The sequence below is a fragment of the Talpa europaea genome, assembly GCF_964194135.1.
Source record: "Talpa europaea genome assembly, chromosome: 15".
Taxonomy (NCBI): domain Eukaryota; kingdom Metazoa; phylum Chordata; class Mammalia; order Eulipotyphla; family Talpidae; genus Talpa; species Talpa europaea.
The window spans coordinates 59550106-59694284 of NC_140083.1; the positions used below are offsets into that span (position 1 = coordinate 59550106).

Sequence of the window (144179 nt, forward strand, 5' to 3'; positions counted from 1 at the left end):
AAGGAAACCTGTACCCCTATGTTTACTGTAGCACTATTTACAACAGATAAGACATGGAAACAACCTAAATGCCCCAAAACAGATGAATAGATCAAGAAGATCTGGCATAGATACATAATGGAATATTACTCAGCAATCAAAAAGATGAACTCATGCCATTTGCAGCAACATGGATGGAACTGGAAGGGATTATGCTAAATAAAGTCAGACAGTAAAAGAAAAATATCAGATGGTTTTACTTACATGTGGAATATAGGGAAAACAAAAAAGTATCAGAAAAAAGGAACAGCAAGACAAAATTTACAGGCAGATGATAGATTTGAGGCATGCAGCAGGGAAAGTCGAGTGAGAAGGGTCAAAACAGGAGAGGGACTATGGTGATGGCTCATAGGTACTGTGGTGGTGGGAAAGTTAGGGGGACTACACCTGAGGGTAGAAATCAAATACTGTCAAAACAGGAGAGGGACTATGGTGATGGCTCATAGGTACTGTGGTGGTGGGAAAGTTAGGGGGACTACACCTGAGGGTAGAAATCAAATACTGTACAAAAATGAATGATACAAGAAAATTAAGAATAAATAATAAATAAATTTTTGTAAACAAGCAAACAAAATATCTCAAATAAGACAGTAATATAATTGTACTCCTATACCAGTCCAGAAATAGGAGTCAGGGAAACTACATTCCCTAGTAGGGATCATCAGGCATTGTCTACAAAGGGCCAGGGAATAAGTATTTCAGGTTTTAGAAGTGACATACAATATTTTAAGGATACTTAAAGAAGGCATATCTTCTTTTTTAAAAATACTCTTCATGTTTGTAAAAAAAATTCTTAGCTCAAAGAGCATATAAAACTAGGTAACTGGAAAAAATTAAAAATACAACTATTGTATAACCCAGAAATACTACCTCTGGGTATTGATCAGAAAAAAAAAAACAAAAATATTAAACTCAAAAAGTTATATGCAGTAGTATCCACAATAGCCAAGACCTTGAAATAACCTAAGAAACAAAACAAAAAAAGGAAAGAGAAGTACAAAGGAAAAAGACCGAAGAAAGACTTCGGGAACTATCTGACTCCATGAGGAAAGGAAATATAAGAGTTATAGGAATCCCAGAAGGAGAGGAGAGAGATGTAGGAACAGAGAAAATATTCAAGGAAATAATTGAAGAGAACTTCCCAAACGTGAAGAAGGAGCTGAAAATTGATATACAAGAAGCAAGAAGAACACCAAACTTCCATGACGAAAGGAAAAACACAGCAAGACACATAATAGTAAAGCTCCCAAGAATCCAAGACAAGGAAAAAATAATGAAGCTGACAAGAGGGAAGAAACAGGTAACATTCAAAGGAAAACCAATCAGAATGACATCTCCAAAGAAACACTATGGGCAAGGAGAGAGTGGAGGGACATAGTCAACAGACTCCATGAAAACAGATGCCAACCAAGAATACTCTACCCCACAAAGCTCTCCTTCCTCTATGAAGAAAGAATAAGGACCCTCCCAGACAAACAGAAACTCTGGAATTTCATTACAACTAAACCCCCACTCCAAAAAATACTACAAGGAGTCCTAAAGCCAGAACCTCAGAGGGATGAATAACAATAAAAGAAGCCCAAAAAAAAAGTTATTAAAAGAATAAATAAATAAAATCAAAGGGAAGACAAACACAATGGCAAATACAGATGCTAACATATCAATATTAACTCTAAATGTAAATGGACTAAACTCTTCAATAAAAAGACACAGAGTCGCAGGCTGGATTAAGAAACAAAACCCAACCTTTTGCTGTCTCCAGGAAACACATTTAGCTACAAAAGATAAAAATAGACTCAAAGTTAAAGGATGGAAAACAATCCTACAAGCAAATGGACCAAAAAAGAAAGCAGGAACAGCGATACTTATATCAGATAAAACAGATTTCAAACTCAAAAAGGTAAAAAAGAGACCCCAACAGTCACTACATTATGATCAAGGGGACAATACTTCAAGAAGAAATAACACTCATTAACATATATTCACCAAAAGAAGGAGCACCAAAATTTATCAGACAATTATAATCATCTTTGAAAACAGACATCAGAGAAAACACATACGTAGTGGGAGACTTCAACACACCACTATCAAAAATGGATAGATCAATGAGACAAAAAATAAGTAAAGACACTAAAGCTCTAAATAAGGATCTAAAGCGCTTGGGCTTACAGACATCTATAGAGCACTAAACCCCAAAAAATCTGAGTACACATTTTTCTCAAGCACACACAGATCATTCTCCAGGATTGATCACATACTGGGACCCAAGACAAACATCAACAAATACACCAAGACTGAAATCATACCAACCATCTTTTCTGACCATGAAGGCATCAAACCAGAAATAAACCATAAAAAGAGGCAAGGAAATCTCCTACCTCATGGAGATTGAAAACCACACTACTGGAGGACCACTGCACTAATGAGGAGATCAAAGAAGAAATTAAAAAATTATTTGAATTGAATGACAAGGAGGATACCAATTTCCTAAATATGTGGGATGCAGCAAAAGCAGTAATAAGAGGAAAATATATAGCAATAGAGGCTCACATCAAGAAACAAGAAAGAACTCAAAGAAACAACCTAATCTCGAAGCTGAAAGATCTAGAAAAAGAACAACAAAAATCTCCAAAACCAGTAGAAGAAAAGAAATAATAAAAACCAAAGCAGAAATAAATGAAATTGAAACTAAAAAAACAATCCAAAAGATCAATGAAACCAAGAGCTGGTTCTTTGAAAAAAATCAATAAAATAGACAAACCCCTAGCCAGGCTCACAAAGGAAAAAAGGGAGAAAGCACAAATAAACAGGATCATCAATGAAAGAGGAGAAATCACAACGGACACAGCAGAAATCAAAAGAATAATCGGTAACTAATATGAACAGTTATATGGAAATAAGTTCAACAATCTAGAGGAGATAGACAAATTCCTACAACTCTACAATCACCCAAAGCTAGATAAAAAAGAAATGGAACACCTAAACAGACCAATTACAAGCAGTGAAATTGAAATGGTAATCAGAAACCTCCCCAAAAACAAAAGCCCAGGACCTGATGGATTTACAAATGAATTCTACCAAATGTTCAGAAACGAATTAGTGCCTATCCTTCACAAACGCTTCCAAAAAATTGAGAAGGAAGGGATAATACCAAACATGTTCTATGAAGCCAACATTATACTAATACCAAAACCGAACAAGGACAACACAGAAAAAGAAAACTACAGGCCAATCTCCCTAATGAACACTGATGCAAAAATCCTCAATAAAATTTTAGCTATGAGAATCGAACAATGTATCCATAAAATAATTCACCACGACCAAGTAGGATCCATTCCAGTAACACAAGGATGGTTCAACATCCGAAAATCAATCAATGTTATCCAACACATCAACAAAAAGAAATATAAAAACCATATGATAATATCAATAGATGCCGAGAAAGCTTTCACCGAAGTGCAACACCCATTCATGATAAAAGCCCTTGAAATTCTTGGGATACAAGGAACATACCTCAACATCATAAAGGCCATCTATGAGAAGCCAACAGCCAGTATCATTCTCAATGGTGAAAAGCTGAAAGCATTCCCATTAAGATCTGGAACAAGACAAGGATGTCCACTCTCACCACTGCTTTTCAATATAATACTGGAAGTCCTAGCCAGAGCAATAAGACAAGAGAAAGACATCCAAGGAATCCAAATAGGAAAAGAAGTCAAACTATCGCTATTTGCAGATGATATGATAATATACATAGAGAACCCCAAAAACTCCACAGTAAAACTAATTCAACTAATCAATCAGTTTAGTAAAGTGGCAGGATACAAAATCAACATGCAAAAATCAGTAGCCTTCCTATACACAACAGTAAATCTGAAGAAGAAATAAAAAAAAATCCCTTTTATTATCGAAACAAAAGAAATCAAATTCTTGGGGAAAAAATCTAACAAAAGAGGTAAAGGACCTATATAAAGAAAACTATAAAACACTGTTAAAAGAAACAGAAGAAGACACAAAGAAATGGAAAGACATCCCCTGCTCATGGATTGGAAGAATAAACATTATTAAAATGGCCATCCTACCTAGAGCAATATACAGATTCAATGCTATTCCAATCAAAATTTCAATGTCATTCTTCAAAGAAATAGAACAATTATTGATGAAATTCATATGGAATCACCAAAAACCCTGAATAGCCAAAGCTCTCCTGAAAAAAAAAGAAGTGAATGGAGGCATCACACTCCCAGACTTCAAACTATACTACAAAGACATAATCAAAATCATAATCACAAAAACTGCATGGTATTGGAACAAGAACAGACCTACAGACCAATGGAATCAAATAGAAAATCCAGAAATAAACCCACAGATTTATAGTCAACTAATCTTTGACAAAGAAACAAAGAATATGCATTGGAGCAAAGAAAGTTTATTCAATAAATGGTGCTGGGAAAACTGGGTCGCTACATGCAAAGGAATGAAGCCTGACTACTACCTAACACCATGCACAAAAACCAACTCAAAATGGATTAAAGAACTAGACATAAGACCTGGAACCCTAAAATACATAGAAGGAAATATAGGCGAAACACTACATGATATGCACATTAAACACATCTTACAGACACATCACCCAAAGCAGTGATAGTGAAGATAAACAGCTAGGACTACATCAAATTAAAGAGCTTCTGCACAACAAAAGAGACAATAACAAAAACAAAGAGAAACCCCACCAACTGGGAGAACATTTTTGCACACAACACTAATGATAAAGGACTGATCACAAAAATCTACAAAGAGCTGATGAGTCTCAACAAAAACAAAGAAAATAATCCAATCAAAAAAAGGGCAGAAGAGCTAAAAAGAAACGTCTCTGAAGAGGAAATGCAAATGGCCAACAGGCATATGAAAAAATGTTCAACATCACTTGTAATCAGGGAAATGCAAATCAAAACTACCATGAGATACCATCTTACACCAGTGAGAATGGCACATACTAAAAAATCTAGCAACAACAAATGTTGGCGAGGTTGGGGAGAAAAAGGAACTCTCCTGCACTGCTGGTGGGAGTGCAAACTGGTCCAACCACTATGGAGAGCTGTGTGGAGATTTCTGGACCTACTAAACATAGAGCTTACATATGATCCAGCAATTCCACTCCTAGGTATTTACCCAAAGGACACAGAAACATCAATTCCAAAGAGCACCTGCACCCCTATATTTATAGCAGCACTATTTACAATAGCTCAGCTTTGGAAACAACCCAAATGCCCAAAAATAGATGACTGGATCAAGAAGATGTGGTACATATACACCATGGAGTATTACTCAGCATTCAAAAAAGATAAACACATGCAATTTGCAGCAACATGGATGGAGCTGGAAGGGATCATGCTCAGCGAAATAAGCCAGAAAGAAAAAGAAAAATACCGGATGGTCTCACTCATAGCAGGAATCTAGAAAACTTAAATAAGGGACCAGGAAAAAGAATAACTATAAGAAAGAAAATATCAAAATCAACAAATAACTATGAACGAGAGACACTCTGTGGGGGTTTAGGGGAGGGAAAAGAGGGATTGGGGTCAAAATAAGGGGGTTGTAATTGTAAGGGGAATATAAAAATAAAATTTAAATAATAATAAAAAAATAACCAAATTAATACTGCCCTGGCACGTTTTTAATGGGACCAGTGCCTAATTTCAGAGAGGAACAAGTTACAGGAAACATCTACCTTCAGGAACTATTTTTTTTTGAAACAGGGTTGATGTTGATCTGTCTTAGAAAGTATTTTTATTTAAATTAGAAAACTTCCTCAAATATATACAACCTATATATATAAGCTATAAAAATCTTTAATTTGCTTCGAAAAACAAATGAGAACAAAGTTTGGATTCTTTTCACTGAATCTTAACTTAGCTTGAAACACAATCTAGAAATCCCTATCAACACCAGCAATTTTTTTTTTTTTTTTTACAGCTAAGCTACTGAAGGCTATATTCTCTGCAGCAGGTCATTTTTTCCTAGGTTTCTACAGGACCTTGATCAAACTGACTTCCTGTGAGCTTGGCTAGGACTAGCAAGAAATCCACCCAGTAGCGTGAGTCTGGGAACCTCCAGCTCGACCCTCATATCACATGCATATTCTCAACCCAAAGATTCTACAGTCGTATTACCTGCGCAGTAAGATAAAACAAATAATCAATCTTTGGGAACCTCAAAAATCAGCCTAGAGGATGACAGAAACATGGGAGATCGGATGCTGTCAAATGGCATAATGCTTCTTACATTTTTTAATATTCCTAAACACATACTCACACACACACACTTCGCTTGTTCTGATAATTTAGTATTATTGAACAATGATTTGTGAATAAGAGGGTGAAAAAGCCTTCCAGAATATCTGAAGTAACCTTTTAGTACCATCCATTTACCCGTTATCGACACAAATAAGCAAGATTGAGATGTTCAGAATAGGCCTCTCAAGATGTTCTACTTCGGTATGTGCATTATTTTGAACCAAAGGCAACTGAGACCCTGCAGGTTCAAGATAAACTTTTGCCCCTCCCTTGATGACCTAGAAGAATTTAGTTGGGTGTTGGGGGGGATGTTCAAAAGGAGAGTGATTACCTGAAATAACTTTTTATGACCTACCTGCATTGGCAGGGCAAACATCTAATTAGCAAACATTTGCTCTTTTTATCTGCTTATAAATTTCCCTCCTCCCCTTTGCAACCCCAGGTCCCTATTCTATAGCGCAAGGCCACATTTTACTTTTCTGTTATTGAACCTCTCGTGTATGTGGGCTACCCACGTAAAAATTATTTTTTCTACCATAATCTGTCTTGTGTCAATATAGACCAGAAATTAGACCAGCTAAAACAACCTTGAAAGGTAGAGGAAAGTTTTCCTCCCCTAACGCCCCAAATAATATTCCAGGGTATAAAAGATATACATTGGGAAAAAAGATAGTTGAAACAGTTTTATAGTTCCAGAGGGAGTTATTGTGGGGATGTGACTGATCAATATGTGGATAATAATATAAGCAATAACCATATCATCTTAACTTGTGTGGAATTTTCTATTTAGTGTGATTTGTGATAATTTATTAATAATTAAATATAAAGAGTACCTTGATTCCTAGCTTCATAAAATTCTTGTTAAATTCAACCCAATGTTCATCTACATTTTCCAACATATCTTCATTGATTTATATAGTAGAAGAGTTTTACTAGCAAAAGGGAAAGGGAGAAACACATCAAAATTTTATGAAGTGTCTACCATGTCCCAAGACCTAGTGCATATATTATATCATTTAATCCCCACAACAATCCTATGAGTATTATATCACTATTCCCAATTCACAAATGAGAAATTAGAGGTTTATAAAAGCAAACAGCTTTTATAATGTATCAAACCTAGTAGGTAGACGGATCAGTATTTGGAATGGAAGTCCATTTGACTTCAAATCCCAGCGAGTTCTCTTTTCCCTCTGTTAAAATCCTTATTCATGAATGAAGTATTCAACTATGAAGAGGTAGAATGGGACAATTTCCCCCAATGCCCATAATCAAATTTTGAGCATTATTTTAATGGAAAAAACTGATACCAAGCCTCATAGCAAAGCCTGCTAGTAATGGATGTCACTTGGGAAACTTTTTGGAATACCAGTCCCTGCAGGGACTTAGGCAAAATGACTCTGACTCCTGCTACTAAATCATTCACAGCCTAAGCCTTCACTAAAATGCTGCTGATTGCAAGTGACTTCCGAAGCCAAACAAGCATTTTAGGTCTATTTAATAGATCAATACAGTAATTCGCTCCTGGGCCCGTGAAATCATTTGTTTGGACCTGATGTCTATGTAGTCAGATTGAGGTGTATACATTAGCATGTGCAGGGGAATTACACAAATAACTTGCATTGAAAGATGTTAAACCAATTTAGATTGTGTGAAGGAGGTAGTAGTATTTAACTCATTTCCAAGTGACTGGGATTAAATGGGTCATTATAGAGACCATGCCTTCAACAAGCATCACAAAAGAAAATAAACCTTTTGGCCAAAGCATACACTCCATCAAGTATAGATGCTGCTGAATTCAACTGAGCAGAGGCTAGAAAAGAAAACAGTTAAGAAACCCTAACAAACGCAAAAGGGTTTTTTTTCTTCTTTATCTTTTTTTTTTAATATAAAATCACTACTATTTGACAGTGAAAGAATCTCCCCAGGGAAATAGTGCAGGACCTGTTGCTCGACTCACTTAAACTCAGTGGACAAAACACCAGAGGGTAACAATTTTGCCTTAACTCCCCAGAGGAACAGAGTCTATATGGAACTAATAATAATTTTCCATCTCTAATTTTGATGACACGAAAACCAGAGTTATGTGCTTATTTGATCCAGTGTTGGATTGGATTCTAGCAGCAACATTTCATACCAACTGAAGTCTGTTAATTATGTGTGCTGGGACACCAGCCAAAAAACCATTACAATAGTCTGAAGGGAATAAAATAAAAAGTTTTAACATGGACCCTTCCATCAGGAACAGAGAATTGGCAGTAGAAGGAAGATTTCATTACAGCTGAGGTGTGACTCATTTGTCAGGTGTCAAGGTAAAAGAGAATTCTCCATAAGAGAAACAAAAAGAGGCCTTTGAAAAGAGAGTAAAAGGAAGTCCTTTACTGATAGATGGCTGTCATTGATGTAATGCTGATACCAGTGAAGTCAGCTAACCATTCATTCATTCATTTATTCAATCATTCAACCAAAAGTTGTTTGATCACCAAGTACTTTGCCAGAAACTGTCAGTATGAAGAGTGGTAAGACTCATCCAAGACTGTAAAGCAGCAGGACAAAGTAGGGAAGAGGGATTGAAACAGGAAATTATACCATTGTGAAGCCCAGGGTTACGGATATACCAAGGGGGGACATCTCAACTGCCCCAGGGGGACATCATTCTAGAGAACAGGACACCTGAAATAAATCTTGAAACAGGAATAAAACCGAGCCAGCTGGAGAGGACTATATTCATGGAATAGGAGAGAACACAGGCCAGGAGAAGCGCTCTAAGGCCAGAGATGTGTTGGGAACTATATGTAGTTCAATGTTGATGAATGCCCGGTGAAGCATGGGCACACAGAGGATTAAGGCAGCTGAATAGAGAAGAAACTGTAGGATTTCAAAAGTAGCAACACGGAGTCAGTAAGAAGTCTCTTACAGTAATTATGGCAAACGGTAATGAGGGCCTGAGTAAGGAGCACTAGGATAGAAAAGAGGACATTATCTGAAAAACATGCGAAGGTAAAATGGGCATGGTCCGATGATAATTGGACATGAAGGATAGTGAAGGAGAAGAAATATCCAACACCTCAGAAGTTTAATGAGACAAAGGAGGGAGATAACATAAGGTAGGAACACTTGACCACAGGACCCGGATACAAGAAGTTAAAAGAAGCCTTGACAAAGACAGACAGAAAGTCTACCTGAGTTGTACTGGTAAATCAATTGTGCTATTTCCCTGGGCTAATGTCTTCATTTTTACCTGGCAAACTTGGTTTGTTGCCGTCTAATCTATCCAGTTCTATTATATTTGTTTTCTGACTTTTCCTTTTTTTATTAGATAACATACATCTACCTGGATGCTACATATAAAAATGCTTAAATGCATTTTGGTTGATTGAATTTGATCTAAATCTGCTAATGCTTACTGTGCCATGCCTTCCTGAAAGTCAGATGCCAAGTCAGTTCCATAACGCTCTTCTAGGCCCAGCATTTCTTTCTCGCTTTTTTATTTTTCTATCAGTATCTCCAACAGACTGAGTCATAACTGAAACTTTCCATCCAATCTGATTATTCTGCAGCACAATTCTGATAGGAATCAGCATTTTCATTATATAAATCTCAATTTTCAGCTCAAACTACCAGTATGTAAGGCATTACACTCCCTGTCACTGGGAATCTCTGCCTCATTCACAGTTGACCTGCAAGTATGAATTAGGAAAATGATAAAAATCAAACATAATTTTGGTAGTTGTTTGCACATATGCAACAATGTAAACATGACCATTGTATTCTAATTTCTGCTTATCTGGCTTGACATATATAGATTTGTTCATTCATTTAGCAAGTATTCACAGAGCATTATTTTGAGGTCCTTGGATGTTTCTGGGATGGGGGACAGGAAAAATTCCTGCTGTTATGGAACTTAATGCTAGTATAGGGAAATAATTAAATGTGTGTGTTGTGTCAATAAAGTATCTGAAAACAGATATGTGTGTGTGTGTGTGTGTGTGTGTGTGTGTGTGAGAGAGAGAGAGAGAGAGAAAGAGAGAGAGAGAAACTCATGCAGAGTGAGGGATATCAGAATGAGGGGGTTCCTGTATTTGAGACTTCCAATGCTAAATCCAGGAAAATCCCAGGCAAACCAGAACAAACTGGTCACCCTAGAATGTGGGGCAGTGAAACAGTAAACAATTTTAGAGAGGAAACACATTGTAGGCTTCACTAAGAAGAGGGTACCTGAGCAAAATCTTGATGGAGGTGAGGAAGTTGGACATGAGGCTATCAGAGGTAAAGCATTCTAGACATAAGGAAGAGGTAAGAAAAAGACCCTATGCAGGGACTTGTTTTGTGTGTATGGACTTTGTGAAATTATGTGTTAACAGACTATGCCTCAAAGGCAGCAAAATGGTTTCGAATTAGAGGAGCAGTATTCAAAACCAGAATCTTCTACTTAATACTTTAATGTTGGACCTCTCCAAATTCTTTAGGGGAATAATTATATACTATTGGAAATAAAAAAAAAAAACTGCAGATTTAAGTAGTTAGTAAGTGGAGAGGGATTAAATAAAATTATATTTTCATTAAATCAACAAACCAGAAGAATGTGGATCCAAGATTCCCTGTAGCTGTTCTTTAATATCTTTTGAGTCATTCAGACTTTGTCAATATAAATAAACCCAACCTGACACCAATCAATATAATTTTTCCCTGCACATTTCTGGTGGTTTTGTCTATGACTTAATAATATAATGTGGGTATGGGGGATACTCAACATTCAATAAATATTTGGTATGACTAGAATAATCCTACCCTTAATCTGTACCAAAACTAAATTAGCATTTCACAAGAATAACAGAAACTTACATCTTCTCATTATTTTAACTCTTGTTGACAGCTTATCTGGATAATTCACACTAAAGAAAATCTTCAGCTGCAGAGGATTTTATATGAATTAGTTAAAGCTATTATTTCAGTAAACCGTGTAATTGTAGTAAATTTCATGTTCATTTTGCATATTGTAGACAGCATTTACCTGTTCAGCTAGTGTGAACACTTCAAATAAAACCAGACTGACAAAACCCAAACCTTTCCTCCCTGATTATTTTCTACTCAAGGATACATTCTGGCCTAACATGTACCAAATCACAACAGAAGTTCCTTTGCTTTCATTTTTTACCACATCCTAAGCAATTCCTCCAAGGACTTCCTAGGAGTTATCTGCAGATGGGAAAGGCAATTCACAATGCAATAAAATTTATAGCTCATAAAATTATGAATAAGCCAAACGTTAAAAAAGAAAAGTTAAACTAGGTTTAAAATGATTTTTATAATATCAGCCACATGAATTGACACAGAAAATGAATTGCAAATGTAGGGAATGCAACAACTAAATGCTCTGTGCTCTCTAGGTGTTAAATGGAGACTGTCAGCACAGCACAAAGAGATTCAGGAAATCATCATTGATTTCTTTCAATAGAGGTGGCCAAACTAAGGCCCAAAGTAGATTTTTTTTTAAGGCACATTAACTGGGTATGAAAATGAGTACACAAGCCAAAAAAAAGGAGATACCTGGAAATTAGATGATGAAGTGAGTCAACCCAAATCATCAGTGTTGGGGGTGGGGGTTTGGTTAAAAAGAATAAAAACAGGGCCTCCCCGGTGGCGCAGCGGTTGAGCGCTGGGTTGTGAAGCTGCCCGCGGCCTCTGCAGCGCCGGTTCGATCCCCGGCTGCTCCCCGGCCACTAGAGGAGGGTCCCACATGGCGCGCAGACCTCTCCTGCCACCCGCTGCTCCCCTCAGCAGTGTACTTCGGTTCTTCTGCCTGCTCTGCTCCCCGCTCTGGCTCTGGTGAATTCTCTCACCCTCCCGTGCTTCTGACTGTACCCAGTGCTTGTATAAATAAATAAAAATAAATCTTTAAAAAAAAAAAAAAGAATAAAAACACAAGCAAATAAAAATTAAAAAATATAGATATTTTCTCTTGGTAGGAAAAGCTCTTTTTAAAAAGAAATATTGAATGTATAACAATATTTCCACTTCACTTATGTATTCACTATGGATGTACTTGCCTACAACGACATCAGAGATTAAAAGCATGAATGATGAAAACAGATATTAGAAATACATAATCCAGAATTGTTGGGTCATCCATAGGTGTGTATTTGGTGGTCTTATTTTCTCATTCTACATGCCTTTCCTGGATGGTGTTATTTATTCCACTGATTCTGATGATTATCTAGAAACTGATGATTTTCAATCAACATCATTATCACTCATATTCTCGTGCTCCTGGCCCAAATTTCTATCATTATCTATATGTTCCCCAGTAACTGAAACCATGTGCTTAAATTCAAGCTAAACATCCAACCTCAGATTGCCTTTCCTTTGGCATTCTTCATCCTAGTTAAACATCATTCACCTAAATGTGTGCAGGGATCCCAGAAGAGGAGGGTAGATGGGAAGGGATAAGGACATCTTTTATACATCGCTCTGGGACAAATATTCCTGGCCCATTCCAGCCAATCAGTGCATTTATGCATCTATGACATTTCTATTGAGTTTCTCGCTTTCTAACCTTTTACAGTGTTGCTTTCTGGCAGGCCCATTCCTGGCCTTTTGCCTATGTTGCTCTATATCACTAGTGACTAACCTCTGCATATTCTCTTTCCAAAGTTCTCTTACCAATCAGTTAATACTTCCATTAGATCAACATGGGTGTGTAAGGAAAACTGGAGGCCTACAGAAGTGGTGGGAGAACCAGACTGATCCCAAATACTCCATGTTTATCAGGCCTCCAGGGCTTTGCTCATATTATTTCTCTAAGTAGAAGTCATTTTTTCACTTTCACACATAAAAAATTCCTTTCTTTAGGTCCAGCTCAAATATCCTCTGTCTTCTCACCTTAGGGGAATGAAGTCCTCCCTCTTCCTAAGCACTGTGAAGATATCTTAACTGCTTCCTGACATTCTATTCATATTGCTTGATATGCTTTGAGACTACACTTAGGTATATGTGTGAATATAAGTATCATATCTTCTTGTCTTATTGTTCTAATTACCAGGCAACCCCCATTGTTCTTTTTGATATTTTTAATTTATGTTCTCTATTGTCAGATATTAAGACTTATCTTACTTCATATTTACCTTTTTCAACTTTTCCATCACTTTCGGCTTCTTTTTTATTTGACGCATTCTTTTGTACACAAGATACTGCAAGCTTTTGTTTCTGTTAAATCTGACTGAAAACATCTATGCTTTAATATGTGAATTTAGCTCATTTATATTTATTACTATAATATTAGGAATTGTTTTCTGCCACACTATTTCTTGTACCCCATTTTAGTTTTCTCCATTTTGTTTTTTGTTTTCTTGTTTCCTATTTTCCTTTAGATTTTTTTTTTCCTAAAAGCTAGACATGATGTTTTTATCTTTATGTGCTCTTACTCTAAAAACATTTCCTTATTTACCACTCTTGATTTTTAACACACTGATATTTTTATTTTTTCACTAATGAACATGTGCACATATGTTCAAAAAATCTTCATTGTAGCACTTCACATACCAGTGAAATTGGTTTTAAAACATAAATATCAATATCTTGCTTGTTATTAAGTCAAAAAGGTACATTTTATTTCTTTTTTTTAATTTTTTTTACAGATTTATTTATGTATTTATACAAGCACTGGGTACAGTCAGAAGCACGGGAAGGTGAGAGAATTCACCAGAGCCAGAGCGGGGAACAGAACAGGCAGATTGACAAAATACGCTGCTGAGGGGAGCAGCAGATGTGGCAGGAGAGGTCTGCACGCCATGTGGGACCCTCGCTGGTGGCCGGGGATTGAACCAGCGCTGCAGAGGCTGCGAGCAGCTTCGCAGCCCAGCGCTCAACCATTGCGCCACCAGGGGAGGCCCTATATTTTATTTCTTATCTAATTTGACATTTGACTATTCAGTTCTTCACCAGAGACAGAGTGGGGAGTAGAACAGGCAGATGGATGGAAAGCACTGCTGAAGGGAGCAGCAGGCGAGACAGGAGAGGTCTGCCACACCATGTGGGTTTCTCCCTGGACGGCCAGGAATCGAACCTGCGCTGCAGAGGCTGCAGACAGCTTCACAGCATGGTGCTCAACCTGCTGTGCCACTGGGGAGGAAGTAGGCCCCTGTGTTTTTCTCTTGATCTTTCCTAATTATTACAGTTTTCTAGCACACAAAAGGTATTTAATCTTGAATGAATGAAATAATCTTCCTATAATTACATTTGTAATTATATGGCATATCTATGTCATATAATATATTTTGAATCCCTAACTGTAATAAAAGACTGGCATAAAACAGGTGCTAATAATTTTGAATCTGATTGGTCTTAAGTGGTCTAGATTTAGTTGATTTGGTGCCTGAATTCATTGCCAGCCCTCTGCTCTTTTGTCCTTTATCAAATTAATGAGTAAGTCAGTTTTTCAGTCTGTCATTTGAGGACCTATGTTGGGCTTTAGCATCATGAAAAGCTTAAAGGACTTGATCTTTGCTTTCTTGGAATTCTGCAATCCAAATACATGCATAGATGCATATATAAGTTAGTATCAGAGCCCATCAGATGACAGGACAGACAGGATCTTACTAGTCCTATACAACAGCCTCCTAAGCCCCCACTTTGCCATTAATTCAGGCATAAGATTGTTTCCATTTGTATAAGCTGTTTTACAATATGAAAAGTTTTCTAAAATCCATGTCAAGTGTTCGGAAATGAGTCAGAAAAAGACATCTCCCTCTATGAGATAACTTGCTCTAATTTCCTCATTAGTGAAAACGACATCATCATAAAGAATATCTGCCAACAATCTGATATAAAAATGTACATGCATCATGAAAAATAATTGCTGTTCAATTACTACTGAATTATAAAGCCGTCGTACAGGTGCAATAATGCAAGAGGCTTGGAAGTATGAAAAACTGCTTAGCTTAGGTAATTACATGTGTTTGAATAAAGTCCCCAGAATAAAATTTGCAGAGTTTGAAGAAACAATGAAATCAGAAGCAAAGTGCTATTTATAACTATATTTTTTTAAATTTTCTGTTTTTTTGCCTGCTGTATAAATTTTGAAAGGCCAGAGATAATTTCTTAACTCTGTGGTCCAGGGAGGGAGAAAGATACAGTAGCTCTTTCTTTGCTATCCACCTTCCCCACCTCTCAAATTGGACCCACAGGGACAGGACTACAAAGACAGAAATCTAGCCATAACCATGGTAATTGCCTCTTTAAAAACAGCTAAATCTTACTTATGTATCGTGCAGAGTATATATATGAAACATTAAATTTATAGGAAGACAATTCTATTACATACTGTGAAAAGGATATATTTCCAGGGTTGTTAGCAAGGCAAATTAGAATCAGAAAATCAGAAAGGGCCTTAAATATCATTTAATTCAAAGTCCTTAGTCACTGTGTAAGAAAACTGAGGTTTGAAGCAGTTAAGTTTATTAAACAAATTTGTGTACATCAAGACATTTCTACAATATTATGGACTTGAATAAACATAGTTCTGTTGGTCCAGGTTAATTTCTAATTTTCAAGACACTTTAAACTTCAAAGCCCTGTTACAGATTTTTTTACCTAAATATAGTGTTAGAAAAATGAAATTGGCAGTAAAGGGTTCAGAGTTTTATGGCAGGACAAGCTATTAATTGGTTAAGTTAGCTCAGATCAGTCACTTCACCTCTCAGACATTCAGTTGTAAAATAGTGTAGAACAAAGAAGTTGACCAACACGGCTTCTTTCAGATATAAATGTGTGTTTTGAAATTAAGGGATAGTGGATCTGAACCTGCGATCAACTTTTAAAATCAAATGTCACCAGTCTTACTACTAGTCCTCCCTCCAACTATGGTAAAATGTCTTCCTCAAGGGAGTCACCATTCCTTCAAAACAGGTCTGTTAATTTATGACCACGGTGATACTCTAAGAAAATGACTGGTTAAAAGTGGGGGCTTTACCATTCATCAACATCCTAAGTTTTAATGCAAATACTATAGAGGTTAATTATTTCTACTTAACATATATTTCCTATAATTGCTGTAAGAAAAACCTTCTTCCAAAATGAATGACAAGGAAGCAGTTTTACTTTTACATTGATTAACAAAGTGATCCAATTGCTATAGTTTCCTTTTAATGAAAATAGAATTCATTGTTAAAATAAAAAATTGTTTAGTTCACACAAAGACAAGAAATAAAAAAGAAAGTGACTCAAAGAAAGTAAAATTAAAGTTGAATTAGATTGACATTTTGTAATTAATTTCAAACACCTAAGGCATATCCATTTTTTTACCTTAATAACAACTTTCACTTTTTCTCAAAATGTTTCTTCTTGTTCCACAGTTCATGTTTAGCATTGGTGATCATCTTCTATTGCCTTCTTTAGGGGATTTGCATAGGAATGGCATAGTGACCCCATAAATTCTCATGAAATATGAATGGCATTCAACATAGGTGATTAATTAGTAAAGTTCTAAGCTGTTCTTGCCTTGGGAATGTCTAACACTGTTACTAAACTGTCATTAGAGGCTATTTCATCTCCACTCAAAGCAAGAGGTAACTCTTACACACACACACACAAACACACACACGGAAATTTGATTCCCCTTCTTCACCACCTATTGGATATGCACTAGATATCTTCCTAAACTCCAGATCTTTCCTTTGTACTGAACAGCATCACTATTCACCAAGATGTCTATGCCAGGTACTTGCAAGAGCATCCTTGATGCCACATCAGCAATCAGTTTAAAAGATTCTGGTCTTGCTAACTGCAAAAGAATGAAGCTTGACTACTACCTAACACCATGCACAAAAACCAACTCAAAATGGATTAAAGAACTAGACATAAGACCTGGAACCCTAAAATACATAGAAGGAAATACAGGCGAAACACTACATGATATGCACATTAAAGACATCTTACAGACACATCACCCAAAGCAGTGATAGTGAAGGCTAAGATAAACAGCTGGGACTACATCAAATTAAAGAGCTTCTGCACAGCAAAAGAGACAATAACAAAAACAAAGAGAAACCCCACCGACTGGGAGAACATTTTTGCACACAACACTAATGATAAAGGACTGATCACAAAAATCTACAAAAAGCTGATGAGTCTCAACAAAAACAAAGAAAATAATCCAGTCAAAAAAAGGGCAGAAGAGCTAAAAAGAAACTTCTCTGAAGAGGAAATGCAAATGGCCAACAGGCATATGAAAAAATGTTCAACATCACTTGTAATCAGGGAAATGCAAATCAAAATTACCATGAGATACCATCTTACACCAGTGAGAATGGCACATATTAAAAAAACTAGCAACAACAAATGTTGGTGAGGTTGTGGAGAAAAAGGAACTCTCCTGCACTGCTGGTGGGAGTGCAAACTGGTCTAACCACTATGGAGAGCTGTGTGGAGATTTCTGGACCTACTAAACATAGAGCTTCCATAGGATCCAGCAATTCCACTCCTAGGTATTTACCCAAAGGACACAGAAACATCAATTCCAAAGAGCACCTGCACCCCTATGTTTATACCAGCACTATTTACAAAGCTCAGCTTTGGAAACAGCCCAAATGCCCAAAAATAGATGACTGGATCAAGAAGATGTGGTACATATACACCATGGAGTATTACTCAGCATTCAAAAAAGATAAACACATGCAATTTGCAGCAACATGGATGGAGCTGGAAGGGATCATGCTCAGCGAAATAAGCCAGAAAGAAAAAGAAAAATACCAGATGGTCTCACTCATAGCAGGAATCTAGAAAACTTAAATAAGGGACCAGGAAAAAGAATAACTATAAGAAAGAAAATATCCAAATCAACAAACAGCTATGAACCAGAGGTACTCTATAGGGTATGGGGATGCGGGGAAAGGAGGGACTGGGGTCAAAATAAGGGAGTTGTAATTGTATAGGGAATATAAAAATAAAATTTAAATTAAAAAATAAAATTAGAAAAACAAAATTACTCAATTTTTCCTAAATAAATAAATAAATAAAAATAAATGGTCCATTTTCACTAATGTTCTATGGTCTAGGGAAAAGTGTATACTACGGATTTTATGATTATTTATTATGCCATTCAAATTTTCTGTAACCTTTCAGATTTTTTGTCTGCTTGACCTGCTACCTCAGAGAGATGTGTTAAATTGTCTTGTTATGATTGTGGCTCTGTCTATGTTTTGTTGTAGTTTCATAAATGTTTGTTTTCTATATAATGATTAAATGCATTTTACAAATTTAGAATTGTTACATTTTCCTGGTGAACTCAGTGCTTTTTGCATTAAAGTGTGTTTTCTCTCTGCTAAAAAAAAAAAAAAAAAAAAAGATTCTGGTCTCAATTTGCTTCCAAATCTAGATATATTTTTCCATTCATGTTTGCTTCGATGTTTAGACTAGTACTGTCATTGGTCATGGTAGTAAAATCATTAGCTAAAAATGATCGAGTCTTGTTAATACTGCTTAACTGAAACCCATACTCAGACCTTGAAAGATTTATCCCTTTATACCTTGATTTATTGTGGAATTCACCATCTGGACAAGTGCAGCATATAAACAAGAAATGACTTTAAGAGAGTCAAAATTCTCTCATAAAGTCTTTTATGATCTGTATTTTTCTTCTTTTCAGCTTCACCACTCATTTCTCCCTAACATCCCGTGGCTTCCTGATCAAGACTATCTAAATTTGCATCTGCCTTGAACCATTAACAACAACCTCTTTGGTTCTTTAAGAGTAACATGCTCTGCATTAGAGAGTATGCTTTCGTTGGAACCCTTAACTTGTACCTTTTTCTCAAGCCAAATTCTATCCCTGTAAAGGACTCAAACATAGAGATTGCTTCCATGGAAATCTTTCTCTGGTCTTCTGGGGCTGAGGTACAAGTATTGACGAAGGGCACTTTATTTTTCCTCCATCACAACAAACAGCTCACTAGACTGTAGTTCTGCTAAATGGTTGATACTTCTCATTGTACTGAAACCTCATTAAGTGAGGCTGATATTTTGTCAGCATGGGGTCCCCTGGGTCAGACTTCTAATAGGTGCTTAGTAAGTATTTGTTAGTAGTCAGACAGGGTCCACCTAATACATACTAATGCTTCTTGAGTTTTTATTTATTCATCTAAGAACTCAATTAGACATTCATTCACTCATTCAAAATGTTTTAATATATAGGCATCAAAGAGGTTTATCTCAGTGATCAGAGTCAAGATCCTGGTAGCAGATTAGAAAGATTAATAAGCAACACTTCTTACAGAACTATGTCTGAATGAAAGTTAGTTGTTTCTGGGGTGTATCTGTTCTCAAAGAATTCAAGGTCAGTGAGGAAAATAGGCATGACAGCTAATTTAGAACACATCAATATAATATGTATCCAAAGAAAGAGATGTCCACAGTGTTTCAATAATACAAAGAAGACATCTCTGAGAATCTGTAGAACTTTTCCTGAGGATGTGGTACTTATGAAATTTAGGGTACAAGAATGAAAAGAGGTCCCTATGTGAATGGAAAAGTAACCCAGGCAGAAGAAAAAGCATGTGAAAAAGCACAAAGAGCTGGAAGTTCTTGGCACAGTCGTGGAACTGTGGGCATGCCACCCAACCCTGGCACAGGGAGATTTTCAGCACAGGGCAAGAACTTGATCCTGAAGGATCTTATGTGCCAACAGAAAATTGTGAAATTGATTGAATAGTTTAAAGGGTAGTTCACAGACTTTAAGCAAGTGAGCAAATAGATCAAATTCAGATTATTAAAAAATCTCTGAAAGTTTTAGGGTAAATGAAATAGAAGAAATTGGAAATGATTTTAGGTAATGCATAGTTTAGGAATTAATTCACATAGTTTGGGAATTAACTCATCTGGAATCCTGTGGGAAAGTAGTTGAACGTGGTCTGTGATTTTTTTTCATCATATGAAGGAAAACACATTTGTTCTGCATAGACGCTAGAGTAAGAGCACCTAGTCAGATTTAAGTCCCTACACTAATACTTATTAATGGCCTTGAAAAGTTGTTACATCCTGTGCCTCAGTTTTCATACCGTAAGATGGGGTTCATAAAAATACCATCTACTTTTTTTTTTATTTTTTTAAAGAAAGATTTATTTATTTATACAAGATCTGGGGTAAAGGCCAGATTCGCAGGAGAGTGAGAGGATTCACCAGAGACAGAGTGGGGAACAGAACAGTCAGACTGATGAATACACTGCTGAGGGGAGCAGCAGGCGAGACAGGAGAGGTCTGCCTCGCCATGTGGGACCCTCGCCGGCCGGCCGGGATTGAACTGGCACTGCAGAGGCTTCGGACAGCTTCACAGAGTTGCACTCAACTGCCTGCGCCACCAGGGGAGGCCCAAAATACCACCTACTTTAAATGCTGGTGACAAAGGTAAATATTTGGAACAAAGTCTAACCAAGAAAAGTGTTAACTGCCAACTCCTGTTTCATTCAAGTTTTATTGATTTGTTACTAACTTACATAAATATACAATTTGGGGGTACAGCTTCACACGTCCATATGTTTACATGCTTCATTCACCTTCCACCAGCTCAAAATTTTTAATTAGTATTATTATATTTATTTTTACCTTCTTTTGTAGCAAGTTATTTCATGTTTGGTAATAATTTAAAATTTCCCCATTAAAATATAAAACATTTTAAATAGGACTATTAAGTAAATAATATAAATGAGGCAAAAATCAGGACAATCCGAGGACAAGATCAATGAATGTACAAAGGAGGTTTGAGATGGAATGAAGCAACACTGGTAGCAGTAATACAGAAGAGAAACGTTAAGCTCACACTAAGATCAGCATAGATAAAGTGAAGTAATGGGCCTCCCCGGTGGCGCAGTGGTTGAGCACTGGTTGCGAAGCTGCCCGCCGCAGCCTCTGCAGCGCCAGTTCGATCCCCGGCCACCGGGCGAGGGTCCCACATGGCGTGCAGACCTCTCCTGCCGCCCGCTGCTCCTCTCAGTAGTGCATTTTGTCACTCTGCCTGCTCTGCTCTCCCCTCTGGCTCTGGTGAATTCTCTCACCCTCCCGTGCTTCTGACTGTACCCAGTGCTTTTATAAATAAATAAATAAATCTTAAAAATAAATAGTGAAGTAAAAAGAAAGATTGGTGAGATACTTAGAATCTTGAGTTCACAATACTCCCTAGCTTCAAAAATTCAGGTTAATGCCTGGCACAGGTAGAGACTCAATATAAACATTTTCTAGAAAAAGGTAAATGCAATCAATAAGGAAGAAATGAAAAAAGAGTTTATTTTGAATAGTTGAGTCAATGATAATGTCATTAACTATAGAGAAAGTAGAGAAGAAACTGGAAAAGAGGTAATAAGCTAAGGGATGTGATAAGCTTCAATATTTAGTAGCAATCTAGATGGATGTGTCTATCAACTTACCAGGAACTCAGGACAAATGTCTCAGTTAACTCTTAACGTGTTTCCTTCATGATTAAAATAGAAAGAAAAAGAGGGATGATATGAGTGGTGTCTGCATTAGTATCTGTATAGTCAGGGTTAGTTCAAGAGGAAAAGCAAACTGCTGGAAAGCCAGCAAGAATCCATGTTGGAGGTGAAACCCAAAGGCAGTCTGCTGGAGAATTCTCTCCTGTTCAGGGAAGCCAGCCTTTTGTTCTATTCAAATTTCAATTGATTGGATAAAGCAAGCTGTTTTACTGAAGCTTACTAATTTCAATGTAAATCTCATCTAAACACACCGTCACAGAAACATCCAGAACAATATTTCACCAAATATCTGGGAACTGTGGTCCAGCCAAGTGCCATAGGTTGATAACTCACTGTACCTTCTACAAATATACCTTCTATGTGGAGCTCAATGCAATAGTAAATTTCATAACTGTCATTGTATGGTATGGAGGAAAAACCCTTAGGGTTACAATGGCCTTCATTCTCAGTGAGCTTCAGCGAAAGGAAGAAAGGAACATTTTCTATCTCTTGGGATCGTGTGAGCTATCGTCTGCTAGGAGCTGAAGAATTCTCTTTCACACTGGATAGAACGATTGGGGTATAGGAAGCATACTATTGCCAGAGCCTGTTTATGATGCAGGAGATGTCCTTTTCCCAAAACAAAAAAATGTCACCCACTATGTTCCTTTCTTTTCCACTTTACAGTTTTAATGAGGAAGCAAAAATTTCATCCAAGACTTTGACGCATAATTTTTAATAATGAAATTATAGTAAGACCAACCCCACCCCTGTTCCTGGCAATGCTTTTAAACCAGTCACCACACCTCATAGTCAATGGAATTAAATGGAATCGATAGACCTAAAAGAATAAAGACTTTCAATTGACATTTGTACATAGCATTTATAGAGAAGTATTGAGTTAGAAAAGCTCTTTCTTTAAAATGCTTATTAAGTGTTTAGAGAACCTATGAAAAGTTTTTCTGCAAATACATATAAAATTTGAAAGCATTAGAGCAACATATTATAATATCATTTTAAAAGATACCAGAGTTTTTTTCAAAATTCACAGACAACTTGGAGATATCTTATAGAGGTGGTTTTTCATTTTTTTCATTTCTATATTTTTAGAAATGCTTTTTAATCCTGTATAGTTAAAAATAGTTCCCTTAAAAACAAGACTTGCATTTCTGGTGTGTTTCTAATGCAACCCTTACAGCACTTGATGTCTGCCTGTTCTAGCGATTCAGTTAAAAAAAAAAAAAAAAAACAGGAGGAAAGGTCACCAGTTCATCAAATGGGCCTCTAATTTTCTCTATTAAAGAAGATACATTTTCCAGTTCCTATATGTATGATCAACATTATGTCCTCACATGTTGGCTTATAACTTTTATCTTCCTAACACAAATCTGAGTCATAAATGAAAGCCTTTGCACCCCTTGAACTATACAGTCTTTTCAATTAAAAAAGAAATTCCTGGAGTTTGCATTGCAGTTTAATGTTATATATGAAGACACCTAATAACTTTCCCCCATTTTAGCCCAGTAATATTATTTCTGAAAAACTTGCCTAAGAATATTATCTGGGAATAGGGAAATTTTGCATAAAAAGTCATTCCAGCATTTTTATAAGTGCTATTTATTCTTTCAGATGTGAGTTTATGGTCAACAGTTAAAGAAAAACTGACTTTTAAATGATAGGAGACAAAAGTAACTAACCAAAAATGGAGGAATAGTTAAGTGAACAATAGATCATAATGCAACTATTAAAATGCATGCTAACAGAGAGTTCATAATGGCATGTTAAAGCGCTTATCCCATTACCTACCAAAGAGATAGAAAATGTACTATACAGTAATTGTATACAACCACACAATTTAAATATTTAAGACCTATTAATAAAATAATAGCCATATGGGAGGGGAGCCATGGAATGCAATGCTCTAAAAACAATTACTGTTTTGGTTTTTCTTCTATTTTAAAATATTTTCTAAATTGTATCCAATCTAAATATGCTGTTTCTATACTGGAGGGAAAATATTACTTTATCAGGAGAAGCAGAAGGATAGGGGGCAGGGAAGAGAACAAGCTTGTGTTTGAGGTGAGTTATATGAAAGTGAAGTAGGCACAAGTCCCCACTCAAGGGCTCAGTTTGTTGATAAGGAGGATGACGTTCAATATTCCTGACAAGTGTTATTCTCAAGTGGAGTTGGTACTTGTCCTTAAGCTCACTCTGAGCTTGGTATTGAGACCTACCAATCAGAAAGAGGTGTTTCCCTATTGCTTCAACTCCACGCAGCAAATGCCAAGTTTCCCCCACCTGTGACCTGTTCTTGGGCAAGGATACACAGAGAAGCCAAAGAATTCAAACACAATCACCACCAGTCCTGGGAAGGGGCAGCCCTCTCCAGCGTGCACAATACCACTACAGAGTTCTTGGTCAGGCATTGGCTAAATACAGGAGCCAATGACAGGGCTAGACTTCCTGTTACATGAGAGACATACAAAATATTGTTTGGGCCCTTTGCAAGCCACAGAAACCATCAAGATGAATTGGACATTGTGTTCTTTACAGAAGAAAAAACTAATCATACCTCCTCAAGGGGAGACACCGAGTTCTCCACCAGAACCTCAAGGGCAGCTCCTTCTTGGGAACTGTCATCTGATTCCATCGTCTTGAGTTATTTCACATCTGTCCTTGAGTTATTTCACTTAGATCAAAATCTCTGGGGTAAAGAGTAAAAGCAATTTTGACTACAAGCAGATCACCTGCACCATAACAATCCCACCCCTCACCCTAGGATCTCCTACAACAATTGGAAGTCATTTCAGGAAGGCAGGATGACCACGAGGGAGGGGGAGGTTGGATAGTTTGCCCCAGACAATCCCAGCTTATATCCGCCTTTTCAGGAATAACTGTTATATAGCCTCGTGCTCACTCACAAAAGTGTCCAAGTTTGGATAACAAATTGCATGATCACTCTACACAAAGGAAAAATAGGGCATTGTTACTAAAGAAGTGGGACAGGGGAGGGGGGCAGGGTGTGACGCTGCATAGATGGAAATAGATGCCATTACAATGAGGCTATCAGAAAGGGTCAAAGCAAAGTGCTTTGCTCCCAATTTCTCAGGTCAAAAGATAAGAATCAGAGTCAAAAACCCTTATCATTCTATTGCTTTTGACTCCAATGTGAAAATAACATATTCACCCCCTATATGTTGAATTATTATGACTTTGACCCAATAGTTTCCTTCCCTTGTCTTCCTATGTCCTTGCAGCTAAACCCCTAAATGTTAAAGTGTTCTCTTTGCTGCTTTTTTAGCTTAATTGGTGCCCTCCTGCTTTCCAAAATAGAATGCTAGCATCCACTCACCCAGCTGGAGGGTCAGGGTGATACCAGATCCAATATTCCCCAAAGCATGTGTAGGACGGTTGCTGTACCCCTGCTGCTGACTAATAATAAGGAGTCAAATAGCACCTTTTGATTCTGATTTCCTCTGAGAGCCTGTTCTACAAGCATGGGGTCAACTTAAAGGAAGAAGGTTTTGTTTAATATTTTCTCCTTTCATTAGTGCACTTAAATTACTTTCTTGCAAACTCTGCTTGTTACCTAAATGTACTAGCACTTTTGTTACCTAATTAGCTTTCTTATCAGAATTCCAACCAAAAATAACAAGAAATGTAATAATGATAAGGTATTCTGCCCCCTCAAAACAGATTTCCTTTCACGCTTTATCTCTTGGTACTGTTCTGGCTTGTTTAATTAAAGTATCAGAAATTATTAGACTCAAATTATTTCTTGATCTAGTGCTCAAATTCTCCTGAAAAACTGCTTCTTCTGCCTCAGTATTTAAACCTTTATCAGTGTGAGGCAGATGAGTTTCCGCACATATGCAACTGGATTCACATAATTCGATAAAATTTTGGATGAAGAGCCTAATTTAGTCCCTAAGTAATTAGACAAACAAATCAGATTTGCCTACACTGGGCTACCATGAACATTTAAATCCTTAAGCCTCTTCTCCTGGGCTCCTGGACCATGAAAATGAACAACATTTATGTGCAAAAAACCTTACGAAACTTTAGCATGTAGTTGTGAAATTCAAAGCAAAGATCTTATTTTTTTCCTTCATTAGAGCGATGGGGATAAAAGAACCAAGTTCAAACCACTAACATAAGTTGTATTCAAGTAGGGTAGTCATGCCTGTTACAGACTTTGAAATAACTAATGAGGAAGAACCCTTATATCACAGCATTGAAAAAAAGAAAACTAAAAGACATAGGGGTTACTTCTCTTCATCATACTCTGTGAAAAAAATTTGGATTGAAACCTGTCTGCTTCTAGTGGATCTGTGTGAGAGGTTCACCTTCTCAGAAGTCGTCTGCAATATGATCCCCTTCTGCACGATCAAGCTTGGTTATGGTGGTTACCAGGCAGCCATCTTGAATTTGTGTTTTATTGGAACTTCAATTCTTACCCCTGTGTTTGCTGGATGGTTTGCTGAAGTCTGTCTGGGGAGAAACAAACTGGTGTATATTTGCTTATTTCTACATTTTCTAGGTGAGTGGCTTCTTCTGACTGGATTATTCTGAAATTTAATTGAATCGTGTTAGGATTTTTAGTTTGTATTATTCCTACATGATTCTTAGGCATAAAATGTGATAAATGAAGAATGCTGTTTCAATTTATTTCATTATCTGTATTATTTGAGGGATGCTGGTAAGTGTGTGTGTGTGTGTGTGTGTGTGTGTGTTTTGCAGGATGCTTTGATATCTGTTTGTTGCCCTGGTTATATTTTATAATAATTACCTCTTTCTATGTCTTCTCTACTTAGAACACTCTCTCCTTCCTACATCAAACCCAAATTTGTGACCAATTCTATGTGAAACAGAATTCATTTGCTTTACAACTAAGATGAAATGTGCTAGAGAGATTTTTCAGATCCATGTAGGATAATGGAGGAATGTTTCCACCAAAGGTGGCCTTTTGATTAGTCATAAGGTAATTAAGATTGGATGTAGAGACTATTCATTTTTAGCTATATGCTAAAAATTTTAGCTATATGCTAAAAATGAATGCATTCAAGCACTATTGTACTTCTTTACATAAAAAGAAATAAATATGCCCACGGAAGTTTGGAAGTGACATGATTTTGAGAAGTGCTGGGGGAGTATCAAGACTGTTTGGTGTGGTATACTGAGGAGGCAGACAAATAGCTTAGAAGTTTAGGTTGAAAATTCCAAAGTGTTGTTCCAGACAATGAAGGGTCACTAAAGATACGATGGATACATTAAGAAAACTCTTTTCTTCAGTAAACAGTATGGACATCCACAGTCAGAAGTTAAATTGAGGGCCTCCCTGGTTGCGCAGATGGTTGAGCACCGCACTGTAAAGCTGTCCGCAGCCTCTGCAGCACGGGTTCGATCCCGGCCGGCCGGCGAGAATCCCACATGCCGAAGCAGACCTCTCCTGTCTCGCCCACTGCACCCCTCAGCAGGGGATTTTGTCAGCCTGCCTGTTCTGTTCCCTGCTCTGCCTCCGGTGAATCCTCTCACCCTCCCATGCCTGTACCCCGTTCTTGTATAAAAATAAATAAATCTTTAAAAAAAAATTGAGAGATACCAGAAAAGCTCAAGGAGATGGCCTAGGCAATGGACAAGTATCAACCCAAGAGAGAATGTATTAAAAAATCATTAAAAATTGGCAACTAAATAAGGGCAAAAATATAATGAGGGAGCAAAAATTAACTCAGAGGTTCTGAGCCAAGGAATCTGGGAGAGCAGTGTGCTATTCACCAATACTGAACTGTGCAGCAGAAATGTGGGTTTGGGGGACAGGGGAGCAGATGCATGAGGAAAGGATACTAGGTATTCAATATATTACACAGGCTCAGGTAGGTGATATTAGCACTCACTGAAACAACAAGAGTGTTCTTCAAGCTTGTAAACTTCCTCCCTGCTTCACTTCTGCAAAATAATAATGAAGTCACTGTCACGCAAATATTCACTTAACATTTAACAAAGATTTCTCACTGACTACTCAGTGCCAGTTATTGTTCCAAGATCTGGGACTGCAACATAGAAGAAAGCAGTCTTTTCTCTACACAGAGAAAGAGAGAAAATGAAAAAGTAAAAGATATGTCATGTAGGAATGAGAGTGATGATGAGAAACAGAGTTGTGTAAAGGCTTGAGTGATTTAGGCTTTTTAACTTGGCACCAGGCTTATCAGTAGCATTGGGTAATATCTTGTTTAGCATGGTATCCCCTGTCAGTCTAAATTCCCTTCTAAGGCATCAGACTAAGACTTAAATCCCAACTTTAGAATTTGGTAAGCACAAGACCTAAGTCAATCCCATTTATTTTCTTGCTGAGAGTTATTTCCTTGTGTCCCCCACTCACAGGTGCCATCAAATTGCAACCAGTCACCACAAATGAGATGTGTCTTTTGTTAGAATTACTACAACCTTAGCTCAAAAATAAGGCTTTCTTTATCTTGACCATCACAACAGTCTTCTTACTAAACTGCTAGTGAGTCCATTCTACACATCTTTCTACTGACAACAATGAATCTCTGAAGACTTAATCTATAGATTGACTCTCTTATCTAAAAAATAAAGTCCAAATCATAATTTATAAACTTTACCATCTATCCCAAATTTCTCTCTCCAGACTGTCTCAATGGTACCCCAAGGGTTGTGAGCCTCTCCTTGCTGTTTCCCTTCAGTTCTAATCTTACACATGCTTTTTTCTCTGCCTGAGATGGTCACTTTACTTTATCTTTATATCCCAAATCCAAGATTTGAAAGCTTGTGTTACTCTTTTAAGACCCACATAGTGTTTGTTGCCTGCTTCTCTGTGCTTGACCACACTCTGATCAGACATGTAGATTTGCATTTACCACATTATATACTTGCCTGTCTGCCTTCTCTAACAGTTCCACTGGTTCCTGAAGAGAAAGGATAGTGGACCCCCCAGAAAAATAGCAAGGGACATGACATACGCTGTTGCTTATGTGTCAAGCACAGGTGTGCAGCTCATGCAGTGCACAACAGCACATGTCACAGAGGAGACACATCAGAGAGTTGTGTATTTTGTTACATAATTTTTACAGCATATAGCAACAAAGTTTTGACCTAATGAAATAAATAGATTACAACATTTTTTCAAAAGATGGAAGTAAAGCCCCTTCCTAATTTACACAAAGTTACCACTGAAAGTACCTTGTCATTAAATAATGACTACTGCAAATAATAATTCCTCTACTCATCCTCTTTGGATAACCCTTAACCTAGTCAGGTCTCACATTACACTTCTAGAGATAAAGACTAATTTGGGGGTAGGGAGGAGAAAGAGATCAGTTATTTCCACATCTTGTTAACCTTACAGGAAACACTTCAAACCCAATAGTTTAAAGGGTCTAGTTACCAAATAGCTATCATGCACATATATTCTTTATGTTGCAAAAGTCACTGTAAATGATATGCAAACACAATTCTTGGCTTTGAGAATCTTATAGTCTCATTGAGAAAAATAACCTCATAAAGCAACTATATAGAAAATTTAAACAAACAAAGTGAATGCCAAATGAAAAAACTGACATGGAAAAGCCATTTTTCACTAATCAAACTGGAAAAAGAGAACTGATGATTTAACTACGTGACCAAAGGAATTCTAAGAAGGGGGAGATTACATCTGGATTACTCTGTAATATTAGGCAAGTCACCTAACCTCACTGAACCTGTTTCTTTAAAAAAGAAAAAAATGGTAATGAGAAAATCTAGCCTCTGATGTCACTACCTTTTTCCAAGATGAGACAATAAGCAAAAATAGTTTGCAAAATGTTAGGAGCTTACAAAAATATGGATTTGAATTGTAATTTCTACTGGACAAAGAAAATACAGTATACTCTCTATGGAAGTGAGAAGTGACAACCCTTCTTCCTCACTTTCTGCCCTCTCCTTCCATCTTTTACTCACAAGCCTCTCACCAGCCTCCGCCCCCCCCCAAGTGAGAAATGAGAGTATAGGGTCAAATAGGAAATTTCTCTTATGCCTCGGGGTTCTTCTAGGGTTGACTGGTCAAGCAATCAAGTTAACATAAGACAAATTAGTTGGAGAAAAGGACAAATATAATTACATACATACAGGGAATCTATATGGATATTGATTCTAATAGAAGTGAAGCAAAATGAGGGTATATATATATATATATATATATATATATGTATATGTGTGTGTGTATATATCTATAAAATCCTGAGCTGATAAATGCGTTAGGCACTTAGGGCTTCAGGGAGAGAAGAGGGGAATGAGACTCATATGATGAAGACCAGATGCTCTATAACTAGAGGTTTGCCTTGCCATACAGATAGATTTCTCTAACAGAAAGGCTTTTTTTGATAAAAATCCTAATTTGGGTAATACCTCCAATTTTCATCCATCTAGGTAGTAAAGGGTATGAATTAAAAGTTGTTGTCAGTCTACAGGGCCTCAATGGACCTTAGATCAACAAAATTCAGATGCCAGAGTGGCCTGTCTTGGGAGGACTTGTTCTGAACATCTTGAGGAAGGCAATCCTTCAAAAGAAGTAAAAAGGATACTAAAAGAAGAAAGAAAACTAGAAAAGGAAAAGAGAAGCTCTGTTCTCATCTAATTACAATAACGAATGTTCTTCTTAAAACATTTTCCTTAGCAGTTTTCTGAAATGTTTGTGATCACTGCATTTCTATCACTCTGCTGGTTGAGAACAAATAACCCTGGTTAACAGTGGCTTTCTCTGGGGATGGGGTTACAGGCATTTTTGGGTTCGTATCTGATGCATTTCTGCATTGCTTTAATTGTGCTAAAACAAGCCTGATTTGCTTATATATTCTGAGAGAAAAGACAGTTCAGGGTCAAGTGGAAAGAAATCTATGACTCTGAGTTAGTTAAAACACCTATTGAAGAAAATTTTCACATTTAGAAACTCATGTTATCTCCAGCATTGCAACGATTAACAAATATTTTAGTCACATCACATCATAACACTACTTTCAGAGGAAAAAAGCCTCGTTTATGATGTGGTTTGGTGATTCAACAGGGCTCTGCCATATTTATTCTCTTTTTTTCCCTACAGGCACTGCATTATTATCTGTGGTTGCTTTTCCTTCAGAGGATTTCTATATAGGCCCTTACCATCTGATCAACAACATTCCAAAAAAGGAGCAGAGCAGGTTGTTTTACATAGCACTGTGGGCCATCTGCCTGGGCACCGGAGGAATAAGAGGCATCATTTGTCCACTGGGTGCCTCCAGCCTTCAGGAATACGGACCACGGAAACCAATGTCTTTTTTCAACTGGTAGGTTGCACTAGTGAGGAGAGAATACAAGGTGTCTGACATTGCTCTCCCTCACGGGACTTCCTGGCGATTGCTCTCTAGCTCCATTTTGATGACAATGCCTCAGGTTCTGTCACTACAGTGGGTAAAGCGACAATGTGACAGTGACTCAGTCAGTATTAATGGGAGGTATGAGTCAGGTACAGACCCACACAGCTTACCAGCACTTCTCAAAACACATCAATAAATATATCCTCCAAGTAAACAAGTGTGGCGTGGCTTGTCATACTGAATAGAATGTGACTTTGGAGCCAGGAGGCCTGGGTGGGGGTCTCCACTCCACTTAACACAAGCTGCCTGATGTTGGCTGAGTCATTTATTCTATGTAAGCTTCACTTTAATCATTTCTGCAGGGATATAATAATATGTCTTCTTAGGTTTTATTCAAGGTGATAATGTGTATGTTGCTGGCAGGGAACCTGACACATAGTAGGAGATCAATCAATGTAGTTGTTACTATCAGTTACATCTACACTGTAATGGATTAATTCAGCAGGGATTCTAAATTCACAGGCCAGTGCAGAGAGATGATGAGAAAGATATTTTACAATTTGTTAAACATTAACCAGTGCCGTACCTCTGTTTCACATCTACTTCATTCCCAATACCCGAGTTTGTATTCCCCCAAATTAAATCACATTTCTGAGAATCATAGTTTCTCCCAATGAGTTTCATACAATTTTACGTATTTTAAAAAAGCCAACTATTTTCTAAATTATGGTTATTAAGGCAACATTGATTTATAACACTGCATGTTTCAGGGGTACAGGTTCACAACTCTGCAAATGCATGTTACCACACCATGTGGCCCATCAAAGTGCCCAGAATCCTCTACCATAGCCCATTGGGCCCTCTCCCCATTTTGATCCCAGCCACCCCAACTCCGTGCATCCCTAGACTCAGTTCTGCTGCCAGATTTCAAGGGATTGTTTTGGTTTGTTTTTATCTGTTCCTTCACTTTGTTTTTTACATCTAAGGAGCCAAATTTACTATTAAATGCAAATTCAAGAATATAATTGAAATCCTGATCTTAGGGCATTTAGTAGAGAATTTTCTGATTGTTATTATTATTCAGCAGTGGATGTCAAACAGATCTGTGGTACATTGTCTTTGTTCTCTCTTTTCTATAAAATGGGTTACCAACACTTCTCTAAATTATTCTGTCTTTTTGTCAACATTAACGGTGGATACAAAGAATACACAGAGAGTAAAAGACAAAATATTTAAAGAAAATTCATACTTAAAAGCACTGAATGAAAAAATTTCGGAATACATATTGCCTAGGCATATGTAGCTTCCAAGGCAATTCTCTCCTCTCTCTCTCTTCCTCTATTAATATTACAAAGTACTAGGCCTACTTTGGATTAAGTCCAAATGTGAGAGAATAATGCAGTTTTACCAAAGGTGGAAGGGACTCTTTACTTCCTTATAGCAAATTCTGCCTCCTTGACCTGCCCAAAGGAGAAATAAAAATCCTTCTTTTTTATTCTATTCGGAGGTTTTAATCCTTAATTAGCAACATCATTTTGATTAAATAAGACTCTGGAGGATTAAGACTGGAGAGCAATCAGTTGTTCTGAAAGATAGCTCTGGAGAATTTATTATACTGTGGTCTTAGTCATTCAGAGTTGTGTTTAATCAAAGTGACATTTCTCAGTGTTGATTACAAAGGAGACATTATATGAATGAAATATTTCCTATGGGAAATGGAGGGGAATCCCAGTGGGTGTGTGCTTTAAGACTTTGGAGAAGGGGGTGGAGAGTAGGGTGAAAATGAATTTCTGCAGTTGTGAGGAGCCAGGTCAAATTTAGGATGAACACATTTCAATTTAGTTTCTTATTATTTTCTAAGTTCATTAAAATCTCTGATAAAAAGAATCATGCAGTGTTTAAAAACCAAAAATGTAAGCACCAAGAAATGTACATGAAGAATAAGGTGCTGTTCTTTAATGTGATAAGAACTATTTGGATGGTAAAGATTTTTTTTTTTAAAGATTTATCTATTTATTTATACAAGCACTGGGTAAAGTCAGAAGCGCAGGAGGGTGAAAGAATTCACCAGAGCCAGAGCGGGGAGCAGAGCAGGCAGAAGGACCAAAGTACACTGCTGAGGGGAGCAGCGGCCAAGATAGGAGAGGTCTGCGTGCCATGTGGGACCCTCGACCGGCGGCAGGGGATTGAACTGGCTCTGCAGAGGCTGCGGGAAGCTTCCCAACCCAGCACTTAACCGCTGCGCCACCGGGGAGGCCCTGGATGGTAAAGATCTTGAAGGATGAAATCTGGTAGTCTCAACTATTTTTTTTTTAAGTTTAAATACTAAATTACAGGGAAAGTTTTAAGAAAACAGCTGATTATTACTGCTTATAAAAATGAATGTTAATTATATTCCTGTAAATACTGCAGGGGTTGATGGCAAGGTGGACAGACACCCTGCTGGGCAGTCAGACACCTGGCAGAATCTTGGTTCTGTCACTTAAGATATGTTCTTTGGCAAGTTTCTTAAACACATAGGGCCCTGGGTCCCCACCCACAAAAGAGGAATACCTTGGTGGTGTGGGGGGCCATAGTATAGCTTATGCATTAAATGTTCTAGTGCATTCTAGGTATTCAAATCATGATGTCTGTAATTATCATTATTCAATAAAAATTCAGTGGCTAAAATCATTGTATAAATTCTGGGAAAGAGGGAACCCATTGAAGCTAAGGCCATCTTTAAAATGGGCAGCCCATTAACTTAACATCTATTTTTCCACATCAGAATTGCCTCTAGAAATTATAAGCCTGGCTGTGTAATGAATTTCAGTGGTGACTTAAAAACAATACACAATTTTAATCTCTAACCACTCAAAGTCTGCATCCAGTTCTATTTCAGCACAGATGTCAGATGTTCATAATTAAGGACATTTAATGAGATGTTCCATTGCATCTGTACTACCTAAGGCTTTCCAGTGATCATGTTAAATAGTATAGACTGGAAGTCTTAGGCATTGAGAGCACCACTTCTGAGCAGGGCTGCCAAATGTAGGTGAGAAAACCACCCCCAGCCAACATTACCATCTGGTACTGGATCTTCCTCAACTATGTACCTCATTGAAAGAATAAAACTGAACTCCCTGAAATCAAGAGGTGTACATCTCTTGCCAAAATCCTTGTGCTGTTATCCAGATCAGAACCTGGCCCTTTCTGCATTTTGTAAAATCTGAGCTATACAATTAAGAGTCTCCACTGGATATCAGCTAGGTAAACATGGCTATGCAGAATCTTTTCTGGATGCAAAAAAGAAAGGTGGATAATAAAGTCTGTTCTTGACCATAAGCTTAAATTCTAACACCATTAAACTCAGATTTTTTCCCCACATTTCTTTATTTACTTCACCTGATAATTTGCATTCCATTTGTATATCATAGCATGCTGCAAACCAATTATCAGAGTGAATTATGCATGTATTAGAGACACAAATAGAATGTTGGTAAAGTTCTTAGAAAAGTCTAGAGACTGCTTTCTTCCATGCCAGAACTCTTGATTATGAGGTATTGAAATTAGCCTTATTTGATATCCATCTCATATAAAATGTTCTGGTTTAAATGCTTACTTATTTGAATTTTATATCTTTTATCTTAGGGAAATAGTAGAAGTAAAAATTTATTACCCCATAGCATTTTTTCAGAGCTGTTTTAATAGTCACTTGAGTGTAGTTTGAGAACAGTGATAACCAATCCCAGACATGCATGAAAACTGCCTGAGGACTATTAAAACAGCCTGATGCCTGGGCCCTGCCACCAGAGGTCCTGATTATGTTAGTTTGAGGTGTGACCCAGAGACCAGGATATTTGTTAAGCTGCCTAAGTAATTAGGTTTGAGAGTCACTGCTCTTGAGTAGTGTGGCCTAATTTTAAGAATCATTTGTAAATGCATATAAACAGATGAATGGGTTAAGAAGATGTGATACACACGAACACACAGAGGAATACTACTCAGCTATCAAAAAAAAACCTCTTGCCATTCGCAGCAACACTGATGGAACTGGAAGGGATAATGCTAAATGAAATTAGTCAGAAGGAGAAAAACAAATATCAGATGGTGCCACTTGAGAGTTTTTGAAAAAAATATTTCCCAGGCTCCACCCACAACTTCCTAGATCACAAATTTCTGGGATAATAGCTGGAGAATGTGTAATTTTAGCAAGAGCTTCAGAATTCTGCAAACAATTCCAGAGACATAAGGAAAAGGTATTCTAGATGTTATCTGAGATAATGTTGCAAAGAATCAAAACATTGATGGAGCACACCCACTGTGTGCCAGGCTGCTTTGGAAGTTTCTTACGACTTATATAACAATTTTTTGTCACATGTACAAATCTACCTAATCAAGAAATTCTACTAATACTTTTTTTTAAGATTAATTAATTTATTTATGCAAGAACTGGGGTACAGGCCAGAGGCTCAGGAGGGCGAGAGAATTCACTAGAGACAGAGAGGGGAGCAGAACAGGCAGACAGACTGAAGACACTGCTGAGGGGAGCAGCGGGTGAAACAGGAGGGGTCTGCTGCGCCATGTGGGTTTCTCCCTGGCTGGCCAGGAATTGAACCCACATTGCAGAGGCTGCGGACAGCTATGTAGCACTGCACTTAAGCCACTACACCACTGGGGAGGCCCTCTACCTAATCCTTGAGAAGAAAATTAAGAGTCTATACACATTTTGCAATAATAAAATCATAATTTATAAGGTACATTTCAGCCCACAAAATTAAAGTAGTTCATAAACTTGTTAATACTAATTAATACTCAACGTATGCCCTGAGTTGCATATTGATGAAAAGTCTGTACATAACTTTGAGTAAAAGAAATCAGTAGACGTGTTCCCCCAATCTATTTGCCTGGACTTTAGATGGGCTTACTACATTTTCCCTGCTGATCCTAATAACTATGGATACCTCCTTCTTTGCCTTTACTAAAACTTTAAGCTTTCAGGAAATAGATTCAGAATTTGTCTCCAAACACCTACAATCATATAAAATGAAGAATATTGAGGGAATAAAAGGAAAAACAAATTATTTACACTTCTTGTTATTTGTGCTCCCTTTGCTTTTTCTTAAGCCCTGATTGGTCATTTTTTTCCTTTTTTTTTAACTTTTAAATTTTCTTACATCATTGTTCATTTTTATATAGTATTTGATTTCTCCCCTCAGGTGTAGTCCTCACAGTTCTCCCACCACCACAGCACCTATGACCCATCACCATAATCCCTTGTGCTCTTCCCTCTCCTGTTTTTTGTTTGTTTGTGTGTTTTTTTAATGCAGACTTGTGGTTTTATTTTTTTAATATTTTATTTTATATAATTCTTACATCATTTTTCATTTTTGCACAATGTATGCATTTTCATTTTGGTTATATTCCCCATACAATTGTCTTCCCGCCCCCACCCCTGTAGAGTGTCTCTGGCTTATAGTTGCTTGTTGATTTTGATTTTTACTTTGTACTAATTAGTCTTTTTCCTGCACCCCTACGTTTATAGCAGCACTGTTTACAATAGCTAAGCTATGGAAACAACCCAAATGCCCAAAAAGAGATGACTGGATCAAGAAGAAGTGGTACAGGGCCTCCCCGGTGGCGCAGCGGTTAAGCGCTGGGTTGCGAAGCTCCCGCGGCCTCTGCAGCGCCGGTTCAATCCCCAGCTGCTCCCCGGCTACCAGAGGAGGGTCCCACATGGAGCGCAGACCTCTCCTGCCACCCGCTGCTCCCCTCAGCAGTGTACTTCGGTCCTTCTGTCTGCTCTGCTCCCCGCTCTGGCTCTGGTGAATTCTCTCACCCTCCCGTGCTTCTGACTGTACCCAGTGCATGTATAAACAAAACAAACAAACAAACAAACAAATAAATAAATAAAACATGCCTCTATTAAAAAAAAAAAAAGAAGAAGATGTGGTACATATACACAATGGAATATTACTCAGCAATCAAAAAAAGATAAACACATGCACTTTGCAGCAACATGGATGGAGCTAGAAGGGGAATAAGTCAGAAAGAAAAAGAAAAATACTGGATGGTCTCACTCATAGCAGGAATTCCCTCTCCTGTTTTGACCCTCTCTCTCCTCCCCTACTATCTGCCTCAGATCTATGGTTTACCTGCAAGTTTTGTCTCTCTCTTTTTTTTTTTTTGGACACTTTGTTCAGCATCCCTATATTCCTCCTATAAGTGATACCATATGATAATTTTCTTTTTCCTTGGTCCTTTATGTTTGGTAGATGCATGAGTGGAGACTTACTTAATCAATAAACTGTGGTGTCTTAAAGGCCATAAACTCAGGAAATGAGAAAACAATACAATAAAACAAGTGCTAAAATGGGGATGTTAGGAAAAGAAAGGGAAGTAAAGAAAGGCAATGAAAACAAGTTAAAAAATGGTAAGCCAGGGAGAGCAAGAAAAAGAGAAGCATCCCCTTCAGTTTTTTTTTTTCATTAAAAATATAGACTTTAGTTTAATCTTGCCATCTATTCACCAAAATCATAATCTTCCTTTATTAAACTGCCCTTTCTTTAACACCAATGTTGAAAAATAAACTAGAGATAATGGACCTCCCCTGGTGGCACAGCGGTTGAGCGCTGGGTTGCGAAGCTGCCCACAGTCTCTGCAGCACAGGTTCCATCCTTGGCCGCCAGGCGAGGGTCCCACATGGCGCGCAGACCTCTCCTGCTGCGCCTGCTGCTCCCCTCAGCAGTGTATTTTGGTCCATCTGCCTGTTCTATTCCCCGCTTTGGCACTGGTGAATTCTCTCATCCTCCCGCGCTTCTGACTGTACCCAGTGCTTGTATAAATAAATAAATAAATAAATCTTTAATAAATAAATAGAGATAAAAATAAAAATTGTTAATTTTCCATTTTCTCCTTCTTTCCCCCAATTTGTGATTGTTGGAGTATTCTTTTAAATATTTCAATGGGTTTAGGGTTATGTTGAAATAACCCAGTAGCCACATACCACAAAAATCAATGTTCCAGTGTTTCATTGACTCTTCCAAACAATTCAGTTGTGTCCCATTGAAGGGTCACAAATCCCCTGGTAAATTATCCCAGTGTTGTTCAATGCATAGTAAAATATTCTATCTGAACTCTTTAAATTGCACACCAATGCTATGAAGATCTGAAAGTGTGACTCCTCTCTTGGATATCTCTTTAGGTTAGGAAGACCATTTTGAACCACCTCTCCTAAATCACTTAATTTGAAAGCATGTTAAAATTGGTCAGTCTAAGGAATGACAAAATATTTGAGTAAATTTTAATTTATTATTAAATAAACTAAGGTGAATGTTTAAGATAAATAATCTCAAAAGGATTGTTCAGTTTGTAGTGACAAGGTTCCCCCCCACCTTATTTGTATTCAATACCATGGAATAATGTGAACAAAAAAAAAAAAATACCACTTATCTGTACTCCCAGTTATTTGCAGTTCCCAGTCTGTATTTAAAAGTAGACTAAAGAAACATATTTTTACTGCTGCTTTCAATTTTCCTTAATCACTGGTATTTGTTTTGCTTTAGTGCTTTGCTCTCTGACTTTCTGTGTGAAAGGTGTTTTATATATTCAATTTGCTAGTGAGCTATGAGATGAAAGGAGTCTTAATGGTGAGTTTGAAGGCTGTGGATTTATATTTTTATAGTTGATACATATACAATTTCACCCTTAATTATCTATGGTTTGTCCTGTCCATGGATCAACAAAGACATATATAAAACATGCCTGTACCACTAGGCAATTCTTTCAGAAAATTACACAATCAAATAGATTGGGGGGTACTTTTTAAAATACATTTAGCACTTTATGTGAAATCTCTTCCTATACATATTCAGTATATAATTCTTTGGTACCCAACTACTTTTCACAAGATTTAAGTCTTAGAATAATTGTAATTTTCCTTGACCCTTTTTAGAGAAATTCAGTCTAAAGATTTTCTGAGTAGTACTTAACATTTGAAAAAAAAAAAAAAACTGGTTTCCTAAAGATGGAAAGAATTATAACATTGCTTTCTATTCCAATGTCTCTGTGTTGCTACAGTCACACCTCAAATGTGAGCTTGCAACAGCATGAAAGGATGACCTGAAGCTGAGCCTAGGGACTCTATTGAACTGTTCTAGAAAATTCTAACTTTCAATCTTACCTACACTGTGATAAACAAATTGCTATTAGTGGATTACAGTAAATAAGTTTGCTGAGCATTGCCATGTTTGACATTTGATCATAATCGAGGTCATAATTAAGAATTTTATTTTCCATGCTGCTGTTTGTTTGATTGATTTTTCATGAGATGCCATGTTGTTCATCAATTAGTTATTTATTATCCATTTATCGGGAATGTAGAACTGTGCCTGATCCCATGGAGACAAAGAAGTAGAGATAAGGAATAAGGTGTTGCCATCAGGAAGCTTGACAATCTATAAGTGAGAAGTTAATCAAAGGGCAGGTCATAATTTTAGCGTGAGAGGGCCTGATCTAATCCATTAAACTCTTAAATTTTTAGTGATAATGTTAACTGTTCAAAAACTCAGACCTATTAGTTTTTACACAACTTAGCTATTTACCCAAACTCATAAAATTATAGACTTGAGTGGGTAAATTTCATTGTATTTAATTTAGACTCAATAAAAGGGTGAGAGTTAGAGATTATTTCCCAGAACTTGCAAACCAGATTATTGGGGCATGTGTATTTGTAATACTAATGGTTTGGAAGAGAAACTGAAGATTTTCTACAGATGAAAACATTTCTTGGGTTTAAGGCAAGGTCTGGATACAGCCTGGGTATTCCTGAGTTTTCCTGTACTCTGAATAAATAGAAAGATTTCACTTTTGAATAGTGTAATCTTTCTTAGGTTGATTAGATGTATTCAGTACGTCTTCACGATTGCTTCCATTGCACCACAAAGCAGAGCTGGCCAATAGCTATAGAGATGTGGCCACCTGCAAAGCTTAAAGCATTTATTAATAGGCCTTTTACAGAAAAAGTTTTCCAACTTCTGCTTTACATAAAAAAGACCACATTCTTTCTATTATCTATACTAAACAGAAATGAAACAAAGACAATGAAATGGATAAGATACAGTTGATGTGTATATCCATTAAGAAATCTAATTAGTGCCTCCCTGGTGGCACAAGGGTTGAGTCTCAGCACTATGACGCTGTCGCCAGCTACCGAAGCATGAGTTCGATCCCTGACCTGGGAGCTGACCCACATGGCGTAGCAGACTTCTGTCTCACCCGCTGCTCTCCTCAGCAGTGTGTTTCAGTCAATCCAACTGTTCTGCACCCAACTCTGTCTCTGGTGAATTCTTTCACCATCCCCCTGACCTCTGGCTTATATCCCAGTTCTTGTATGCATAAATAAAATAAAAAAATAAATCTTAAAAAAAATCTAATCAGATTTAATATTTGTAAAATCTAATTCAGCTACCATGCCACCATTTTATAGCTTAAATTAATAGGAAAGCACGCAGATTAGCCATGGTTATCTGAAGTCACTTGGTGATGTTTTTATTTTTGTCTGTCTGTATACCCTAGGTTTTATTGGCTCAAGAACCTAAAGGCAGCAGTTATTTTTCTGGGAATATCTTATACCCAACACGCAGGGGCCTGGGTCCTGGTTTTACTTATTCCATTTCTTTCAACATTTATGGCTCTGATAATTCTTCATATGATGCACTACGATCTGATCTATCAACCAGAAAAATGTAAGTAAATCTCACTTTACACTTATCTTCATACTTAATTCCCTGTTACTTTTCTTTCAAACTCACAGAATTTGTAAATTCTGCCAGCTATTACACTTGATATCAGTAGAGTCTACAAGAATACAAATAATCTCTTATCTTCTTTTATTTTCACCTTGTTAAAAATAAGTCTTAATAATGAAATACTTTAAACATCTGCAAAAGAAGGGAAAAAATACATATAAATTCTACCTACCCAGCTCTAAGCTTCAGCAATTATCATTATTTGTCCACTCACTTTTCCCCAACCCAGCTGGTAATTTTGAAGTAAAAACTAAACATTATAGCTTTTCAATGTATGTGTGTTTCTATGAAAGTTACTTTTTCAAAAACATAATCACATTGTGATTATCACATACACATACACACGCAAAACACACAAACACACAAAAAGCGTCTCACTGTTAAAATCTCTCTAATTGCTTCCGTTTCATAAATGTGTTAATTTTGTTTTGTTTTACATTTTGTTCAAATCAAACCCAAATAAGACCCATATATTCAAAATGGAAGATATGTTCTATACCATATAAATGCCCCCTTCCTCTCTGTGTTCAATTTTTTTTAAGAAACCTGTATTTTCATAGGTCATTTCCTATAATCTTGTTTTGCTAATTAAATCCAATGATATCATCCACTGAGTTTTTCTCCTCTGAATTTCCTATAAATTACCTGATAAACCTAGATGCTTGACCAGATTTAGATTTTGGGGGGCAAAATTCCTTCACAGATGGTCTTAAATATGTTAATCAACAGGCAGAATGTCTGATTATCTCTGTTTTTGTCAGCAGCCACTGATCATTTCTGTCTTAAATCCACTACTTCACTGAAGGTTGCAAGGTGGTGAAATTCTATATTTCCTCCTCTTTTTTTAGCTGAAATAATTCTATAGAGAGAACTAACTCCTCATCAAGAATTAAATTACACAGAGGTACAGCTCATGTAAGAAAAAGAAGATAAATGTCTAATTTGTTTCCTCTATTTTTAGAGTTTCAAATTAATGAGTTGAACTTCAACTTCTTCCAAAACTTCATTGGCTTAAAAAAAATATTACTAGTAATTCACGGAAATTTTCGATGAACTTCAGTCCACTACAATTACTAATGCTCAAATTATTCTACATTTGGGCAGTGAGGTCCTCTTCATGTTGGCTCCTAAGTCCATCAGACAAGATGCTGTTGTCCCTGCTTCCTTGCTTTCTGGTATAACAAGAGAGTCTGTAATTTCCTTCCTTGAACTTTTCTCCAAAGAACTATAATTCTTAGACTACAATACTGGCAATGGTTTATTAATTACTAAGTCTATTACAGTTTTCTAGGTCTTTTCAGTACACAAAGCTAGAAAATGTTCTTTCTTTCTAAGGTGACTTACATTATGGACATACTATACCCCAGTCAAATCCAGTCCTATAGGATTTTTACCTAACCTTATCAAATCTCCAATATTTTTCTGCTTCTCCGCACTCTTAATGACAGTGACTTTTTTTTTGCACATTTGCTTTATCCCAAAAAACACACTCTGTTGTATGAGACTAACTCAGCAACTGGATTGTTGAAAACAGTGTCAATATTCTTTTTGCAGTTTCTTCTTATATAATCTCTGGGGATGAACACTAAAATTATTGTTTTTTAAAAGATTTATTTATTTTTGCACATAAGAACTGGGGTACAGACCAGAGGTGTGTGGGGGTGAGAGGATTCATCAGAGACAGAGTGGGGAGCAGAACAGGCAGACTGACTGAAATACACTGCTGAGGGGAGCAGCAGGTGAGGCAAGAGAGGTCTGCTACACCATGTGGGTAGCATCCTGGCCTGCCTGGGATTGAACTCGTTCTGCGAAGGCTGCAGACAGCTTCACAGGCCTGCGCTCAACCACCTGTGCCACCAGGGCAGCCCAATCTTTCCATTTTTAATAAAGGAATATATTAAAAATTTATACATATATATGTGTTTATGCATTTATGAATTTCCTCCTCTTATATATATAGTAATATATTAGTCTCATTTATTTCACTTGCTTTCTTCACATTATATAACTGGGGAATTGCTACATAATTGTATTAGAAATAATTCCCTTCTTTTTTATAGCTATATAGTACTCCATTGTGTGATGAACAACTGTGTATTTCACTGGTTTCATATTGATGGACATACGGGTATTTTCTTTACTTTTGCTTTGACAAATAGGTTCTAAAGAATAGGTTGGTGCATACCTCTTTGCATTCTTTTCTCCTGGAATATCTTTAGCATTAGGAATACTCCTGGATTCCTAAAAGCAGAGTTGCTAATTCAAAGGTAAATCTATAGATAATTTTGCTGTACATTGCCAAATTCCCTTCTATAGTGGGTACATGTTGTGTTCCTAGCAAAAATGTTTCAGAATGAAACGTGATTTGACATGATTTCAAACATTTGAGCTGTTTGCTAATTTGGGTGTGGGAAACAGTACCCCACTGAAGTTTTAATCAACTTTTCTGTTATTATCAGAAAACTTGAACATCTTTTCATTGCTAGAGAGCAATCTGTATTATTTTCAGTAACCTACCCGTTCATTTATCTAGTCTATTTTTTCTAGAGAGTTGAGAACATTTTCTTTCCATGTTTGAAAGATCTTTATATATATTTGGGTTATTAACCCTTTGTCTATGATAAAATTTGTAAATATTTTTCTCCAACTGTCATATATTTTTTAACTTTGTTTCTTGCATTATTTGTCATGCATGTGATTTTTTAGGTTTTTCTTTTGGGGGGAGGGTTATTTTTATCAGAAAACTTATTAATCTCTCTTATTGTTCCTAGATTGGATCCTGGAGGGAAAGTTTTCTTATTCCCAGATTATAAAGGAATTCACATATGCTTCTTTTGAAACTCACATTTTTTTTTAAAGCTTTACATCTCTGACACATTTGGAAATTTTATTAGGGTAGGTTTTAAGAGTGAACTCAATTTTACTTTTTTCCATAGGACTATAAAGTTATTCAACCTCATTTATTAAAGTCTATACTGTTCCCACTAGTTTGCGATGTCACCTTCATTGTATCTTGCCATTTGCATTTCTGGAGTTTCTTTCTGCTCCCTTGGTCAGTCTATTATCTTTCTATCTTGTTTGTTAACCCTGACCTTAATTTCTAATATACTGTCTCTACTTATCTAAACAACCACCACTAATAACAATATAATGAATTGTAATTTTAAAAATTAAGATCCACTGATGTAACTCATTTTAACCACATACCTGGGAGGAAGTTAGGAAGGGCACTGTGCATCCTTCAGTAGACATATGTTTTATCTCTGTTCCCTAGCATAGCTTTAGCGTTTCCTCTACCATAGTATACTGAAATGATCTATTTGTGAATGCAATCAGAAAATCCTGTTCTCACAAATATTTTGAATAAGGTAAATGCTCAATCAGTGTTTGTTACCATTAAGCTGAGTGCAAAAAGTGAGACAAAACAACTTGCCCAAAACCTCACAGAAAAAGCTAAACTGGATCCAGAAACCAGGCCTTATATTTCTGAGTTTAGAGCTCATTCAGGATGCCATTTACTGAGCAGTAAGCACATAAAGTAGCGTCCACATAGGGTCCTACCACTCTTTCTCAGAGTTTGTAGTGTGTAGATCACAGTTACATAATACACACCCTCTGGAAATCTGTGGAAATCTGTGGAATCTGTTCATTAAGCAAAAAGTATCTGAGAGCGTCTCCAACTAACCCAAATAGCAAAAAAGAGGAAAATGTAAAATACAAACTTTTATTGAAAGATCATTTTTGCATTTTCTAGAGTGTGTAATTATCAAATAATTTCAAGGTTTTGTGAATATAAATATATACATATATAAGACATGTGCATACATATAAAAGACATGTGTATAGATATACCCATACAGATAACATTCAAATTATCTAAATAGCAATTCATTTACTTCCCAGTCTCTTATTTAAAGATACATTTATCTGGGGCCTCCCCGGTGGCGCAGTGGGTTGAGTGCAGAGCTCTGAAGTTGTCCGCAGACTCTGCAGCACCAGTTTGATTCCTGGCCGGCCAGGGAGATACCCACATGGTGGGGCAGACCTCTCCTGTCTTGCCCGCTGTCCCCCTCAGCAGTGTACTTTGGTCCTGTCTGCCTGTTCTGTTCCCCACTCTGTCTCTGGTGAATCCTCTCATCCCCTGCACCTCTGGCCTGTACCCCAGTTCTTGTATAAAAATAAATTATAAAGCTTTAAAAAAGATACATTTATCTGAATAAAGAAATACTATCCTTCAAGACATGAAGAGTTACATAATCAACTGTTTTGCTGCCAGCCTGTTGTAGTCCACATGTTACATAATTTAGCATATGATAAGGGTAACCTTCTTTGGACATTTACAAGAAAGATTTTTATTAGCTGCAAGTAAAATTATAATAGAAAATGTCCATCAATGTTTTATTTTACACAAACTGTGAAGAGTGAATATTTTGGAGATGTTTTGTTTTCTATTCCAAGTTCCAAGATCACCTAACTATGAGGAAGTAAAATTCTGTCTTCTCTCTATCAAAGTATATAATCCTTATTTTGGCTCTTTCCTCTCTGATGACTAAATTGGAAATTCCTCAAAGCTATAATTCAAAGCCATAGGTGACCTTAAAGAAATGATTTTTTATATGCTACCTTTTATTTTAAGGTAACTTTTCAAATGTGGACCATGCATTCCATTATGTTTAGCTGTCAAGCACGGTCTTCATTTGCATTTCTTCCCACTGCTATAATTTTGAGAACTGGCAGGTGACCAAAGAAGAAAAAATGTGCATCTACCATCTAGAGTGCAATGTAGGCTTTTTTTATTATAATTAAGTAGCATAGATATTCATGATTAGATCAAGGTCAGAGGAGTAGCACATCAGAGCCAAGGACTTAAAGGAACAAAGAATAGAAAAACTGCTTCCTAAAAGTTTTTTTTTTAAGTAGTAATACCTACAATCTTTAAGTTTTGCAATAAAACATTTAAAATAGCTCATCTGTTTTATTTTAAAGTGTGCACGCCTGGTGTGTTTGCCATGCACATTTAAGCTGGAGCTTGAAGTCTCCATTGCATTTTCATTTCAGTTTTTTTTCAACTTCCCATTTCTGCTTCTGGTGCAGAAAAGCTATTTGAGAATTATAATGACAATAGATTTTTTTAAGGCTAAGGCTACATGACACCCAAAATTATTTGTACAAAAGGCATGAGTTTTCTATGAAATCTAATGGGTCAATCCAAGGAGGTGGGGTGCTATTTAGATATAGATGCTTTCAACAGCATCTCCCATCAGTGATTACTCTGGTTCCATAAGAAAACTGCAACTCCCCTTGGGTAGACAGGTTACAATACCATTATTCATCTCCTTGTCTTCTCTAACTAGCTTCATGGCTCCCTCTCAGTGCAGTTGGTCCATTTAGGCGTGTTACTTCTCTGTATCCCTTCCTTCTGACTTGCTACCCATCCAGCACAAGAGCTACTCCCTCTCATCTCTTTGGAGTAAGTCTCCTAACTTATGCAGAGCCCCAGGATTCATCACAAGTCTCTACTTTTCTCACTCTCTTTCCTCAAATATTTTCTAGTCAAATGACTCAATAACCAACAAACACTCAAATTCACATTGACCGCTCTCCTTACTTTTTTTTTCTTTTAAGGTAGGGATTTCATTTTCTTTAGGTATAGGCTTAATTATTAGCCCCAGCAAAATAAGTCCAAAGGACTTGGAAAATGAAATCCTTTGGCTTTATACCCAAAAGTGGGATTGCTGGATCAGATGGTAGTTCTATTTTAAAATTTTTGAGGAAACTCTATCCTGTTTTCCTTAGTGGTTGCACCACTTCATGTTCCTGCCAACAGAATTTCCATTTTCAGTTTTTTAAGGTAGTCCAGACTACTTTACAACTTGGTTATACCAGTTTACATTCCCACCAACAATTTAGTAGGGTTTTTCTTACTCCACAGCCTCTCCAGCATTTTTTAATATATTCCATTCACACAGGTGTGAGAAATCTCACTGTGGTTTAGACTTCCATCTCTATCTCCCTCATTGAAAATATTAAAAAATGAAGATGAATATTTTCCCATACATCTGCTGGCTTTCTGTATATTCTTTTTGTCTCTCAGATCTTCTATCCATGTTTTATTCAGGTTGCTTATTTTGTTGTTAAATTGAATGAGTTTTTTTGCATACTTTGGATTAACCCCAGTTGTTGTGTGAGGTGTGAATATCTTCTATTTTCTCCCATTCAGCAGAATGTCATACACACACACACACACACACACACACAATGGACTAAAGAGTTGAAAACATATGAAGTCCATGGATTTTAAAAATAAGGGGAAAACTGGAAAGAATATCTCTGAAAATAATCTTTCATCCTGTGAATATTTATCATTTTATAATAAAGCCTATTTGGAAGCAAAGAGTTGGGTCAATGGCAGTAATAACCCTATTAGCCACACAATACTGTTCTCGGAAGAGTTGAACAGAGAACAGGTTGATGACCAACAGAGCCGAGAAGTTAAGCCTTTCTGTCTAGCCCAGACTCACTCAAATTTAGTCTCTAGATGGTTCATCAAGACATTCTCAGTTCTCATCTTAAACTTTAAGCAAGCTATTGAAATTATAGATAGGAAAGTCCATAATAGAATGATTCTTCCTGCTATACTAAAGAGATATCCCCACTACTTCTTTCCTAGGGTACACAAGCCTTGGCTACTCACAGGTGCTGTATCCCTTTGGCCTTCCCAGCCCCTGGCCTTTCATCTGTGTTTGGCAATAGTGACTATAGATATGAGCCCATCTCCTGGCAGCAATTATCCCGACATACTTCCACTTGACCTAAACACTTTTCGCAAAGGCCACCAAAGAGTCACTGCTGTAATCATTCTTGGTCATTACCAATTTGGGCTGGATTTGATTCAGTGACTTAGAGGTGAAAGGCTCCATATTCAATTACCAGGCCCCCAGCTTCCTCAATTAATCAAAGACTGACATAATAGGTCTCCTACAACTCTGAAAGAAAAGACCAGATCAAATCAATATAACTACTCTATAACTATAAAAAGAAATATTAATAAATGTTCCTTATTTAAATAAAAAAAAACAGTGTTCTATGGCATTTAAAGAATTTGGTTAGAATGTATTTCATCTAGAATTACATTACAGGAAATCTGAACATAATGTAAATGGCAATGAAACTACACTTTGAGTTACAATAACAACATTCTTTGGAGAAACTCAAATATTTTCACATATGTTATACCATTGATCCTGCAACTATGGTAGATGTCTAAGAAATTCGTGGAAGGACTTTTATGGTCAAAGAAGGCACTATGAAAAGTGGTGATAATCATGATGGCACAGCTGAACCACTAACTAGATGGGGGTCTCTTATCTGCCATTGCATCAGAAAGCCTTAATGGAGTCAAAGAAAAGGTGGAATCTGAACAATCATAAAAGAAGCAACAATGAGGTTGCAAATCACTAGGAGTATGTGACTGCTCACATCTGAAGAGATAAAATGCTTCTGATGCTCAAGCGACAGCCATATAAAGCCAGAGGAAACTACTGAAAAGTCAAAAGCCAACTAATCCAATCTGAACTTTTAGTGACACTATCAAAATGTATAAAGTCATTTGAGGAGTTCAAAGTTTAACCTTATGTCTGAAACTCAAGGATAAAGTCAAAGCAGAGAATAAATTTCCCTTCATCTCCATGTCAAAATAAGAAACCACCCTCTACCTGACAAGTGAGGATTATTTATATAACAATTTATATTAAAAAATAGTACCAGTTCTTGGTGTTAAGCTGTAAAAGAAAGTTCAGGTTACTTCATTAATGAGTGAGAGTTACTGACTTCTGAGAGATTCTGAAATCTTTTACTTTGGTGTTTTATTTTATCACCTTTCTTCCCTTTTTAATATGTTGCCATTGATCTTACCTTTTACATTTTTCACATCAGCTGTCAGGCACCACCTTGGGCTGGTCACCAGGATGCCAGAACCTTTGTCAGAAGCTTGCTCCTTTGAATTCAAGCCCTTGGGTTCTGAAACCTTCTCAGGCACTTGACTGCCCTTCATCCTCGCATCTGCCATCTTCTTGATTGGCAGCCTGGAAAATGTTGAAGAACACCTCCTTTACTAATACATAATATCTTCCATTATGTTCAGGCTACTCCTTCCTGACAACCTTTGGGGTGTTTGTTAATGCACTGAAAACTAGCTGTCTGCGATATTGCCCTCTGGGCGGAGATGCGACAAGCTGGCTGGACCACGCCAAAGCAAAAAATGGAGGCAGCTACAGTGAGCTCCATGTGGAAGACACAAAATTTTTTGTCACCCTTTTCCCCCTCTTCATTTCTCAGCTCCTTTACAGAATGTGTATTCTGCAGGTAAGGAAGGGTAATGTATATTTCCCTGACAACGTTAAGATGATCTGTATTAACACCACAAGTAAACATTTCTTTTCACTCCAACAGGCAATTTCCATACACTTTGTAAGGCAGTTATCCTACAGGCTCTACTTTCAAGAGCTAAGTGGGGTCAGGCAGAGGCATACCAAAGGAGAACATGGGTTGTTAGTTTCCCCTGTAGAACTCTGAATGTTTGTCAGTAGGTATAGGCAGTACCCCAGAGAGCATCATCATAAATAATAAGAGCAACATGTGCAATTACCAAACTTCCTGATAGCCAAAGGTTGTGCTTTCCCCCAGCAAAACTTTAAAAAGTGGTCCTAGCAAGTAGCTAAACTGACTCATTTGAGTACCACCTCCACTGTACTCTTAAGTATAAATACTAACGAGAAAGTGATTCTCTCCCCACCCACTCTTAGTTCCTTGGTGAATCAGCCCTGATGTTGTATAGAAATCAGAAGAAAAACACTAAGTTCCAAGTACTTTTTATAAATATAGGTGATTTTTTAAAAAATTTAATGTGATAATGGTAAAAAACTAACTTACTTGTAAATAGGTATAAATGGTTATCAAATTCTTTGAAGAAAGTAAGACTATCTTTTTTTTTTAACCCCAACTTAGAAGTTGGAAGGCTAATGTGTGAGTTACAGCACAAATTATAGAACAAGAGAGCTAAAAAGAAACTTAGAGATTACCTTACTCAACTATGTCATTTTGTAAGAGGAAACTAAGGCTCAGAAAAAATAAGTGATTATGGAGTAGGTAGGTAATTCACACAGTTAGCAGTGAAAAGAAAAGCAAAATATACCTCTATATCAGGAATTAAACCAGTTTTACTGAACAAATTCAGCCCCCTACCCCTTTTAACATATATGCTAAGAAGGTTTATACCTTTTAATATCATTGAAGAAAACTATAAGAAAAATATTTTGTGGCACATGAGAATTACATGAAATTCAAAATTCAGTGTCCACAAAAAAGTTTATTTGAAGCAGCAGCCATTTTCACTGTGATACTACATCTGCTTATGCATGAAAACAGCAGAGTCACAAGGCTGCAACAGAATCCATCTATTTGAAGAAATATTTACTATCTAGTCCTTACAGAAATGTCTGCTGACCCTTGCTCCAAATATTGCATGAAAGAACCAATTTAGTAGTTTCGACCTCTCTCTTCATTCTACAATAGTAGCTGGTACAAAAAAATACATAAATATTCCCCATTTATATGATTATGTATATCTTAAAGTATCTTAGAATGTAGAAACTAATAATGAGTACAAAATGACTTAGTGGTCTATAGCTGGCCTCAAATCTCTGTGCCAATAGCACAAATGAGTGATTCTTTTTCTTCATCAGTGACTCCTAATATTGTCTTTGACTAAGTTTGAGTCTTCTCTAAAAAAAAATCACATTTTTTTAAAAGATTTATTTACTTATTTATTTGTTTGTTTATTTATTTATGCAAGCACTGGGTACAGTCAGAAGGGTGGGAGGGTGAGAGAATTCACCAGAGTCAGAGCAGGGAGCAGAGCAGGCAGAAGGACTGAAGCACACTGCTGAGGGGAGCAGCGGGCGGCAGGAGAGGTCTGCGCGCCAAAATTCACATTTTTAATCTGACATGAATTATCATCCATTTGGATAAACTAAAAAGTAAGCATCTCACTAAATCTACATGTCCATTTTATTCCAAAGAATAACATACTTATTGTTCATCTGCATGTGCCATAGTTTCTTACAGATTACTTTATAGTATCTAATTTAACCCCCACAAGCAAGCCTACATAGATGATGCTGCTATCCTGAATTTGAGATTCAGAGACATTAAGTAACTTATAACTTGCTCGCAGTCACCCTACTGGCAGATGGCAGCAAGGCCACCCCAACTCAGGGCTGGTATCAACATCCACACCTTGCTATTATTACCCACAGTACCTCTCTTGCATCTGGGTTAAAAAAATCTCTGATACAGACTTTTGAGTTTCTAAAAATTTATAGAGGATAATGTTATATCAAAAACTCTAAAAATACATATGGTCAAAACATACTTCTCAAGGGAAGCAGAGGAAATTCCTATTGGGGCAGGCTGGAATTAGGTTTTTGCCTCCATGAAATAATTACCAGTACTAAGGCAATCAAAGTACCAAGAATAAAACATCCCAGGATTTCATATTTTAAATCTAGTAGCCATTATTGACCTTCATTTCCAAGACACATTTAAAATATGTTGATGTTAAGGCCGATGATGTTGCCATTTGACATGACTGGCTATTGAAAGGTGAAAATGAATCTCTATTGACAGCAATTACTTCTGAATACTCAGAGGCTTGTATGAAATAAAAGTATTTAAAATTTTAAAAGGGGATCATTTCAGAACTTGAGGCAGAAGCAGAAATGATTTCAAGCTTTCAAGACACTGCAGCCTTTTCTTAGATTAGGCAATATATTAATATTGCTTCACTAAAGATTAATAGTACATTTGCCACATTATTAAGTTAACAGGTTTCTGTGTCTGTGATTCATGCCGATAATAACTTTATTCCTATTAACAATAATTCTCACTTGAAATCAGTAACAGAAACTTCCAAGTTGGGCTGGGAGCCATTCAGTCTTAAAGTGCTTCTGCTGCCAGCACTTTAAAAAAAAAATCATTCATTTTCCTCTGATTGGGGGATACGAACTTAATAATTTCATTGAACCAGGACAGAACTAGTGTTCTCTTCACTCGCCATAAGACCCCCACCCAAGCAGTCCTTGCTTACAATCCTAAGGGTCAAATGAAAGGTTAGAAGACAAATAGTCACCAAGACATATTTTAGAGAGCTAGAAATCATGCCCATGAAAATATGGTCCATTCCTGGATTTAGGCAGTTAACCCAGCAATTTCATTTTCCAATTGGTGGGCTTGTTAACAGCTGTATGTACTTGTGACTGATTACCCTTATATTCTCTCAAATTGTACAATTGATAATAGATTAGGAGTTAGTGAAGGTTTCAAACAAGAAGTTATCATCTGGTTGTTTGAGCACTGCTGCTCTCCCAGGATGGTGGCCAGGCGGGAATCCTAATGTAGTGCATGCATTGTACAAAAAAGAGCTTGGAGAATCCTTCCTCAAGGACAAGACTCAGATTGACTTTCTCTTCAGACTACTCTGTGGCACTGTGTGCCTCAGGAATGCAACAGACATCAAGTGCTACTCAGGAGAGGGTTGAGGATGTGGTAATCACAGCAAAGCTCCTGAACTAGGAGAGGGAGAAGCGTCAGTTCTGATGTTTGGAATACACAAGGATGCTACAAATCAAGGTTCAGGTTTTTGGTAAATGTTGGGGTTATTTAAAAATATGAAGAAATTCTAATACTCTATTGAGAGTTAGGGATGGAACAAGGACTTACTTTTTGTATGTTTTCTTTACTTTATTATGCAAACACTTCCATATAGTTCCCTTTGTAGTCCTCTACTGCCACACATCCATTTATTTACTTATTTTTTACTAGCTGTAATCGGCTCACTTTTTTATAAAATTTTATTTATTTTTTCAATTAATAATAAATTTTATTTTTATATTCCCCATACAATTTCAACCCCCCCATTCTGACCCCAGTCCCTCCCCTCCTGTCCCCAAACCCCAAAAAGTGTCTCTGGTTCATAGTTTTTTGTTGATTTTGATTTTCACTTTCTTACAGTTATTCATTTTCCTGGTCCCTTATTTAAGTTTTCTAGATTCCTGCTATGAGTGAGAACATCTGGTATTTTTCTTTTTCTTTCTGGCTTATTTCGCTGAGCATGATCCCTTCCAGCTCCATCCATGTTGCTGCAAATTGCATGTGTTTATCTTTTTTGAATGCTGAGTAATATTCCATGGTATATATGTACCACATCTTCTTGATCCAGTCATCTATTTTTGGGCATCTGGGCTGTTTCCAAAGCTTAGCTATTGTAAATAGTGCTGCTATAAACATAGGTGTGCAGGTGTTCTTTGGAATTGAGGTTTCTGTGTCCTTTGGGTAAATACTTAGGAGTGGAATTGCTGGATCATATGGAAGCTCTATGTTCAGCAGGTCCAGAAATCTCCACACAACTCTCCATAGAGGTTGGACCAGTTTGCACTCCCACCAACAGTGCAGAAGAGTTCCTTTTTCTCCACACCCTCGCCAGCATTTGTTGTTGCTAGTTTTTTTAATATGTGCCATTCTCACTGGTGTAAGATGGTATCTCATGGTAGTTTTGATTTGCACTTCCCTGATTACAAGTGATGTTGAACATTTTTTCATATGCCTGTTGGCCATTTGCATTTCCTCTTCCGAGAAGTTTCTTTTTAGCTCTTCTGTCCATTTTTTGACTGGATTATTTTCTTTGTTGTTGTTGAGTCTCATCAGCTCTTTGCAGATTTTTGTGATCAGTCCTTTATCATTAGTGTTGTGTATAAAAATGTTTTCCCAGTTGGTGGGGTTTCTCTTTTGCTGTACAGAAGCTCTTTAATTTGATGTAGTCCCAGCTGTTGATATTTGCCTTCACTATCACTGCTTTGGGTGATGTGTCTGTAAAGATGTCTTTGATGTGCAAATCACGTAGTGTTTCGCCTATATTTCCTTCTATGTATTTTATGGTTTCAGGTCTTATGTCTAGTTCTTTAATCTACTTTGAGTTGATTTTTGTGTATTGTGTGAGGTATTGGTCAAGCTTCATTCTTTTGCATGTAGCGACCCAGTTTTCCCAGCACCATTTAGTGAACAAACTTTCTTTGCTCCAATGCATAGTCTTTGCTCCTTTGTCAAAGATTAGTTGATCATAAATCTGTGGGTTTATTTCTGAATTGTCTATTCGATTCCATTGGTCTGTGTGTCTGTTCTTGTTCCAATACCATGCAGTTTTGATGATTATGGCTTTGTAGTAGAGTTTGAAGTCTGGGAGTGTGATGCCTCCATTTCCTTCTTTTTGTTTCAGGAGAGCTTTGGCTATTCGGGGTTTTTTGTGATTCCATATGAATTTCATCAATAATTGTTCTATTTCTTTGAAGAATGACATTGAAATTTTGATTGGAATAGCATTGAATCTGTATATTGCTTTTGGTAGGATGGTCATTTTAATAATGTTTATTCTTCCAATCCATGAGCAGGGGATGTCTTTCCATTTCTTTGTGTCTTCTTCTATTTCTTTTAACAGTGTTTTATAGTTTTCTTTGTATAGGTCCTTTACCTCTTTTGTTAGATTTATTCCCAAATATTTGATTTTTTTTGTTTCAATAATAAAAGGGATTTTTTTGTATTTCTTCTTCTTCAGGTTTATTGTTTGTGTATAGGAAGGCTACTGACTTTTGCGTGTTGATTTTGTATCCTACCACTTTACTGAACTGATTGATGAGTTGAATTAGTTTTTCTGTGGAGTTTTTGGGGTTCTCTATGTATATTATCATATCATCTGCAAATAGTGATAGTTTGACTTCTTCTTTTCCTATTTGGATTCCTTGGATGTCTTTCTCTTGTCTTTTGCTCTGGCTAGAACTTCCAGTATTATATTGAAAAGCAGTGGTGAGAGTGGACATCCTTGTCTTGTTCCAGATCTTAATGGAATTGCTTTCAGCTTTTCACCATTGAGAATGATACTGGCTGTTGGCTTGTCATAGATGGCCTTTATGATGTTGAGGTATGTTCCTTTTATCCCAAGAATTTCAAGGGCTTTTATCATGAATGGGTGTTGCACTTTGTCGAAAGCTTTCTCAGCATCTATTGATATTATCATATGGTTTTTATATTTCTTTTTGTTGATGTGTTGCATAACGTTGATTGATTTTCGGATGTTAAACCATACTTGTGTCCCTGGAATGAATCCTACTTGGTCATGGTGAATTATCTTATGGATACATTGTTGGATTCTGATAGCTAAAATTTTGTTGAGGATTTTTGCATCAGTGTTCATTAGGGATATTGGCCTGTAGTTTTCCTTTTTTGTGTTGTCCTTATTCGGTTTTGGTATTAGTGTAATGTTGGCTTCATAGAATGTGTTTGGTATTGTCTCTTCCTTCTCAATTTTTGGAAGAGTTTGTGAAGGATAGGTACTAATTCATCTCTGAATGTTTGGTAGAATTCATTTGTAAATCCATCAGGTCCTGGGCTTTTGTTTTTGGGGAGGTTTTTGATTACCATTTCAATTTCGCTGCTTGTAATTGGTCTGTTTAGGTGTTCTATTTCTTCTTTATCTAGCTTTGGGTGATTGTAGAGTTTTAGGAATTTGTCCATCTCCTCGAGATTGTTAAACTTGTTTCCATATAACTGTTCATAGTAGTTACTGATTATTCTTTTGATTTCTGCTGTGTCCGTTGTGATTTCTCCTCTTTCATTGATGATCCTGTTTATTTGTGCTTTCTCCCTTTTTTCCTTTGTGAGCCTGGCTAGGGGTTTGTCTATTTTATTGATTTTTTTGAAGAACCAGCTCTTGGTTTCATTAATCTTTTGGATTGTTTTTTTAGTTTCAATTTCATTTATTTCTGCTTTGGTTTTTATTACTTCTTTTCTTCTACTGGTTTTGGGTTTTTCTTGTTGTTCTTTTTCTAGATCTTTGAGCTTCGAGATTAGGTTGTTTCTTTGAGTTCTTTCTTGTTTCTTGATGTGAGCTTCTATTGCTATATATTTTCCTCTTATTACTGCTTTTGCTGCATCCCATACATTTAGGATATTGGTGTCCTCCTTGTCATTCAATTCAAAGAATTTTTTAATTTCCTCTTTATCTCCTCATTAGTCCAGTGGTCTTCCAGTAGTGTGGTTTTTAGTCTCCATGAGGTAGGAAAGTTCCTTGCCTTCTTTTTATGGTTTATTTCTAGCTTGATGCCTTCATGGTCAGAAAAGATGGTTGGTATGATTTCAATCTTGGTGTATCTGTTGATGTTTGTCTTGTGCCCCAGTATGTGATCGATCCTGGAGAATGATCCATGTGTGCTTGAGAAAAATGTGTACTCCGTTTTTTTGGGGTTTAGTGTTCTATAGATGTCTGTTAAGCCCAAATGCTCTAAGTCCTTATTTAGAGCTTTAGTTTCTTTACTTATTTTTTGTCTTGTTAATCTATCCATTGTTGATAGTGGTGTGTTGAAGTCTCCCACTAAGTATGTGTTTTCTCTGATGTCTGTTTTCAGAGAGGACAACAGTTGTCTGATATATTTTGGTGCTCCTTCGTTTGGTGAGTATATGTTAATGAGTGTTATTTCTTCTTGAAGTATTGTCCCCTTGATCATAATGTAGTGACCACTGGGGTCTCCTTTTATTTTTTTGAGTTTGAAATCTGTTTTATCTGATATAAGTATAGCTGTTCCTGCTTTCTTTTTTGGTCCATTTGCTTGTAGGATTGTTTTCCATCCTTTAACTTTGAGTCTATTTTTATCTTTTGTAGCTAAATGTGTTTCCTGGAGACAGCAAAAGGTTGTGTTTTGTTTCTTAATCCAGGCTGCAACTCTGTGTCTTTTTATTAAAGAGTTTAGTCCATTTACATTTAGGGTTAATATTGATATGTTAGCATCTGTATTTGCCATTGTGTTTGTCTTTCCTTTGATTTTATTTATTCTTTTAATAACTTTTTTTTTTCTTGCCTTCTTTCGTTGTTATTCGTCCCTCTGAGGTTCTGGCTTTAGGACTCCTTGTAGTATTTTTTGGAGTGGGGGTTTAGTCGTAATGAAATTCCAGAGTTTCTGTTTGTCTGGAAAGTCCTTATTCTTTCTTCATAGAGGAAGGAGAGCTCTGCGGGATAGAGTATTCTTGGTTGACATCTGTTTTCTTGGAGTCTGTTGACTATGTCCCTCCACTCTCTTCTTGCCCGTAATGTTTCTTCAGAGAAGTCTGATGTCAGCCTGGTTGGTTTTCCTTTGAATGTTATCTGTTTCTTCCCTCTTGTCAGCTTCATTATATTTTCCTTGTCCTGGATTCTTGGGAGCTTCACTATTACGTGTCTTGCTGTATTTTTCCTTTCGTCGTGGAAGTTTGGTGTTCTTCTTGCTTCTTGTATATCAATTTTCAGCTCCTTCTTCAGATTTGGGAAGTTCTCTTCAATTATCTCCTGGAATATTTTCTCTGTTCCTACATCTCTCTCCTCTCCTTCTGGTATTCCTATAACTCTTATATTCCCCTCCTCATGGAGTCAGATAGTTCCTGAAGTCTTTCTTCATTCTTTTTCCTTTGTACTTCTCTTTCCTTTTCTGTTTTGGTTCTTTTTATTTCTGTGTCTTCAAGAGTACTTATTCGTTCTTCCATTTCATCTATTCTGCTTTCATTGCTTTTCCCAGAGTTCTTTAGTTCCTCCATTAATTCTTTTATCCCCTGCGTTTCTTTCGCTTTCCTCTTTAAGGACTCAATTTCATTCTTCTGAGCATTGTTTTCCCTCTTTAGGGACTCAATTTCCTTCATGAGTTCTGTCATTTTTTTAATCATGGCAAATTTAAATTCTCTTTCTGTAAGGCTCAGAAGGTCTTCCAAGTTACTGTCGTTACAATCTGGGAGGTGGTTTTCTTTTTGTGGTGTGCTTTTTTCCTGAGGGGTTGTTAGGTTGCATGTGGTTCTTCTACTCCCTACTGTCTGTTTTCTAATTTGTCGTATGCATTGGGATACTGTGTTGCTGGGACTGGCTGGCATCTTGGGTGAGCTTCTCCACTTCCCTCTGGCTTCTCCAGGAGCCATCTGTCGGTGTCAAGCAGTCTTTACTGAAGAAGGGTCGCTGTTATAAAACGCCAATGTGGGGACACACTCCTCTGTGTGCTTGGTCTGCCCTGGCGGTGGGTTCCCGTTCCCCCTCTGGGTTTGGACTGCAGGCCAGACGGGGCCTGGCGTGGGCGAGCTTCCCCGCTCACCTCTGACTCCTGAGGGAGCCTTCTGCAGGCAGTCTTTACTGAAGAAATGTCCCTGTTCTAAAATGGCGATGCGGGACGCACTCTCTGCGCATCCGGTCTCAGGCACACTCTTCTGCGCACCCGGTCTGCCCTGGCCGTGGGTGCCCGCTCCCCCTGTGGACTCAGACTGCTGGTCTGAAGGGGCCTGGGGTGGCTAACTTCCAAGCTGGCCACGGGCTCCGCCTTCTGCCTGTCAAGTGGTGTTTTCTGAAGAAAGGTGTTAGTGACTTTTTTTCTGGTCGCTCGGTGGCGCCAGAGATCTCACCTAGAGCCCTTGGGGAGCTGTGTTTTTCACCCCGTGTGGCAGGGAACAGAGTGGGAATGGTAAGGAAAACCTCAACGGCTTTGGGGTGCTGTGTCTGCCTTGTGCCCCACCGTTGTGGAGAGCCCACGCCCCGAATTTCGTGCCCCGGGTCTCAGTTCCAAAGCCCTCAGGTCCAGGACGCGGGCTGTAGCCCAGTTCAGTGGCCGCAGCAATGGCGCCTTTTGCACCCCGCTCCCGTGTCCGGGCGCCTGGTTTCTGCTTACTCAGTGAGGGACTTTCACCTCAGTGAGGGCCTCCGCGCGCGTCTCCCTCAAGCCTAGGTCTCAAGCGTGGGGACCTGGGCAGCCGCGATCCCAATCCGCGTTTGCTTTTCCAGAGCGCCGCTTTTCTGCGCAAGCTTACCAGCCGGCCTGGGCTGTGTGCGGGTCTCCCGCAGTCTCCGCTGTTCTCTAATGGCGCCTGGAGCTCACCACCGCGCGAATCCTGCAGGATTCTCCGCAGCTCCCGTTCACGGGGTGTGGTGGCTGCAATAGTTCCTTTCCACTCACAGTCCCGCTTGCTGCGTCATTTGTTCTTGTTGGTCATTTTAGTTTGTTGTTTTCCTCCTTTCTGCTGGTCGGAGAGTGCCGACTTTGTGGGTGGGGGAGGAGAGCAGGGTTCTGCACTTTCCTCCCTTCTAGTCCTCTTTTATGGCAACTTTCTTCTTCGGGTAGTTTGCTGGAGTCACCCGTTTATCTTCCGTGTCCCAGTTCTCACTGGGACCTGCCGCTTTTCCTCCCTATTCACTTTTTTTTAATGGGAGATCTTACTCGCAGCGTCTCCTCGCCGCCATGTTGCTCCGCCCCCCACCAGAATTCCTCAGCTCACTTTTTTATTTATATATTTTTACATTGTTTTTCATTTTTGCACAATGTATGCATTTTCATCTTTGTTATAGTCCCCATACAATTCCCACCCCCCCTATCTTGACCCCGATCCCTCCTCCCCTAAACCCCGCACCTCCTCCCCACCCCCGTAGTGTGTCTCTGGTTTATAGTTGCTTGTTGGTTTTGTTTTTTTAATTCTTTAAAAAAAATTGATTTTATATATTTTACATCATTTTTCATTTTTGTACACTGTATGCATTTTTCATCTTGATTACAGTCCCCATACAATTCCCATCCCCCCTTGTTTTGATCCTGCTCCCTTCTCCCCTCCTCCCTGTCCCCTGCCCCGTAGTGTGTCTCTGGTTTATAGTTGCCTGTTGATTTTGATTTTTACTTTATTATAATTAGTCTTTTTCCTGGTCCCATATTTAGGTTTTCTAAATTCCTGCTATGAGTGAGACCATCCAGTAATTTTCTTTTTCTTTCTGACTTATTTCACTGAACATGATCCATCCTGAGCATGATTCTAGCTCCATCCATGTTGCTGTAAATGGCATAAGTTTATCCTTTTTGATTGCTGAGTAATATTCCATGGTGTATATGTACCACACCTCCTTGATCCAGTCATCTCTTTTTGGGCATTTGGGTTGTTTCCACAGCTTAGCCATTGTAAATAGTGCTGCTATAAACACAGGGGTGCAGGTGCCCTTTTGAATTAATGTTCCTGTAGCCATACATACATTTAAAAGAAGTCTTATACACATAAGTATGTCTTTTCACCTTCGTTCCCCCCATGTTACTTGGCTTTTTGTTCCTCATGCTACTTGAGGAACAAGCCAGGAACCCGCAAAGACAGCCTTCAACAAGTAACATTTTGGCACTTTCTCTTTCTCTCAGGAAAGAAAAGTCTTTTCTAACTATTTTGCCACCAAATCAGATGCTATTTTCAGGATCTTTCTAGCCCAAAACTCTTTTCATGAGAGTGAAAACAAAAGTCCTTGATACTTTCTCCAGGGTTTTATTGGTCATAAAAAGAACCTTATTTGCTTATGTTCAGAACTTAAGTTATTTGATGATTTAATGTGTCATCACAAATTGGTGTGACTTCTGCTTTCTATCAGAAATTAAGAAGGAAGACTAGCTAAAACAAAGATTGCTCCACAAAGAATCAGTAGCATTTCTGGTAACGTAAACAGCACTCCCGTGGCCACAGAGCTTCTGTGGTCCCTGGTCCACTTGTAATTGAGACCTTGAAAACTTTGGGGAACAGCCCACTCATCTGCCATGGGGTAAGTGCAAGGGGCAAGGTGGCTGTTGTAGGATGCTTTACCAAATTTAAGCCACTATATTAATGCACGGCTGCTTCCCCCCTCAAATAGATTCCTTCGGGATATTATCTTCAGACCATGAATTCCAACCTGAATTTGGATGGATTACGCCTGCCAATTGCAGTAATGAATGTCACCAGCATCCTACCACTACTAATTCTGACCCCTTTCATGGAGGTTTTCAGCACCTGCCTATTTTCCTCTATGAGAGATGGACCATTTCTGTCGGTATGCATTAGTAAGTACAGCTTACAATCTCAATTGAAGGAATGTTTGCAAGCTTTAAAAATTAAAAAAAAAAAAACAACTCTGCTAAGATCTAAGCTGTGTGCTGTGGAGTAGTCCAGTTCTGAAAAATTTAGGAAGAAGGTGAATTTGAGAGAATTTAACATCCACAACAGCTTCCCCAAATCTCTACCCAGACATCCGTGTCCCATTTTTTTCTTGTCCTTTTATGTCTCCTCAGCAGACACACCTGATATAAAGGCATGATACAAATTTCAACACCACCAAATGGCCAGTCTTTCTTTAAGTAAGGCAGCCTTTACACCCAAGTCAATGCTGACTCTGCTCTTAAACTCTAGTACTGATAATGCACCTAAAACAATAAAGACCTTATATCCTTGGAAGGCATTAATTTTTGAACCAGCAGCAAAATTTGTTAACAATTAGTACAGTGATTCATAGCTTCGGTATAGTACTTCTTCAGAGAGTAAGGTGGATAGCAATAATTTTCAAACATTTTTTCCAGTTTTGCTGAGATATATTTGCCATATAACATTATGTCCCTGTAAGTTATACAGTGTAATGATTTGATACATGTACACATTGCAAAATGTTAACCACAATATGATTGGCTAACACATCATTTACCTCACATAATATAATCAGTTGTGTCTGTGGTTGAGAACATTATTTTTTGAAAGTGAAAAAAAATTAGGATGTCTTTCTCATAGCACAATCAATAGCCCATAAAATAAAATTTCTCTAGCTGAAGAGGGAGAAGGGAGCTGACATCCATTCCAATAACACTGTCCTCTGCCCAGCGGTCTCCTCAGGTTCCTCCCTGAGATGAGCAGATAAGTGCTGGCCGGTTAAACCAGGCCAATCTAACAAGCAGAGGTCTGGGGCTCAGCCCCTGCTCTGCTGCTGGTCTGCTGCTGGGTAACTTTGAAAAATGACCTAAGCTTTCTTGTTTTCTAGTTCACTTACTTTTTTCATGGAGGGACATACCCTGTATAAATGTTGGGTCCTTTTGTTCTGTCAAACTTTTGCAATCACTCAGGATGACATCAGTGCCTGGAGCAGTGTCCTGACACATAGTGAAAGCTCTATAAATGGGAGCTAGAGTTATGAGTCATCATTTGCAGGGAATGGTGCTAACTGCTTTGTGGACATAAATAGAAAGCAAAACTCTTAAGCAATATCATGTAATGGTAACCCAATATCTTATCCTTTCCTTAAAAAATAATTCTATTGTTATAGTCAGGGTTAGGTATCTATAAGATTTTCATCTCTTGGCTAACCTATTCAAATTTTTGTAAAGATGTTTTTAAAATTTATGTATGTATACAAGAGCTGGGGTACAGGCCAGAGGTGTGGGGGGGTGAGAGGATTCACCAGAGACAGAGTGGGGAACATAACAGGCAGATTGACTGAAGTACACTGCTGAAGGGAGCAGCAGGCAAGTCAGGAGAGGTCTGCTGTGCCATGTGGGTAGCTCCCTGGCCGGCTGGGGATCAAACTCATGCTGCAGAGGCTATGGACAGCTCCATAGGTTGTGTCTTAACTCCTTGAGCCACCAGGGAGGCCCTAACCTATTCTTCTTAACTCTTCTTTTTCAAAGACCTGTAAAGACCATTCAGTTTTCTAGCAACCCATTGTTATATTTTTGGCTGTTTCTTTGCTTATAGAAATTACATTTTTGAGAGTGTGCTTGTATTTACCAAAGCTGTGAACAAGATCCCCCCAGTTCACATCACAGGGTAGATTTATTTTTGGAAAGGACTCAGACTGAATAAACTCACCTTAGTTTATTTTGTTATATTCAATTATAAAGGCCTTTAGCATGTAACATTTTTGATTTATTTCTTAAGCCAATAACTCTGGTATTTCTTATTATAATAGGTTTAGGAAACTATAAATCTTAATAGGATTTGATAACCCTTAATTCCTAAAATGTGCCTTTTTTCTGCCAATGTAGAAATTCCGAAATTAGTATTTAATGAATGCCCAGCACTATTTGCACACAAAAGAATAGGAATATATTGTACATGTTCTTAGCAAACATATTATTAAAACAGAATGAATACAGGACAAAATGGCGGTAACTTTATATTGCAAAATTAAGGCAATTTTTTTTTTCAAAATTGGGCAATTTCAAGAAAATATGCTATACAATATGGCTGAAAGAACTACTTTAGGAATCTTTCCTTGGAATAAGAAATCTTAAATCCACTTTAAATATGAACAACTTTCTCTTGGACAATTCTTCACTCTTGCATATTTAAACCATGTCTATTCTTAAAGAAGGAAATGTTCTGGATAGAGGAGAGTTGGATTCATCCAATATGTTGTTTGATGTTAATGAACTAAATATTCCCCTTCAAGATTGGTAACAAGGCTTGCTGGCAGGAAAAAGGAAAAACTAGACTCATTAAAAAAAAAAAGCTGAATTATATTCCTCTGAGTACAGAAAACTGAATTTAGTTGTTCCATTCATTTATTCATTTACATACTTGTTTATTTATTTGCATAATATTTTGCTATGGGAATAAAAAAATGATATGCATCTTTTAAACTACACGTTTGCTTAAGTTTTCCATATTCTGTTTGTGATTATAGAAGATTAACAAGTTTTATCAGGACATAGATGCACAAGCCTAGGGGATTTTGTGATAGTAATTTACACAACTGAATTAGTCTAATAGTAAAATTTCCTTTTACTTTTAACCCAAGTGCCTTGCAATGTGAGTAAAATATATAAATAAATTATTAACAAACAAATATTTATGAGTTCCTAATCTGAACCCAAGTAATCTCATGATAAACCAACCTTTAACACATCAAGAATCACAAAGATGACAAGTGTCATTTGAATTCAGGTTTTCTAATCCGAAGTCAAATGCATTATTATTACTATTGTTGTTGCTAGTCTGCTCCAGCTACACATGGCTGTTAAGAGTACAACTGTTAAATTACCAGTGTTAAATTGTCACCCTAACTGTTATTTCAATCAAATCTATGACGTGAATGAAAATCACCTTTTGTCACCATGATTGGCAGGGACATTTCTACTGCCTGACTCGTGTACCCAGCCATCCCCCTTCTAGAGGCAGTCACATTTGAGGAGGTGCATGCAGCACCATGACTTCTGCCTGGTATTTGACCTGGGTAATGACAGCCTAGGCCAAGTGTGAGGGGTAGGGAAAACTCATTCGATTGGTCAAACTAGCAATTTAGGAAATTTTCTTATCTAGCTTGTAAAACAAAGTAACACAAAAGAGGGATTGCTGATTCACCTCATGTCACTCCTGAGGTTATCACCTAAAGAAATCAGGAAGTATATTACAGTTCCCACTATAAAAAAGTATATTACAGTTCCCATTATCTTCAAACTTGGGGCCTTGCTGCTGGCAAAAGGGGTTAAGTCTTAGCACTATGAAGCCATTGGCAGCCACTATAGCATGAGTTCAATCCCCAGCCAGGGAACTAACCCACATGGCACAGCAGACCTTTTCTGTCTCACCGCTGCTCCCCTTAGCAGTGTATTTCAGTAGATCTGCCTGTTCTTCTCCCCACTCCATCCCTGGTGAATCCTCTCATCCCTGCACATACACCTCTGGCCTATGCCCCAGCTCTTTATGCATAAATAGATAAAAAAAATTTTAAATCTCCAAACTTTCTAGAACTATAAAAGACAAAATCTTGTGAGGGTCCCAATCGGGTATGAAGACTGCATTTTCCAAGATGATACATGAGCAGATTTACCTATTTAAGTGTCAACTTTAATTCCCCCAAAATATAGAATCAATGATATTGTGATTTATCCTGTGTCATAACTGAACATTCTTCCTTTTAGCCTTTCTGTTCCAAATTGTTTACACCATAAGTATTTCCTTTCCTTAGCATTAATTAAAATCCTACAGAATGTGGCATTTAGTCATTAGTGCTGACACACACAAGTATTAATCTGACTAAAATTAGTCTAATTATGATTGTTAATAAGCCTTGCACAAAGCAGAAATGTACAACACAGTAGGTAGAAATTATCTTGGCTTTTAAATAACATTTACATTGAAATATGGAATAAGTATATCCAAATACCTGCCAAATCTCTCTCTTTGATATATAAAATTTGAAAATTCAAATTTTAAGTAAAATTCTGTTATGATGTAGATATAGCCAAGTATTGGTCCCTTTTTTACATAATCAATAATTTCTTCTACTTCAAACAATTAGCAATGACATAACATTCATTTTTTGATTGGAATGAACAGGTCTTTAAATTAAAAGGACAAGAATCAATCCCCTTCATAGGTTGTAAGATTATTTCGGAAAAAGTACTTTGTCAATGTTGTAGAACTGATATATTTTTCCAAAGAGAAACATCACAGTGAATACTTATTGCAAAATACCTAAGAGGAAAGAACAATGAAACACCAAAAGAAGTAGTCTGTAAACAACTAGTCTGAATAAGTCACTTAATTGATGTCTTATAGATGTGATTGTTTTATCTTATCTCCATAGAAATGAGTTACCTATTTCATAGTCAGAAATTAAAGTACAAACTGAAGCTGAACCTCCTGAAATGAGTTCTAGTAGATTAAAGAGAAATAAAAGAAAATAGATATCTTCATCTCTCTCTCCATATATGCTTCAAATATAAGTATACACCACTAATAGAAGAAACAATGAAAATCAAAAACATAAGCCATTCTAACAGTGGGTCAGAAGTGTCTTTCACAAAGGCAGCAGATACATGTGACAATAAAATTATAGTTGACTCCATAAAAGTGGTTTATGGACACTAGTGTGTTCTCAGATGAGCAAATTTCTTGATCTGGGAATTTGCCAAAATCATGGATCCAAGGACAATTTCCCCCCATTGCACACACACACACACACACACACAAGACCATAGTTTCCTCAGTGGGTAAATGTAGCCAATAATGGAAGAATTTTAGCATTATTTTTTTGTATTAGATATTCCCTTTTATATGCAATGGCATATGCAACCTTAATGGTTGAAGAAACTGTAACTTTATTTCACTGTGGTCTAATTTGAAAAATGGTTACATGGTAGGATAATAGCATAAACTATAGGAGCTTCAAGATTCTTATGGACTTGTCTGCAACCACACAGCCAATATTAAAACATACATTATTTATCTGAATATAATATCTCCCTTGGAACCATTGTACTTTATCTTATAAACACAGATCTGGAGAGGTTTAAAATGTGTGCATTCTGATAAACTGCTCTGGATGTGTTATGAGCTCATAGAAGTTAAGGGGGGAATGGGGTAGATTAAATCTAGGCTGGAATCAAACTTTGTTTTGTTTTTTAAAAAAGTCATTTTTCACTAGCACCAAAATACAGTAGCAAATAAAAAGTAAGTGCAGTCATCTAGATCCTTCAGGTAAAATATGCTTTGCCCTAAAATGTCTGGGTAAAATGAGTTAAAATTGTGTGCTTTCCTTGAAATTGTCTGGAGAACTGTCTTTTGCCGGATTTTGCTGGATCAATTTCCAGAATGCTCTATGCTAGAGTGATGTTTCTCAAAGTTTAATGTGTATAGGAATCTTCTAGGGATTTATTTAACTACCAAACTGATTTCAATGACTATAGGGTGGATGGAGTCTGAGATTCTGCATGTTTAACAAATCTGTGGGTGATAGCTATGCAACTGGTCAGGTACTACTCTTTGAGTATCACAGGCAGAGACTCTCTCCTGTGCCATGCCTATGTTTACCTAAGGTGGCCCAGGTTAAAATACCACAAGTTCTCATCATGTCAGAACTGAAATTCAGAAACAGGCAAAAAAAGCTGATGACTACACCAGGGGCTGGCCAGCCACTCCACCCATGGCCAAACCTGACCCACATCTATTTTTATATTACTTATGGGCTAAGAATTGTTTCAGAGATGAACATTTGCAATTGATTTGATTTAAAAAAAAAAAAAACAGTAACTGAACATCAATTAAGTTAGACTGTGGTAACCTCCCAAAAGAATCATTGCTTTGAATTTCATCAGTAAAAGAAAATTGTAGAAATGTATTCTGTCTCTAGTTATATAAATACCTACAGATATTCAAGATGTTATCTTTTCCCCATAATAACTAAAATATTGATTACAGACCTTCTATAGAAAAAAAATATTTTGCTGATCCCTTAGCTTAACTATTATTCCTTAACACCGTAAATTTTCTGGATAAAATGTAAACCTTTTAATTTTTTTAATTTTTTAAAGATTTATTTATTTATGCATACAAGAGCTGGGGTACAGGCCAGAGATGTGGGGGTGGGGGTGGTGAGAGGATTCACCAGAGACAGAGTGGGGAGCAGAACAGGCAGACTGACTGAAATACACTGCTGAGGGGAGCAGTGGGTGAGACAAGAGAGGCCTGCCTCACCATGTGGGTTTCTCTCCGGCCGTCCAGGGATTGAACTCGTGCTGCTGCAGAGGTTGCCGATTGCTTCATAGTGCAGTGCTTAACCCCTTGCGCCACCAGGGAAGCCCAAATGTAAGACTTTTTATATAGCAAAACAAAGTTGGGGGACTTGTATTTCTTTATCTAGATTACCCTAGATTCCTAGTTAGAATGAATGTGCTAATAACTCCAGTGATTATCTTCAGAATAACTTCAAAATCTCTCAAAAATAATATATTAAAGGCCTCTTATGATCTGTCCCTGATCTATTTTTCCTTCTGATTCTCCAATAACTTGAGTTTCTTGCCATTCTGAAAATTCATCAGATGCCTCACACCCTGTGCCTCCGCAGCCAGGGCTGGCCCTCATTTTCTCATGCTCAGGCCCTCCTTTCTTTTAAAGCACAAGATGATCTTACTCACCTCTCCAACTAGAAGTAAGTCCTTCGTTCCCAACAGAGTTTGTGCCCTGATGACTGACAATTGCTCTTTTCATCTACCATCCTCAACAGCAGGTAGTATACTGCGGTGCATGCAGTAGGAGCACAATAAGGACTGAGCAAAATTGACATATGAGTTCTTTTACTGATGAGTCTGTAACCTGTCCAGTGATCCAGATCAATACAATAATGTGATGAATTTGATCTTATAGGTAGATAATTATGAAATTCTTTTTATAGGAATTGTTTACAGAACCAAAATCTCTACTTCACTATGAAGGAGCCTTTAGAGAATTTAATTTTGGTGAAGGGTAGAATTGGATTTTAGTGGTGAACTTAATGTAGTATGTACTAACACATTGTCAGTGATGCACACCTGAAACTTTCCTAATGTTATAATGCAATCATATTCAATAAAAAAATAAGAACTTAATTTAAAAATAACAATAAAAAGAAATTTCCTCAAATTTTTTAACTGTTACTTAGATTTCCTCCATTTTTTATACCTTCCATTTCTTGGGAACTCAATAAAGAATAGACTTTATGGATATATTTAAATGCTCAGATACAATCAAAAATATTACCTACCAGTTTCTCTATCAACCTAAACAAACATGAAGCTATTTAAACATTAGATTGATTTTTCTGAATTGAAAGCTTTGCCTTATCTCAAATTTTATGCAACTTAGCAAAATGTGACTATCTCTAAATTTCAAGTAACTTCTATCAAACTAAAGCTTGCTACTGCTCTAACAATGGGATTAAATCCAGCAATGTGAATGGCAACTTGAGAAATGGAATGGGCACAGCAGACATTAACTGCAACAAAATCCTGGCTCATTCTTAACCAAAATTTTCTAGATAATTCCTTAAAAGTAAAAAGAAGATTTGAACTGAACAATTAACAGAATAATTGATTTCTTTTACCTCACTAATTCACCCTTACTATTTTTCCTACATAAAAATTTAGTCTTAATTCTCTATCAGCTGCTTTACTTTTTCTGCAAAGATTAACATCAGAAGTCTGAAGAATAACAATGTGTATAGCTTATTTCAAAACCACTTTGTATATAAATGATTAAAATCCTATGAAGAGATTTTACATTAAATTCCCCCCAAATCATTTTGACCTCTGTGTGTGTGTGCATGTGTGTCTAGTATCTGAGAATAAAAATTCAAAATGATTGCTTTATCTTTAGTAATAGTTGCTACTGGGAACCCTCAGAGCAATACCAGTTCCTATCTTATTTAAATCTTAAGGTCACCCTACACAGTAAACATTATGAACCCTATCTTAAAACCAAGGAGCATGATAATGAAGTTAAGTAACTTACTTGAAGTGATATTACCAATAAGTCAGGAAAGAGAGTCAATGCAAGCCTTTGTGGGAAACCAGAGCCTTAGCATAGGATGGGCAAACAACACAAATAGCTGGTTCCTGCACAGCCCCACGGCCAAAAAAAAAAAATCTGAAAAAAAATTCACCGATGTCCATGTGTGATGCTAGGGCCTACCAGAAACAGTAAGTGCTGGCAAAGGCATGGGGAAAAAGGAACAGTCTCACACTGTTGGTGGGAGTGTGGACTGGTCCAGCCCATATGGAAAGCAGTATGTAGGTTTCTCAAGAGACTAAAATGGATCTGCTGTACAGCTCAGCAATTCCTCTCCTAGGTATCTACCCATGGAATACAAAAACACTAATCTGAAAGGAAACCTGCACTATTATGATTACTATAGTGCTATTTATAATAACCAAGCTGTGGAAACAACCTAAGTGCCCCAAAACAAATGATTTTATCAAGAAGATGTAGTATATATACACATAATGGAATACTATTCGGCAATCAAAAAAGACAAATGCATGCCATTTGCAGCAACTTGGATGGAGCTGGAAGGGATTATACTAAGTAAGGTAAGCCAAAAGGAGAAAGATAAACACCACACGGTGTCCCTTATATGTGGAATAGAGAGAAACCAAACAAAGGGTCAAAGACAAACTTTAAAATCAACCTTTGAAAGTGGACCATATAGCTGAGGCTTCTGGTAGGGATGCAGTGGTGAGAACAGAGTGTGGAGAGAGTATGATAGATGAAGGTAGAGGACTAGGGGTGCTTCAGTGGTGGTGTAGTGTGGTACAGCTGAAGGGGAACATCCTCTACTTCTAAAACACTAGCAATGATGTTACACCAAAGGACGACAATGAAAATGAAAAAGATTAAAACAAAAAAAGAAAGAAAGAAAGAAATGTTATGGCCTATTACACTGACTCCTAGCTCTTTTTTAATTGTTTTTTTTTCTTTTTGAATTCTTTTTCTTCAGTTGCTGGAAATCTTTCTGCTGCCTTGTCTGTGATGGTAGCTGGCTTCTTTGAAATACACAGGAAACATTTTCCTCCAGTGGAGCAGCTGCTTTCAGGCAAAGTTCTCACTGTTTCCTCCATGCCCTGTTCACACCTGGTACTTCAGTACATTTTACTTGGAGTGGCTGAGACACTGGTCAGCCCAGCCTGTGAGTAAAAATTTTATATCTTCCTCTTGGAACATACTGAGCTTTTTCCACTCAAAACATGTCACCTCAACAGGAACAATTCAAGCAACTGTGACTGGAGTTCCCACCCATGCTTCACAAGGCTCCAAAAAATGTTTTATTTCTCTTCATTCCTCTACCACATATAGAACAGTTATTAATTCTACCTGAATGTGGATGAAATGAAAGTTTCACCAACATGGTTAAAGGTAGTAATCATTTGGTCAGGCGCATTGCAAGAGAAAATGTGCTATAATCTACAAGACATCGCCACTGTACTCAGATGAAAACTCTCATCTCCTTTCCTCTTCTACCTCCCCACCTCTCCCTCAGAGATAAACTCACATATATCCTCCCTCCAAAAATGACATTTATAATGTACTTTGGGGGTGTATAAACATACAAATTAAATGAAAATTTCAGCTAATTCTCCAGATAACTCAATGTCTTTCAATTAAATTAGACTAAATTAAGTGTCATTACTGCTGTTTCAGAAGACATGTTCAACATAACTTTATTAAATATCAAGTATTTTCCAGATCTTCTAGATAGTTAGATTTAAACTAGCTCTTTAAAATTGAGCAAAATATTTCAGTGACTTCTTGCAATACAGTGACGTGTATGTGTTTGTTAGTGTAATCTATTGCATCCTATGTTTCTAATTTCCATATATTTCCCTACAATAGGAGTCCTGATTGTAACTCAAGCCCCAATTACACCTCACTAAGATTATTTTTATAAGTTCCTAATCTGTTACTCTCTTCTATAGCTCTTCCATTCTACCTACTCAGCATTAGATCTTTAGGGCAATCCAATCATCCTGAATGACAATATTAATTTCACTTATGTCTAAAATCTTCAATTATTCTATTAACTCAGAGTTATTTCCAAATTTCTTAAATACATTTATTTAATTAAGATACATATCTTTGTTTGGTATACACTCACACACACACACACACACACACACACACACGATACCAAATCAATACACTGAAAAAAGCCAAAATAAAATTAGTCAATAAACTATGTATAATTAGTCATTTTTGTGCCTTCAACTTTTTTAAATCTTAGTTTCATTCCATTTATTTTGCATGAATAAATTATTTTATGAAATTCTAAGATGTAGATATTACTCTTTGACACTGTAAAAGTATAAAAGAATGCCATTTCACAAACATTTGTTTCTTTACTGGCTTTGTTTCTAAAAAATTACTAGAAGTAGTCAGCAAAAATTTTCTGAGCTCAATGTGAAGGAAGGTGAAGGGTAAAGTGATGAGTCATCATGGTAGGAAATTCCCAGCCAGCACAGCAACAGTGGTTTAACACACAAAGTCAGAGAAGCACTTATAATCACAGGCAAATTCTCTTGTACATATCACACACCTCTGATTTACTCATCAAGAAACTGAGGTCCAACTAAGTCAATTGATTACTGCTTATAGACATCATGGAAGACTTTTTTCACTTCCAGGTTTGTCACTTACTAAATATGTGATCTTGCAAATTCATTTAACCTCTAAGCTTCACCTTTCTAATCTTTAAAATGGAACTAGTTATAATTCTACTTTATATCACAGCACCAGTGTAAGAATCCACTGACTAGCAACATGAACTTGGGAAGATCATTCTGCATTTTTGAGCCTTTTTCATCAACTATAAAATAGGGAGGGTTATTGTAAAGTCTAAGTAAAATATTTTGTGTGAAGGAAAAAGCAGTGTCTACTATATAGTCAGCACTCAATGATTAGCAGCTACAATGTGTGCTGCTGTTATTACTATTGTCCACTTTCACATGAATCAACAGTGTGCCCTTCAGAGCTCACACATAAGTGTCCTGCTCATCACTTTTTAATCATACCTACAACAGCTTAAACACTAGGATACTGGGTGGTGTGAGCAGAATCAGGACTTCCCCACACAAAAAGCACCATAGATTCCTTTCTTCTTCTCACTTCTTGCCTCCAATCCAAGAGAAAGTCTTAGTCTTTATTGTGAAATATAATCTAAATCTTATCATGTCTCTCACCTTCTCCTCTGCTATCTCTCTAGTCCATATGACCACTGTCTCCATCCCCAATCCTATTAGAGTCTCCTAAATTGTCTCCCTGCTTCCTCTCCTGCTCCAGAGCCCATTCTCTTCAAATCAGCTATAATGCTCCTTCTAAAAAGTAAGTCTTTAAATTCCACAATAGCATTTTGGAGATTAATTCCTTAAATTGTGTATAAGAGACAATGTTACTTTTGCCTCTGTATACTCTTCCAAACAGTCTGAATATTTTTCCCTTCGCCATTTCATTAGGTATTTGACGGGCTGTTTCATAGGAGTCAAGCTTATCTCTGCCCCATGGCTTTTGCACTTGTCTTTCTCTCTACCTGAAATTCCTTTTTTGTTTTCAAGTGACTGGTTTCTCATTAAGTTTTCTCAAATATTATCTCTTTAAGAGTCTTCTCTGATTATCCTGTCACTTTAAAAGTGTAAATCCAGGGAGGTAGCAGTATAGAGGCTGAGAAATAGTGAAATTTTGTTTATATTTTGATGACAGCTTTAGCAGGATATAAAAGAAAGAGAGGAGTTAAAAGGTGACATCAAAGTTTATGACCTGAGCAACTAATTGGAAGAATGGAATTGCCATTCTACAGAGAAAGAACAGGTTACAGGTCGAGAAAGCTTTGGGGAAATCACAAGTTTAGTTTTGGGCATGTTGAGATTGAGACATCAAGCAGAGATATCAAATAGGCAACTAGATATTCAAGTTTGGAATTTGTAGTGATTTTTGGAATAGATGCAAATTTGAGAGTCATAAGCATATCGGCAGTATTTAAAGTGATGGGACTTGTTGGGATTATCCAGGTAGTTAAAGTAGACAGGGAGTGTAGGCAGAGACAAGGATTCAAAAACTAAGACCTTAGTCACTCCATCATTGTACCAGGCAAGTCCCAGAAAGTAAGTCATTCAAGCAATTACATCATTCAAAAAAAGAAATAAGCAAAAGTGGTAGAAAGGAAATAACTGGTGAGAAAAGAAGAAAACCAAGGGGGTAATAACTTATAATTCAAATGATAAAGTTTCAAGGAGAAGAGAGTTATCAACTGCATCAAAAGCTGCTGATCAATCAAAAAAGGTGAAGACTGAGAATTAACCATTGTATTAAAGAATAGTCACCAATGGCTACTGGTGATTTTGACAAGAGCTTCTTCACGTGGATTATGCACAAAAGGCTTAATGGAAATAGTTTCGGGGAGAACTGGAGATAATTTATTTGAGAAATTTTGCTGCAAAGGAAACAAAAAAATGGAGCAGTAGCTGACAAAGGACTGGGGCTTAAAATGAAGTAGTTTATTCATGGTTTTTGTTTTTAAGGAATGAAAAATAAGGATGTTTTATGTTGAACAGAGATGGCAGACAGTGAATTGTGCCAAGCAAGGTCCAGAAAGTAAGAACTAATATGTTGGTTGGGGTGATTCAATAGAAAAAGAAAAGTGATGGTATCAGGGAAGAAGGAAATACTGGAAAGACAGAGAGGCTGGGATCTAATTTATAAGTTAGGATTTGGCTTTAGATAGCAGCAGAAATAGTTTATCAGTGGTAACAGTTTGGAGTATATAGGTGCAGAAATTTGGGGCACATAAATATAGTGGGGAAATTCTGTGCAGAATCTCTTCTGGTTGACTGAATATTTTCAGCGATATAGGGTTTGAGTGAGGACAGTGGAGAGCCTTTTGGAGGTTTGGGAAGAGGAGAAGTGAGCACTATGAAATTATTGCTTAAGACAATGGGACACAGAATGAAAATGTGGCATGGGAATTAGGAAGCTATGTTAGTTTGTGAGCAAGAATTTAAAATTAATTGGTCAAACATAGTTATGAGTTTTTCTCCTGCTATATTGGGCTACATGAATTTAGGAACAAAGATAGCAGACAATGAATTGCTTTGCCAATCCAATCCAGAAAGAAAGAGATGGGCATGGTAATGAGGGCATATAAAAAATATGATTATAATAATTGATGCTGGGACTTAACTTGGATAAATAAGAAAGTGTGGACATAAGAGGCATGAAAAAGGTGAAAATAATGAAAGGAGCAATAGTGTTGAGGTCCTGGAAGAGGACAGCACGTGAGTGCTTGAGGGAAGTCAGAAAGTGGTACACATAGCTGAGATTATGGGATGGTTACAGTTGTTGGTCTAGCACATAGTCTGGCAAACTTGTTCTGAAAAGTGTCAGATAGTAAAGAGCTTAGGCTTTGCACACCAGACAATCTAAGTTATAACTGCTCAGCACTGTTGTGGTGGTATATAAGCAGTCATTGATAACATTCAGTGAATGGCTGCATTAAATACAAGTTTATTTGTGAAAATTAGTGCTAGGCTAAATCTTACCTGACAGAAGTACACCATCCTGGTCTGGGGTACAAGGTCCAGTGTGTGGCCATGATTATGAGTATTGAAGGTAGAGCAGAGCAAAAGGATATTGGCAAGCAGGTCAAAGAAGCGAGAATCCAAGGGTTGGCAGCATGGGAGATTGGTAGGATTGTGTGTATGTTAAAATTGCTGAGAATTGAAACAGGCATAAAACTGGTAAGGATGACAACGAAGGAGGAACTAATGGCTCTGAATAATAGAGGGGAATGTCCTAGAGACTGGTAGATGGCAAATCAAAGAGAAGTATTAGGTTATAAAATCGGATAACGTGAGATTCAAAGCTGAAACTCTTTAGGGAGAAGAAAGGAACAATGATTTGAAAGTGGATAAAGCTCCTCTTTCTGGGACTGCAGTACTTCTCCTCCATATGTTCAAAATAACTTTCACCCAACACAATAAATACACTTTAACTGTTTAAGAACAACTGGAGTAAAAGAAATTTCCAGCAATGAGTCCCCAGTACCAGGTGCCTTAGGAAGGTGATTACGGTCCTATAGTATGTCGATTCTACATTTGTTGCAATGGGGCACCTTTGCAAACTCTAACCAGCCACCACCTGGAGGCACATTTTGCTTCTCATTGGCAAGAAAATCAGCATTCACTTACACTTTGAATATATATATATATTTTTACCATGGCTTCAGAGCAAAATGAGAAATTTAAAACAGTGGAAGACTTGTTGATAATATTCATACCATAACATGCTAAAAGAAGTATCTCGGAGCCTTAAACATCAAGCCAGTGATCAAACTACAGATCAGAACAAGCAAGTAGATGCCTGAAAATGGAGCTCCGAGGCGATGAAAAGCTAAGTCTTATAAAAGGGAACCCAAGGCTTTCAAAACCACTAAAATGACACCAAAGAGAGATTAACCAGCAGGCAGAGAGCTGGCAAAGTGTGTTCATGAATTATATACCGCACCAGAAGTTCTAGCGAGAGAAAAGCATAAGATTAATAATTAACTAGCAGAGTAATAATGGGCTTGTACATTCTGCTTTTTCTCAGTGAAGGAAATCGGCCTACTTAGTCTTTCTGCCCATTGTTTCTCTCCCCATATTTATAGAGAGGGAAGTTCCTAAGCCAGGTATTTTGTACAAATGTGAATCATTTCTTCCCAAAGCCTCTTCAGTGGTGCCCTCACACTCTCCTTTGGATATTCCTGAAAAAAACGTGCAGCTCAGGCTGATGATTTGCACTGCACTGGAGAGCTGGGATACCCAGAGCCCCTTACTGCCAGTATTGGAAGCCCTTCTCTGCAGTATTTTATTTATCACCATCATTAGCTTCATCCCCAATAAGTATTTGGGACATTAATTGCCTTTTTAACACTGTCCTTCGCCCTGTGCATTTCTCTGCTCTCTGTCCTCCCAGATCCAGGAACGAGGAAAGATGTCTCAGTGCCTTTTCTGACACTCAGCCCCCGCTCTCTGCACCGATAGGGACTCTTTTAAATGTTTATTGCATGCTAACTAAAAGTATGTGGAGGACACACAGAAAGCAAAACAGAAATATTCAATGAATGCAGGAAGGAACATGACTGTAGTAAGCTTAGATGTTTGCAAGTGCGTTTCAAGTTGCTGGGCAGTCACAGGGTTTTACTGCAGCAAAATAAATGTAAACCAAAGATGAAATTTTCCTGGAAAGGGAGGGAGAAAAGGGAAGAATATGAAAGGTTTAGTGTACAGTGTGTTGTTTTCCATCTCCAGTTTCCTTTCTTAAAGGAGATTTAATGTTTATTTATGATATCCCATGGAAGAAATTCTGCTAAGTCCCAAAGAGCAAAAAGTAAATTTTTAAATCCAATAATCCAATCAAGCACTCAAACTGCTAAAACTTTGATGTTTAATAAATTCCCTTACAATTTCTTGCCACCCACAATTAAAAGAGAGAGATTAGGGGCCTCCCTGGTGGCGCAAGGGGTTAAGACACAACCCAGGAAGCTATCTGCAGCCACTGCAGCACTAGTTCGATCCCCGGCCAGGCAGCTACTCACATGCACAGCAGACCTCTCCTGTCTCGCCCGCTGCTCCCCTCAACAGTGTATTTCAGTAGATCTGCCTGTTCTGCTCCCTACTCTGTCTCTGGTGAAACCTCTCACCCCCTGTACTTCTGGCCTGAACCCCAGTTCTTGTATGCATAAATAAATCTTTAAAAAAATAAAAAAATAAAAGACAGAGATTAGCATAAAACACTCCATGTTGCAGCTTCAACAGTTTTCAGTTATGGTCAAACTTGTTTCATTTCTACCCTTATTCACATACCCTCTTCCTCCTTGCTGTATAATTTTGAAGCAAATCCCAGCTATCACATTAAAATAAATATCATAAATATTTTAGCATGCTTCCCTAAGATTACCATGCATATTTTAATATAGTTATGTTAATATGGCATGTACCAAATCATAAATACTTATTTTCACCTATTTCTACTATCAAAAAAGTATTTTAATTGAAATGTTAAAACAATTTCCCTCTACGGTTTTCTTTCAACCTTTGCCATCATCACTGCACCAATAACATCCTGGGGGGAAAAGATAATGATTGTGAAGATCCAATGTTTAATATGTTGTCGCTCCTAAAATGGAATAATTAAAAGGCATCTAAAGGGCTTTGCACAATACCTTGTACAAATAAAGTTAAAAATAGCTAACCTATATTCAGTCCCAATGAGACTGCAGAGTTCTAAACACTTTACATATCTATTATAGCAAGTACTGGTCATAGCCCTTCTGCAAGTGAGTAATGATATCATTCCTCCTTCACAGAGAAGGGTATCGAAGCTTGGAAAGTTTAACAACTAAAATCACAGAGATAGTAAATGGTTGACCTGGGATTGAAGCACAATCTTGTCTGACTCCAAAGCCCATGATCTTATCCTCTATGCTAATTTTATATGATAAATTCAAGTTTTCCATAAGGATCCTAATGATTTGCATAGACTCACAGAATCATAGGCCTCATTGATAGATTGACATTTTATTATTTCATAGAAGCCTCACTTCATCCAAATTCATCAGAAATATTGAAAATGGGGTGAAATTTGGGGACATGACCATATTGTAGCTGATAAGGGCATATTTTGCCATATTTTATTCCTTGTAGACATCTGTAAATATAGTATTTAAAATATATCTTACTAAAGCAATTTTAAAGTAACAAAGTCCAAATTTTGACTGCATTAGTAAACTTTCTCTGAGGTATGAGCAACACTAATTTGAACAGTATCTATGATAGTATTTTAGTATACAATACTTTAGATATAGTATTCATATTTTTGTATTTAGTAATTTGAACAGTATCTAAGAAAGTGTTTTAGAGAGATTGTTCTAAAGTCTGACCTTCTCTTTTCTCTCAGACTCTGTAATATCATGCAGATTTGTTCCAAGTACCATGAAAGGGACCTCTTTGAATTTCTTGACACTGTTCAATGGATTTGGCTGCTTCACAGGGGCACTGCTGGTGGAGTTGGTATATCTCATCTCAGAAGGTAAAAATAGGTTCATGGTATGCTTATATATATATTGATTTAATGACTAGAGAATTGGGAGACAAAACCTTAAGAGAAGGGCTTTGCCAGTGTAGCCTTTTTTTAATTGATCCACTTTTGCAATTAAGATAGAATTAAGATAGGAAATAGACTCTTGCTGTATTCATTAATTTCTGGGAATTGTTTTTCTTTTGATAGGAGGAGGTAATTACAGAATGTCACTTCTCATGAGACCCTGCCTGCTGTCTTTCTTTAGTGTATTTTAAAATAAAGTGGTCATTATATTCTTATTAGGTCTTCCAAGAGGCTATATTCAATAATGCCTCATAGCTGGCATAGATAATCCTAAGAAAAGGTAAGTCCCGTGTAAATATAGGAGGATGGGGTATCTGGATGATCTTTTTTTCCTTGTGATTTGCTGGAAACCTTGTCTATGAAACCAAAGAGAAATTGTGAGTTGAATACCAAATGATCATGGAAAATTTTCCCTACAGAGACTTTGGTCAGGAGAAACAATGAATCTGAAAAATTCGCATGCAGACATAAAAGTACTACTGTTTTTGTGCTGGTCGAAATATCAGACAGGATGACAATAATGTCTGTCACAGTGAAATGTCTTCAGCTATATTTAAAATCCACAGATATTTTCCTTTATTTGTTCTAAGGCATTAATATAGCATAATTTTGTTTAATTTCCTTTTGCTGATTTTGCAGATAATGCCACAAGCTTATTCTTCTCTACTTTTAAGAGTTCTTATAATTGTGCACTTGAAATCATGTTTTAAAAAATGTATGGGCTTTTGTTCTTTTGTAACTAATTTAATTTACCTACTTTCAAACTATGGACACATTAATGTCTATGAATGAAAAACTCCTTTTAATACCAGACACCCATTCAAAAAATATCTTTTGAGGACCTATTCTGTTGTAGACACCATATTAGGCACAAAGATGCCATAAGAAGCAAAATAAACATTTCCAAGCCCTTCATGAAATTTCCAGGGGTGTGATGAAGCAATCAAGTTAAGAATGATAAATTCAGTGTAGGTATAGCAGAGTTCTAAGGAATAAATCTATAGTCCTTGATAAATTGTGAGCAAAATCAAGCCCTGCCACTTTTTTAGTTATCTGAGAAAGTTAAGCAATAACACATATTGAATACTTACTATGTGGCAGGCGCTGTGCTACATAGAATTATGTGAGATGTGATCCCAGTTCTCAAAAGGCTCCAATCCAAACTTTCGTGACTAAATGTGTGAGCTGTGGCAAGTGTGGGCTTCTCTGGTGATTAGATTCTTTATATGTAAATAACAAACAAGCATAAGGATTTTGTAAGATAACCTGGAAAATTCTTACCTATACCTGTACCGAAAACATAGGTGTTGGACATGTTTCTTTTCTTTACACTACTCAATGAATGTGTTTCTGAGAATTTGCTAACAAATTAATTTCTATAATCAAACCACATCTGATATTCTGGAAGAACTGTAAAGTAAAATATTACTACTAGTTTATCTTTTATATACATTTTTCATATGCATACTTAAGCAGCTTCCTCAGAATTGGGTCAAACTTCACAGGTTAAGTTCTCATGGAGAACTTGCCCTCTTTTTGGACATTAACTACTTATTTGGAGAGACCCAGGATCACTATCACTTCTGATTAGCTGGCTATAAATTTGGAGGTCTCTACAGACTCCCTAAGGTTTGATAATTTACTAGAATGACCCATAAAACTCAGGAAAACATAACATGTGTGATTACTGTTTGTTTATAGCAAAAGAATAAGAATCAAAATGAGTCAAAGGGAGAGACACCCAGAACAAGGTTGCAGAGAATTCCCAATGTGAAACTTCCTTCATCCACAGGAATGTACCCAACTGGCATGTCAATGTAGGATAACTCTTAGAAAATATTGACAACCAGGCAAGCTCACCTGAGATCCAGTGTCCAGGGTTTTTATTTCTGCTATATTATATAGGCAGGATTGGTTGAACTACTGGTCATGTGGTTGAATTCAATCTCTAGCCATGCTCCTCTCCCAACATCTAGGCTGATATCATGTGGCTCAAAACCCCAACTCTCTAATCATTTGGCTGGTCTTCCTTGCTGGCCAGTTTACTATTGGATCTGAGTCATCTCATAGCAGAAACAATCAGGGTGCCAGCCATGGATAACTTAGAACTGCCCACCATGAATGACAAAGATATTCCACTAACTCAGGAAATTCAAAGGATTTAAGAGTTTATCTCCTAGGAGCCAGGGACAAATTTGTTATTATATACAACTATTCCTACAAATACATTTCACTGAAAACCCAAATTTATATTGAAAATCTGCATAGTACGAGAAGAACTGTTATATGCACTATTACATATATTACAACAATCTAATAAAGATGATATTATTTTCCTTATTTTTTTCATGTAACAATAAAAGTAGAAAAAAGAAAGTGAAGTGCTCCAACCATCATGTTTACTATCTGACAGAGACCCCCTCAGCATTAAAAAAACCAATGCCAAGATTGATTTCAAGAAACCAAACAGACTTTAGGAGTCACCCCCCAAATAAGGACTTTTTAGCAAGATTTGTTAACTGCTGCAATACAACCCTCTTAAATGGGAGGGGAGTCTGCATATAGGAAATTGTTAATAAAATCCTAGATATAGTGAAACATGGATAAACCAAAGCTTATATCACTTTGGCAGAGCTTGGTATCCATGAAAGGAGGTTTATCAAAGACACTGGTGATGACATCTTAGCACAATGGGATGTAAGATGGGGCACAAACTAAATTTTATTCAAGAGAACACCATTTATATTACCACTAATTAATTTACTATTTCTTTTAAGGGATTTTCTCCTATTCATAATAATATTGTGTTACATCAAATAGTATCCCTGTAAGAATTTTACCATTGGGCAGTACCCTAAAGGTCATCTACTCTAACATTATACCCAAACCAGAAAATGGCCAAGTGTCTTCTAATAAAAAATACTCCACTTTGAAATATAACCTGAGTCTAGCCATGATAATTATGTTCTATAGAATATGTCTAATTTTATACACAGATAATAACTCCACAATATTTGATAAATATCTGGAAAAATAATGTGTTACAATGTTAAGAGAATAGGTTCCTAGGTCAGCTTCAAATCCAGGTAGACTATGTGTCTAGTTTCTATGCCAATAACAGCAATAAATAATTCATTATATTGTTGTGAGGATTAAATAATTAACACAGACAGTAAATGTTCGATAAAAATAGCTATTATGATCCCCTTATATTTTATAGACACACCACTCCAGCGTTTTTATATTACATGATTCCCTGAGTTTTCACTATCAAAATATATCCATACATTAAACAAAAAATAAGTTGTCACTATCTTTCTTCAAATGTGGTCTCCAGAATAGAATGCAATACTCAAGATGGATACAATGAGAATAGACATATAGCATATTACTTTTATCAATGCTCTCTCTCTTTCTCTCTCTCCCCCACCTCCTTCCATCTTTCCCTGCCTCCTCTTTCCCTCTCCCTCTCCCTCTCTTAGTCACTCTCCTCTCCTTCTCCCTCTGCCCCCTCTCTGAATTTTAACAGGGATAATGTTGACTTCTCTAGTAATTGCATCATGCTTATGGTCAACTAAATTCCTAAGTGTTTTTTTTTTCTATTTTTCTAAAGATTTATTTACTTATTTATATAAGCACTGGGTACAGTCAGAAGTGCGGGAGGGTAAGAGAAATCACCAGAGCCAGAGCGGGGTACAGAACAGGCAGACTGACGAGATACACTGCTGAGGGGAGCAGCAGGCGCGGCAGGATAGGTCTGCGCGCCATGTGGGACCCTCTACCGGCGGCCGGGGATTGAACCAGCGCTGCAGAGGCTGCAGGCAGCTTCGCAGCCCAAGGTTCAATTGCTGGGCCACCAGGGGAGGCCCCTTTTTCCCTTTTTTAATAGTTGCTCTCAGTTTACTTCCATTCATCACATTTTTTTCTAATTAAACCTAAGAGTTTATCCTTAATAAATGTCAACCTATTATCCTAATCCACAGGCATTTTAAAACTTGATTCTGTCATCTAGTATATCACTAATCCTTACTTCTTTACCAGCTTTTTGCCACCTACAAAATTAGTAAGCAAGAGCCTACACTTCTTCCAGGTAATTGATAAAATTGTTGAATTGGACAAGACCAAAATTAGAACCTTATGGAAAATTCCTAAAGACCTCACTGCAACTGAATGATAGTCAACTAATGTTCTCCTTTTGAATGTAATCATCTTATATTTCACCTAATTACTCTATCTCAGCCCACATACTTCTCTATCGTTCTCTGAATGACATCACAGGAGATTCTGTTGTGTTTTTCTGGGAGTAGAATATTTCTGTGTTTACGACAGTCCCTTAGTCATCAGAATAACTTTCACCAAGAAAGAAAATGAAGATCATTTAGATGATTTGGTTCCAGTGATCTCATGTCAGCTTACAGTGACTAATTAGAGTGTCTAAAATACAGTGATCCTTCCACCACATGCATACCTTGAGTAGGTCCCCTTCTCTCAAAGAATGTTGGCTTCTATTTAAAAAAGAGAGTGTTTCATTTTTACCTCAGAGAGGGTGAGAGGATAAAATGAAATAGGGTATTTGAGAAGTGAAATGCCAGAGATTATTTCAAGTATAAAACTTAAGCTATATATTATAGTGACCAATTTGGTTTAAAACAAGATCAGTCTATCCAGTTAAACCTCAAACCAATTTTTCTGACAGAAACGACGATACAGCTATGTTTCAGCACCTTGCATGCCTCTGCATTCCATTTAGCATACAGGATATTTTAAACCTTTCAGGATTCATGTCAGCTGAGCATGTGTGCATGTAAGTGTGTGTGTTAGTGTATGATTGGAAAAGATGATCAGCTATCACAGATTCTCAGTCTCCAAGCTGCATTAGTCATTTTTAGCACCATGACAGAGAATGGTGTGAATGCGGTAAATTCAAAAGATTTCTCAAAACTTGACTGTGCAGACAGATAACTGTTAGAGTGACATTTTCAGTACAAGTGAGAAAACTGATCCTTCTGGGATCTCTAGCTCTGAGTGCTTTAGAGGAGAAGATACAAGACTAAACCCATCCTCCTACACTAATCATGTCAAGAATAGTTTATCTAAAAGTAGCAACGCTAATATAAGGGAGTGAAGAAGTCAGTCAAACTGCTTATTTCAACTCTACCCCATTAGAAACTAGATTAATTTTCTCACACTCAAACTTACCTTTTAACAAAAATAACAAAATAAAATTCAGTAAAAATGACATCTTAGTTATGGATGTGGAGAGGTGATTGAAAGATCCAAAGGAAAAGGTTTAAGCAAAAAAGGATAATTGTACAGAATCAAGAGGTCAAGTTTTACATCTTCTTCTTTCTGCTAGTCCTTCCTCTTCAGAATTCAAAAAAGGAGCAAAGAATTTATCTATTTAATTCTCATCAAAATCATTTTCAATTTAAACCATGATCTTTTAAATTATTGCATATCTATAATTATTGAGGCCACTAAGAGTCACATCAGCAGGAAGCACCAAATTTCTCTTGAAACAAGAACATGCAGTTGTCATAAAAAGAAGAATTTAGGTATCCAGAAAGCTATTCAACTGGATTGTGCTGACCATGTCTGGTTATTAAGAGATGTGTTTATTCAAATACAGACCAGTACCTTGAATCCAACTTCATATAGGTTTTAAAATGATAGGATCTTTAGGCACAGAGGAGAAAAGAAGTGGCCTGCGAGCACATAATCCACCTTTGGCTAGCCTGTACTCTACTTCTCTGTCAACTGGGTTAGTGCTAGTGTTCCTAAGGCTACTTCAGCAAGTCTCAATGCCACTGTAGGCAAACCTAGCTCACATTCCAGTCAGAACTAGAGGCAGAGTCCTACTTATGAATGGATTATATATCCCAGACACTCTTTGTACCCTCAACCTCTGGAGCTGCTCAGAGATTTCACAGTTCAAATGACCCCCCCAGGTCATGGAAGGCAACCCTCCATTATTCTTGGCTCATGACAGTTAGTAATCCCTTTGAGTCAAACAAACCTGAATTCAAACTCAATGTAGCCCTTAGAGAGTTGTGAGATAATGGGTGTAATGGGCACATTATGAAATTTTCTGAGTCTTAATCTCCTTCTTGAAAATGGTGTCACTAGTAACCTCCAAGATTTAGATTCTCTGTATTTAGAGAAATACAGAAAGAGCACAGGTAAACTGTGGTCCTATTATTATAATTTTAGTGGGGTCTTGACCTTTTCCAAGTGGGTTAGGGCTATCAAGGCTTTGATGTACTGGGGCTGTACTTTAAAAACTTTTGGAGCTTTACTCCAAAATTGAAAAGCTCAGTTGCCTTGGTCAAGTTTAATTCCAGTTAATTGGGAGGAGAGGAAATAAAGTGGTGCTCTGAGATTCTTCTTGACCTCATGGATTCCTTTTGCATGGCAAACATGTAAGTCTAGGTAGAGTTAGCTACACATTCATGTTCACACCAAGAATGGTAAAGGTATTGAAGTTTATGCTTGGAGGATGAAAGGTATTTGGCTTGGTGAGTGTTGGAGAGAATTATCTCTGGAAGAGAGCAAATATACTAAGGCCTGGAGCAAGGAATTAACATGTGGATAATAGGAAATCGAGATCAGCAACCTGGAAATCCTCAAAAAAAGAGAGAACTGCACATAGTCAAGAGGAATCAGAGAAAATCATGCAGGACCTTTGAGTTACAGGGTTTTTTTTTTTTAATTTGAAAGTAATTAAATCATAAAGCCATCAGGACAGTTACATGTTCTACTTGTATTCTAAGATTACTGTGGATACAGTATAATTTCAATGGGGAAAATGGTCTGGGATAAGCAGAAAGAGTACAACTGAAGTAATTCAGGCAAGTCTAGAGTAGAGTAATGAAAGGAAACAGGCAGATAGAGAGAAATGAATGGACAGAAGCCTGATTTTAGAGTTAGAATCAATAGTGCTTAGTGATGGTTTTGATAGGGTTGGGAGATGGGCAGGGTGCAGGAGAGAGGAGTGCATCAAGGAAGCATCCCAGATTCTGCCAACAGCAACTTGGTGGACAAAGATTCCATTTACTAAATGGAAAACACAAGGATATGTATAGATTTTAAAATTTGTCACCCATTCATTTTTCAGCAAATTCAGTTCAGGATAGCTATGAGATATCCAAAATAGAAATACCTATAGCTCAAAAAAAATTATCAGCTTAGATATACAAATGAGAATCTTGGGCACACACAAAAAAATAGTGTTTGAATCCACAGAAGTAAATTAAATTACTTAGGGTATATACTAGAAATGAGCACAAAAAAGGAACGCAGGAGCTAGACTTGGAAAGCCTAAGGTTAAAGGGTAGATGGAGAATAAATGGTCTGTCAGTGAAAAAAAAAAAAAGTAGCAATCAGAAAGATTACAGAGAGGGTTGTTTCAAGTAGGAAATAAAAACTGTGTTACAGGCCTCTGTGAGATCATGTGGCATGAAGAATGGAAGTATCCATAGATTTAGCAACATTATGATCACTGATAACCTTAACAAGCATGATTTCATTGTTGAAAAGGGAATGGAAAATGAAATAGAAGAGGGTGAAAAATATCTAGTGAATGAGGAAATGCATGTACCATATTTATACAACTCTTAAAGAATATGCACTAAAGGTGCTAAATCACTAAAGTGTTGAGTGGAGGGGGATGTGGGTGAATTTGACATATGTAGCAAATAAAAACACAGGATGTTCAGCTAAATTTTAATTTCAGATAAACAATGAATTTTTTTAGGGTAAGTAGGTCCCATGTAATATTTTAGACATACTTCACACACACACACACACACACACACACACACTTGTGCAATATTAAGAACTTGCTGAAACTAAAAAGAAGCCATTGTTATTCTGAAATTCAAACTTGTGAATCTTGTATTTTACCTGGAAGGCTTAGTTAGATGTAGGTTCAAGATGACTGAACATATTTAACTGATGAAAATATCTGGGATAGATGGAGAGGTTAAAAAATGCAAATGAAAGAAGGGAGATGGATTTCTTGCCAGATGAGGATACATCTCTCCTAGAGTGAAACATAAAAGACAAAGGAGAGGGTGAGTTCAGGAGCAAGCAGATGTGTAAGTCTGGTGCTGGAAAGATCTGGAACCTCCCTCCAAAGTCTTTCATTTTCTTTATAAAGTGGGCACCAAGCCATTCATGTGAGCAAAAGGGAATGGAATGAGATTGAGGTATAGAAGAAGAGCAGGGAGATATGAACTCTTTATTGTGTGAGGTAAAAAAGATGCTTGAGAAGAGAAGCATTAAAATTGCTGGCAGAGATGACAGTCCAGTTGATTTTAGTGAGGGCAAAGAATAATAGCAAGCTGGCTACAGCATATGCTGTACTCATAAGTATAGTGAAGACATCTAGAAGATTTTTTAATGGGCTAAAGACCACAAGACAAAGGAAGAAAGGCACTAACTTTACTCTTGAATTAAAGAAATTTGGAGTAAATCTCCCAGTATCTTTCCCTCCAAATACGCAAAATATGAGAAAAGTTGTCTTCTTAAACTTTCAAATTAATAAGACTATAACTAGAGGTGCAAATAAAAGAACAGGCTGTACAAACAAGCAGATATTGGGTGAAAATTCATTTCTGCTGAAATCAAGATGCTATTAAAATTCAGTATTTTGCTATATTAAGTAAAATCACTTAGACTGATTCATCCAGTCCACAAATGCATGTTAGGTTCCTACTATGTGCAAGCTAGATATTTAATTAACAATACCAAGGCTGATGTTTAATTAACAAGAAGAATCTTATAGAAATAGTTGACACTCAAATTAATATCAGATATATTCATTTGACTAATGCTATTGCAATTACAGTTCATAGCTAATGGCATTATCGGGCTATTATCACAAAGCATTACCTCGCTTCTAAAACTCATTTCCATGATAATTCATTGAAATCATCAAGAGAACACACTATCTTGATGGGTTTTTACCTCCCAATGCTCTTCAAGAGAATGAACTCACCCTTATAAGAGAGCTTGTTATCCCAAATATCACCCATGCCTATTTTCTCTGCAGTTCAGGTGAACAATGCATAACAATTTCTGTACAATTTTGAAAGACACAGTGTCCCCTCCTGGAAACAGCAACTTGACTTCATTTTTAGCCACAATTCCCAAGAACTGGAAATGCAAATTAAAGTCAAGATGCAGACATTGCTATAGAGGGCTGAACATCTGTAGATCCTGGGCCCAATCTCAGCTCATCCATTCATTCAACAACTATTTATTCTGTCTCCTCTACATGACTTTAGGCAAACAGTTCAGCCTTTCTGTACTTTTGTTTCATCTCTGTAATTTGAAGTTAATAATTTGATTTCCTGTTAGGTAAATATGAAAAAGTGGTAGAAAAGTCAAAGTTAGAATATAGTTGTTAGGTATTATTTCCTTCAGGTATCATGAAAATTAATGTATTTTAAAAATTAACTCAGGTAGGAGAGCTATGAATCTCAAATGAAGCATTTAAATCAGGTTACTGAAGGAGGAAGGAAAGAAATTAACATTTATTAAGTGTCAGTTATAAGCAGACCTTGCTATATGCATTTCACAAAGAAAGTATTTCATGAAATCTTCACAACAATTCTTTGGGGGCTAGATATTTGTAGCTCAATATATAGGAGGAGAATGAACTCAGAAAGTTATATAAGTTGTCCAAAACATAGCAATTCTAAAGCTCTTCACTGCACAGGGGTTACTTCCCATGCTACAGAAGCACACACCCCCGAGAATGACTATGACGTCTTTTTAATTGCATATTTTTTGCTCCCAAACAAAAAGTACATAGTGAAGTGATAGATATGCTTAAAATAAATTAGGAAATCCATTTCAGTTTTTTCTCAACAATTTTGGATCTTTGCTAAATCATCAGCATTACAAAATAACTTTTTAAGAACCTAAGGAAGTCTGAGAAAAATAATTAATCACTGAGCCCAATTATCATTTGAAGAGACTTCAAAAGGCACATTTTAAGATTTGCAAAGTTCTACTACTTTTAAAACAAAGCAGTAATTAGTGAAAAAGGAGAAATATTGCATCTTCTTGGATGAGAGACAGCAGAAATCTGCCTGGAGTCAAAAGCAATATGCTGTAGCACTTAAAATAATGCTGTGTGTACTTGAGATATTTGGTAAATTTAGGATTTCAGTAGGGAATACAATGACATCTCATTGAAATGAGTGAATCGTAGTGTTCAGAATTGGGATATCATGATTTCCAAAATAATATCTGAGGACAGCTTTATAAATAGCATATAGCTTTCAAGCTACAGTACTTCAATTGCTGAAGAATAGATGGTGATGGAAAGTCACCCCTTTCTCCTACTATATAATAAATCAGAGTGGTTTTCAGAAGTCAACTTTTTATAAAAATGTTTAATGAAGTCATTTGAAAATATTTTTCTGTTATAATAGCAATATATGATTAAATAAAGGCTAACTACAAAAGACGGGCAAAACCAAAAAATCAATATATACTTGTATAATCTTTCCCAATATTTTTCTATGTGTATGCATGTGTGTGTAGATATTAAACTTACATATGTACAGATTTTACCCAAAATTAGGGTCTGAATAAATCCTGCTGAATGGTCAATTAAAAAACTGTATCAAGTGTGCACTTTTTATTATTCCCTTAAATAATATTTGAAACATATTTCCATGTCTTCTGATATTCTCAAAAAAAAAAAAGGATCCATACTTTTAACAATTAAGTGAAATATTTCATAATGTGAGTATATACCTTAGTTAACCTGCCTTTCCTATCTTAAAAAATAGTTAGATTCTTTCCAATTTTCCAATGCTATAAATATTACTAAAATAAGCATTTTGTATAATCTTTATATCTCCTCAGAGTTCTGGAAATCGATTGCTCCTTCACTGGGGTAAATATTTTAAAGGACATTGAGAAGTAAAGGAAAATTGCTTTCTAATCCACTGTGCTACCACTGCAGTAGGATAATATTTGTGTCACTATATAATTTCAATCCTGAGGATAATAATATTTAAAACATTGTCAATATGATTGGTAGAAATTATATTCAATTCTACTTTAATCTGTAATTTGTATAATGGGAAATTGAAATCTTTAATGTTATGAACACTTTTATCTTTTCTCATTCATGAAATGCTTAATCATATTTTTGTCCATTTATCTTTTGGTCTATGTGTTTTTTTGCACATTAAGGATATTATTATTTAGACATACTTATTACTAATATCTTTCCAGTTTTAACTCAACATTTAATTTTGTAGATGAGTTTGCCTTGTTCCATGTTTGCTGGTATATGTGATCACACCTATCAGTTCTTGTCATTGTGGAAAATCTGAATTTATCTATGGAATTTTAGTAGTTCAATAGATTTAATATAATTTTCTCATCCATGTCGACTTTATTTTTGTGTTAAGTAAAAATTTATTTGCTTCAAATAACCAAGTTTCACAATATGATTTGATACATGTTGTGAAGAGTTAAACCATAAATATTCCACAATCATAGGATACAAGGAAACACTAATCAGTTATGTACTTACTTCTTAGGTGATCTTAGGACGTTTCAGTCCTGAGTCAACAGTTCAACTGTCTTGTTCCTTTCAGATATCTGTTTTTCAATTGAGTAACTGTTTCATGACATAATGTTTCAGGTGCACAGCTTTAAATTTTGGCATCTATATATACTACATTATGACCAACACCAAAATTCCACTTCCACCACTAGACAACTGACACCTAATACCTCTTTTACCCTCTGCCCATCTCTCTCCTACTCTAGTAACTACCATTCTGCTATCAGAGTCTAAGATTTATTTTGGTTTCACATTGCTTGTTTGTTTCTATCTTCCAAATATCAGTGAAATCATACAGCATTTTTCTTTATCTGATCTATTTCACTTAGTTTAATCCCGTCAAGATTGATTTACATTATCCCAAAAGGCAAGACTTCACCATTTTTTTTTAAGTGGAACAAGTATTTTCTTGTGTCATTTTAATTATGGGGTGTCTTGATGTGGGTCTCTTTGGGTTCCATATATCTGGACTCTCTGTGCCTGATGTTTGTTTCTGTCTCCACACTAAGGGAGATTTCAACCATTATTTCTTCAAATAATTTTCCTGGTCCTTTCTCTGTTCTCCTACTGGGACCCCTATAAGGTGAATGTTATTCCTCTTGATGATGCCTCTTAAGATATTTTATTAAGGAATCTTAAGGACTTCACTTTAAAATTATTTTGTCATTTTGATTCTCTGTTTTGCCTTCTAGTTCACTTATTTTTTCTTTGTTTCATTCAGTTGTCTTTTGAGTGCCTCTGTTGTATTTTTCATTTCTATTATTGTATTGAAGAATTCTGTTTAATACTTTCTTAAATTGTCTAGTTTGCCCATTCTTCTCCCAAGTTTGTAAGCATATTTATAACTATTACTTCAAGTTCTCTATCAAGTAGTTTGCTTATCTCCGTTTCTCTAAGATCTTTTTCTGAGGTTTTGTTCCACACTTCTGCTTGGGACATGTTTTTCTGAAACCCCTTTGGCTGATTCTTTGTGTTTGCCTCTATGTATTAAGCAACTACACTACCTCTTCTGTATAATCTTGAAGGATAAATCTTGTGCAGATCACATCCCATGGAGTTTAAGACCAGTACCCACTGGCCATCCAAGCTAGGTACTGAAGGTGCCATCACTGTATGGGCTGTACGGGCCACACCTACCTACAAGTTCAATCATGGCATGATGGCTGGTAAAGGTATATGGTGCCATCAGTAGGTAGGATTGTGGGCATAGCCTAACTTTAGCATCCTGCCACTGTTCAGTGTGTAGGCAGAGCCATCAGTCTTCTCAGCTTATGGCACAATGCACTTGCGGCCCAGTTTCCAACAGCTAGAGGCCAGACATGGGATGGTCTGTGGGCCAGTGTGCAGCTGCTGGTAGCTAAAGGGTCTGTGTGCAGTGGCCGGTGGCCCTGTGTAGAGTTATGATGCACTTGTCAGGTACAGAGCCATAGTGTGTCTCTCTGGTGACTGAAGACCTGAGAGCAGCAGTGAGTGCAGTTCTCTGCCCGGCTTACCCGAGGGCTCTAGTAGGCTGAGAGGAAGACACTAATATGGCCTCTTCCACTACGGGAATGAGGAAGGTTGCAAGAGGTTGTCAAGATGGCATCTACCAGTATTTCTAATCTGGAGATTATACCTACAATTTCCTACCTCTCTGTCCAATGCTGTAAGAGTGGTGAATGGAATTCTTTCAGCTATAATTTGTACAATTTGGGGGCAAGTGTTACTGCACTCAGCCCCTTAGCAAATGAATTTGCATCTGATCCCTTTAAGAGTAGGTTCTCCACTCCCTGTATCTCTTGGATCCTCCTGAACTTACTTCCCACTAGCCAAGACTCTGGGGACTCACCTCCACTCAGCCAGATCCAGAGGCTGGGGTGGCTGGATGCAGGGTACAACACTCCCTCCACTCCCCAAGGAAAAAGTCCCATACCTTCACGGTCTCTACTGACAAAATTGCCTCACCTGTTGTAGCATTTCTTCCTTGGTGAAAGTGCACTTACATTTCTGTTCCTCCTAATTTGTCTCATATCCTTTGTTGTAGAAACTCTATTTATCTAGCTCTCAGGTCCTTGTCCATGCAATTTTTTCCTTTGTAGTTATATATTTGTTATGTCCATGGATTTGAATAGGTAGGTTCAGGTTCTTTCTACATGAGCATCTTGAGCTGGAACCTCAGTTACCTCCCTGTAATTATTACAACTTTATGATATGATTACATATCAAGTATTATTAATCATATTTTTACTTATGGTTACTCTTAAATCTACAATATAAAAATCATAATTCCTATTATTTATACTTCCAGATAAAATTACAATCATTTTATCAGTTTTCTCAAATCCCCTTTTTATTTAAAAAAATATGTAAAACTTAACTTTTTTAAAAATTAAAATTTTATATTTAGTGTTCTATTGAAATACGCAATTTTATTTTGACTTATTTAATGTTTTAAAAATTCAGTTCTAGTAGATTTTCTTTTCTTCACATATATCCTGAACATGTCTTGTTGGGTTTACTGTAGGCATTTTATGTTCCTGTTCTTTTTGCTATTACAAATTGAATCATTTCCCCTCATTATAAGTTACTGAGATAATTACTGATTATTGATGTTTATGTCTCCATCTTGCATCCCATTTTTTAAGCTTTCCTTTTAAATTTATGAAAGCACTTTAGTTGATTCTTTCAAGGCTATAGCAAAATTACCTAATATTAAAGTAAATATGATTTTTATATTTATTTCTAATACTAACTCCTAAGCTGTGCATCTTTATCAGTACTCGGAATTTCCAGAGTAATATCAGTGGAGATGACAATTATATATTATTTTGCCTGATCTTAATATGAATATATTTTATTTTTATTAACAATTTTTTTGAGTTTATAAAGACAATTTTAAAGGATATTCCTTATCCTACGAAAATTTCTATTTTTGTTTTCTAAAATTTAAATCAAATTAAATGTTATTGAATGCTTCTTAAGTAGCTCTTAAAATAACCTTTTGATTTTTCTTACTGCATCTGCCATTATGGTAGATTTAATTAATGGATTTTTTTCAATATTAAATCATCTTTACATACACAGTATAAACAATAGTTGGTAGCATCAATACTTGATCATTTTACTATGCTGTGGAGACATTCAGAGGAAAGATTCATTTATTTCATAAAAATTAAAAGGTGCATTAGAGCCTAATGTCTCCTTTGAAGAATTTTCTTTGTAACTTTTCTCCCAGTTTCTTGCCATTAAGATATTCATTATTTTTTGTTTCAATTTTGGAAATAAATGTTTTCCTAAAAAATCATTTCCTTGAATTTTTGACATTAGTATAATTATAACTAAATATTGTTATCTCCTCTGATGCTTTTTCATTGTGTTCAGATAGGATTTGTCAGGCATTTTTTTTTGGTGGTTACATTTTCCTGCAATATCTTAGAACCACTAAATCTAACATACTTTAACCTATCAATTTTCTGCTCTCATCATTACCACCTTCCCCTTACTTTCCTTAAATTTGTCTTGTTTTCTATTTTTTTCATTAAATGTTTAATTCATTTATTTTCATTCTTACTTTACTTTTTTTTTAAGATTTATTTATTTATGCATACAAGAACTGGGGTATAGGCCAGAGGTGTGGAGGTTGAGAGGATTCACCAGAGACAGAGTGGGGAACAGAACAGGCAGATCAACTGAAATGCACTACTGAGAGGAGCAGCGGGAGAGACAGGAGAGGTCTGCTGTGCCATGTGGGTAGCTCCCGGGCAGGGGTTCAAACTCGTGCTGCAGTGGCTGCCAACAGCTTCATAGGTTGTGTCTTAACCCCTTGCACCACCAGGGAGGCCCTCATTCTTACTTTAAGAATGAAAAGTGTGCCTTTAAATGTGTATCTGAGTAGAATTACTGTCGCCCTAAATTTGTGTGTGATTTTCTCATTTTCCTTATTTTCTAAATACTTTGTAAGTTTGGATTTCATTTCCTTTGTGATCAACTAGTTATGTAGGAGAAGTGTCTTTGAGTTCTAAGAGATCTGTTTTGTTATTGATGACATTTAATCTTCTCAAAACTACAATATTCTTTCTTCATACTAAACAATGTTGTGACCTTCATCAAACTCTTTTCATTCACATTATTCTGTTTATATCATTTTCCTTTTTTTGCCTAGTTTAGCTATCAAAGAACAACCAAAGTGTGATAACATCACTCACAAGAATTGTTTGTCTACCTGTTTTCATCCCTGTATTTCCAATAGATTTCATTATGTTTTCATTACTTGAGGAATGTTCATCTTTAAATAGGATTGTGCTTTTCCTCAGTATAAAAAGATTTTCAATGTCATGTCACATGGCTATTCTTTTGAAGTCAACTTTCCCTGAAATTAGTGTTTTCTACTATTTGATTTTTGTCTTTGCTTTAGGAGTTTCTCATTCTTTTTATTATTATCATCATCATTATCATCATCTTAACCTTTGTCATTTCATCTTAGAGTTATCTTTTACAAGCAACAAGCAGGAAATTCTAACCACCTCACTAGCTCCTGAATTAACCAAACTGGTTGCACTGAGGGTGCAGGATCCCTTCCTCAACAATGGGATGAATAGGAGGTGATCAGAATATGTCCCCACCACACCTTGGTGCCCCCACCTTGATCAGTTCTAGATAGAATACTAGTAGTAGCTGCTGTTACTCTAACACATGATTACTATTTTAGGGAGGAGAAAGAGTACTCCCACATATCCCTCTAGCCAGTAACTAGCACCAAGTACCTCTGCTTCTAAACTACATCAGGAAGTGCAATTCCACAGTCTGTGATGCAAGAAGTAATAGGAGCAAGACACAGTCAGCAAACACTGCATCCAGAAAGAGTAGTTCCCTGCAATAAAACATTATGAGTGAGTTCTGGGAAGCACCTGACCGAGCATGTATGTTGAGACCACGCCATCATCAAGTGTTGGAGAATCAGAAAATGGTGTGAAGTTCCTGCTTCAGACCAGCATCTGCTTCTTGCATGGGCTTTAATGGGACAATTTTCAGTGAAAAATTCAGCAAAAATGTGGAAAAATTATCAAAGCTAAGGAAATCCACAATTTTGTTGGTAAATACCACCTCTCAACAAATCTCCTCTTTTGAGACTGAATAACGAGAGAGAGAGAGAGAGAGAGAGAGAGAGAGAGAGAGAAAAGGAAAGAAAAAGTGACTGCACCCTAAGTAGCAGAAGATGGCTAGGCATAGCACCTAATATTGGACAGGTGAGCCGACATCAGCCTGTTAGTCAGGTACTAGTGGTAATATATTCTCAGCCCAAGTGAGGAGAACATGCCTTTGGGGCCATATAGGAGTTGCAGTCTGGGAAACAGTGACCAAGGAGGGTATTCAGGGAGGAGGCTGTGTAGTAATAAAATAGTGAGGTGAGGTTAGGGCATGAGTGTGCAAGAGGACATGACTGCCTGTTTGAATAATGGTGAAGGCTGGTAGGGAAGTGAAACCTGTTAGGTTGAAGGCTGGGTGGAATGCAACCAGTTTGGTTAATTTGGGAATTAGTAAGGTGGTTAGAATTTCCTTCTATTTGGGTGGCATGTCTGACTGGAGTAGGGAAACATGTGGTTGTCTTAGGGCCCTGTGAGACTCAAGACATAAAGAAGCACATGGAATTTGGGACTACAGTATGGGGCAAAATATGGGGCAAGAAGTAAGGATATTCCTCTTTCAGATTAGTAACTTTCTGTTTATAGTAGCATAGCCTATGTAGGTCCCCATACATGTTTCTCAATCAAAAGTCTAAAATTTAGTGTATTGAACTCCATGAGTCTCATACTAGTTTGAGTATCAGTCCTGAGATTTGGGTTGAAATGTTATCTAGGTATTTTAGAAGGTATTTTGTGTAAGCTATTTCAAAGACAGTTGTCCAGACATTTTTAAATGAAGATGTTAAGGAAAATCATAGAAGTATTGGTTCCAACAGATCCAACAGGCCAGAGTAGTGAGATGATTGTAAGAGGAAAAGGCTGTGGGTTCAACTGAGTAGTGCCCCTGTACCTCTTCATGCCTTTGCCCCTAAGTCTGAAAAGACAGGAACCTGTCTAGATAGCTCCACAGTCCTCCTATCTCTGAAGTGACCATAATAATTTAAGATAAAAAGAAACATTTTATTTAGAATCTATAAATTCTAACGACCCAGAGTAATTACCTGCTTATATGTCTCCCCTAGAAATCTATGAGCTCCTTTTCTTAAGTAACTTGGAATGCCAAGTTCCTGGTACTTGAAATTTTCTTGTTTTTAAGATTTATTTTTATTTCTTTATGCATACAAGAACTAGGGTGCAGGCTAGAGGTGCAAGGTGGTAGGGGGAACATGAGAGGATTCACTAGAGGCAGAGTGGGGAACAGAGCAGGCAATCCACTGAAATACATTGCTGAGGGGCACAGAGGGCCAGACAGAAGTCTGCTGTGCCATGTGGGTCAGCTCCCTGGCTGAGGATCAAATGCATGCTGTAGTGGCTGGCAACAGCACTGAGACTTTAACCCCTGCACCACCAGGGAGGCCCAGTACTTGAAATTTTCCTAGCACATGTTTTTCAAATGAGTGAATAAATGCAGCTGAGCAAGAAATATTTGGGGTAATTCTGAACCATGCCAAATATTTTCCTCACAAAACCAGAATAGTCTTACACTCATCACTAACTAGCTGGTTACACTATTACTGTATCTAACCACAGTCCACTGTGGACATTAACAAACAGCATTTTGTGACCCCATAGACTCTTTATGTGGCACATTTTTTTCTCATGTTGTTAACCTTCCTGTCCTCCCAAGTTAAGATCTGGAGAAGTTTAATTAGTCCCATTTTGGACTTAACGTCTTCACTTTGTCTCTTTTTGCAAGGATGCCCCTGATTTCAATCAGTGACTAGAAATGTCAGATGAAAAATGGCACAAATGTGAATTACGACAATAAAAGTTTATAAGCTACTAAAATAAAGTTATAGTACCTAAGAGCTGAGTCAACTGACAATGTTAAATGAAACATTTTACAGCCAGTCCTGGGATAATGATAAAAAAAAAAAAAATGGCACACAGAACATGAAGAAATATCTGCCAGGAAATGGCCCCAAGCTCAAGCACGGGCCCCATGATTCTGTATGAGCAACCTGTAAGGGTTAGAGGGGGGTGATAATCTGAAGATACAGAGTGCCTCCTCTGTGTCCAATCCTTGACATCCATAATCTCTTTTTCTTCTCCTAAAAGTTCAGTAAGGGAGTTTATTGTCATTTTTGGGAGAAGCCAGTTGGGCAAATGTCCAACAACAAAATCACTAAATAACTGAGGCAATTTTTGACTTCAAAATCCCTGTCTCTAATGCCCTTTCTCTACATTCTTATAACCAATGCTGTATCTTTAAAAAAGATAATGTCGATATAATTAAGTAAATTTTAAGTTTCAAGATGCATCTGTGCAATTTGAAGTTAGTGTTTGTTCCATGCTATCAATTCAGGTGATGATTCTCTTTACCATGATTAACTACAAAGAAACTGTTAAATTATAGCTTAGTAAGGCAGAAATATGGGACTAGCGTGAAGATCAGCATTAGAAAGAGAACTGAACACTAAAAGAATTATGTTTTAGAGGCAATATAGGAACATTACAGGACTTTGAATAAGTGATATGGCAATTATATTTCAATCAAAAAATGTACGCTGTTACTTTTGAGTTTCCACTACCTTTCTCTAACCTTTCTGGTGTGACATCCTCTCGTTACCCCACAGGCCATAATGCCAAGTCACTTGCATTTCATTTGTGACCCCAGAATATCCCCAATGACAGGTAAAGCATGCTGCCATGCCCAGGGGATCTGGTATCTCTGATAGGCTCATATTTGCTGTAATTTCTTAGAAATACTGTGTTTTACCTTTGGAGATCTTAGAAAAATTTATATTCTTCTCCCTCATCTGACTGTTATAATATAAAGATAGTCTTTGCAATTACTTACTATGGAGCAAAATTCATGCTCCAAGAGGAATTAGTGTCATGTTAATTCTGAGGTTTTGCATACTCTGTGCAAACTCCTCTTACTCTAGCCAGAGAAACAAAGTGATGAAATGGTATAATCGCATGACATGCAAAGTGCTGTTGTGAAATGAAAAGGACAGAAATATGATTGGGATAATAATTCAAGAGAAATAAGAAAACAGCACTGTCTGAACAGACTTAGGAGGATGGTTTAGTTCTTCCTGAAAATAAGTGCAATCTATTCTTACCTGACCTTAACCTCTATCCCAACCAAGTACAGTTAAATGTCTAGCTCCTACACACACACACTATGAGGGCTACACAATACCCAACAGACAGTCGGGAGGGAAACATTCAGTGCAACTATTCATCTAAATATTAAATGAAGGCATTATGTCAACATAGCAATAAAAACATAAATTTCTATTGTACTGAAACACAAATTAAGAAAATGGGGAAGTGGAACTTACAAAATAGCTTTAAACTCAATACCAGATATCATTTATAGGTCTGAGACTATAATGGACACTAGCTAATTTTCATGGTTGATCCAGAATAATAGTCATTGGGAAATTAAATGACAGAAGAGAAACAGCTTTAAATGGGAAGTGGCATAATTAATCACAGCTGTCATACTTATGCACTTGCTGACTATCAACCTTGAACAGAGCATTTAATTCAAATCCCATTTAGAAGTGTGCACTGTCAAGGGAGAGGCCAGGAACCATTTTCTAGTTCAGGAAGCAACCTACCATCCATGCACCAAAGATGGCACTGGAGATCCAGTCTGCTGGGACAGACTGACTGTTTGAGTCTGCAGTTATCACCACTACCCCTTGTACAAGGAGAGATACACCCCTTGTTCCTTCCTATAGGCAAAGCAAGAAGGAGCTGAAAACCTTGGCATCTGACTACCCAAAGATGATCAGTTCCTGTTCTCAATATGTATGGCATTTTCTGGAAATATCTGCCCAATCAGAACGGCAAATGAATTTAAATTCTCTGAAAAAAACCCACTTTCCCTTTTAAACAATCTTTTAAACATCTTCCAATACTATATGCGTATGTGTAACATTTGGTAATACTAGATCACATTGCTGCTTTGCTGTTTTAAAGGACTGCGTAAAAATAAGTGTTGCATATATGGTATATAACTCAAAAACCACCCAGGAAATATTGAGTTTGTATGGAGACACAGAGATGACATAGATATATAGATATAGACACTGACATGGAAATACATAGTTCTAGCAAAGATCTAAAGCAAAAGTCAAAACTTAGGAGCAAATTGAAAGCAATTACCTTGAATCATATACACTCAGTTTGACATAAGGAAGTGAAGAACCCTTTCTAATGGGTATTAAATTAGAAGGTATTACTCATCAGGTTAAAAGAAAATTTTCAAGTCAATCAGTGATTGCAAGTACTTTTACCAATAGGTCAAATAAATCATTAGTATATGGTAACAGAAGATTTACCTAGGTTATCAAAATAATGTAATATCTGGTATCTACATATATGATTGTACTAATCTTATAATAAGCATTGTAACAGACTATCTTATATAGTTTTCTCACAAGGCAAACAATTTTTTATTCATTCAGTGTATATTTACTGAACACTTACTGTGTAGCAGGCACTGTTCTAGATACTAGAATTATAAGGATGAATAAAACAAACATGGTTCTTGAAAAGTCATAGCAAAATCAGGATAACTTTCACAACCCAGTTCTAACACTTAGCTTGTGTTTGTTGACCTTCAAAATATTTGGGGTACTCTGCTTATAATTTTACTATTAATTGCAGAATTAAATAAATTTTGACAGTGAGTTTCAGATAAGCTTTTAGGCTTTGTAGATGTTATTGAAGCATATTAAGCTCTATGAATTGTGGAATGATAAAATATTCACAGAAACTTACAATTCTGCAGTTGAATAACAATTACGTTTGCTCCAAACAGGCAATTGGTTTCCAAACACATTAAACAAAGGCAATTTAGAAAACTTCTTCTTCTTCTTGGCATCATTAACATTGTTGAATGCCCTGGGACTCTGGAGTGTTTCACAAAGGTAAGTGTGTGGTAAGATGAACTATTTCTGAGCCCACAAAATATTGATCTGGGAGCCATCACTGAGCCAATGGGAATCCTGAATGCCATGATTGGACAAATTACCATATTAGAGAAATTTAATGGATTACTTAAAGCAACAAATTTCAATTCAGACTTCTCTTTTTGCATTGATCCTTGTAATAAAATAGTGCTTTTCTCAATTTCAAAATATGTCCTAAAACAAGACTCTTTTCCTATATTCTATAGAATCACTTTGGAGTAAAAAATAACCATGTTGATAATAAGAATGAATGAATCACTATTATTAAAAGCAAATATCATTAAACAAATAGCTAGAAATCTAATGATGCTTAAGATTTGGATTACATTCAGGCCTATAAATCAGCAATGACAATTTCAAGGTCAATAACAAATTGTGCAAAATCATTTAGCCAGTCACCTGAAGCCATTCCATGTCATCTCCCTTCCATCATCGCCAGCCTACCTCTCTCTCACTGACTTATTCTTGAATAGCTGTGTGTTTTTGAGAAACATGTCTAACTTCTCTGAGCCTGTCTTCATATGCGTAAAATACAAGTAGTGATAACAACATCTTGTGGATTTTATCAAAATGAAATTTGATAAAGGGTCAAGTACAATGGTCTGGTCTGCCAGTAACTAAATGATCCTTAACTTTCCTTACTTCGCTCCATTCATTTATCTACCTAGTCATATATTTTCCATTCTATTGTCACTTCTCCCTTGCCTAAGTCATTCTTTCATTCATTAATAAGTCTCTTTGGGACACTGGCCATGTGTTAAGTACTATAGTAAAAGTCAATAAACCAATAAATGCTTGGTGTACCTGTACCCTGCTCTCTTGACACTTATGGGTTAGTATTAATGACAAAAATCAAGTCTTAGTGGCTCCCTGAATTCTTACCATCCAAAGCATATTAGTTTATTAATGGACCCCCCACAATTTATAATTTCCCTAAATTTCAATCATACTCTGAGATTGAAAACTAAGTAGAATATCAGAGAGGCATACAGAATACGCTGAGCTTTGGATCAAAAAAACCAGTAGGCAACAGTTGCCTCCAGACAACGCCCACCTGCCAATTCTCATAAACCTGTGCTTTTTTTCAATTTTACTTTTTCTCCCACTGTAAAATTTGACCTTTGTCTTTCATGAAGTAGCTTGAAAGTCAATCTCTAGAGGCAGCTCTGGTGAATTCAGTTGCACCACTTGCCTGAACAAACTCCAGCAAACTGTTTAAACTTGCTAAAAGTCAATTCCCTCATTTGTAAAATGGAAACAGTAAGAATAGTAACTGCTCCCTCAGGTTGTTGTAAGGGTGAAAAGATGCTTAAGAACAATGATGGTGATGATGATCTTGATCATGATCATAATAACTTTAGAGCCTGCCTTCCTTGCTTTTATTTTCCTCCTAGACTCATTCTGAGGTGTGATCAAGATGGTCATGATTATGGGTTGGATTCAGGTACAACTAACACTGGGGGCTATTAGGTCAGGGGTTCATTCATTCGTTCATTAACTCATTCAATCATTCATTCAACCAACATACTAAGTATTGCTCCAGGCATTAAAAGACTAGAATCGAAGAAAATAGAGCATCAGTTTACAAGGAGCTAACATCCAGTGTTCATATTAAAATATTGAAATGTGATTATTTGTGATTGTTGAGCAAGTGAGTCAATAAGAAGCAATATGGTGGAGTGGAGTTCAGACAAGGAACCACCAGAAACTGGAGGAACCAAAGGTGAAAAGAGACTAACTGATATTGTAGGATTTATTTAGAAATAAATCTGATACTAAATTGTCTTCATCTCCCATATACTTTCTCTTCTCTTGCTTAATTTTTGGGGGAAGGAAAAAAAGAGAGGATATAGCTAAAGAATGTGATTCTATACCTCTGAATGATATGCAGTCTTGTAAACCAATGTTACTCCAATAAAAAAAACACATTATTATCAAAAAATATTTTTTTAAAAAGCAGGAAAGAAAGAAATTACTTTTCCATGTGCTGAGCACTTGTGTGTTTTAAGTAGCATGCTAGACACTCAAGTTAAATAACTTCATTTAACCACAAACACTTTCCTATTACATAAAACTTCTCACTCTGCTTTATAAATTTAAAAAAAAAATAAAGTGGAAGTCTGGGTAAGTAAATTGACTAATTCCACACAACTAGGATTCAAACCCACTTGTTTGTCTAAAAACCCATACATATTCTCCCAAACTGTGTAGCTGCTAGCTGCCATGGAGAAGCACTCTACCCTGACAACCCCTTAACTCTGGTGGATAGGGAGGAAATCAGTGTCCTCAGTTAAAGAAACTACACCCCATGACCTCTTGATCAGCCAACCACAGAAAAAGAATGGGTATCACATCAGAAATGGAGAGTCTGGAAAACTTGCCTGCAGCAATTACTAGAACCAAGTACATTGGTGTAGAGGTACATACTTAGCTGTTGGCCCACAGGGACTGGAAGTACCCAGTTAGAGTTGCAAGAAATGGTTTGCTATCGAAGGCAGTATGATCCATATATGCAATGAAGACTGCTTGATTCCAGTTATTTTTATACTGATGATTATTGTCAAACACTAACAAACAATAAATAGGCCAAAAAAAAAAAAAAAACAGGAGAAAACACAGTTTTTCCACGGAGAGGATTATTGAAAAATTATTTATGAGTCAGGTAGTGCTTGATCTAAGTACACATACAATCACAATCCAATTTTTACCAAACCCAAGGCATTCAGAGCCAGATAATTGTGATAAATCTATCAAGAATGGAACAGTATCATGCTATTATATAAGGGCAGTGGATTAATTATGAAACAGCATCTTCACCAATACACACATGGCATTAGTTGTATGTCAGCACTGGATGGCAGCCCCACCACCAAAAAGCAAACAAATCTTGTCAAAATCCCTAGGATATCACCTGAGTACAATTAGTAATTACCAATGAATGTAAGGTCAGACTTACATTTGTACAAAAAAAAAAAATTAAAAAAACAAACAACAAAAATGTAGCCCTCTGCCTCTATCGATATTAGTCCTCTTCAATCAAATCTGAAATAGGGCAATCGTGACATGTCATACCCAAGGCTCCCTAGGCAGAAGGTGAAGGGTGTAGGAAAGTTGTGGGACCCTCGCTGGTGGCCGGGGAACGAACCAGCGCTGCAGAGGCTACGGGCAGCCTTGCAGCCCAGCGCTCAACGGCTGCGCCACCAGGGGAGGCCCGGTTATAGGAAGGTTGAAATTGAAATGTCTTTTCCTTGCTGAAAAATACTAAACATCTATATAGTGCTTAAAATAAATATATATTCCACAATGGATGCTAAAATAAAAAGATAGGAGAGTATTTCTAGGGGCAGGGGGCAGAAGGGTATTTCTTTTTTATAATAATATCACTGTCCCTCCAATGTTGTAAAACACATCTTATAAAATTGATATCATGGCACTGATTTTTTCGATGAGACCAGTTAACCTTGTGTGCATAACCTATAATGATCATTCCAGGTGCCATAAATGAGAGACAAATGGCCAGTCATTCAAGTTGTACTTTTCTATTAAAAATTTTAGCAATATTTTTGAGAAGGAAAAGAAGGTAAAAATTAACTTGAAAGGGGCCTTCCTGGTGGCTCAAGGGTAAGTCTCAGCTCTAGGAAGCTATCCGAAGCCACTGCAGAACGAGTTCGATCCCCAGCCAGGGAGGTGACCCACATGGCACAGCAGACCTCTCCAGTCTCTCCTGTTGCTCCCCTCAACATTGTACTTCATTCAGTCTGCCTGTTCTCCCCACTCTGTCCCTGGTGAATCCTCCCACTTCCCTGCACCTCTGGCCTACAACCCAGCTCTTGTATGCATAAATAAATCAATCTTTAAAAAAATTAACTTCAAAAGCTTCACAAGTCAAAAATAGATGTATGGCCCCAAAGCATTAAGTATATTTGATAAAATTAAACTTATATCCATACTCATTTGTTCACTCAACAAATATTTATTGGACACCTGCTATGTGCCAGGCATTGGTCAAGCAGTGAATAAAGCAATCTAAAATTCCAACCCTCCTGGAGTTTATTCAAAATTATTTAGAAAAACAACTGTGTCTTTATAGGCAGCATGCTGTAGAGCGAAAGGAACCAGGATTCAGAACTAGAAAGTTCTGATTCCAAACCCAGGCTCCATCTGCCCTGTATGGGCACAGTGGATTGGTGAAGGGTAAGTGGAAATGTGCACATACGGAAAAAAATAAAATAAAATGTCAAAAAATTTAAATTGGGAAAAAAAAGAATTCAAGCTCTGCCAACGACTATTCTCTATAAAACCTAAGCAAGTACTTCATCTCTTACATGATCCATTTCCTGATCTTTGAAATTGGGGATATTCCATCCTTCTAGAGTTGTAGTGAGAATTCATTGAATCAGGTGGACATAGTGCCCTGCACGGGGACAGGAGGTTAGAGATACTCAGGAAAGCCAGGGTTTGCTTGGATTGGGGCTGGAGAGTCTTCATGGATGTTTTCTTCAGCAATGGTGTTTTACTCACAGCACTGAACTTACAAATCTTCAGTATGTCTGAGTAACCTTTATGAGTCCTGGCCGCCATGAAGCCTGGGCAGTTGATAGGGTTTCAGGCTTTCCAGGCTCTGTCAGTGCCACAGCAGGTTGTAAATAGAGCACCATCTAAAGGTCCTTAGGAGACTCCTTCATAGGTACTGAAATGGCTGTGGAGCAGCACTATTAAATAATCAGCACTGTTGTGCCAGCATCTACTGGCCCATCATGAAGGTAGACAAATGTGGGAGCAAAGCACATGATTCATCAAGTCATCACAACTGGTCCTAAAATAGTTTTCTTTCTTTCTTTTTTAGATATTGTAATCTAAATCATTTTAATGTCCAGAACATCAGTGGAAGTAATCTTGAAGAAACACTTCCCCTTCATGAAAAGTCTCTGAAATTTTATGGCAGTACACAGGAATGTTCTTCACATATTGATCTTTGGGAGACAGCCCTATGAAACTATATTTGACTCCACCTGTTTTATGAGCAAAGTATTCGTTGTTTTCTTCAGATGAACACTTTATGCATTTTAGTTTAAGGACTAATATATAAAGGAATGAGTTTATGAATATTACCTGTGTACTTTATTTGCAAAGACTAATTACGACTCCTCTAGAAAATGACTATGCTTTCGTACTAATGTTATGATTAGAACTTTAAGGTCATTTCAAAGTCTAGGTGATTTTTCTGTGACAGTAAACTACAATTCCCTATACATCACAATATTTCACAGCTTTTTACAATGGTTTGGCTATTAAAAGAAACACATATGGTATTTTTTAGAGTTTTAATGTGCAATTACACTAGTGTTCCTTTCAGTACATTTTTTGAGCATTTTATATGCCAATATTGTGATTATATACTGTGTCTGAATAAATAAAAAAACTATATGTTATTTTACTATAGTTGATCTTGACTTTATGCTATCAAGATATGAATTGATGAGGGCAATTTTCTGAATTGCAAAGCTGCATTACAAAAATAGAGATCCTTTACAAAGAGAACAGCCACATACTGATGTTATAAAATAAATGTTAATGATAGAATTAGTGAGATTAAAAGAAGGAATTTAAGGAAGGTAAACCTAGTGCTGAAAAGAGGGCAAGCGATCAGATCAACAGAGACACAGGACTCCGCCGGCCCAAAAGACACCTTTTGCTTTCCACTGCTACAAATTCAGATACCTTCAGAATATCATCTTCCAAAAGAGATTTATCTCAGATAAGTAAAGAAATGTGGAAACTCGTTTTTTAAAAAGTCAAAAAAAACCATTGTCCCATACCTTTACAGTAATATTTGTCAAATTTTGGGTGAGAATCAGCTCCATGGACCCTTCACCCAAACTTTTGTGCAGGAATCCGTGGTTTTCCCAAACATACTCGCATCATTCCTTTGCTCCTGAACACTGAACACCCCTCCTTTCCAGGACAGTTCATGCTGGATCAGAGAGGTGGGCTTATCAACTGATTGCAAATGATTCTGCAATTAAGCACCTCCCTTGTGTATACATAAAATATTTTAGATCTGTAGAATAAAAGATGCATTCATCTTGATTAGGTATGACATGCATGTTTAATTGCAAAAAAGCAGCTGTAAAGTACCAGGTGTTTCTCTTACTCAAACTATTTTTGTTTCTATACAGGACACGTGAAAAGATTAGCTCTTATAGACATCAATTCTTGCCCTGTGACTTTTTCAAATCCTTTAAGCATTTGCTTTATGATAATATAGTGAGGAGGACCCTGGATAGACCTTGGAAGCTTTCTTCCTGAAAGAAGGTTAAATGCCAAATTTGCAATTTGGGTCTAATAAATACCCCACAGATCAAGAGTCTAATAAAACCTCAGCTTAGTACAGTGAGAAGCTTTAACAGTCTGTCTCACTGTTTGAAAAAGTCTTATATTAATTTTTACTTCCAAAATTGGCCTTCATCTCCTTAATTTCTAAAACATAATAGAAAAAAAGCGCTCATTATGTTTTCACTAGTCCTTAGAGCCGAAAAGAGAGCTACAGAGTTATACAGTTGATCCAAACCAAAGACCAGAAATGTTTAGCATTCTCAAGCTGGGGTTGACACTTGTGGTTAGCTAAACCACAGCAACTACACAAGCTTCCTTCCATCCAGAACAGGATGCGCTCACACAGCAGCTTCTCTAGTGCCTAGCAACATTATCACTGAGCACCTGGAATAGTTTAGGCATTAAGTGTAATTGGTTTTGCTTTACATAAATCTGTAGCTTTGTAAATAAGTGGAACATTTCAGCTTCCATATAACACCAATTAACTGAAAGGGATGCACTGTTTGCAGAAGCGTGCTGGGCTTTGGATGGTATTTCTCCAGTAATCTGTTCAGTGGCAGGCAAAGCTCCGTGTCCCGCAGTGTTCCACCTACTCCCAGTCACTTGGTGCCCAGGGTCTGTATCCACATTCTCATTTGCTCCATTTTCAGGTATGGAAGATTGGGAAAGTGAGGTCTTCCCTAAAGAAGCGCCTTCTGTGTTCTGTTTTTTGTCCATAATCCAGAAGAGAAAGGCAGGGCATCTCAAGAGCTTTCTATGCCCCTCAGAGTAAAGGTCAGAGCCCGTCTGACCCTGTGCATGACTGATAGCACCATCTCTTTCCTTTCCCTTTTCTTCTTGTTACACTTCAAGCCAAGGCAGCCAGAAGTCACTATATTGAGCCCAAACACAAAATTAAGAAATCTCTGCCTTATTGCCTGAATTGGCTGGTGAAAATGTTCCAAAAGAATGGCACTCAGAAATCTGCTGCTGGGAGTTAGTACATTTTCTCATGCTCCTTGGCCATCTCTCCTGCTCTCCCTTTTACCTGCCTTAATCCCTCACCTCTCAGCCCCTTCAGGCAGTCTTCACTCATAGCATTCGTTCAGCCAGACCAATCTTCAATTCTTTTGGTCTCTAAAAGTATTTTATCACCTATCACAATACCAGTATCACCCCAAGAGAGTGTATGATTCCAAAAAGTTCACTATCGATATCGCATGGTTTACAAATTGAAGGAGAAAGAAAGAGAGAATAACCCCTTCTGAGACATGTCGGGACAGTGTGTTTTGTGACAACAGCATGAGCATTAGTCCCCTGAACCAGACTGGCATCGGGCACGTAGCACTTTCACTACTGGAGGTGCCGGCGCATGGTTCCTGCTCACAAGCTCAGGAGAAAAGCCCTCAAATAAAATCAATGGCCAAGTGATGACAGCACGCAGGTGCTGCTAAAATGCAGGTCTGCGTGTGGAAAGGAGGGACATGAAAGGAACCACTGATAATAGCAGCTCATGTCTATGTCACCCCTTACAGTTTACAAGTCGCTGTCACACATATCACCACATTTGATTAGCACCCCTCCCCAAGGGTGGTGGCACGTTTTGGCAAGCCCATGTTGTGAGAAATTGCAGCTCTGAGACATTAAGTGATTTATCAAGAAGTCACAAAGACAGGAGATGGCACAGACAGGACTTGAACCTTGGTCTTGCTGTCTCTGAAGTGCCAACTCTTCTACATACATTCATGTCAGCAACAGGGGTTCATCCCCAACCACTTGGGCAGCACCATTCCCTGCATCGTTCAAATGGGAACAGGGGTGAGAAGAAAGACTCTGCTGGGGTTAGAGACCCCAATAAGCACAGTAAATAAAATAGTAAACAAGCACCTTTCCAACATGCACTGTCCTCATGTGGGCCCCACTGAATAATGGTCCCAGACTCACCGCATTGGGGTAGGGGGTCAAAATGTGCTCTCCTTCTCCTGGGAGTACTACAGTCCATTCCAAATTGCCTTAGAAAAGAACGCTTTGAGAAAAACAAATGTACCCTAAGAGAATTAATAACTATGAACACTCCTTTGGTACTTGCTAAGTGCAAGACATTGTTCTAAGTGTTTCAGGTACTTTAGCTCATTTAACCATTGCAAGAACTCTATGATCTAAGAACACTTGTTAACCCCACTTTACAGATGGGAGACAGGAAGCAAAGAGGAGTTAATAAAGTTTACATGTGTGCAATATGAACAAAATCAATATTTGGATCCAAAGGGTCTGTCTACAAAATTCAGGAAATTTGCCTTCTTTCTATAATTGTTCTCAGTATGGCTGTTGTCTGTAACTAGATATTTACATACTCTCAGAGGGATTCCAGGGAAGACAATACCTCTTTCCAGTGGATTGCATGTTTGTTTGTTTTTTCTGTCACAGCACATACTATGAATTCTTTCATCAGTAATGATGGAATGAAATAACAAAGATTCTTAACACCCCTAGGTTCTTCCCCTTCCCTCCCCTTTCACAAATGTTTACTGTCTGCAGTTTAAGTCCAAAGGCAAGACTTTCCAGGACAATTTCAGCCTCTGTGGTAGTGAGAGGACACATCTCTTGAGGATTACTATAGGGGTTCTTCTCCAGTGTTCCTCAAATCACGGGGTAAGCCATCTGTTCCTCAGATACAATCGCCATCATCTGATGAAAATGGAAACCTAAGATCAACTAGGCTTTCTGCTTCCTAGCATGTACTTGGACATTGTCTGGTATGCCCCAGTACTGTTCCCCCCATAAGTATGAAACCATCAAAGATCATCAAATTAGTGATTAGTCTCAGTTTCTAGGTATCTCTCTGTCTAATCTTTGTCTAATGTCACACTAAGTTTGTCTACAGTAGAATGGATGCTGTTTGACAGGCAATATCATTTTTCCAGGTGAAAAATGATATCTAGTCCAACAAGTACCTTATTAAGTATTAAATAATAACACTACCCAAAACCTAATCTACCATCTATCTTAGACGGGTTTGAATCCATTCACTGGCTGAGAATCCGTTGTTTAATAAGTCTACTAAACTTCAAGTAACCAAATCTCATATAAATACAGTAATGAGTCAGTAGCCTATGACAAACCTCAATTATCACAGTGCAGCAAAACAGGAGTGCAAAGAATGACAATGATGCAAAGAGCAAGGTGAGAATTCTTCCAGGAATAAAAGATGGAGAAAAGTAGAATGAATGGGAAGCAGACATTTGGCAAAAATCAAGGGGAAGACATAATACAAGGATACTGCATACACATCATCACCCCAGGTAGTTCTCATTTTCCCAAAAAAACCTCTTGAAATTAAATGAGAAAGGGATATGCTAAAATCTAAAAAACAAGGGAATGAGCTTTCTATCTGAAATGCTGGAAAGGAAATGTGAGCTTCAACAGCAAAAGCAGTGAGAAGCCATCTGGAAACAGTGATTTCCCATTTTGGCACAATGTACTGCACTTAGTAGGTGCCTTGTTTCATATGAATTGACTAAGACTTCCTTGAGCAAATGAGAATATTTTCTGCTATTCCCCCAAGTCTCCCTAATAGGAGTGAAACCTTTCTGACCAGTTTCCACAGTGTCTCCAAAAATGCAGAAGTCTGTTTCTCTTGCAGCTTGTACGGTTCTGCCTTATTCCATCGCAGTCAACCGTGCCTGAAAGACAGGAACAAACAAGATGGACAAGTGTGGCAGTGAATGAACCATTTTACTGCAATTAGAAGTTCACGGGGAATAAATTATCCTCTAGTTCAAGCTGTCCAGCAGTAATTCTCATTAATAATAACATTTTAACAACAGTCTGCTTCCCACAACGACAGTGAGTGCTAGAAACTTTATCATTACTCCTGAAGCAGGAGTCACATCCCAGACGGGCAGCCCAGACTGCCATATGCGGCACGCAAGAGAAGCCTTAAATTACAAAGAAGCTTGCATGCATAACTGCCCATGAAGTTCACTGGCTAGATGAGCAGGTAGAAAAAACCCAAGGGCTCCTCTCTTTCCAGCTTTCTCTTCTAATTCATGTGCAATGTAAACGATTTTTCACATTAATGAGTAAATCTAACTATCTACTTTCTTCATCAGGGACATCTCTTTCACTGTGGTGTTTTTATTTCCCACATATGAGCAATTGCAGTCTGTGAAGGCAGCGATTTTTGTTGAGATATATATGCAGATGGATGGATGGATGGATGGATGGATGGATGGATAATAGACAGATAGACAATAGATAGAAGATAGATAGATAGATAGATAGATAGATAGATAGATAGATAGATAGATAGATAGATAGATAGATAGACAGATATGTTGGCTATTAGGAGCCTTTGTTCCTCTTCATGTCATCTCTTCTACATGGACCACTTTATACTTTTGTTGGATTTTGATGTCTATATCCAAAGGCAAGTATCTCCAAAAAGAAACAAAGCCTGGCAGAAGACCTACGGCCCTCATGACCTAGCCTCAGGGGCTTCAGACTATCATCTCCCCTAATGCTATTGCTGAGGCACTCAGAAAGTCCCGTCTAGATGTAAAGAGAGAGGAATTAGGCTCCATGTTTTCCTGAGAAGTAACAAGATTATACAAATCATCTGGGAACAGAAATATTGCTGTGGACATTTTAAGTTCAAAGATGAACAGGTATCTGTTTGCAGTGGCAGGAACATTTTGGATAGTGTTGGAAAGCTGTATAAGCAAAATACCAGTGTGTGAAACAGCACAATTTATTCTGAGAGCTGAGAGTCATTTGGACTTTTGACTGGAGCGGCTGTTTGGAGTACAAGAATCAAGGACAGAATAATATGACAGATTTGTGTTTCAAAAAGAAAACTCAGTCAAAAATGCAGGGGATAAATTGGCAGGGACTAGACAAGAGTTAGCCCCCTGAGGTGACTATCTGACAGTGAATACTGGTAAGAGATAATGAGGTCTGGATTGAGAATGGTACCACTGGCAGTGGAGAACAGGGAAAGAACAGAGGATATCCAAGAGCAGGCTAATAGAAAGACACCATTTATTGAACATCCACTGTGCATTTAATTATCTATGTAACTTTCACAATAACTCTGTGATCTTAGAATTATTACTGTCTTCATGCTATACAGAAGGAAACTGAGACACAGAGAAGTCACACTTTTCCCCTTTGTTCCTTTTCCCCACAACTAACCAGAACTAGGATTCAGAACCAATACTGAAGCCCATGCAGTTTATTGCTGATATGCGACTAGCTGTGGTGGTGACAACAAAGTCAAAGGATTCCAGGATCATCATCAGTTTCCAACAAGCCACAATGGACTATGGGGGACTATGAGTGCTTTGCTGGTGGGCGTGGTGTGGTAACAATACCTGAAGGAGATAATCCTATGCCTCTAAAACATGTACACTGTTGTAAATCAATGTTACTTCAATTAAAAACAAATAACAAGAAACTATGTGACTGTTAACACCACTTAACTGGATAAAGAAATGCAGCAGCATGAGGGAAAGGGATACTGGGAAGAACACAAACATCTTGGTACATAAAGAATTTGAGGTGTCTGTGGGAGAGTGAATGGAGATCTCTAATACCCTACTGGTGATCTATATAAGGCATAAAGCATTTTGTTCATGCAGAAATGAAACAAGAGTCATCAAGTGTTCATACTTGAAAGGTACATCTAGCCAGATTTTTATTTTGTAAATGAGAAAATCTAGGCCCAGCCTGTCCATACATAAACACCTATCTAGCTGGTAAAACTTCTAGGACTTTTAATCAGAGTCTAGCTCAGTAGAATTTGGATTCTCCAAAGAATTATCAGGAAAGAGAAAAGTATCCATTGTCAAATGCTGTATTTAACCAGTAATTTAGTTTGATTTTTTCAGAACCAATCAGATGCCTCACTTTGTACTACAGGAATCAGTTTTCTCTCAGAGTTTTAAAAATTGCTCTCATATAACACCTTCTATACTCTAGACTTCGGAAATGCTCTCACAGTTTTTAAAATTCATTTGGCCACATGATCCTTTACTCAGATAAGTCTTCTTAGCACTGGTCATCTTCCCTTAAATACTTTGGAAATGCTGGTAGGGTGGAAAGTACATAGATTTTTTTTTTAAATCAGATAAGGACTGAATTTGAAATAAGTCTCCACTGTGAAGTAACTGAGCACCCTTTGATATGTTATTTAATCTCGCTGAATTTAGTTTCCACATCTGCAAAATTGAATAAAAACATTCTTCACTATACTGTGAGCATCAACATACATAATGCATGTGACATAGACCCTGAGACACAGAAACAGTCAATACAAATTAGCCACCTACTATTTCATTCTTTTCTTTAATCAGTGAACATTTATTGGATATATTCCACACTCCAAAAACCATTCGAAGACATATGTTAATATATTTCTCACCATTTCAAGAAAACAAAATTCTTTCCTTTTAATTTACTGCAAATATTTATCCATTAATAGCAATTATGTTGATACTACACCCTAAATGCTTCCAATTTGAGGACTAGAAAAATGGAGAAGCAGAAATCCCATTTATCAGAAAAAATGTCCCTGACGATTCATCATAACAAGTCTTCATTTCATGACATTTGGAATTTCTCCAGACACACAATTAACAATTCTCTTCTTGATATTCACAATTGAATTATAAAATGGAGCTAGAGCTTCACACAAATAATCACAATGCAAGATGGAAAGAATGGGGATGGTTAAATTCACGTGTCAACATGACTGAGCCATAGGTTACTGAAATTAAACATTATATCTAGGTGTGTCCAGTTGGTTGTTTTCAGATAACATTAGCATTTAAATCAGTGCGCACAGCAGACTGACTGTCTTCACCAGTGTGGTGGGCTTCACCTAATCTGTTGAGGGTCTGACTAAAAAGTAGAGAAAGGAAAGATCTGCTCCCTTCCTATCTGCCTACTTGAATGGGGACACTGGTCTCCTTCTGCCCTCACACTGAGAATTGCGTCATCACTCCCCCAGTGCTCAGTCTTACACTAGAATGATGCCACTGGCTTTTCTGGGTTTCTAACTTACAGACAACAGGTCAGGAGACATGTCAACTTTCAGAAAATTAAGTGAGTCAAGTCTTCATAATAAAAATTTCCAGATGTTTGTCCTATTGATTGTGTTTCTCTGGGGAAGTCTGACTAGTACAGATTTTGGTGCCAAGTAATCAAGTAGTAGAAAAGGAACAGAATATTAAGGGTGAGTTTCTGGAATGGACTCTCTAATGTTATTAGATTGTGAAATGTTAATGATTCTATTTCCAGTAGTAAGGAAAGCTCTGAGAGTTTATGGCATGATCTAGCAACAGAGGTACACAAGACATTTGCATTAGGTACTCCTATTCAACCCCTTGTAATGTTATAGGACAGGAAGAGGGGTAGCCCAAGCCCCGCAAACCTGCCTATTCTAAATGGGTTCTGCCATCCGCCGCATCAACACAAAACATATGAGACTTTAATGGGAAGGAACTTTAATAAAACTAGGAAACAATACAGGTAAGGCAAAGAGTCTAGTTTCTAAATGAAGCACCCAAAGTTACCCATCCCCTCGTGGGTAAAACTCCATCCAAATGGGATGGGCCCAGAACAAGGCCCCAAAGCCTGCTACAAGTCTAAAGCATCTTCCAGTGGGGACCCACAGAAAAGGGTCACAAACAACCAGACAAGCCTGGAAGGAAAAGAGCAAAATCAACATCAAGATAAAAGCTGCCATGGTCACCTCCCCACGGGTCTCACCCACATCTGTGTCACCCAGTCCATGACCAAAAGACAAGCGCAGTTTCTTCACGTTTCTCTAGGCTCCATGAGCCTCCTCCAGGTCTCCTTCTGGCTCCATCCTGCTTCCTTCCTCAGTCTCTTCTGCAGCTTCCCCTCTTCCTCCTCAGCTCCACCCTCCCTTGGGTGGGGCAGGGAACCTCCCCCTTGTAACAGGACCACCCTGTTACAATCCCCCCTTTTAATTTTTATTCCACCATATCTATGGTGGCACAGATCTCAGGGTGTAGTCTTGGGAGACAGTCTTTTTTCAGGGTTACAATGTGTGTAAGAGAAGCAACAATTAGTCAGCAGCATTGTCCATGAATGTCCAGTATGACAGTTTCATTACTTAAAAATAGTCCACTATCCAAGCCAAAAGAAAAAAATTTGGAGCATTGGCTAAAACAAGATAGCAAATATATCAAAATCACAGGGAAAGAATGTTAAAATGGTTCAACTTATGCAAAAACAAATTCTCTCAACCTTGATCCCAAACTTTTTAACAGCATAGCAAAAGTTTGCAAATTAAATCTACTTTTAAACCATTTTTCCTATTTTTGCATAAAATCACAGGGCAGAAAATAACTAACAGCAATTTTTAGCTGGCTTTGTTGAAATACTCCATACAGGATCAGAGCGAACCGGTGGCATCCAGTCGATGTATGCTTCAGGTATAAAGTTGGTCTCATCAGACTCCACCTGGGCTTTCCTCTTCTCGAGGGTACCAGGGCATTTTCATTGGCCGGGTTGTCCAGTCCTGCCAATGGAGGCAAGCTTCCTCACCTTCTTTGGAGGTCTCTGGAACCCTATGAACAAAGCACACAGGTTCTCCTCTTCTTGGTTCAGCTCTGTTTCAACTTTCTGGAAGAACTCCACACAAAGCCACACAATGAAACTTATGTCCAATGTTTAAGCAAACAAAATTCCTATGGAAGTTATGCAAAAACAGACTCTGAGATAAGTAGTAAAAGATTACTACCGCTATTTTTATGCTGTTTTGGTATCAAGGGGAGAGAAAATGCAAACACAAGTTAGCTTTGTTGGAAAAAAAATTACAACCTTGCTGCAGATCCTGGTCACCAAAACAAGAAAACTTTGTGGATTTAGAACAAAATGCAAAAAAATCATGAGTATTATGTCAAGGAAAACTTAGTAAATATGAGGTGTATTTCCAAGTCTATTCAGTCCTTAGTAGAAAAGATTTTACTCTCAACAGTTCCATCAATAGGAATCTGTTGAGATCTTTTCTCCCTATATTTTCAGAAACAATTCCTGTAGATATTAAATAATTGAAGTATACAATATTACAAGGTGACAATCATCATTGACAATTTACATCCATATCAGGTCAAGGTGTTATTACCCGTTTTCCCAAGTGACAATGCTTCCCTTCTAGTTTCACTCTACTAGGTGAGCCAAATAGAACAAATTCATCTAATGCCTTTCCCAGGAGGAAAGGGAGAAACTTTGTGGAGTGTCTCAGGAGCTCTACTGAGGTTCCACAAAATTTCCTTGCATCAGCCAAATGACAGGCTACCAAATTTGTACTTGAATTTAGATTTCTGGGAAGCTTTGCCATAAATATCAGAAAAATAACAGAAACAACAATGTTCAATCTCTATGAAGGCACCGGCTTAGTTCAGTAGCACAATGTTGACAATGAAACCATAACCTTTAGTTTTTCTCAGAACTGGAGACTCTTTTTTTCCAACGTCTATGGGCACCATGTATACCAATTTTTCAACCTCTCTAGGCCAAGACAGACACAAGGACATACAGACATACAACATATAGACAAAGACAGTTTTTTTAGTTATGCCACGTAGAATATGTTATGTAACTGCAGTTTTACTCCATAGGCTCAGAAAAAAAATGTCAAAGTCCAAAAAAAATGTGGAGTGTTGCTGGCAGAAAAATTTCCAGTTGTCATCCTGCAAACCTAAGACTTTGGAAATAGGAAGGAAAAGTTTTATTAATCACAAGAGTTACATGACCTTGTTTATCACATTAGGGTTTTCAGTGTTGAAGACTTTTTATTAGAAGTCAATCCTGGGGTATTCTGTACAGCAACTGAAAGAATAAAAGTAACAGTTAACTTTTAAGCAAAAGGAGTCATCTCTTGTTAGCCACCAAGCAAGCACTCCTTGGGTTTCCTGGAATAGAACCTGAAAAAGCAAAATCAAAATATCAGTAATTAACTTTCAATTAAAAGGAGTCATCTCCTTACTTCTGTTAGCCACTCTGGAACAGAAGCTGAAAGAGCAGATTCAACATCTAAGCACAGATTACACCTCCCGCACACTAGGGAGGGACAACAACACAGGTATGAAAACCTGGTACGGTTACATGATGCACCCTAAAGAGTGCTTTCCATAACAGACCTTCCTCAGTAGGAAGCAGAAACTTAGAATCTTGTCTTACACCAGCAATTGAACAAATCCAGTATTCAAAATGGCAAACATGCCCAAAACAAATTGTGTAGACAAAATTCACAGCAGCAAATCCTTTCAGACTCAGACAAAATCTTGTTAATTTTTCTGATCCAGACTTTGTAAAAATTCAAGTTATCTCCAAGAATCCATCAAGGATACCAGCAATTACCAGTTACTGCTTAAGGCTACTCTTTCCTTAACACCCAGGCATACATTTGCTAATTTAAACACCACTGCTCCACAATTGGCTTGCAAAATCCATCAGGCAGAGAGCAGTAAGTAGCCAAAGACAAAGCAACATACCACTGAAGAACCATTATTGCCTTTAGAAATGCTAATGAGACAGCAGAGATTACAAAAAGAAAGAAAAAAAAGTTCCAAAGTCCTAACAACAAGAACCTCTGAATTTTACAAGAGCCAGCCAAGTGGCCTCAGACGCCATCTTTGATCTGGCCACATGGTCCAATGTACTGCCTAATCTTTTGAGTAAAACTGGCACAGAACAATTTCCACAAATTAAAATCTCTTAGCAAGTCACTACAAACAAATTAGACACAGACACACAGATCTTCACAAAGCCCAAGCCAGTTTTTCAACAGCAAATCGACATATGAAACAAACACACTGGAGAAACCAAAAATCACATTTGCGCTTATGGTAGCCAGTGCCATAGGGAAGCCCAATTTCCCCATGGGGCTGACTAACCACGGATGGCTCTGTCCTAAATCTTCGTGGCGCCAAATCTGTTATAGGACAGGAAGAGGGGTAGCCCAAGCCCCGCAAACCTGCCTATTCTAAATGGGTTCTGCCATCCGCCGCATCAACACAAAACATATGAGACTTTAATGGGAAGGAACTTTAATAAAACTAGGAAACAATACAGGTAAGGCAAAGAGTCTGGTTTCTAAATGAAGCACCCAAAGTTACCCATCCCCTAAACTAAAATGCAGAACTGTGACTGGATGAATTATAATGCAAAATGAAATCCTAGCCTCACAGGAGCTCACCTGTTAAAGATGGATACCTATGTTTGGGATCTTGGAAGCTGGAATGGATACATGTGGGAAGACCTTAATAACATTAGGGACATTAAGCCTCTAATTCTGCAGGATCTTTGTCAGTGGAAGAAGTTTCTCCACCCATACTCAGCCTCTCTGCCCACATTAGTAATTACCTTTTCACCCAGGTCTGTTTTTTAAGGCTTTAAAGTTTTATTAGAAAAATAATAAAGGTTTGTTAGGAAAAATAGATGCCTGCATAGACACAGGCAGGTAATGAGTTGCATTTGAAAGGGAAAGGTTTAAGACACCTGCAGAGACACAGATGGGCAGTCTTAAAGGACAAGGTCCTTGTTTTGCCAGAGCAATGGGTACCTTTATATAGTGTTCTTTGATTAAATTACTGTGGAATTTTATCACCTTGGAATGGGTTCAGGTTGGCCTTCTATGACTGATCATCCTCTCTGCCCCTACCTCAGATTCCTGGAAACTTCCATAGCCCATTTTGTTTAAGACTCAATCATCCCTACCCCCACCTCTGGTTTTTGACCTTGTGAAAACCTCCAACCTAAATTTTTCGACTTTAAACTTTCACCACTTACTTAACCACCTGTGTTAAATAAAAACTGAGGGAGCTGAAAGGTTCGGCGTGGTAAAGAAAAGGAGAGCCAGCTACATTTCTCAAAGGGAGGGAAAGTTTATTGCGTCCCGGGCGGACCTCACGCACCCAAGGTGGGGGTCAGTGAAGCCGCGCAGGTTGTTAGGGGGAAGCAGGGTTTTATAGGGTGAGGAGAGGTCAGGTGGGTAGTTGGGCTCGTAAGGCGGGAAAAGTTTGTAGGGCAGGTAGAGGTTCTTTGTCTGAGAGGAGACTCATAGGGGGAGGGGGGAGGCTCATTGCCTGAATCCTCCAGGCAGGTATCCGAGTTCCTGCCCCCCAGGTGGGCTTCCTGGTTGGCTCCTGCATTCTGGCTTCCTGCATGGACCTTTCAGGAGCGATCTATGTCCACGTGCTTATGCCTTCCCATCTTCTCCTTTATGTTTAATTGTTCTGGCCTTAGGAGGATAAAAATCAGTATAGACATCTACAAAAATTTTGCTCAATAAAGTTATTAAGCATAATATTGAGCATAAAGGTATTGAGCATAATATTTTTTCCTTTTTTATTTTTTATATATTTCTTACATCATTTTTCATTTTTGCACAATGTATATTGAGCATAATATTATTCCTTTTCTTCACCTGTGCCATTTGTGTTGGGAACATGTACACAGAAGAGACAGCCTAAGGTGAACTCTTGAGTTTTTAAACATTGGGTAAAGTGGAACTTGCGAAATTAAAGATTTTTGAAGGTTAAACATTCCAACTATGGAATCGATAATAATCAAGTTTTGGTTGTCAGCAATGTGCGAGGGGGTACAAGAGTTTTGATATCTCAAATTGTCACTGTTGGGTATTACATGTTGTTTTCTCTAATCCTTATGACAAAACTTCCCAGAAATTTAAATTAGGAGAAATTGTAGGTCTTTTGCTTGATCAGAGGAAGTTTTATGGAACCTCAGTAGTACTCCTGAGACACTCCTTAAAATTTCTCCATTTCCTATGGGAAAGACATTAGACGAAATTTAACTGATTTGGTATTTACCTGGTAAAATGAAACTTAATGGAAAGCATTGTTGCTTCAGAGAAATGTCTAAATTTGGCATAAACATGAATATTGACTCTGGAGTTCTAAAATTTACCTGAAACTTAAGTTTCCGATATGTCCTGATATAACATTGCTTGTCAATTCTGTTATTTTTGTTCTGGAATATTTTAAGTTAGGATGAACAAATTTCCTTGCCAATTATGTATTATCAGGTTTTTTTTATTTTGGTTATTTCAGAGTTTGGGGATTTTCAGAAATTGTTCCTGGAGAAATTAACAAAAGAAAGACCTTGACAATACCTTAATAGCCATGCTAACTGAGGAAGCTCAAGAGTGAGAATTTTCCACATAAAAATAAATGTACTTCTAGAGAGGAACAACATTTTAAAAGTTTTTGTTTGAAATGATACCAGTTTCTTTTTTTTTTTTTTTTTTATTCAAGGGAAAATTTTTTTTTTTTTCAGCTGACCAGGGTCTGCAGCAATGTTACTTTGCATTGTTTACAAGCAAAACTGATTTGTGTTTGCATTTTCTCTCTCTCCTTGATACCATCACATTATGGGAAAACAGTAATAAGTGTTTTTGTGGCAATGTGTCTATCTTTGTGTAATTTCAATAGCGAATTTTATTTGTGTTCCCTTAAAATACAGAATTGGAAATATATTCCATTATTGAAGATCTGATTGGAATTTTTTTTTTTTTTTGTAGGAGTTGAAACTGAGCAGTCAAGAAGAAAAAGAACCTGCCGCTTTGCTCACAGGATTCTAGAGGCCTCCCAAGAAGGTAGGGAGACTTACCTCCATTGACAGCCCTGGAGACCCCAGAGAGAAAAGCTTTGGGGATTTCAAGAAGAGGAAATCTACCCAAGGTACAGATGTCACAGATATTGTCTTGTGAGACTGTACCATGGCCAGACTCCCAAAGTCTAGATACGCCAAATGTTAGAGCTGAATCTATGATCCCTTATGGAAAGTTCCAACAAAGCCAACAAAAATTCTGCCCTATAAAAAAAATTAGATCAAATGGATTTAAATTAGATTTAGGTTACAAAAGCATTTTGCTCTACTATTTAATAGAATTGTTGTGAGGGTAGAATAAAAATGATTCAATAGTAGCCTCTAAATCATTTTTATATTTTTTCTTGCTTTTTTTTCTCCGAGCTTTTCTGATATCTGTTTGCTAATTATTAAACTAATCTTCCTAGCTTTTAAATTTTTTCCTGCTTAACTGACTATTTTCTAGAAATGGAAGCCTTTGCCACACTGATTATACATGGACAATGCCTTGTGACTGATGCGTCTTTTCCTTTGAATACACTATAACCTTGTCTTCTGAGGCCACAACCCCAGCACCCACACATATGACTTTCATACCATGGAAATTGTGACAATACTTGAAAGGTGGGGATATTGCTAGAGGATTAGTGAAGAGCAAACTCCAAACTCATGAATGATGTGCTGAACAAACTCCAGCCCTGATGTCTCCACCCACATGTCCATCCCACAAGATTAGGGCACTGAGAAGTACAACCCTCAGCAAGCCACAAACCTGTTTTTGTGAATGGCATGTTGGTGGGAACTAAGGGCAGAGCTAAGCAGCCATGTTAGGCTTAAAAGACTGACCATGTGAGTGTTCTCACACTCTTTTCCATTTTTAGATCACATTCAGACGGCCTCCACCCAGATGGCATTCCCGGTAGGACATGTTGGTCAATTAGTCTTCCCTCTCTCTGTTCTCACTTTCCTTGTAAATAAACCTTTTAAAAAAGTTTCTCTTTGTGTGTCTGCTTTTGGCTCTTGTCCCAAGCTTTTAAGTGCACAACTGAGGACTTAACAAGCCTGGGCTCCCCTCTTTAGCCTGGGGTTGCCCTGTAATTGTTACCAAAATATAAGGCAAGTCAAAGAAGCACTCAAATAGTCTCTCTCACCGAAACCTATGACCTTAGCTAGATGTTTATAGTGTTCTTAGACATAAATTCTTACTTGATCTGTATAAACAAAAAAAAATTTAGGTCAAGTGATCCAAGTCTAACTTGAATCATAAGAATTAGGAATCACAAACAGTCAATCAATTCCCAGAGTTGGCCAATTTTACAGACCCAGAGTCACTTAAATGAAAGGAAGGCTGGTTCCCTTGAGAAAGGACCCCAGTGTACTTCAGAATCCTTTTACTATTAGTTTCCCTCTCTATAATCCTTCAAGAGTTCACTGCCTTTTACCAGAATACCTGCACATTGGAGGAAAGGAAATAATCAGACCTTTTGGGGACTATAGGAGTGATTCTGAATGGATGCTGATATCAGGAGATTCAGAACATGATTGTCGCTCACCAAAGTAGGGACATTTGGAGGTCAGGTGACCAAAGGATTTTTAGATGAGGTCTGTCTCACAGTGGGGGTAATAGGTCCACAAACCACCCTGGGATTACTTTCCCAACTCCAGAATATATCACTGGAATAAATATCCTTAGCAGCTGGCAGAATCCCCACATTGGCTCCCTGAATTATAAAGTGAGGGCTATTATGGTTGAAAAGACCAAGTGGAAGCCATTAGAATTTCCCCTATTTAAGAAAATAATAAACCAAAATCAATATCACATTCCTGATGGGATTGCAGAAATTAGTGCCATCATCAAGGACTTGAAAGATGCAAAGGTGGTGATTCCCACCTCCTCCCCATTCAACTCTCCTATTTTGCCTGTGCAAAAGACAGATGGATCCTGGAGAATGACAGTGGATTATCATAAGCTTAGGCAGGTGGCAATTTTAATTGCAGCTGCTGTACCAGATGTGGTTTCATTGCTTGAGCAAATTAACACCTCCTCTGGTGCCTGGAATGTAGCTATTGATCTGGCAAATGCCTTTTTCTCCATGTCTGTCCATAAGGTCCACCAGAAGCAGTTTGCTTTCAGCTGGCAAGGTTAGCAACACACCCTCTCTGTCCTAACTCAAGGGTGTATCAACTCTCCAGCCCTATGTCATAATTTAATTTGCAGGGATCTTGATTGCCTTCCCTCCCCAAATATACTACAATAGTCTATTACATTAATGACAGGCTGACTGGACCTACTATCAAAAAATACCAACCATTCTAGACTTGCTAATAAAACATTTTCATGTCATGTAGTAGAAAAAGAGTGACAAAAATTCAAGGGCCTTCTACTTCTATGAAATTTTTTAAAGGTCCAGTTTATGGAGCATAAGGAGATATCCATTCTGAGGTGAAGGATGAGGTGTTGCATATAGCCCATCCTACAATGGAAAAAAAAATGCACATTGCCATATGGGCCTCTTTGGACTTTGGAGGCAACATATTTTTTGTTTGGGTGGTAACTCAGGTCCAAGTGGGTAGTTACCAAGTGACCCCAAAAGCTACAAGTTTTAAATGAGAACAAGAACAAGAAAAGTCTTTGCAACAGGTTCAGGTTGATAGTCACTGCTCTGCCACTTGGACTATATGATCCAGCATATCTAATAGGCTTGAAGAAACACTGGAAAACAAGGAAGCAGTTCAGAGCATTTGCAGGCCCTTTGGATTTTGAATAAAATCACTGTCATCCTCTACATATAATTATTCTCCTTATGGAAAACAGCACTTGGCCCACTACCGTATCTAAGTGTAGACAGACTAAATGTTTAACAATGGGGCACCAAGTTACTATGTGATCTGAGCTGCTCATCATGAACTGGGTGACCTAATGTTATGTATGTACAACAGTACTCCATCATCAAATAAAAATGATACATATATTATTGGGTCAAGTCAATTCCATGAAGAAGTCATCCAAATGTCCATAGTCCCCACTCCTGATCTCTGTCTACTGTCTTCTCTCTCTGTCTTCTCTTTCTCAGCCTGCATGTATATACTACTCATGGAGAGTTTCAGTTGACAGAGGAAAAGAAGACTTAACACTACTTTACAGGTGGTTCTAAATGATGTTCAGGTACCACTTAAAAGTGGACAGCTGCAGCACTGTAACCATTCTCTGGGACATCCATCCCTGAATAATATTAAAGAGAAATTCTCCTAGTTGGAAGAATTTCAAGTAGTACACCTAGTTGTTTACTTTGCTTAGAAGCATAAATGGCCAGAGGTGTGATTATAAACTTAACTCATAGGGTGTGGACAATGGTTTGGCTGGATGGTCAGGGACTTGGATGGAACCTGCTTAGGAAATTGGTGATTAAAAATTGAGGGAAGAGGTATCTTGATAGTTTTCTCTGAGTGGGCAAAAACATGAGGCTATTTGTGTCCTGTATGAATGTTCACCAAAGGATAACCTTAGGAGAGAAGGATTTTAATAATCAAGTGGCTGGGATGACTTATTTTGTGTATACCATCAGTGAAACACTTTCCACAAGCCACCCCAGTGGGCTTGTGAACAACGTGGTCATGATGACAGGAATAGAGTTTATGCACAGGTTCAGCAACATGGACTTCTATTTATCAAGATTCACCACTAACTATGGTGACTACTGAGTGTCCAATATTCTAGCATCAGAGACAAACATTGCACCCCCATGTGGCATTATTCCCCAGGGTGAGCAACCAGCTACCTGGTGGATGGTTGCTTATAATAGACCATTTCCATTATGGAAAGGGAAGCATTTGTTCTTACTAGAGTAGACATTTCCTCTAGATATGGATTTACCTTCTCTTCACATAAGGCTTCCTCCAAAAACACTAAAGACATACATTATGTCTTATCCACTATCATACTATTCCACACAGCACTACTTCAGATTAAGGAACTGACTTCACAGCAAAAGAAGTGAGTCAATGGACCCATGCTTATGGCATTCACTGGTCCTACCACTTTCTCCACCATCCTAAAGTAGTTCAATTGGAATGGCCTTTTAAAGGCTCAGTTATAGCACCAGTTAGGTTAAAAATACCTTATAGGGATAGGGGAAAGTTATCTAAAAGGCTGTATGTGCTCTGAAATAGTGTCCAATATATGATGTTATCTCTCCTACAGCATTATTCATAGATCCATAAATTGAGTGGTGGTACCACTTACCACTAGCTAAATTTTTGTTTCCTGCTCTTATGAATTTATGCTCTGCTAGCCTAGAGTGTTAAGTCCCTGAGGGAGGAAACTGTCAGTAGGAAACACAACAATTATTCCATAGAAATGAAAATTATGACTGTCAACTGGTCACTTAGTGTTCTTCATGCTTCTGAATCAGAAAGAAAGTCTCGATTACATATTAAATATTTGCATAATAGTTACTATTGGAAAGAATGCAAACCTTGGAAGAGTTAACTTATTTTCCTCTTTTATAAAGAGCAGTTGTTTAATTTGTCTGTCCTTCTGTTAAGCCTTTTTATATAGAGTGGGATCAGATCTACCTATTTACCTATAACTGTTCTTCAATAGTTATGTCCTACATTGTTTTTTTCAAAAGCAAAGAGCAAGTCAAGAAATGATGTATAAGCTGGAAGGGATCATGCTCAGCAAAATAAGCCAGAAAGAAAAAGGAAAATACCAGATGGTCTCACTCATAGCAGGAATCTAGAAAACTTAAATAAGGGACCAGGAAAAAGAATAACTATAAGAAAGAAAATATCAAAATCAATAAACAACTATGAACCAAAGACACTCTATGGGAGATGGGGGGCAGGGAAAGGAGGGCTTGGGGTCAAAATAAGGGGGTTGTAATTGTATGGGGAATATAAAAATAAAATTTAAATTTAAAAATGTAAAAAAAAAGAAATGATGTATAAGATACTGGCTATGAGTCCACCCTTGATAAAGACACTACATGGGAGCTGTTGGAAGCCAATCTCCCGTAAAGGCAATAAAAATCACTTTTTTTAGATAGTATATACAGTAATTAAATAAGATGAAAAATAAGTCATATAATCAAGTATCAAAACGAGCACAAAATGAGTTTTATATTCAAGTGACAAATTGAGACACTAAGTGTCACCTAATATAAGCATAAACCACTATCTACAGAGTAGATTAAGCCTCTAGATCTACCTAGCAATTTACAGGAAATACAGAGCTATAGGAACATATTAAATGACAGCATAAGGATGCTATCAGAAAAATCAAGGCTGAGAGTGTATTCACAAGAACAAAAAAATTAACCTCAATTTTTTCAGTATTTTCAATGAACTCAATATTTTCACAAATATATCAAGAGAAAAAAAGAGGGGCCATATTTAAATTAAATAAGAGTTAAAAACGGGGCCTCCCCGGTGGCACAGCGGTTGAGCACTAGACCTGCAGCCTCTGCAGCGCCGGTTCGATCCCAAGCCAGCTGGCAAGGGTCCCACATGGCACGTAGACCTCTCCTGTTGTGCCCGCTGCTCCCCTCAGCAGTGTATTTCATCAGTCTGTTCTACCCCCCGCTCTGGCTCTGGTGAATTCTCTCACCCTTCTGTGCTTCTGACTGTACCCAGTGTTTGTATAAATAAATAAATAAATCTTAAAAAAAATCAGAGTTAAAAATGGAATGATATCAGCAAAATAACAGAGTAGAAGCTCTTGGGTCCTCCTCTCTGCTCCCCTCCCCCTGGTTCAGCAACAATTCACGATCAACTTACTTTGGTGAGAAATCCAGAAATTACATTTGTTTTACTAATTGTGAAGCTCTGAGAGGACCAGTACTGTCCACCTGTCTGGAGAACAGTGAAGATGGTGGTTTCAATTGACAAATGCCATAGAACTCCCATGTGACTCATCACAGAGTCAGCCGGCAAAAATAAAAAAAAACACAAAACACAAAACCAACAGCTAGCCTTCATCTATCTCCCAGGGGGGAAATAGTTGGCAGATTCTCTGGAATCTCTCACTAGGCTGACTGGTACAGGTTTTATACTGTACAGGGCCAAACCATGAAGATTAGAAGGTGATCCAGCTTTGCCTAGTGTTCAGACACCAGAATAAATAGTAAAGGAAAATGAAGTATCTGGCAAAAATGATCAAAATGCAGGAAAAAGATAAATCTCCAGAAACAAACCCAAATGAAACAACATTATTTTACCAGATGAATATTTCAAATTAATTGCCATATAGATGCTGACAGAGATAAAGAGAGTGATGTATAAACAAACTAAGAATTCTAACAAAGAGATCTTAAAAGAAAGTATTAAAAGGCATCAAGCAAAAAAAAAAAAAAAAAGGCATCAAGCAGAAAATACGAACTAAAGTGTAAAACTACGGAGTTAAAAATTTTTCCAGAAAGGTTTAGTAGCAGACTAGATAATAAGAAAAAAGGATCAATGAATTCAAGAACAGCTCACTGGAAATAATTTAGTGAAAGATGAAAAAAGAAAAAAGGAATAAAAAAGAATGAAGATAACTTAAGGGACAAAGTGACATCATTAGGAGACAACATAGGTATTATGTGAGTTCCAGTAAAAGAAAAGAGAGAAAGGACCAGAAATTTATTCAAAGATATGATGGCTGAAAACTGGGGATGAAAATGAACATTGAGAAACAAGAAACCCCCCCAGATTAAAATAAAAGAAATCCAAAAAATTCCATAGTAAGAAACATCATAATCAAATTATCAGAAGTCAAAGATACAAATAATTTTAAAAGCAGCAAGAGAAAAGCAACTTGTTTTATACTATTTCAAAAACATATTATGAAGCTACAGTAATCAAAATAGTGTGGTTCTGGCATCAAGGCAGACATATAAACTAATGCAACAGAAAGAAGAATCCAGAGATAAATGCATGCATCTATGATCAACCTACCCTCATCATGGGTGCCAAGGATACACATGATGAAGGAGAATCTCTTCAAAAAATGATGTTGGAGGGCCTCCCTAGTGGCACAAGGGGTTAAGCACAGCACTATGAAGCTATCTGTAGCCTCTGCAGCACAAATTTGATCCCCAGCCGGCCAGGGATCTACCCACATGGTGCAGCAGACCTCTCCTGTCTCACCCACTGCTCCCCTCAGCAGTGTATTTCAGTCAGTCTGCCTGTTCTATTCCCTACTCTGTCTCTGGTGAATCCTCTCACCATCCCCCCATACCTCTGGCCTGTACCCCAGTTCTAGTATGCATAAATAATCTTAAAAAAAATGATGTTGGAAAAACTGGATAACCATATGCAAAACAAAAAAATTAAACCCTTTCCTATAAAATACACAAAAATCAACCCAAAATGGATTAAAGACTTAAAAATGAGACCCAGATCTATAAAATTTCTAGAAGAAAATGGGGAAAACTCCATGACACTGGTCATGGCAATGATTTCATGGCAAGCAAAAGCAGAGGCAACAGACAAATAAGCAAGTGGGAGTACAGGAAACTAAACAACTTCTGCACAGCAAATGAAACTATCAACAAATGAAAAGATAGTCTACAGAATGGGAGAAAATGTTTACAAACCAAATATCTGACATTGGGTTAAGATCCAAAATATATAAGGAATTCCAACAAAATTTAGCAAGTGTAAATAAGGTTGCAGGGAAACCTTGGCACAGTGTAGTGGGAGTGCACAATCATACAGTTGCTATGGAAAATAGTATGGAGGTGCCTCAAAAAATAAAAATATAATTACTATATGATCAGCAATCTATCTCTGGTTACTTATGCCAAAAGAATTTAAATAAGGATTGCAAAAAGTTACCAACACACCCAGGTTCAATGCAGCAGCATTCTTTACTATAATCAAGGTGTAGAAACAACCTGAATGTCCATTAACAGATGAAAAGATAAAGAAAATGTGGTGTTTACATATACAATGTCAATTGTATATAAATACAATATAGTATTTATATACTAGTCAATTCAAAAGAGAAAGAAATTCTGCAATATGATGCGACATGGATGAATCCTAAGGACATTGTGTTACTGAAATAAGTCAATAACAGAAAGAATATTGCGTGATGCTACTTATATGAGGAATCTAAAATAGTCAAGATTATAGAATCAAAGAACAAAATGGTGATTACCGGGCAGAGGAAATGGGAAGTGGGGAAACATAAACTTTTATCAGGCATAAAATTTCAGTTAAGCAAAATTTATAAGCTCTAGAAAAATCTTCTAATTGTACTTGTAGTCAGCAACAATGTATTGTGTACTTGAAATTCATTAAGTGGGTAGAACCAATAATAAGTGTTCTAACCGCAGTAAAATCATTTTTTATAATTTTTTAAAATATTTTTTAAAATGTATTTTTATAAAAGAACCAGGGTACAGGCCAGTTGTGCATGAGGGTGAGAGGATTCACCAGAGAGAGAGTGGGGAACAGAATAGGCAGACAGACTGAAATACAACTGCTGAGGGGAGCAGCAGGCAAGACAGGAGAGGTCTGTCATGCCATGTGGGTATCTCTGCAGCTAGCAGGGATTGAACTGGTACTGCAGAGGCTACAAACAGCTTCACAGCACTGTGCTCAATTGCCTGTGCCACCAGGGAGACCCCATAGTAAAATCATTTTTAAAGAAAGTTTGAAATCTTATCAATCTATTCTAATATTTGGATTTATTTGGATTCTGATTCAATAAACATTTTTTAAATATGGGGTATATATGAACACTGATGATATTTGATAATAATAAGGAATTATTGCTATTTTGGTGTGTAATGACAGTGGTCATGTCTTTTAAAAGAATTCTTGTATTTTTAGATATCCACATAGAGATACTGATGGACAATAGTTCATGATATCCAGTATTCAGTTCAAAATAATTTAGGGTGGAAAGAAATGTTCAGAGTTTAGATCCAATTTGGATGTGAATTCACAAATGCTGAACTTGGGCTTGGAGGTGCATGGGAGTCCATAATACCACCCTACTTCTTTTACATAAGTTCAGAATATTCCACACTAAAAGTTCTTGTTCAGGGACCTCCCTGGTGGTGCAAGGGGTTAAATGTCAGCACTATGAAGCTACATAGCCACTGAAGCACGAGTTCAATCTCCGGCCAGGGATCTCCGGCCAGGGAGCTGACCCACATGGCATAGCAGACCTCTCCTGTCTCACCTGCTGCTCCCCTCAGCAGTGCATTTCAGTAGATCCACCTGGTCTGCTCCCCACTCTGTCTGGTGAATCCTCTCACCCCCTGCACCTCTGGCCTGCACCCCAGATCTTCTATGTATAAATACATAAATCTTTAAAAAAAATTCTTGTTCAAAGTACAGTTTAAATGATAACATTATATCTGCAATATATACACATAGTTCCTTAACTAATGATCTGATTTTATCATTTAATGTTTACAAAACCCACTGTCAAAACTAAGGGAAAGAAAATAAGAAAAAAACATAGACCATATATGTTTGCACGAGTGACAGAAGTTTTAGATTTCAAAATGATAAATAATGTATCCCAAATGTAAAATAAAGGAATAACATCTTCCAACTCTCACTCTTCCTACTGGCTGTCCTATCTCAATGTAATGAATCCAAGTTAATAAAGATCAAATATGGATGTAGTTGATAAATTTTTGTACTGACTTTAAGAATATATCACAACTTTCTACCTTTGGTACCTGATGAAATGAAATCATGTGCCAGAGGAAATTCCAGACTACTGGGATCTTCCTTGGATTTAATTTTTCATCCCTAAAATATTAGCTCCTATGTACAGCTGAACTGGATATGAATGAGGTTTAAACAAAGGTACCCTTCTCATTCTGACAGGTGCTAATCATAAGGGATGGAAGAAAGAGGGAAGGAAGGGTGGTAGGAGAGAAGAGAAAGCTGACCCTTCTCAGCGGAATGCAAACATCTCAAAAGTGTAAGACTGGTGCAGCTGTTCTCATAAGCCACAAAGAGTTGAGCCAATTGCCCTTTAAAGATTTACCAGCCATTCCTAATTTCACTGTGCAATGTGTCCATTGGAGATTTCCCTGTACTAGTTTGTGAGGATTACTCTTCCCTTCAAAGTAATTTATGGTCACTGAGGAATCTGAACTCTAAGAAATGGATTGTTGGTTATATAACCAAAAATGTATATAATATTACTGACTTTTGTAGATCTTGACTTATCCCAAAGTACTCTAATGGCACCCTTAATATGTGCAAAAAAAATTATTTAACCGATTATCTGAAGAGTTGGAAAAAAAATCTTAAAATTAAATTATCTCCTTAAATTTTAGACTGCAAAAGGGATGTTTACTTGGAAATGGTAATTTTGACCTCTTAAACTACTACCTCCAGATTTGCAAAGATGCAGCCAGAACTATGACAATAATTCCACTCTTCTGAGATAACTGTAATAAAAAACACCAGAAACCCTTGAAATATCAATATAGCTTGCCTGAAGTGTTCAATTATTCATGTTCATACTAATTATTTCAAAGATATGTATCAACTGCTGATAGGACAATTATAGTATTAATGGTGATGTAGTAGGAAAAGCTTCCTAATAGGTCATGGTCTGGAGAAGGGGTAGATCTTACATAAAACCTAAAGAATGCCTGTCATTGGACCAAATAAAGTGGGACACTTGACAGCCCTCTCCAGATACTACATTTATATAGGAAGTGCAGGGAAGTCCAGGAATTATTTTTTCAAAGTCTCTTGCAGGGGACTTGTCCTTTTCTCCTTATTCCCATTACAGGATTAATTTCAAAGAGTGTGGAGAAAAAAAATAGAATCCTTGGATAATTTGGAGAATCCAAAAGAAGATAAACCATAACTCTACTTCCTTCCTTTCTGGACCTCTGTATTCCTTCAGTCGGTAATCAACAAATACGCACAGGTATCCTTGTTGTGCTCTAGGCATATCTTTACAAAGCTTTTAATTCTTTCCCCACACCACTGAAGCTAAGCAGCACTAGAGCCAAATGGGATGTCAGGGACAAAGGGTCCAAGATTTCTCAAGTCTCCAGCACTCCAAAAGTTGTGGGAGGCACCCTGACTCCATGCTTTCTCCCCACTTTTCAGGACACAGAAGTTGTCTGTTGAAGAAAGAGAGAGGATTGAGAGTGAGAGCAAGAGAGAGTGGGTAGGTGAGTAAGACAGCAGGGAGAAAGAAGGTGCCCCCATGGGCCCTGCAGATAAGATGTGGTGGAGCAGCAGCGTGGAGCACCAAGTAGGAGAGCTGTGTATTTCAGGAGACCTGTGTGGGACAGGTAAAGACCAAGGAGTCGGTCCTAACTCTTCACTTGCTACGAGACTGCACAGACCTCACAGCATAGATCAGCCCAAGGGAAAAATGAAAAATTATGACCTAAGGGAGTTTAAACCTGAAAAGGGGGACCTCAGAATTGAGTTAGACTATACTGTTTAGAACAAGGGAATCATGGTGTCTTGGAAGGTATATTCAGTTGAACTGTGTAAAACAAAGTTATATTTTTTACACACCAAAACATTTGAAAATATGGCGACCTGTATTTGTTCATGAACATAACCAAATATACTTGAATATTGAACCCTTCAGAATTATCACCTTGGGAGGTTCTATTTATGGTGTTGTCATTGTTCATACTCTTTCTTAAGTGTTCAGCATCATTTTTAGAAACCATATAAGAAAATCAATTTCATTAGTTTCTATTGACTTTCCATGTTTGATTACCAATTGTAAAAGAAAGTGGAAAAAAAGAGAGAAAAGAAAAAATTATCTGCTTCAATCATAGTTTTATTCACCCAACTTGGCACTTGAAGGCTTCTGGCAGTTTCCAAAAATCAACAGACACATGTTTATTAGTTCTGAGTACATTCTGAGAATAAAGACAATCCGAAGATGCTTTCAGCAATGGCTACTGTGAGTACATAGATTGTAGAAATGACTGTTTTCAGTGACAACATTCATTTGGATGCACAGCATATTTGTGAAAAACAAGAACCAGCCCCAACGATGCCATGCTACTTAATAATCCAGGGTGTTTAGGGCAGCGATAAACATCTCAACTTTGACAATGTTCTTTTCCTTTGAAATTGCATGATCTCTGTCACTGTCTCAATCTCCATAATGTCTTCTATTTCTCGACACTTTGAAAAGAGCATCAATGCTATCATGCAATATGTAAGGGAGGGCTTCAGGGGGTCTGGGTTACGCAGCCTCCACTGTCTCTCAAGCAGGTATCTTTGCATTTTTACAAGCATTACTCTTAATCTCATTTTTCATTCCCACCTTGCAACTTTATGCCTTCCTATTGATCTTAGTTCTGCTGCTCAGAGACACCAATGAGAAATGCTGAGAACATTCAATAAATAAAAAATATCCATCCACCCTCTGTACGTGACTCCTCCTTAGAAGATTGTGCAAGTAAAAGTGTTTTTCTGCTCCTTGTTCATTCTTGAGACCAAAATCTATGCCCTGCATGTGGAATTGACTCCAGGGGATGGGTGGAGGGTGTTCTAAATTTCAAATTTCAGTCCTGGTTCTGAAGCCCAATATTGCTTTGGAGAAGTTGGCTTCTATAATTATTGATTACCTTGCACATACTGTAATTGAAGTCCTATCTGCAAAGTTCTGTTTAGATTGTAGCATTTGCAGTTTTTCTTGAATGACAAATGAATTTATTTGCATTTATTCTATAAAAACTCTTTGAAACTGAGAGACATTCTTCTTTAGCATATATATTGCTAGTTTGAGTTGGTATGCTGGTGTACATTTCATTCAAATGATTCTTTGTTGAAAAAAAAAAAGGTTCACAATCAAAGACCACTTGAGAGGTGAGGTTTGTTGTTACTATTTTATCAAATAAGTTAGCCAATTCAGGGATCAAAATTATGTCCTTCATCACTGGACTGGGAATAACTGTGGTTAGCAACATTGAGTAAGATGAAAGAATCCTGATCTGGGCATCAGAAGATGTGGGTTCTGTAGTCTGCAACCCAAACCATGTGGATTAAATGAGACTTTCCCAAGCTCTCATTCTATTACCTATAAAAGTAAAGGGGCAGATATTTGCCCTACCACTAATATTTTCTGAGTTTGATGGATAAAGTGTGAAGATATATTTTCACAAGTATCTGGTTGCACTTTGGGGCAACTTTATCTCTCTTCCCTCAATTCCAAGTTTCTTAAGAGCTTTAAAAAGATGTTGTCCATTGAGAGCAGAATACTGAGGAATAGGATCTGAGAGGTTGAACTGGGAAACTATTTCAACTAGATTCTTTTAAACTTTAAGTGACCAAAAAAACCAACAACAACAGTAACTCGTATAAGGAAAAGGGAAATTTATTGGATCATGTCATTGAAAATCTAGTATGGACTTAAATGTGTTCTCAAAATTCATATGTTGAAGCCCCAATTCCCAGTATTTCAAAACATGACTGTATCTCTTGAGAGTCTTTCAAGAGATAATTAAGGTTAAATGAGGTCATGTGGGTGGACCCTAATCCAATCAGGCTGGTGTCCTTATGAAAAGAGGAAATTTGAACACACAGATACGAGGGGTACAATATACCGAGGGTGACCATGTGCCAGCCAAGGAGGAAACCAGCTCTGATAACACTTTGATCATGGATTTTCAGCTTCCAGAACTGTGAGACAGACTGTTGTTTAAGCCATCCAATCTGCTATTTTGTTATAGTGACCCTCACATCCTAATACAAATAATCCCTTTCAGGACTGGGTGTATAACAGGCCAGGTCTGGTGAATAATGAGAATGTATCCCTGGTTCCAAAGTCAGGGGAAAAGAGCCATTAAAGATACTAAAGCACTGGGCTTTTGTTCCCTTCTCTAGACTCCCCCACCCTCCCCAACTTTTCATGGTGGTTTTGTTATCTGGGTTTTTTGGGATGATTTTTGGTCTTATATTTTGCTATTTTAAATGATTCTAAGTAAAGAAAAATTAAAATGCTAAAATGATTAGCATGCATTTTACCATTCTTCTCTACAGTATGCAATGCCAGTTTTAAATGCAAATATAAGAGCCCTGAACTCACATTTAAAATTACCTAAATTGTACAACCCGTGTTTCACTGTCCACACCACACAGGGTACATCATTCTTACCAGGTGGAAACACTGCAGGAATTAACTCTGCTCTTTATATCATGCCTTCATACACATCCTCCCAACACCCCCATATATAATGAGTATGGAAAAACTAAAAGGAAAAGGGAAGAAAAATTGTTCTTTCTTTCTCTTCCCCTCAATGCTATCATGTTCCTCAAAACTGTTGCCTAATACAGGGAGGTGATGCACAATTAGGGAAGGATCTGACGGGGTTCTTTGGCCATTCAGTGCCACTGCCTTCCCTCTGCCTTCAAAGAAAGTTCTGATTCAAAGGAGAATCAGTGGGCACCCCTATTTCCTTACTTATAAACAGGTTTAGCTTGTACTCCCTTTTAGTCTCACTGAACCTTTACAGATATGGAGTTCACTGGAATTCTGAGCTTCTATATCATTGCAATTCTGTATACACGTTGGGTGGCAAGGAAAGGCAAGCATTTCTTACATGTACGCCTCTGTTCACACACATGCACCATTGTCCCACTGAACTTCATTGACAAAACACAAGTTCAAAAACAAAATGTATTAAGATTTTCAAGATGAAAAAGCTGAGCATTAAAACAAGGCTCCTGAGCTCAGGACCTGTGCAACTGCACAGAATATATGTCCATAAAAGCCATCTTTGCTCCCTGACATATTGTGATGGAAAGCATCAGAATGTGGTGTTTCTTCTTCCTTTATCTGTCTCTACTCACCTCTCTGTTGGCTTTATTCATGGTTACCAGCTGGTTGCGGAAAACAAGTTTTAAGTTCATGTTCCTTTCTCAAAATCTCTAGCCGTGATTCTCATTACAAGGAAAAATCATTGTAACTAGATTTGATGATCATTTCATAGTGCAAAAAATCTGGGATCATTATGCTGTATACATGAAGCTAACATAATGTTATATGTCAATTATACCTCAATAAATATACAAAATATTAAAAAAATCTCTAGCCATTGTCTCAGTATATAGCACCAATTCAAGTGGGTCATCGCATGACTGAACCAATCACTGTGACCAGAGCGATATAATTCTTTAATTATCCAAGGCTCTATCCCATTGGGCATCTCAGGGCTGGAGATGGTGACTCCTACATAGAAATGGAGCACATGGACAGACGGTTGGGAATAAAGAAGTCTGCCTCAGGAAAACCGGGGGGCAATTGCCAAAAGTAGGATAAATGTATTCCAGGAAACAAGAATAAAATGAAGGTCATAGACCATTACAGTGGATCAGCTTAAGAATACCAGAATAGGAAGCTTAGCACAGAAACCTCCTATACTTGATTTCGAGTTGGAAGAGTCATGGGACAGACTGATTATTTTTCTATTCCAAGTTAGGACCACAGGTTGTGCAGCACACTATACACTGAGACTTTTTTCTAAGAAGTTAAGGTTTAGATATAAATTCTGTTCCCAGATATACCATCTGGCTACTTCTTTCAGCATTTTCCCTTCATTCTTGCCACTATCAAGCCAAATTTACTATCAAAGTATTCTGAAGCCCCCCAAAATCATTTCTAACTTTTATATAAAAATTACTTTCAAACATTCCAGCACCCAACACTGAAACTATTTAAGCACATTCTGTTCTTATTTCCCATGAGATTTCACTTCTGACTGAGTAGTTTTCAAAATAGCAGCCAGGAGACTGGAGGAGTTTAGAGGGAGGAGACGGGGCAGGGATATTAGAGGTAGACAGGGGAAGTAAAGCAACAGGTCACATTTACAATTAAACATCATGTTTGTCTGTTTCCTCCCTGGACCTGTGATTTTCAGAGCTTTTCTGCCTGACTCAAAATCTCATTTGGGGGGTCTCACAAGTTCTCAGGGAAAGGATTTCCATATCTCATGCAGAGTTCCAGGCATATAGGTCACAGAAATGTTTATTCTATTTCTCACAGAAACTTCTGTTATAGAAAGTTGTTTAGGACTAAGTTTAGTGTTCTTGAAACATCATGGAGTTGAGTTTTATAGAAACTTAGCTCGAATGGAAACATAGATATCATCTAAAATCATCCCTCCTTCCTGGCACGTGTAGAATTTTTTTATTTAAGTTAGTGACAGACAAAACTGGAACTGAAATCCAGATAATTCTTTTTTTTTTTCTCCTCATGGAAACATCACAAGAAACTCAGGGCAAAGATTGCTGACACTTTTATGACATTCGCATCTGCCACATTTGTCCTGGAGTATGGAACATTCACCCTCATGCCACCCAGACCTCTACTTGTATCTGTAATGGCCTAAGAAAAATTAGAGAGAAACTGTCAAAACCCTTTGAACTTTGATTGCCAACTATTCCCAAGATCCAAATGGCAAAGCCAAAGTTTTATATCTTATTTTCTATAGCAGGTACTTGGCTCTTTCGGTTGTTTCGCCTAATCTTTTTCTCCTCTGGGGTCCATCTAAAGTAATATTCTCTAAATAACTTCCTCTCTCATACCTGCCCTCTCATGCTGGCTCCCATACTAGAGCTGGGATGAAACTCTAGAAGGCTAATGAACCCATATCTTTAAATTTCACAGCTCATCTCCAATTATAGTTTCTCCAGATGTATGGAAGAGTTTGCACAGAACAGAAAACAAAATAATGAAGAAATGAAATAAAAGTAGGAGCCACACAAAAACACTATAGAATATGATTGAGACACATGTGGTCTTAACCCCAGACTACAGAGAGAACCAATATTTTATTCAAAGCATAATTTCTTATCCTTGTCTACCATAAGGTCTAAAGAAGATTCTCCTTGGGAGAAGTAAATGTGTGTGTGTGTGTGTGTGTGTGTGTGTGTATGTGAGAGAGAGAGAGAGAGAGAGAGAGAGAGAGAGAGAGAGACTTCATGGCGTTCAACCCAAATAAACTGTTTTTAACAAACATGATACTTCCTAAAAACTAAATTAATAATCTAATTCAATGTTTCCAATTTTCTTCATTCATGGGAATTGAACAAGGACCTGGGAGACAAGTCCCTTAGGTCACATGAGTGATTTAGTCATCAGTAATTTTACTAAAGCTACATACCTGGATCTCAATTGGTGTTGATTATCATAGGAATTCCATTACCCAAGGAGAGAAATGTGTCTTTGCCTAGAAAAAAAAATTAAATTTGCCTGCTTTTCAATCAAACATCCAGATTTTAAGTGAGCATTATACTTGACCAATGAGTGGGGTAAGTTGTAAGACTCAACATGATGAGATTGCACTTTCGTAACAAGTCATGAAGCTCCTAAGAAAGTGTTGACAGGAGTATCTCTGTACCTAAAGATAAGTTGCCACAGGTGTCTGTCATAGCACTGATAGGAAGTCCATGTCCTCATTAAAGAACAGCCTGGAAAGAAGGGCTGATTTCCCTGGTCCCCAGCTCTGCCACTTTTCACTAGGTGCCCAGCTTCACCAGATCTGCCTCCAGATTCCAGGAAAGGTACTGCCAACACTACCTCTAGTATGGTATTTTTCAACCTTAACACTATTAACATTTCAGACTGGATAATTCTTTCTGTGATTTCTATACATTGCAGGGTATTTTTCAGTAGCCCTGGCTTTTACCACTGGATGCCAATAGAACCACTAGTGGTGACAATCAAAAATCTCTCAAGACATTGACCAACTCCCATGGATGAGAACCAGTCCTCTAGGGTTACAGAAAGTAGGATGAGGAAGAAGCCATTGTTATGATGTATTTCATTATTAACATTTTTGGTGTCTTAGTACACTCAAAGAAATTGGAAAAAATTTTCCCTGGTATCCACAAATATACTTATGTACATCTAGAGAAATGTTGCTTTAGAGACCCTACAAGTCCAAGATCCAGAACTCTGTAGCATTTAGTCCTTCATATTAACAATGGAATTTTTCATCTAGAACCTTTCCAAGAAGCAAAGCAAAATAAAAAATACTAAAAAATGCCTTATCAAGACAAGTTTACAAGATAGAGATATCCCATCTTAAATAACTGAAGTCTCATCACAAAATGGCCTAGTAAGGGTTCACAAACCTGACATTTTTGTCCCTCTATTCTTAGTGACCTCATTCCATTGATTCATTTTTCAGTTTCACCTGCATTCCCTTTCTTTCTTAGCACTGAGTTAAAAGAAGAGTAAATAATATCCAGCTTTTGCCTAGTACTTACTAAGGGTCACCATGGTTCTGAGCACTTTTGCTTCCACTCAATAATGTCATCCTCACAACAGCTTTATACAGGGTAAGTACTGTCATTATTACCAAGTTATAGATGAAGGAACAGAGGCACACTTCAAGATTTAGTAACTTTCTCAAAGTCATAACTACTAACTGGCAGAACCAAGAATCAATCCGAGATGTGCTAGTAGCAGAGTTTATGCCCCTGGTTCCTTTATGCTCCAAATTCCATGAGGTCCATTGTTCTAAGTGGATGATGAGCAGTTGCTGCCTAATGGTGAGAGAATGTTTTCATACATTTCCCAGGATGTATGACTAAAACAGTCCATACTACAGCTATCTAGTCAATTTCATTTGCTCCTAGCCCTACACCCCCATTTTCCCTACCCCTTATTATTTCTCTTCCCTTAGGATGAAGGCAAAGTTGATTTCCTCAGTACATCCTTACTAGTCTCCAGTGAATTCAAATGACTCAGACCTCATTTACCATCCCTTATCAAAATTTGGACCAGGAACCATCTAAGGATGAATCACCAAAATTACTTATTAAAATTATACAATCTTGGGCCCAACCGTAGATCACTGAATTAAAAAATCTCTGAGGATGATGCTCATAATAGCTCTAAACAAGTTCCCAAGATGATTCTTGCATACAAAACTTTGAGCTCCATTTAGACTTTTGTGATTGGTTAGCTCAGCTAGTTAGGGCTAATTAGGTTGTATTTACTTCTCAGAGAGAAGAACCCACTTTGCTTGCAGTTCTAGTCCTACCCTTTCCTTATTTATTCAGTGTTCTTCCAAACAACAGATAGCTTTATAATATGGGAACATATTATAAACTAAATAACTAAAGTCAAGTCTGGATAACTAAAGTTATCTGGATAACTAAAGTCAAGCTCACTGTACAAACTGGAAAACTAATTTCATGAGCAGCATTTCTATTGTCAGTGGGCAACATCACTTTTCCCATTTTCATTTCTTCAATGAGTAAACATGCCTAACTTATAATCAAGACATAGTATTACTTTCCCCCAAAAAGGAAAACAACAGTGAAATTTACTCATGTTCTTGGTTAACCCATGTCTGTCTTAGGTCCCAACATTTGAAAGTCAGCAAAACGTGTAGCTTGCTGCCTACAGCATCTTGCATGGTTACATTGCAGGTATATTCATTTTACAAAAAGTTGTCAGTAAAATGGGCAGAGCCTCCCCTGATGGCCCAGAGGTTGAGCGCTGGGCTGTGAGGCTGCCCGCAGCCCTTGCAGCGCCAGTTCATTCCCTGGCCGCTGGCAAGGGCCCCGCAAAAAAATAAACAAACAAACAAATAAATAATTAATTAATTTAAAAAATGGGCAGGCCAAGCCAATGTGGCCATGAACCCTGACTAGATGAGCTCTTCAACTACCTAACTCCTGATTTTCTGACTGTAGGGTAAGGAAAAATATCAGGCGTTTCTGCCCTCCCGCCATCAGGATAGATGATGGATCCTTGCGGTCCTGAATGCATGCCTGTTGGCGGGCACCTGGAATAGGGTGTGGGCATAGGTAGATGGGATTCACCTGGGCTGAGACTGGGCTTTTAAGGGCAGCATCATGGGGATGCCAGCAGAAGCCGAGAGAAAAGCAGAGCCATGAGAAGAGCAGAGAGAAGCAGAGAGAAGGCTGAAGAGCCCAGATAGAGTGAAGACTTGCTGGGGGCCGGGAGGCCTGCCAGCCTCCTGCACCCCCAGCATCCCTGCCTGCTGTGTACCAGGCAAATCCCAATAAAAGCCTGCAAAAAGCCACTGAGGACTCTGACTCCTCCTTCACCCGGTCTGCTGGATCAGAAAACCTGCACCATGTCCATTCCTGCCATTACACTGACCTTCTCAGCAGATTAGAATTACTCTCAACCAAGCCAGAGCTAATAAAAATCTTTGAATCTTATACGCACTCAAATCAGACAGTATCTTTGAATTAATTTAAGTTGCCAATGCCAAAAGTACCTGATTGGTTGGTCCATATAGGAACATTGGTGCTATTGTAAAGAATACAAAACCAAAAAAAGAAGAAGAAAAAGGAGAAGCAGCCAGCCTCCTCCTTAGAGAAATACTAATTAGAGCCCCATGCTCAATGTTTGGGAGGGAATATAAGTGCTCCCTCGTAGATGAGCTCCAATGCCATTTCCCAGCAGGAACTATGTGCTGGGACTGCTTCTTAGTTACAAGGAGTTTTACTGTTTTCCCTAAATGAAAATAAAAGTCTGGTGGTGGAACAGAATCAGAGAAACAATACTTTGTTTGGAAGCCTAACTGAACCTATTCAGAGAGGAAAATTCTAAGTTTCCATACACTCTCCATGGTTGTAGTGGCAGGAATGGGCCACTGAGCAGGTTTTCTAAGATCCAGCAGACTGGGTAAAGGAGGAGTCAGAGTCCTCAGTGGTTTTTTGCAGGTCTTTTATTGGGATTACCAGGTACACAGCAGGCAGCGGTGCTGGGGGCCCGGAAGGCCCGGGAGGCCTGCCAGCCTCCAGGGCCCCCAGCAAGTCTTCACTCTATCTGGGCTCTCCGGCGTTCTCTGCTTCTCTCTCGGCTTCTGTTCGTTCTTGGCTTCTTGGCTTCTGCTGGAGTACCCCTGACGCCGCCCTTGAAAGCACAGTCTCAGCCCAGGTGAATCCCATCTACCTATGCCCACACCCTACTCCAGGTGCCCGCCATCAGGCATGCATTCAGGACCACAAGGATCCATCATCTATCCTGATGGCGGGAAGGCAGAAAAGCCTGACATTTTTCCTTACACTACAATGGTTCACAAGGTGGTTCCAGAACAAATGGCATAAATTCAACTGCATGGCATTGTCTCCATTTGACATGCACAAGGCCACGAACTGAAGTTGTAGAAAACCTCACTTTTTCACAGTGTTCTTTCTGTGCTTCAGCTCTCATCGGTAAAGAGACTCACTTCATTTGCACTCTCCTTCCCTTTCTGGAAAATCCCAAGAATTAACCAAGCTTCTGGAGCACTTTTCAGAGTTCTACTCTCTGAGACTTTTTCTTAGGTGAGGTATTCAGCAGCTGTGCATGATTTTCCTCACCTGACATTGTAAAGGTAGAACTGATGTGGCTAAATAAATTTTCATTAGCTCTGAATAGATAATAAAATTTACTGTAAGTAAAGCTAAATCCTTCTATTTTCCATTTTAACTAGACCAAAGATCTTTGGAAGATTTAAAGTCCTCTTTTTAACTTTTAATTGCCTCCCAAATTCCTAATATATCTGTCATTTTTTTCTGTAACCACTATGTCCTAGGGGGATATATATATATATATATATATATATAGAGAGAGAGAGAGAGAGAGAGAGAGACAGAGACAGAGACAGAGACAGAGACAGAGAGAAAGACAGAGAGAGAGACAGAGAGAAGTATATATATACACATATATAAAGTATATATATATAAAGTAAATCTACTTCTCTCTCTCTCTCATCCCCATTCTACAAATACCTAAGATTCAGAAAAACAAAGCAGGGCCTCCCCGGTGGCGCAGCGGTTGAGCGCTGGGTTGCGAAGCTGCCCGCAGCCTCTGCAGCGCCGGTTCGATCCCCGGCTGCTCCCCGGCTGCTCCCCGGCTGCTCCCCGGCTGCTCCCCGGCTGCTCCCCGGCCACCGGAGGAGGGTCCCACATGGCGTGCAGACCTCTCCTGCCACCCGCTGCTCCCCTCAGCAGTGTACTTCGGTCCTTCTGCCTGCTCTGCTCCCCGCTCTGGTTCTGGTGAATTCTCTCACCCTCCTGCACTTCTGACTGTACCTAGTGCTTATATGTATGTATGAATGTATAAATCAATCAATAAATCTTTAAATAAATAAAAATAAAAAAAACAAAGCATGCTGTCCAACATCACAGAACAAGTAAATAATAGAAATAAGTTTTAAATCATGATCTTCTAACTCAAAATTCAATGTTCTGTCAATTGTCCTATAGCTATTACCTGGTTAGTACAATTGATGAGAATAAATGAGTAATCAAACTACAGCTTCCACCATGGTACAGAATCCCATATGCTCTCCATCCTTCACTCCTATGAGGGAGCTTTTTATGTATTTCTCAAGGCTGGTATGCTCCCACATTCTCACTCTTCCCAACTCAAACTTGTTTCACCTGCAGGAATTACCATGTCAGTATATCCTCAGACTCGCTTCCTTTTCTATAGCTTTTTATAGAAAAACTAGGAATTGGAAAGGATTAGGAAAGTTAATACACACAGACACATAGTAACATGACCCTAAAAATTCCTTCCCCTGAACTCAGTCTCTAAGTCATCCATTTCTAGTGTGCCCTGCTGTTGCCAGGGGGCAGGCAATGCTGCCAAGCACACCAGAACTCTTACAGAGTCTTTCTGGAGGTTCCCTGGGAAATGCATTGTTTTTATAACTGCCAGTTAAGTGATGCCTTGGCTGCATTTGAGGAAGAGTGGGGACATCCAGTGGCCACACAGGTTGATAACAACTGAATTACTGTTAAACTGACATGTTATGATTTGATAAAAATAAATAAATAAATAAATAAATAAACAAACAAATAAATAACTTGAGTTGTGAAGGATGTTCATTTTTTTTTATTTTAACAATTTTTAAATTATTATCAATGGGATCCTTTGGTAGCCAGCATACTTTATTTGGAGTTCAATTGGCAAGTACATGTCCCTTAGTAATCTTAGTTGTGCATACCCAGCTCATAGTCCACACTCAAAATGATCTCACTACATTAAATCAAGCACTTAATGATATTAACATCTTCAAAAAAATCTAAACTTATTAGGCTCTTCAAGTTTACATGGACAACCTTCTGGTCTAGGAGCTGTTTGCAGTACACCAACATTTAAAGGTGTCTTCCTTTTGACAAGATGGAAATAAATGAAATGTTTGAGGAGTCAAGAGATCTCAGTGACCACCTAGTGCAATCTGGGGTTTTGAAATCTTCATTAATTCAAAAGGACATCTACACTCCTATGTTTATTGCAGCACTATTTACAACAGATAAACTATGGAAACAACCCAAATGCCCAAAAATAGATGACTGGATCAAGAAGATGTGGTATATATACACAATGGAATATTATTCAGCAATCAAAAAGAATAAACTCATGCCATTTGCACAACATGGATGGAAATGGAAGGGATTATGCTCAGCGAAATAAGCTAGAAATAAAAAGAAAAATATTGAATGGTATCCCATACAGGAGGAATGTAGAGGAACCAAATAAGGGATCAGGAAAAAAAATAACTATAATAAAATCAAAATCAAAATCAAAGGGCAACCATTGACCAAAGACATTCTGTAGGGGAGGGGAAGGAGAGGGATCAGGAGAGGGCTGGAAAGAGCACAAGGGACTATGGTGATGGTGCATGGGTGAATTGGTGGTGGGAATTTCATGGTTCATCACATGTTGTACAAAAATGAAGGATGATGTAATATATATATATATATATATATATATACATATATATAATAACATAAAAAAGAAGGAAAAGAGAAAAAACACATGTCTTTTAACCAGTCTAGAATAGTATTTTTGAACATTGTTTGGTCATGTTCTGAGAGAAGATGAAATCTTTTCACCAATATAAAATGTGATGGAAATGCTGTTCTCCAAGAATTCACTTTAATTACTCTGCTTGTAATGTTTCTTCCCAAGAAAGTTTAAAAACCATTTAAATCTCAACATTCATATCTTTACCTGAATAGAATAGGCAAAGGTAGTGGACAAGGGAAAGAGATCGAGGACAAGAAAACTCAGAGGTGGAGTCTTTGGCACTTACACTGCTATGCCCACTCTATACCGGCTCTCAGGGAGGGACAGGGCCACCCTCCAACCAGCTGTGAATAGATGCTTTGAGACCTTCTCATTCTCCCCCTATCCCTGGAGCCCCTCGCTTTCCACAACACTCATAACAGGTCTGAACAGACTTGTCCTGCAGGCCACTCTCCAACCTACCAACCTTCACATCAATCATCAAAACCTAGCAGTGATACACAATCGCAGGTCCCTGCACCCAGTGAGTTACTCCTAATCAGAAAGGAAGTG

The 144179-nt window shown here is 37.5% G+C and overlaps 1 protein-coding gene across 1 annotated transcript; it reads left to right on the forward strand.

Annotated features, from left to right (window-relative positions):
- Positions 1–25972: 25972 nt before the first annotated feature.
- On the forward strand, positions 25973–104925 carry SLC15A5 (solute carrier family 15 member 5; the record flags this gene model as incomplete). Its single annotated transcript, XM_084255921.1, has 9 exons — positions 25973–26333; positions 30888–31110; positions 40696–40865; positions 49072–49292; positions 60691–60877; positions 70054–70242; positions 78039–78170; positions 99781–99889; positions 104778–104925. 9 exons carry the CDS (start codon positions 25973–25975, stop codon positions 104923–104925), a joined length of 1740 nt encoding a protein of 579 aa, XP_084112047.1.
- Between the last annotated feature and the right edge of the window lie 39254 nt (positions 104926–144179).